The 134,942-nt window shown below is 49.0% G+C and overlaps 2 protein-coding genes across 7 annotated transcripts; both read right to left on the bottom strand.

The window, feature by feature from the left end:
* Window positions 1-37,421: 37,421 nt before the first annotated feature.
* On the bottom strand, window positions 37,422-57,432 carry LOC142888909 (zinc finger protein aebp2-like). Of its 2 annotated transcripts, XM_076027405.1 has the most exons (9): window positions 56,786-57,431; window positions 55,850-56,060; window positions 54,129-54,236; window positions 53,643-53,829; window positions 52,687-52,811; window positions 49,027-49,094; window positions 41,163-41,276; window positions 39,845-39,874; window positions 37,422-37,890 (listed from the first exon to the last, which is right to left on the bottom strand). In XM_076027405.1, the coding sequence occupies exons 1-9, from the start codon at window positions 57,334-57,336 to the stop codon at window positions 37,884-37,886; spliced, it is 1,401 nt and encodes a 466-aa protein (XP_075883520.1). In that variant the 5' UTR covers window positions 57,337-57,431; the 3' UTR covers window positions 37,422-37,883. The 2 variants fall into 2 exon arrangements, with proteins under 2 accessions (XP_075883520.1, XP_075883521.1); XM_076027406.1 differs by lacking the exons at window positions 37,422-37,890; window positions 39,845-39,874 and having other exon boundaries at window positions 53,654-53,829; window positions 56,786-57,432.
* Window positions 57,433-58,193: 761 nt separating this feature from the next.
* Window positions 58,194-128,365, bottom strand: plekha5 (pleckstrin homology domain containing, family A member 5). 5 transcript variants are annotated; one of them, XM_076027409.1, is made up of 30 exons: window positions 128,341-128,365; window positions 127,114-127,288; window positions 126,882-126,958; window positions 125,766-125,823; window positions 92,125-92,208; window positions 85,113-85,227; window positions 84,849-84,953; window positions 81,963-82,035; window positions 79,824-79,924; window positions 78,740-78,855; window positions 76,819-77,349; window positions 74,113-74,599; window positions 73,930-74,013; window positions 72,735-72,854; window positions 71,672-71,725; window positions 70,870-70,950; window positions 68,168-68,230; window positions 67,969-68,049; window positions 67,118-67,267; window positions 66,905-67,006; window positions 65,508-65,666; window positions 64,284-64,439; window positions 63,604-63,721; window positions 62,947-63,062; window positions 61,446-61,664; window positions 61,181-61,336; window positions 60,381-60,514; window positions 59,644-59,786; window positions 59,324-59,405; window positions 58,194-59,088 (listed from the first exon to the last, which is right to left on the bottom strand). In XM_076027409.1, the coding sequence occupies exons 1-30, from the start codon at window positions 128,348-128,350 to the stop codon at window positions 58,917-58,919; spliced, it is 4,122 nt and encodes a 1,373-aa protein (XP_075883524.1). In that variant the 5' UTR covers window positions 128,351-128,365; the 3' UTR covers window positions 58,194-58,916. The 5 variants fall into 5 exon arrangements, with proteins under 5 accessions (XP_075883524.1, XP_075883525.1, XP_075883527.1 ...); XM_076027410.1 differs by lacking the exons at window positions 70,870-70,950; window positions 71,672-71,725; window positions 72,735-72,854; XM_076027412.1 differs by lacking the exons at window positions 125,766-125,823; window positions 126,882-126,958; window positions 127,114-127,288; window positions 128,341-128,365 and adding an exon at window positions 100,214-100,581.
* Window positions 128,366-134,942: the final 6,577 nt, after the last annotated feature.

Below are 134,942 nucleotides of genomic sequence, written 5' to 3'. Positions count from 1 at the left end.
TTTTCTTCAAACGGGAAAATAACAACCAAGGTGTTCTAACAGACACAGGTTTGAACATTCCGCACTGAGACCATTCCCAGATTTTATCCGATGGCTCAATTGGGCGGTACAACAGGATTTCTCGGCCCCCCCCAAAAAAACACCTTAAATCTCAGGCAAACAACCTGCTGTTTACAGCCTCCTGCTAAAAAGCAGTCCGAGTTAGCATCTTAAAACAAACTGGCCGTTGAAGTTAAACCTGAAACCTCTTGGACACGGCCCTGCGATCACCTGCTGACTTGTCCAGGGTGTCACCCAGCAGACGCCCGTGACCCCGAGCTCAGGAAGACGCGGGTATTGAAAATGGATTGTTAGAAGAAGCTCTTGGACAGAAATAAGGACGTTTCAGAAGGCTGGAGCTGTTGTCTGTAAGCCAGGAGGCCGCAGGGTTCTTTGGGACGTCGAGACAAATGGGTGTTTTATTTTGCAGCAACACCGAGTTCGAGCCTCCTGCCAACAACAACTATGTGTTGGATCATCTTCAATATCGGCTTAGTTTGCAGAGCCATTTCCAGGCTGGAGGTACTGCATCTATAGTTTGGAACTGAAAGGGAGGGAAGGGGAGGGGGAGGGGGGGGGGGGTCTATTCTGGACCCAAATGCACCACACAGACAAGGTTTGAAGGCGAGAAAACTGCTCCAAACAGGGCAAAAAGGGGCCAAAGGCAACAAAAAAAAAAAAAAGGATCCTCTTCTTGGGAAAAACGGGTCAAAACACACAAAACTCACTCAAACGTCCAAGTCCAGGGGAACGGCTGGAGGCCGGAACCAGAACAGGCGAGGTCAGCAGCAGGGGAGTCAGTCCGGGCTTACGTGCTGCAGCGTCGTGCATGGCAGAGGAACGATCTGGCAGGGAGGAGAGGGAGCAGGGCGGCTAAATAGTCTGGCAAGGAGAGCAGGTGAGGAGAGTTGGTGCTGATTGGCCTGGGTGGAGAGAAGTGGCGATGCCTTCAGGGAAGAAAACGAAAATTAAGCATGAACGTGACGGCGAGCCGTGACAGGAGCAGGTATGAGTGACTTTTTGTGACATCACAAAGTCCCGATTTTCCGGACTGGACTCGCGCACTCTTTCTGAAAAGTGGAATGAGAGAGAGAAAAAAAAAAGCAAAGGATGGGCGTCAACCTCACAGAACACTGCTAGAAGACCTTTTAAAATCAAGTTTTACAACACAGTGTGTTTTTTTTTATTGGGGTGTAATTTCAAAAACACTCAGCGTGACGTAAAACAGATGCTGGTGGATAAAAATGGAGGCTCCTGATTGGAGCGTGAGGTGTTACAGTAAGAAAAAAAAAAAAAAAAAAAAAAAGCTGCCAGGTGCCTCCAGCCGACGTCCCCACTTCACCGCTCAACCATTGTCGGCGCTCTGCGTGTCCCCAATGACGTTGCCGCCGCCTCGCCGTTTTCCCCATCAATGTTTCAGCACGCCGCTCTCCCCGGGCGCCAGGGCGCTGGCGTTCACAGTTCACGAGGCGCATGTGTGCTTCCTCATGTGTGTTCCGATGCGATGCTCTCGTGGGGTCTGAGCCCCGGGCGCACCGAGACATTTATAGCCAAGCGAGCGCACGTAATCTCTCCATCCTGTTTTTTTTTTTTTTGCCAATGCGCACGGCTGACGTGTGCAGTGCGCTCACGCCGCCGCCACTCGCCAACTCTCTCATTCACACACACTGTACTATACTCCCCCCCCCCCCCCCCCCCCCCTCCTCTCCCCCTACAGAGCTGCTGAACAGCTGCGCTCCGCGCGCAGCCCGTTAGCACGTGAAGGCAGGGTGTCGCTACGGACCGCGTCCTGTCATGTCGGTTTCTCGTTTGATGTAAACTCGGGCCGACCTTCGCTTGGCAGCTGGAGTCGCTGAGATGCCAGGTAGGACGTCGGACTGATGCGGCTTCGATAGCTTGGATTCCGTCAACACTTTCGCTTGCTTTCTGTCAAAAAAAACAGGGCAGGAATCATAAAAGGCCCACGCGAAGATGACGCTGATAAACAGGAAGTGACTGTACACCTTGCTAGCAAAGCTGCTGCAGTAGCAGCAGTTTTATTTTGAAAAGTAGGGGCGAAAGGAGGTAAAAAAAAAAAAAAAAAAACAGAAACAAAACCAAACTGAAGGCTTTTTCTTGTTGTGAAAGAGGTTTTGACTTTACGTCCAACTGGCGTCAGCAAGAGTTTGGCTTGGCAGGGCATCGTGAAACACTCACTACGTTTACATGCAGGGCTGAATCAGACTAAGCTCATAATTCAGTTTTCTTGTCTGTGGGACTTCTCTCCTCGTCCCAGTTTACATGCAGATGAGAAAATCGAATTATTGACGGGAATGCGTCCACCTCCCCCACACTAGGGGGCGCTATGAGTCTTTTCAGCGTGTTAACCTCTGGTTAACCTCTTTCATTGCACAATAACAGAAGAACTGGAGCGCGACACAACACCGGCGTACTGTCCTACTGTTCTTCAATTTAACGATTTTGCTCACCGAACAGCTGCAGATGTGCTCCGCCACCGTCAGCGGATTGGACAGAAATTTACAAACGTACACAACATTAAAAAAAAAAAGAGGAAATATCATTTACGCAAATTTGCGACTTCATTTCACTCGAATAAAAAAAAAAAAAAAATCAAATATCGATCAGTTGTCTCCCTCTGCGAGCTACCGAGACTCACAGCTAGCACGGCTTTCTTCGGGTATTAGTAAATGAAGTCAGCACCCAGGTGACATTGTGATTTGTGTGTGTTTGATTGTGTATCTACCGACTCATTTTACTGCGTTGATCAATAGAAGTAGAAAACACAACGGTAATGAATGAGTCCTGAGCACATATCCGAGTAACACTCAGATCATTTGAGAAACTTTGTGGACTTGTGAAGCTGTTACGAGCCTTCAGGAAGTAACTACGAGTGCAAATTCCACTGCAGGTGAGAAGCGCCATTGTTGTGTGTGAACTGGCGAGTTGTACAGAGCACCGTGTTGTTGAGCGTTTTGAGAGAACATTTATTTATTTATTAATTTTAAAAAAAAAGTTCTCGGTTGTGTCCTCAGTTATACGCAAACTCGTAACAGGGCCACACGTGGTAGGAAGTTGTGTCTTGAATGTTTTTGTTCTGGCGGCACATGATCGCACGGGGGTTCGGCTCATGCGCACACGCATTGTCCAGTTGAACTCCGACTGAGGCGTAGACACGATGGAGAAATTCCAATTCCAATCGCAACATCTTGGTGTCTACGGTCGCCGTTCTCCGATTCCAATTGGAGTTCTCAAACCCAGATCGGACTAACGAGTTTACACGCACTTCAGTTGTCCGATCGTAATCGGACTAAGGCAGTAATTCAGTTTTCTCGAGTGTCGTGTTAGCTCGACCCCAGCCAGCCTGTTCTTAGCCAGCTAGCAACGGCCCCAACGCTTCCCTTTTCTGCCCTGCTGTCTGTCTCACTGGAAGGCTGCAACCTTTAGGCAGCATTTCCACCAGACTGCTGCTGCAACCTGAAGCCTTATTCCCCCTTCAATCCTCACCTCACCTGCTCCCCCCACCCCGCATCCCCCCTCCCCCTCCCCCCACCGAGACGGGTTGACACGACTCTTTCCATTGGTGCAGACAGAGTCCTGTTTGTCCCCTGTCAGTTGTGATTAGTGGGGAGCACAGGAGAGGGAGGAGGGGGGTGAGCAGGAGGAGGAGAGGCGCTAACAGGGAGCGATAGGAGCAGGAGGAGGCCAGGACCTGCCAATCACACCTCAGCACATGCACACGGAGCTCCGGGCAACCGTGTAACACGGGACAGCTGCCGGCGCCGAGTGTGTCCGAGTTCCAGTGACAACAAAGTTTTCAGTTTTTTTGTTTTTTTTTCATGGTTTCATCAGCCGGGGGGCAACTTTCCTCCTGTGACTGCTTCATTCTCCCTCCCTCCCTCCCTTCAGGAGACAGAAACAGAAACATTCCTTCACTTTACGAACAGCAGATAACGGGCAGACAAAAGGGAGAGAGGAGGCTTTTAAAAGCTTCAGGCATTTTTGTTTGGTTTTTTTTCACTCACGACGGGAACTCGTTTTAGAGCCAATCCAATAAAAAAAAAAAAAAAGGAACAGACGAGCTTCTCTCCTCTGATAGCGGCCGTTTTTAATATCGCACGATCAAGGCGAAAGCCAAAGAACTCTCTTCGTTTGCAGGATAAAAGCCCAGCGTAACCTCGGCATCACCCCCAATAAAACGCTCCACTTCCTGGTTGGGATGTGCAGAGACGAACCTACGCAGGTCGGGGGAAAAAGAATCAAAAAAAAAAAAAACGTGGATTTGAAATGTTCCCTCTGTACTTTCCACAAACACTCGTGGAGCCGATCGTAGCCAATCGGCCGAGCATGCACGCAACCACCTTACCCTATTTGGCAATGTCACGCTCCATTGTAAAAGAAGAATCCTTTTATGAGGAGCGATCCGTCAGACATCTGTTTCTGATGCTGCGCCGCGGCCGGCCCGCCGCGACCTGCCGCGACCTCGCAGAGACCCTGGCTCGGCCTCCGCTGCCGCCGTCACCGCCTGACGGCTCTGATGTCGGCAGCCAGGAAGTGCGAACGTCAAAGGCCGCCTCCCCGGCTGAACTCTTTACCACCGAACCTCCTCTTGTAGGACGTGCATGAGCCCAGCTATGAGAACCACAAACCAACTGCTTTCCCTGGTTGCACGTGCACACCTTCAGGTCAAACTGGTGGGAAAACACCTTCAAATACTCTGAAATATCGTTTCAGTGCGCGTTCAGACGGCCGAGGCTTTAGCTGCAGAGCACCTCTGCAGGTATTATTCTGCAGCTGAAGAGGGAGAAACAGTACGTCGGGCTCCTGGAGACGAGGCAGCAGGAAGCGGGGGGGGGGGGGGGGGAGCACGAGGGTGAATGGAGTGATGGAAACAAGTTTACATTGTGTTTGGCACTTGTGTGCAGAGTGAGATCCATCACACCGTGTTTACCAGCCCTCATGGGCAGCGCTCGGCTCGCGGCCAAGTTTCCACTGAGGTGCTGCGGACACCTATCACCACTCTCACTGACACACACACACACGCGCGCGCGCACAAACGTGCACGCACACAGACACACACTCAGTCAAATGCCACCACCTTCATGTACACAGCACGAGCACACACTCCCCTAGTCTGGAATTCACCTGTGTGTGTGCGTGTGTGCGCGCGCGCGCGTGTGTGTGCGTGTGTGCGTGCGTGTGTGTGTGTGTGTGTGTGTACACACCACACAGAGGAGCAGATGAACTGGAGCTCGCAGCACAAGGTCCTTCTACGGCAGAAGACAGCAGGCGGATCAACAAAGGAACTCGACCGCTGAGCATTGAAACAAGAGCAATTAGTGAGTAGCAGTGATGCACTCTTTATGGACTGAGTGCTGATGACTGATTGTGCAGCTGAGAAACTGAATTTCCTTTGGGATAAATAAAGTACTTCTCCATCCATCCATCCATCCATCTATCTATCTAGCTATCTGTCTATCTGTCTATCTGTCTATCTATCTGTCTATCTATCTATCTATCTATCCATCATAGCTCCACATAGCAGTTAGCCAATCGTCACTTCCTGGTCTTGCCAGAATTAAAACGCAGGTCGAATGGCGACCAGATCCCCTCGAAGACCAACAGACCAACAACAACAAAGAAAAAATGTATCCGACAGGGCATGACAGGATGGATGGATGGAACTCACAAAAGAGGGACTTGTGTGACTTTGTGTGAGTTTGGCTGCAGACCAAATTTGCATGTGCAGCAAAGTAAATGCAGCATTTCATGTTATTCTATTTTGCTGAGGCCACTTGGCCCTAAAGCGAAGTCAGCCAGCCACGTGACCCCCTCAGCGCTGCTACAATCGTACAATCAGCTGAATCATATATTGATGCAAGTCGATGTAATGACTCATATTCATTCATAATATAAATATTATTAACTGATTGACTGTTATTTTGCATATTTTGATAAAACAAATTATTGAATGACAATCTGTTTCTCATGTAGTCTATATCTTGACCGTAACTGCACACTTTGGGGGTTTGACACATGAAACTTGGGGGGTTTGCAACTCTAGCTGCCGCCAACTGACCTGAGATCAGCTCGAGCTCTTCCTGGTGGAGTCGTCACCCTGCAGCTACTGGAAACCTGCTTCTCCTGACACTTGGACACCCACACGAGCCCAGCAAACTACCTGCATTACGAAGCAGGCTGGGTCAGTGATGAAGCTAACGGCGCTCACGCTACATATGCTACATGTTCAACGCCGTTTCCCAGCAGAACGTTCTGTCGAACCTGTCGGATGTTTTGACATGCCGTCCCTCTTTCTTCCTCAGTCACAGTGAGACACTGTGATCAGGTGAGGGAGGTTTAACAGGCGCAGCAGCAGCAGCAGCAGCAGCAGCAGCAGCTGGGCCCAGCCGGGTTTGAAGCGGAGGAAGACGTTGAGTGAATCGCAGGACGGCGGTAGTTTAAAAAGGCGGCGTGGGTGGGAGCAGAGAAAGGGAGGAAGTTGAAACGATGCCTCAGATGAATAATGCAACCCCGGGGTTTCGAGTGGGGAAGGAGCGGGCGCATTCTGCCGCTGCATGTGTGTTCAGGGGGAGTTGCGCTCTGAATATTTCAAGCGCTAAGTTTTCGAAGCCGGCTGGCTCAGGACCAGGCTGGCCCGGTAGCCGCCTGAGCCTCGGACTTACGGCTAAACCCCCGGCAAACGCTGGGCGTCTCCGCCCTCTCTTGTCCCGCAAAAGTGCAGATTTGCTTCGCTGAGCCTTCGCAAATAATGCCACATAACACCTGCAGCTCCAGCCTCCACACTGGGGGGCGGGGCCCCCCACCGGCCCCTCCCTCGGCGTAATTTGGCCGCGTGTTTGCTCAAGACGAGCCAGGAGTAACAGCGGCCATCCGCCTCAAAACGCACAAACGTCACCTTTCACGAGGCCACGCAGGGGCCAAGCGGCCAACAGGGGAGGCCCCGCCCCCAACGGCCCCCAACAACACCCCCTCCACGGTCTGCCTGCTGTACGTCTCAGGGAAACTGAGGGTCACAGCTAAAGAGCTGCACGTCCACTTTCCAGTCAGAGGGAGACGAGTGTAATGGGTGAGCTTTTCCAGTGGGCCTAATCACACACACACACACACACACACACACACACACAACGATCAAACTGATGTTTGTACCAACCACAGCAGGCCGTCAATCTTTTTCAACTCTAACAGTTTGACTTACTCAAAAAGACCTCGAACGGAACTTGGAGAGGAACTCCGTCGTCACGCCAGAGAAAGTGGGCGTGACGGAATCCCGACGACGATCCCGCTGACGAAAAAGTTTCCGAGCCGACCGAGTGCAAAAACAAACATTCCTTCACGGAGTTTTTTTTTTTTTTTTTTTTTTCATTTCTCAGACTGACATTTCCAACGGCCGCCTTTCACTGTCTTACAACTGAACGTGCGGTTAACAAGATTAACGAGACAGTTTTTCCCCCCGCACATTTTACACAGCAAATTTAATGTTTAATGAGCCCTCTTGAGTTGCAGGATATATTGCGGGGCCGAAGGAGACGGACAGGTGGTAAGAGGAGGAGGGCGAGAGCTGGCAGTTGCTGGATGGCCACTTTCTCTTCTCCACTTCTGGCAAAATGAAGTTGTTTTTTTTGTACACGTTTGGAATTCTGGAATAATAACTCACAGGAGCGGAACGTGGGATGAACACGACAGGCGTGTAGAGGTGTTGTATGTCACGTCATGTATATCATATCGCTGAGCGAAGCTGAGGGCAACATATTGACTTGATTGAGTCAAGTTCAAGCAAGAACAAAGCAAAACGTTTCCACGCTCTCCTATTTTGGACAATCTGGAAGAGAGAAACACCCGGAGAAATGACTGAGTAACGTTGGCCCACTGACGGCTCTATTTACTTTTCAAAAGGTTAAAATCCTGCATCCAGTTTTCTATCAGCGTTGCCATGTTAGCATCTCTTTCCAGACGGGGAGGTTTCCACGTCTCAAAGGTCAGCGGGCGGCCTGCTAGAGTTAGAGCTTTGTCTTGGCCCCCGAGGCGTCACATGACCAGGGCGAGCGGCGGCGAGATTCCCAGATTTAGGATTCTGCGCTGATTTGCGGGTAATTTAGTGAACCCCGGCAGACTGGCAGACCACTCTATTCCCCCCGCCGCGTAAATATGCTATCGGAGAACGCGGCGGCGCTGCCGAGGGGGGAGGAGTGCGAGGTAAACTCGGCCGCTCTGTCAGATGCCAGACACACAAACAATCATCAGGGATGAAAAAGCTACGGAACAATTTTCGGGGAGCAGGGTTTAAGCTCCGTGTGCCGCCGTGGCCGCTGCTGCGGGCTCTTGGTGGAACGTGCCAATCCACTTTCCTCTCCGCCGGCCAGGTCCTGCAAGCTTTCTTTTCTCTTTTTTTTTTGCAGACTTTTGCCGAGGTCAGTTTTTTTTTCAGAATCATTCGTCAGGTGATTTACTGTAAAACACAGCAGAGTTGCTCAAGGCAAAGGGAAGGCAAGGGAAGGGAAGGCTGGGATTCGAGTAGGAGGAACAGGAAGTTGGACTGGGATTCAAGTCAGAGGAACAGGAAGTTCGACTGGTATTCGAGTCGGAGGAACAGGAAGTTGGGCTGGGATTCAAGACAGAGGAACAGGAAGTTGGACTGGGATTCGAGGCGGAGGAACAGGAAGTTGGACTGGGATTCGAGTCGGAGGAACAGGAAGTTGGACTGGGATTCGAGTCGGAGGAACAGGAAGTTGGGCTGGGATTCGAGGCGCAGGAACAGGAAGTTGGGCTGGGATTTAAGTCAGAGGAACAGGAAGTTGGACTGGGATTCGAGGCGGAGGAACAGGAAGTTGGACTGGGATTCGAGGCGGAGGGACAGGAAGTTGGACTGGGATTCGAGGCGGAGGAACAGGAAGTTGGACTGGGATTCGAGTCGGAGGAACAGGAAGTTGGACTGGGAGCAGCAGCGCGGCAGCAGACGACAGGTCTCCTGTCCTGCTGAGGTTCTTGGAGCCGGGAAAAAGCAGGAAGGAAGGAAGTCATCCATAAAGAGTCGAGGTCCCGCAAGAGGAAACAGGCCGAGCGAGGCCTCTGCTCACCCCCGACTCACCCACTCTCACCCTCCACTCTCAATTAGGTTTTATGGGAAACACCTAAACGCTCGATGCCTCCAAACAACGACTTTTAAGGCAACGTCTTTGGCTCTCCAACGGAAAAGTATAAAACATCTCGGCGCCTTCACTTTTCCACCCCGAGAAGGAGGGACTTGAGCTCGGCCATAAGGAAACGGCACAGCAGGGGGGGGGGGTGTGGGCGAGGGGGCCAGTTGCGTGGACGGTGGCGGAAAAAAAAAAAAAAAAGACAAGAAGAGGAAGAAAAAAAAAAAAGCCCTATTTAGCCTTCCAGTGGCCGTTTGACGTCATTTAATGGAGGAAAGATTGTCTTAAGTAAACTGAGAAAAATGAGAAAGCTCTCCAACAGCTTACACTTGTCATCGGGGTAAGCCCGAGCTCTGTAAACATCAGGGGAATAAATAGAGCGCCATCCTCTGCCTCTCACGAGCCTCTGGCAAAGTGCACGTATGTTCACTTTTGTTTGTTTTTTTTTTTTATTGCTTTTACACAGAGGAATTCCCGAGGCCGTTAATTATGGGGGTGACGTGCTCGTCGCTCTTTTCAGTCCCTCCGAAGTTAGTGTCAGCGTCAGCAGATGTTTTCATCATGTCGCTGCCACCGAGTGAAAGTCAACAAGTGAGATGGAGGCTCGAGGGCTCCGACTGCAGGTTCTCGAACCTCTCGGTGGCTGCCAAGCCGTGTTGTTTGTCTTTTTGCCTGTGACTGGATGATAAGCCCCGCCCCCCCCCCTGCCCCTCTCCGCTGGCCCTCCACCCCCACCCTAACCGTTTGTTTACAGCGAGAGAGATGGACTGTAATTTACGGCGTGCCCTGGGATACGCTGAGCATCACCAGCGTGTCAGCAGTGTTTACAGCAGCAGCTGCACGCTGGGCCCTTCGTACCTACACATCACGTCGCCTCCTCGTCATGGCCTTTAAAGGCAAGAGCCGCGGTGACGCGTCGGTGTGTCTTGTTTGAAATAACCACCGAGAGACGAGGGTCGCACACGTTCTGCTGCACCCCCCCCCCCCCTCCAGCTTTGTGTCGTCACTCTGGTTTCTCAACTCTGATCCTGCTTGTCGCGGGCTTTTTTTTTTTTTCCAACTTTTTAATTCATTCCTGTTCTTTTTTATTCAGGCATTTTAAGAGCTCGAACCCCTGACAAACGCTTGCGTGACAGTGACAACCTTGTCACTATGAGTTGCCACATTCCAATATCTGTCTGGATGTTTTAAAGGAAAGTCTTTATGTGTGTATATATACATATATACATATATATAACATCACTTTTATCTTTTTTTTTTATCCTTGCTAAAATCCATACTGAACATCTGACACTAGTTAGCTGTTAGCTGTGTTTCAGTCCCACCTGTGAGGAGCCTGTATGTCGTGCTGGGTTGTTATCTTTGTCGTTGTTGTCCTAGTAGGCGTGGCCACAAGATTGGTGTTCTCACGGCTGCCTTTTCCAGCCCTTCACGTCGGCTCATGAGAGAGTCAGAGCTTGGAAACGTATAGCCAAAAAACCTAATGTCGACCCGCGACGGCAGTGGGAAAGGCTCAACGGGCCGTGCCGAAACGCGTCAAACAACCCGGCAAGCGACCCGGGTTGAATCCGATCGGCTCCGGTCGGCTCGGCTCCGATCGGCTTGCGGTGGGACAGGGAGACCCGCGTCGACATCACATCTTTTACCTGCCGCACGGGATGACTTTGAGCGTTACGTGCACTACATCACGTACCGCAGCAAAGCTGTTGGATTACGTTCAATCAGCGCGTGAAGATTGTTCATTGTCCTCTGGCTTTTTGCACTCGCGGCTTGTGTGTCTCCTATCTCTGGTTTGGTTTGCCCAACTGGCCTTTTCAGAATCAGAATCAGAAATACTTTATTTATCCCGAGGGAAATTCTTTTCGTAACAGGGTTCCAGTCAACTTGAGAAATATACATAAAATGTGGACGCGTGCAATAACTGAGTAAAAATAACAAAAACAATAGAAAATTAAATAACCGGCTATTGTACTTAGTGCAAAGGTGACAGAAAAAATTGGGTACATGACCCGCAGCTTTCTACAGAACACTCTGACTTCACTGATTCACTGATTTGCACACCTCACCTTTCACAATTTAGTTTAACTAGCTACAAGAAAACAAAAACTTTTGATGAGCTGCACTGACTGATTTCTTGTGCCGTTGAGCAAGCAGTGACGTCCCGACTCCCACCCATCCCCCGGAAAGAAAAAAAAAAAATCTGTTTACGTGTTTTGCGCATGAAGTTGAGCAAATTGCCACTTTTCACCAGCAAACGCAGCCCCTGTGGGCAATAATCGGGGGATTAAGTTTCTGGGACGGAATAAGCAAAACTTTATTAGCTTCTAATGGGCACCAGACTCTTGGCTTGTGGAATCTGTAATTTAAAAATAAATAAATAAAACAAAGCGTATCCCTGCCCGTCCCCCACTTAAACTTCTCTGATTCTGTTCAAATTCAGGGTCGTTTTCTCAAGAAGCCTGTTACATAACCCCCCCCGAAGCCCCACCCCCTGCATCCCTGAATCTTTGTGTCGCAAGTAAGCTAAAGGGAAGGAGGAGTGGCCTCCTGGAGTTCCCCCTCGGCCAGCGCAGCCTCGTGTGATCTCCGCTGGCACGCTATTGTATCAGCCGCCATGCATTCACAATGCTGTTCATTCAGCTACGGGAGGCCTGATGAATAAACCAGCGACTTGTAATTCCAGGTCACCGTCGTCGTCGTCACTATAGATTCTATTTCGCGCTGACTGTGCCGATGTCTCTTGCTCTCGCTACAATTTCCAAACCAGTCTGGTTTAATATGTTTTCCCCTCGTGCTCTTTTACACGAGTGCGACGCCGAGTACAGGCGCGAGGGCCCCAAACTTTTTTTTTGTTGTTTCGCAGACTGTATGGTGCTGCAACATTTCTCCGGGTCTGCATAATGCACAAGTTATTCTCGCCTCACTGGGAGCATTCAATAATTAAAGCGCTAAAATGGCATATGTTAAAAAATTTACACACACCCTCTTTGGCCAGGCGTGCGCACTGCACTGTTGCTCTTTGCTGTCCCACCAGTTCCGATGCGGGCGGTGGATGTGTTTTTATACGCAAAGACACGTCAAGGAACACAAACAAATTCAACAAATTCATTCATACGACTCGCTACAATTTGGAGAGTCGTGAATAATTTCCCATGATTGTTTTTTTTTTTTTTTTTTAATGTTTTTTTTTTTTGCAATAATTCACTGTGAAGATGTGTTAGGGTAGTGGAGGAGGGGAGTGGCCAAGGCACTGAGAGGCACCGACCACCAAAGTGAGTGAGTCCGTCCGTCCGTCCGCCTGTCTGTCTGTCTGTCTGTCTGTCTGTCTGTCTGTCTGGTATCAGGTCAGGGCTCTAATGACTTCCAAAGGGCCAGGTCATTTCCTGCCTCTGCTTCCTGGTGCTGTGCGCTGGACTTTCCCTGCAGCACTCTCTCCACTCCACTCAGCGCGGCTGCTGAACCGCTCTGCTCCCCGGGGGACAAGACCTCCAGATGGACCGAGTAGTAAAAGCTAAAGACTCTGAGCTCTCAGGAAGGCTAAACCATTGGGCCATGGCTCTGATTTAATCTGCGCTGGGCAAGGGGAGAAGAAGAGAATGAAAGAAAGAAAAAGAAAAAAAAAACCTTGCCCAGTTTATTATTCTGGAGCGGAGGGGGAAGGAAAGCCTGATGCCTCCTCTGCACTTGAACTCAAGACACTGGCATCTCGCGGACAGATAAGCCTGCAGACCACGGACCGCTCAGGAGAGCAAAGATTAAGTTGGTCAGGGGGGCGTGAGCTAAGCGAGTGTATGGGCACACGTCCATGCCATTCTGGACCTACACATTCATTTGCAATAGCACCAGGCCATTTTAAGTTTAAGCGAAGAAAATGAAAGATTTTATTGTTATTTAAATATATATATATGTATATATATATATACATATATATATATATATATATATATATATATATATATATATATACATATATATACATATATATATATATACATATATATATATATGTATATATATATGTATATATATATATATATATATATATGTATATATATATATATATATATATATATATATATATATATATATATATATATATATATATATATATATACATATATATATATACATAAAGGATAAGTTTTACTCATTTTCTCCATCCAAAAATGTTCATTTCTTCCAGGGAGGGGGTGGACAGGCAGCAGCTGATGTTTGAAGCTAACTGGGAGATTTGGTTTGGCTGGGAAAGCTGGAATTCCGTCCGATTACTCGTCTCAATTGCACATCATAGCTCAATTTTGGCGCAGCAGTCCATACACACACAAAAAAAACAAAACCCTCTAATGAATGGTTTATGTTCATAACAAACTACAGCTTTTTTTAGCGGTCACTGATCTAAAATGAAAACAAATAGGAGACTTCTCTGTAAATAAATGACATCACGGTGCAGGAATTGGCCAATAGCTGCTGCAGGAAACACTGCGAACCCCGGGCATCGTCTCAGCCGGTGTCCGTTATGTTGACCTGAATTTGTCGATCACCAGGCTTTCGCTTCCGTAAAATGCACTGTCAGCAAAGCAGGCCCGCAATATTATGGTGTAAATAACCATCCTTGCAAGGAACGGCAAACTCTGTGTAGCTGCACAACACAAGATTCCTCGTGTTATTTTTTGAGCATGCATCACCAACAATGGCTGCACCAGCCCTATAATGTGAACTACTGGTAAAGTGACGTGTGAAAAAGTGTGGTAAAGCGCATGTCACGGTGTGTACATCCATGTGTAAATGTGTTTGTGTGAGACGGTCAGAGAGAGCTGGAAGGAGGAGGAGCTGAGGAGGCGATGAGGACGTTTTCTAATAACCAATCAAGCAGGTAAAACGGAAGAAGACGTCCTGTTTGTCGCTGCACGTCAGTCTTTCAGCGCCGTCAAGGTCATTAATTCAGTGCCACATTAATGCGGAAGCAGCCGAAGCATCCGGCAGTGATATTATGCGCACTGAGTGACCTACATGCAACGTGCCTGACATGATTAGGATCCTGAGGTGCTCGCTGGCGCACGGAGGCTCGCTTGAAACAAAAGTCCGGGTGAAACGCAATGAAAATCAAACACATTCACCTTTGGCCGTCAGTGTTTAGCTGCGAAAGTCAAGCAAATGTTGAATCATTGCGGATGAGCCGCTCTCTCGCTGATTGCACCGACAAGCGATGACGAGCAGCGTGTTCGTTTTCAGAGTTTCAGAGTCAAAGTAGAAACAACAACTGGTAAACTGGCGAAGGGCGGCGCCAATGCATTCTGATTGGCTCGTCCGGGCTTCAGAAGGAGGGGAAGGTGTTCACAAGATTTCCCCACGCCTGACTGGAATTTTGCCCGTTGGGTTAGTCACGTACAGGCAAACCAAAAAAAAACAACTTCAGTGCTAATTAACTGAGTGGAATTCAGTTTGATTACCTTACACACTGGTACACTGTAATTCGAGTGCGTTCCGCCAAGTCATGCTTGCTAAGATTCTACAAAGCAAAAAGGGAGATGGACACAACACGGGGCTACAAGTCAGGCTTTCCATCATGTGCAGGCAAACGCACCCATTTGAACAATCACAGAGTGATAAGTTTCACAATCGCAATTTGAAAAAAAGGGAGAGAATAAAGAGCCTGGAATCTGAACGGCGGACGCCCTTCCTGTTACATTGACCCGGTCGACAGAGGTCACAGCTCTGTCGGGCTTGCCGAGGCTTAATCAAGATTAATTGTAGCGTTTATTCCTCTCCGCTCGCTGCGTAAATCAAGTGTGACAGCGCAGTATTGCGTCTGGCTGCGGGGCCGCCGGGCCGCTGCTGCAGATCGGCTCTGCAGGTGGCTGTAGGCGACCCGGTCTTTTGACAGAGTCCATTAACCGACACTTGACTCTGATACTGAAGAGGGAGAGCAGTGTGGGGGTCCCGGACCCTCTGGGTCCTGTTTACCTTTCAGCCCCCGCTGGATGATAGTCAATCTGACAAGGAGGAGGAGAGCTGCAAGACACTCACACTGTGAGACACACAAGAAGACCCCCCCAGAGGCGCAGGAGCTTGCTGTTTTTTCTTATATATTCTAACGCACAGCTGTGGGTGATCCTGCATTTGTTGGACTCCTTAAAGTCCTTGACGCTCCAGTTGGGGGGAGGCTCCGACCAGGTGGTCCTACCACTCCGCAAATGTTTCTTCCGTCCTCTGGCCCAAATGCTGAGAGGAAACGTTCCAGCTGGCCTGCGCCGCCACGCTAATCAGGGCAGGAATCTTTTTGATTAGTGATGCATGATCGGACCGTTTGGAACCTTTAAACGGACTTCCTTCTGTGAGTAAATTGTAATGCAAGAAGGGCTGGTCAGTTCAAGAGCCTGTCACCGTCGATCCTTGATGACTATTAAATTGATGCAGTGAAAGCAGCTGGAGCTACGTTAACGTTTCAAGATGACGCGAGTGCATGCTCTTATTTTGGCGGGTCAAGCATTTCCAGGTAAATCTGACAAGCTTTTTTTTCTTTTTTTATCTGACAAATCAAAACTCAACCAAAGAGCCGCAAGTAAAACCAGAGGAGAAAAAATAGGTAGAAAAAAAGAATCTGTCAGGAATGAAAGGCTCTTATTCACCAGACAGAAAAAATGTTTCAACTGAGTGCCAACTGGGCATGAGAATCTCTCCAGAGAATGTATAATGTAAAATGCAACCCTTTTATTTTTTAATTCAAAGTCCATTCTTTTCCAAACTTCTGCCACCTGAACAAAAGCGGCAACCCCTCACGATGATGTTCATGCAGCAGAGCCAACTGCCTCGTTATCTTTGTCTCTCGGCACTGCTTGATGCACACAAGACGCACATTTTTAAAATGACAGCCTGGATCATAAACCATTGTCCATCTGTCCATCGACATGCAGAGGTTCGGCTCCCCCCCCCCCCCCAACCAGTTTGCAAAGACGGTTGGGGATTTAATGGCATAGTTTAAAACGGCTGTGCTTTGGACTCACGCAGGCCTGCATAACAAGGCTGCAAACAGGAGCATCGGCCGCTGCGCACTGCCACCCCAGACTTTTCATCAAGACGGAACAGCAGCGGAGCCAAGACTTCTGCTCAACAGGCTGCATATAAAAAAAAAACCCTGACGTAAACAACCTGTGGCGGTCCTGCCAACCTTGACCGACCTTAAATCTCAGATCAGCAACCCACCACCACCAGCACCACCAGCACCACCAACACGTTCTCAAGGCTCTCCGCCATCCGAAGCCTCAGTCGTAAATCCAAGCTGGAGAGGCTGGAGGTGGTCGTGACCCAGTCTAAACACCCAGCAGTTGTTTTACAGCCTCTGCCTGCACGGTTGGTGCCACTTGGCAAGACGTTGCGTCAGAGGAGCCCTCAAAGAGGCGTCGTCTCCACCGCCTAATCAGGCGCCCAGGCAGCTTCTGCCAGTGCCACCGTCAGGGGAGGGGGGCCGGGAAGGGGGGGGTTCAAAGCAGGAGCCAGAGCTTGCGATATGAAATAATATTTCCCACACTGGAACTTGTGTGGTGCGAGGGGGGGGGGGTGCCAGAGAGCGTAAAGGTCGGCGGGGGAAAGAGTGGCTGGTGAGACTCGGTAGAAATGAGCTCAGGCCGCGTGTTTTGAGGCAGTTGTTGTACGCAGACGTTGATGAATCAAACTTCACCTGATCCTGATCTGCCCTCGCTTTCACGACCGTATCGAGCGCCGCTGCGCTTGAAAAGTCACAAAGCCGCAAGGTCGACTACTAATCATTCTGCTGCTCTCAAACTAACTGTCAACAAACTGACGGAGGCTCTCCTTCAAAGGATTCGGGGCGCTGCGATTGCAACTTCGATGCAACATCAAAGGCAAAGTATGTAAGATTGTGGGGAGCGCCGAGCGGTGCGAGCGCCCACCGCAAACTTGGCAGCTGTTGGAGTGAGACCACGCTGCCCAGATTGAGGTCAACACAAGTGTCAAGTCTTCAAAACACGGGGAAGTCAGCGCAACGTGGCGGAGGGACATTCTGAGAGAATCCTATATTTTTTTCACACACTACACATCAAAACACTGGAGGACTCTCTCGCATCGTTCAACGCCGTTCACGGTCCGCACGTGACGAACAAGCCTCCGCTGCAGCCGGGTCGGGACGGGACGGGTCGGGTCGGGTCGGGTTGGGTCGGGGGGCAGGAGACACGGCTGAGGCTGAGAGCTCACAACACAGTCTCGGGTCGCCGACGGCGTCGCGATCGGCCTGCCGAGCCTCCGAGCGTGCGTCCGCAGGCCGACTGAAAGCGGCCTGCAGGCACGCCCGCGGTTGACTTGAAGTGAGGGAGCGGAGGGAGGGAAAGCTGACGTCGGTGGAGCGGTTGCGTAATGCAATATTTGGAGGCTCATCCATTTCTCAAAAGGAGTGATGGCGGCTGCGTAGCGGCTTTGCATCGTCGACCGCGGCGGGAAGCATGCGGCCTTGAATGTTCTATGAGAAGAGAAGAGAAGAGAAGAGAAGAGAAGAGAAGAGAAGAGAAGAGAAGAGAAGAGAAGAGAAGAGAAACGGAGGGAGGCGGGCCTTCCTCCGTGATGCACAAACTGCAGCAGCAGCAGCGGCAGCAGCAGCAGCAGCAGCTCCTTTGTTTACTCCTCTTCATGATCTCATGAGGAGATGAAAGAGGACAATATGAGGCGCTGCAACCGCACCAGTGGCAGCGGCGGATCTCCCGGGACCGCAAGCGTGCAGCACATGCATGCATAAACAAGTCATCCGTGTGTAGCGCGGCAAGGAAAAACGGCAAATGTGCGGCACGGCGACGGCCTCGGACAGCTGCCTAAACTCTCTAAAGCGTGCGGCCCCGTTGGACTTACTGTCCAGTGGTAGTGAGACATTTTCACAACGCAGAAGGGCCCAGGTTCAGAAGAAGACCTTTACTGATCCCACAGTGGGGAAATTAGCAACACATGAGACACCTTTTCAGATATTTATCTTTGCATTGCAGACCCCAGTGGAGCCGGATCACATGATGAAAATAAACAGGATTCATTTCTTAAAAAGTGAATATTTAACACGGGGGCTAAAGGTGACTTTCAGCTCCCTGCTAAACCTGGTGCTGTCTGACACGTTTGTCAAGCTGCATTATTGTCAGAAAGAAAGCCTTTAATCTTTGTTTTTTTTTTTGTTTCAAACAAAACAACTCCCTATGTGCACACACCATAACTGATCCCTTTGTTAAACTAAGACCGGCCGTTAAAAATACAGCCCAGAACAAGAGGTTTCAGATAAGAGATCAATAACCAATTTTGTTTAAACACTGGAATGTGTGTGTGTGTGTGTGTGTGTGTATGTGTGTGTGTGTGAGAGAGAGAGAGAGAGAGAGTGACTGGGCACCACAGTCAGACAAGACAAACCAGAGAGGACGGAGACGTCTCAGTAAGAGGCACGAGGCAGAAACTGGGTCACCGCAGTTGACTTTGGGGGCCATAAAACTGCGTGCGCTTCCCCCGACTTCTTCTCAAACTGTCACTGGGAACAAATATCTGGCAGCTCTCTTCTTCTTGTTCGAAATTTCTGTGGAAATGTAAAAAAAAACAAAAAAAAAAAAAACGTTTTATTCAATCTGAGACAATGGAGCAAACTTCAACACATGCTACTGGTCTAAATGTATGTTACAGCATATAGTCTGTGAATTATAAAATGTAAATAATCTGTGCCGGTAAATAATAATGATAATATCAGCATAAAAAGATATATAGGCTTTTCCTGGCGGTTTAGTTCAAGAGGCAATGGCTCTTCCAAGAGCAGCAACACGGATGCGCAGAGCTGCAGCCCCTGCAGCACAGCCTTCATCATGGGGGTGTGACACCGAGGGTGGAACTGAGATGAGCAAGAGCTGCTGTCACTGTAATCAGCCTCCGTCAGAGACGCAGGCGTGCGTCACGGGAGGACGATGTAAGGTTATCGCACTCCTCCGTCGCTCCTTCTCCCTCGTTCCTATGGAAGCAAATAGTTGGCAGAATCCAGATGAAAAAGCAATAGCACAAGGCTTTTTCAATTGAAGAACGTGGCTGCATTTTGGACTCATTAACAAAAATATTTATTATTCATGTTGCACCTTCTATGACACAATCTAAAAGAAAACCGAGGGCATTGCTTTTTCATTTTCGTGGCCCTGCCCTGCACGAGAGTTGCCACAACTCGGAGACAGAATCGCAATCGCAAAGTAAGCGGCGCGGGCGCAGGAAAGTGACGTCAGCAGCTCTCCACCTCCGCTGTGGGTATGGCAGTACGGCTCCACTTCGCCATCGTCACTTTTCACGTCATCGAAGTTGCCGGTAAACGAGATTTAAATCGTCGAAAAACGTGGACCGCTGACGGATCTCGTCGGTCGGACAGATTTGAGCGTCTGATACCCAGCCTGCTGGATGTCAAGCGTTTCCTCCTGCCTTCTCAGGAATCCTTTGTTCGCAAAATGCCACAAGAAAAGCGGGAAACAGAGTCATCACGGAGCTGCCGGTAGCTTTCAGCACGACCCTGAGACCACGCTGAGGGGAAGTCGCTGCGCCGCGGCCCTGAGAACCACAGATCCTCGTCGGAGGACAAGCCAATAAATCAGCCGAGTGGCTGCTTTTATATCGGCTCTTTACTATGCGCCTTTTATCTACAGTACAGTTAACCACGGTGAGCCTGATGGATGCAGGCAGTAAAAAAGAAAGAGGTGAGATAAACAGTGCAGAGGGCACTGCAGTAATCTGCCAGCGCCATCGCTGGAGTTTGGCCTTCCGCCGTTGGCCTGTCAGCATCAGGAGATTATCTCAGCTTGCTGAGCGCGGCGGCCCATAAAGTGTTGAGTTTCAAAAGAGCCATCGGCAGAGCAAACAGCAGCGTAGCGGAGGGCGAGTCGTGGAGCGCTGCAGAAGGTATCCAACTTTGTCCAGCCACCCTCAGCGCTGTCACCCAGCAGGGTGACAACAGAGTGTCTCTGAATGTCTCGAGAAATTTCAAACCTCATCTTTGCGAAGTGTGTGAACTGTCATCAGGCAGGAATGATCCATGAAAGTCTCTCCCTGACTCCCCCTACCATCAAATTATCAGCAGGAATCCTCTTCAGGAATAATGGAAAAGGAACACTGGTCACACTGGTCACACTGACATATCATGTGGAAGTGACCTGGGCAAAGACTTTTCCTGGTTGGATTTACTGCAGTCGTCAGGTACGAGTGTGTTTGGAACTGTGCACATCCACACCACACTCAACGCCCCAAACCAGTAAGGAGACTCGGTATCCGTGAAGCTCAGGGGCACCTTGCCAAAAAGCAAAGCAAGAACACGATTATCTGTCTCCAGTTTGAGGCTGGCGCTAATCTCCTCCTGGTACTTTTCAGTTGGTACTCTTCCTTTGATGTGGGGATGGGGATATGATGTGAGTTTGTGTCTCTTGCGACGCCTCTGATCACTGTGAGGGAGTTTTGTTCGGGTATTCCTTTGGTTAACGTCGGCGCTCTCTCGAGGCCGGCTGCTCATCACTCATTCCTAAAAACGAGGGAAGCTGGAGGTTCTCTGGCATGTCTGAGGAGATGCCGGTTCACAGTCCGACGATCTCTGCTGAGTCTGCGATCAGGCCTGCAGGCATCAGCAGGATCACCAGAAGAGAAGAAAAAGAAACAGGCCACCGGCATCACGGCGCAGACGCTCGCCGCAAGCAGAATCTCACTGCAGGCAGCAAATTATTCTTGGGCATCACGACCCCCTTTGTGTAAATCCAGCCTCTGATTCTCTAGAGCCTCAGAATATAGACGGCGGCCACATCATGCGTGGATGCATTATAATGTGATTTCAGAGGCGGCGTCACTGTGCTCTGTGCTTTATGGGATGTGACAGGACAATTAGATGATATAAATTAATAGAATTACACTCTCACTCCCGATGGTGAGCCACGGCGCACTACAGCCGACGGCTCGGGCCTCAGGTTTTTTTGATTTGGAGTGGCATCCTAGTCTGCTCGATCCCATCACGACGTTACGCTTTGAATCTCGAGGTGAGGCATTAAAATTGTTGCGCTCTCTTCATCCATTCTCCAAGCCCCACCCACGTAAACCCTCGAGATGGTGAATTGTCGTCGTTAGCGAGCGCTGTAACCGAATCAAAAGTGAACGTCAGCAATCTCAGGTGATTTTCAGCCCCATCCGTCCGCCCGTCAGCCGCTGGTTAACTTTAGTCGTCGCACTCATGCATTCTTCATGGAGACCTGTTTATGCTTCTGAATTACTCTGCGGTTGAACCGAATCTAGGCTGGCGTCTCGATGTGGACTAATGCTCCACCGGGAGGGACGCCTCTGCGTTTCGTGGTGAAAATCAGAGGAACCGCACGTGCGACATGTGACGAGAGCAACATGAATGTTATACGGCGGCCATGCAGAGCTCAGAGACAACCGAGGAAGAAAAGCGAGCATTAACGGGATTGAAACGCAAACAAAGTTGAAAAGTCGGACCTCTTTGGATTGACTGAATGGGTCGCCGAGGCAGATCAGAGAATCTGACGGAAGTCATGTGACCTACGAGTAGTCTGGCTTGTAAACAACTAAAGGTTCCCCGCTTGCTGCACTTCCATGTGCTCCTCGTGACAGGTCCCACGAACCAACCTCAGAGGTCTGCAGCACCGTTGAGAAACAGCAGCGTATCAAACGTCTCGCCGAACTCAACCCTGTAACCAGCCGCACACATTTAGTGACTTATCTGTTTTCATTGGCCTATTGCGCCCAGACAATATTTAATGGCTGCCAACTATGCCGAAACGACAGAAGATCGGCCTTATTAATCAGAAGGCTCCGTCTGGGTTTACATGCGTCACAGGCACAGAGCCGATTCACCTTCTGTGTCTTCGCTAGCGCACCACTAAGACCTCATTCCAAAGTGCAACTTCATCTCTTGTATGCGCCACACACACACACACACACACACACATTTAAGCAAAGTGGGAAAATGGGGCGCGTGTGATCAAATGGCCAGAGTTCAAACGCTCTATTTATCCGAGTCTGTTTTTCCACCCACCAAATCTGATGCGAGCTCGGCTGTCACTCGGCGGCTCGCGCGCACAAAGTTTGACTTCAAAGCGACGTGCTCTTGCATCACCCCTGGCTGATGCAAGCTGGTGAACACAAAAGGGGGGGAGCGCGGCGGCGCTGGCGCTCGCCACCACTTCAGGGAAGCCTCTCCTGCTGTTTCCTCTTAGTGCCGACAGGAGTCCCTGGTCACATCCGCACGCAAGACAAGACAAGACGCACACCAAATGACTGGCTGGCCCAATTCTGGGGGGAAGAAAAAAGAAAAGTGGCTCCATGACAATGACGACGACGATGACGTGTCCCGGTAACAACTGCAAGCGGTGTGAGAACAAGAGCTTGAAATCTGCCTCATTTCAAATAAATCTGCTCAGACAATGCGTCCACGGAAAGAAAAGGAACCGCAAATGAGCAAAAAAAAAAAAAAAAAAATGGGGAGGCGGGGGGGGGGGCGGCATGGAAAGACAGGAACATCGAGTGTGAAAGCATTTTGGGAGCTGGAATGGAAGTCGGGGCTGTCGGATACAGATGTCTCCGCCATCAGTGGACGTGCCAAAACTCTGCGACACATCTAAGAGTTGGCCTCGCATCCTGATACCAATTCAATGAAATGGAAAGAAGTGGGCCATCCAATTTTATTCATGTGAATCTCACCCAAACCCAGTGAACTTCATCACTCGGCTGATTTTTCCACTTCAAAGGAATATTGAGTGAGGAGCCCTTTCATTATTTTGCCGCTTTTGTGAGCGAAGCCTCCAATCAATTGGAGACTCGGTCTTGTGGAGGTTTACTGTAGGCTCTGGGTGTTTTATCAAGGGGAGCAAAAAAAAATAAAATTAAAGAAAAATGTCTGCACCTACAGAGCTTTCTGCAAACCTGGCACACATTTGACAGCAACTTGGGGATAAATGCTGTCACGTCACCAAAGAATGAGAACAAAGTCTACCTTTGTACTGGCTCCAAGTGAGTACAGGCACAGCTTTGGGCAGGCGGGACATACGGGACCGAAGTGGAAGAGGAAAAGACGTTGGAGAGGTGAACAAGAGTTCCACACTCCTCACTCACTCAATTCTATAAGGTGCTTTGATTCCTTTGGCTTTGGTTTGATGAAAGAGGCGGTAAACAGGAAGTAAGTGATGGGGGCCAGGGACAGGATAACTAATCAACGTATCATTAATATTCAGCGCGCAAGGGAACAATTATGAGTCTTAATTAAAACAGCTGTACAGCCGCTGGTGCCATCAATCCATCGCAGCTATTGAGGCTTCGCTGGCCACCTGCGAAAACACGAGTCAACAAAACCCTGTTCTCACATGGTGCAACCTTCAGGATGACTGGTTTCACATTAACCCCGATGATAGCCAGACGGCTGGATTAGTTTCTTTAATTGTCTGTCTGAAGAGGCTGAATGTGTGTGTGTGTGTGTGTGTGTGTGTGTGTGTGTGTTCAAGTATGCCCGTCGCATGCGTCAACCTCAGAAGTCAGCTGTGAAATCCCACACATGGAACAAGGAGACCAACAGATCGTGTTTGTTTGTCTCACTCTGTTCATTGGCTGATAAGGTTGACACTTAAACTGAAAGGCAGCAGTCCGGAGTCGTCCAACGGGCGGATTGTCAACAGGAACAGGGCAGGGCAACACTGTGGACACACAAACAGTCTTTTGATTAGGTTACATTGACGCAGCGCTGGCTGGATTTAGCCTCTGTGGAGGTATTTTTCTGCTTTATGTTGCGCTTTATGTACCAACCGCTGGCTGCAGCGAGGACTAACGTGCCTAAACGAATAAAGAATTGTATGTCTCTCTAAAATCAAATCCTATTTTAAGATCATTTCAGTCATCATCTTTGCAGGAAGACGCCGCAGCGGAATAAACGTGAAGGAGGCTTCTGGACTGTCGCCATCTCATCTACTCGCCTATCTGAAGAAGTCAGATGAAAGTGTGTGTTCGCCCGAGGGGGAAGTCTGGCACGTCGTGCAGAAGGACAGGGCTCGGCGACGTCACGGGCAGAGCTGCGCGGCTCCGCTATCTCCCGCCGACAGCACCGCCGTGCGTCACTCCTCGCATCCCGAACAGAGAGCCAGAGAGCCGAGAGGACGGAGGGAGGACGGCGAGAGGAGTTAAGAAGGTGAGACACTCCAGAAGCGGCTGGAAGACGGCTCCCGTCAGCGAGGGGACCGGCAAGAGGGATCCGAGCCAGGCGGCCAGTTTTTAATCAGAGCCGTAGAGGGAGTGGAAGGAGCGGAGGAGGGCGGGGAGCGATAATCAGCAGGAGAGGGCAGGGAGAGGACGGCGGGGAGCGGCAAGGTAACAGGGAAACGCGCTTAATAGGGGAAAAACAATGAGGAAGGATGAGCGAGCGAGCAGGAGCAGGAGGGGGTGGTGGTGGAGGAGGAGGAGCAGGAGCAGGAGGAGGTGGAGGAGGAGGAGGAGGAGGAGGCCGTTGATTCTGCGATAACAAACACTTTCACAGGAAAGAAAGAGAAACGCGAGCCAGATAATCTGGAGCGAAGTTCATCATTGTGCCAACATGATGCGGAAGCAGCTTCCACTCCGCTCGGGCTAATTATAATCATTGTTGTTGTGATAATTACCTTCACGGCAAGAGGAGCGTTCCTCCCCGCGGACGTCTTTCATCGCACCGCTCCAAGTATGACCGCAAACATGTGTTTTTCACCTCTGATTGCCCAGGATTTATTTATTTCAAACGCCTCCAGGAAATTGTTTAAAAGGAAGAATCACAAACAGGACAACACGACGACTGCCTGGGGGCAAAGACTTGGACCCCAAACATGGACCTATAGCAACCATTAGCAAGCATGCTAATGTTTCCTTTTAAGATGTGTGTCCACCACAGGGTCTGACCTATGTACCTGGCTAAAGCGAATATGCAATCAAAAAAATAAAAAAATAATAATAACTATATTACTTCCCATTTTAACACTTCATACCATCATCATCATAAATCAGCAATTTTAAACATTTCAACTACATAAGTGGAGAATTTGACCTCTTTGACTGAAATAAACCAACAAAAAAGAGAGGAAACAACAATTTTGATGAGATGTCTTATGATTTCGTGAGTGTTTTGTAGTATATACTCCAAGTGCATGGAACACTTAGCCGTGCATCTTGTCTGAAAGGTTGTGTTAATGCAAGGTACGCTGCGACACCTGTGAGAGTTCAGGTGATTGCGGCTCTGGTCCAGTAGGACAATGTGGCTGCAAACACGCCATCTAAAGATGAATGGGACTGACCTGTTCCGGAGACCTGGAAAACAAAACAGCGGCAGTACGGCCACCACATGCTTCCACCGTCTCAGCATCGACTGGAATTCTCGTCCTCTGTGGAACTCCGGGGTGGTTACGTGCATTGGGGAAGACCTTCCACTGACGTCGTTCAACGGTGGGTTGCGTGTGTTGTTTTACACCTTGTTTATATGTCATGCCTGAACTCAGCAAAAGCATTTTAAAGAGCCGTGAAGATGTTAGCGTGGCGTAGCACACGCCGAGGCAACACGGTAGGGAGATGAGCGCCGTCTATTTATGTTATTGTCTGACTCTGAACAGGAAACAGAGCAGCTCCATCCGCCCGAGCTCGGGTGGCGCGCGTCGCAGTTCGGCCTGTCGACATCACAGGAATGTGTTTGCTGATGAGAGAGCTGCAAGCCCTCAGTTACCTCTCCGTATCAATTAGGCTGCACAGGGCCGTGCGTCATCAAAACAGATCGCAGTGTTTACAGTCAACTCCTCTGTCTGTCTGAAACCTGAACCTGGGGGGGAGGGAATCCGCTCGACTGTCGCAGACAGAGAGTGTGTTTGCGGCCGTCAGGAAAAGACACACCGGCGATGGCGAAGAGAACTCTGTCCCCGGTGGGCTTGATGGCTGAGAGCCGGAGGACGGTGCTGTCCCGCCCTCCTGTGCTGGCGGGGACTCTAAAGTGTAGGACGCATCATTAACTTCATTGCCCGCGCCACCGCGACGCAGGTTTAAAGAATTATTCACCTCAATTAAGGCTCCGCCTTGCAAAGACACGCTGGAGGAACACTGGGCTTAAATTTTTACAGGGAGGCAATTTGAATGCAAGGGCATGCAGAGCATTAATATCAAACAAAAAGGAATCCTGCCAAGGTTTATGATGCACAGATATCCAAAGAACATAACATTAAAATAACCAAAATCAAAATATAAAGCATTGAATAAAAAAAAAACTACAACATCAAGATGTTGGTGGTTTAAGGCTGTGCGAACCAGCTCAAGGTGAGTGAGTGAGTGAGTGAGTGAGTGAGGGTCACCCAGCAGTCTCTAACACAGAGTCGCTTGGTTGTTTTTGTTTTTTTAATGCATCTGAGTTCCTGTGTTCTCAGGAGAGCTGGGGTGGAGGGGAAGACTTATTGCTTCCCCACTTTCCTCTCTTTCTTTCTCTATCTTGGTCTCTCAATTTTCTCACACACACACACACACACACACACACACACACACACACACACACACACACACACACACACACCGATTCCTGCACAAGGAAACAGGCTTTTAGAATCCCATGAATTTTGCATGCAGCATTTGATGGTAATTGTTGCACGCTGCAAAAACAACACGGGATCTGGTGTATTATAGAGAAACAGAAGGTCTCACCTACATCACACCAGTGACGGATGAGAAGGGGAGGGAGGCAGGGAGGAGAAGGCGGCGGGAGGGAAAGGGGGACAAAGAGAACAAGTGTTGAGAATGGCTGTTTATTTGTGGAGCAGTGATTAGGATCGGATGAGGTGAAGGGCCTGATCCCAGCAGACAAGTGGAAACCAGAGGGAATATGTGGGATTGTCTATAAAAAAATAAAATGGAAAGAGGAGCAGAGAGAACGAGAGAGAGAGAGAGAGAGAGAGAGAGGGAGAGAGAGAGGGAGAGAGGGAGAGAGGGAGAGAGGAGGACAGACAGCGGGAGAGCAGTGCAGAGAGAGCCGCCACTGCCGCTCTCAACAACATCTGGGAGCCATCAGGGAGCCGGGAGGAAAAAAAACGCTGGGCTCAGCTGAAACGCTTGGCTCCCCCTCGCAGCGGCGCTTGCGTCCTCGCCTGCTTCACGTCCAACTCACACCTTCCCCCAACAGACAGACGGCGAGCTGAGGAGGGAGATTGCAGTCCATGAGAAACTCCGCCGGTTCCTTCGCGCCCTCGCCGGGTCTGAACGGCCGGCCGCTGTCAGAGCGAAGCGCGCTTCCTTGGAGGATTCCAGAGGGACGGACTCCCTGCAAAGCCACGCACGCCACTGTCCGGAGGGCATTGTGGCAATGCACGCGCACTCCTCGCCTCCCCATCCCTCTCGCCCTCCTCCTGCACGCCATCACCTTGCGGCACCCAAACTACAGCGACACTTTTCAGAGAGACGTTGGGTTTCCTGCGAGGCTGTGATGTCTCCAGCACTGGCTGGCGTCTGTCCATGTCTCTGTTTAAATGGCATTAGCAGAGATGTCGCCTTGCCAGCCCCAGCGGTTGTGTTAAAGGCCAGGCGTCCTCTGCGAAGGCGCTATAGCAGCCACGATGGACTAAAGCAGGTTCACATCCATCTCGACGGAGAGCAGCAGATGGCTTACCGACCGAGGGGCTGATGTAGGATCTCTCTCTCTCTCTCTCTGCTGTCCGTAACATCACCAAGAAAAGTATCAATTTAACACAACGCCGAGCTCCATGCATGGGAGACGTGGCGCCATCAATTGTCTAACTCCGCTTATCCTCAACTGAGGTCTGCAAGGGTTTCTTGGAGCCTGTCAAGAGTCTTCCAGATGGGGTATATCCTGGACAAGTCATTAACACACGCCCACAGTCTGAACCATTCAGTTGACCAACTGATCCAACGGTCAGTCCAAAGTGGGAGGAAGCTGCAAGTCCGGCAACTCAATCCATCCAACATCTTCGTGCTGCAACGCGACATCGTGAATGACTGTTCCGTTTTGTGTGTGGGCCACTGTTTCTTAATGTTGGTGACGCTTTTAGTAAGGGCCGAACATATCATACTTCCCCTTTAAGAGGACGACAGAGACCCCGGAGAGGTGTGTGTACAGTGCACAGGGCTGTGGGGATGTTTGCAGAGATGTGTGCAACTGTCCCTTTCTTGGCGTGACTTCTGGAGAAAGCCAACGTGCATGTTTTCAGCTTCTGGTGATTGGGTTTGCTCCGACGATGTAATATTTGACGATCCGTCGTGCATATTGCGGTCAGGTTACTCGAGTGGAATGTGCACTTGGCTGCATATCGTTCTGATATGAAAACCTCGTGAAAACCTTTGTGGATACAAAGCAAAGGTGGCGGAGATTATGACTGCAAAGTGCTACAATTTACTGCTGCGCTCCATTCTTTGTGGATCTGGTCCCAATACTTCGAAAAGGGTGCCACCTTAACCGAAGGACAACCTGGTCGAACCTACAATTGGCCTGTGCTGAGCAGCTTAAACTTCCTTGCAACGATGACATGGCGCCAGGCACAGAGGAGACACCTCCGTCCTCCGTGTCGTCCCATGAATCACGTTATGGGCCCAGCGTGGGCCTGCTAATCCTTCCACAAGGGAAGGCAACGCCACGCAAATGCACTGCAAAGCAGTTATTGAGAAGAGGGGTTGTGGTGGTGATTTGTGGATTTGTGAGCTTTCTCCAGTCTGATTCATGCCGTCTGAAACAACCTCCGACACCTTCTCAGAAACCCCGGCCAGGAGGATCAGTGTCGAAACACGAGAGGATATCATATTTTCTCTTTTCTCTGAAGTAATAACAATAACTCTCAGCTGTTAAAATTCATATTTTTAGACTCTCTGATTCTCATGGCTTGTTTTCCTGGAGCCGTTTTAAGCGTTCTGTGGTCGACGGGCTCCTCCCCTCCCCTCCCCCACGCCATCCTCTGCCCTCCTTTTCCTCCAACTTCCTGTCTTGTTCGGGCTCTTTGCAGGCGCACATCAGACCCCCTGCCTCCCTCTGCCGACTCCTTCCTGCCACATCTCTCCATCTCCGCGTTGCCATCCAGAGGAGGTAGCGGTGAGGAAGCTGGCGCTGCGCCTTGCATCATCTTCGTCGTCGTCTTCGTCGTCGTCACCATCACCATTATTGTCATCATCAGCCAGATGAGAGGAGCCAAACTTGAGCTCTGTCCATCCCCATCAAGCTGGCTGACAGTCACAAACTCATCTTTTATTCACTCCGCTCATCACTTATCCACAGGCCAAAGGAGGCAGGAGCCTGCAGAGTCTCCGCCCCCTAACCGTGGCCTAGAAGGCACTGCGCTCTGTAACGGGGTGTCGTCGATGTCCCCCTTCCGTCACTCCGTGAGAGCAGAGAGGAAGCAGCTTGTCAGCCATGCCTGGATGTCAAGCAGCTCATCGACAGTCGAAGGTGGGACTGTGCTGCCAACATGAGAGGACAAACTGGACACGCTTTGTCATATTTGGGGGAAATGGGGGAAATGCGACACATATTCATCTCCTGGTTTGAAAATGGTTGCATCTTCATTGGTTTAGGCGACAGCAACGCTTATTATTCTAACGTCACGAGCCGCTGAAATTTTTACCAAGGTAAACTGAGCCACTTGATGTACCACAGGCTGATTAAATGCTGATGCACATGGCAGATGTGGCTCGTTCACGTCATCTGGAGCTACAATAGATCCCAGCAATGTTCCTATCTGTCATTTGTGTCAGGCTGTCATGTAACAGGAACACTGTGGTTCGAAAATGTGCAGCTCTGATGTGCGGGACAGGGTCACCATGGCTATAGTTGTGTGTATATACGGTGATAATTCTGACACGCTACAGTCCAACGGCTTGTTTGTTTTGCGTCCGGCTGCGCAGGTGGAAGCCCTGGTTCAGGGTGCAGGCGTGCTCATGCGACAATATTCTGTTTTCTAACCAAGTTCTGCACATAGTAACGCAAAATGTCTCGAAACAGGGGTAAGAGCATACGCTGGTCAACGGCATTAGGGGACGATGTTTATATGCACCAACAAAAAACAAACCAAACCAAAAAAGTAGAGATCATTTCAAAGAGAAAAAACACCTTGATGATGATAATAATAATAATAATAATGATAGACATGCTTTGGTCTACGCCGATGCTGCAACCTGGAAAGTCGTAACCTTTGGATGCAAACGCAGCGGGCCAAACAGAGTGACGTATGGGCAACATTAATCCCGGAAAGGCATTTACACAAGTCTATCCCGGCCTCCTCGGCCCTTTCTTGTTTCGCAGGCGCTGATTTACCACGCAAGCGGGAGCAATAACAACTGACAGACGTGACGGCGGGTCCTGGGAAACCGATTTAGACGTGAAAAAAAGCAAGGTTTCACCAGTCGGCCTATCGCTCTATTTAAAGGCCCCGTGTTGGGCGCCACACCAGCGGCGGCGCGTCAGGTGTGAAATAGTCGCCGGCCTTCTCGCCTTTGTTAGCGCAAAGTGGACCGTTTCAGAACGTTGCTGTGGAGGACAGAAGGGAAAAAATAGAAAAAAGAAATAAGACAAGTCCCGGTAGCATCTCTATGGGAAGATGATTGTATAGATCAGATTTTTAATGCTGATAAAAGGGCAAAACCCTCGGTCTTTTTTTTTTTTTTTTTTTTTTTTGGTATGGAAGGTACAGAGGACTCGACAGCACACAAGCTATGTCTCCTCTGGTTTCTTTATACTACCTCTAAAAGTACTCTTTGTGTGTGTGTGTGTGTGTGTGTGTGTGTGTGTGTGTGTGTGTGCGGGCGCATGTTTTTTTTGGCACAGAGCTAGATTGATTGTTTGAAAAGACACTCTTCTCACGCACGCCGACCGTTTTACAGTCACAAGTTACTTCCATATCAGGCAATGTAGCAGCAGACACAGGGGGGGGTGGGGGGGGGAGACCACTCAAAGAGGTGGGCCGGCTCTCGCATTGAAAGAGCCAGCACCAGTGCCAGAGTTGGCGTGACATGCCCCATCCGTGCGTGTGTGTGTGTGTGCGTGCGTGTGTGTGTGTGTATGTGAAAGCAAGGCGGCTCAAGCTGCTGCCGCTCCTACTAGTGAAGGGTTCAAAGAAAGGAGATTACTTACGATGAGATATGAACCTCAAATAATAATATAAAAATAATAATAAAAACACCCCAATAAAACATGGGGGAAGAAGAGAAGACTTGTCCTCAATTCAATTGGAAGTCCCCGAGAATCCCAGATTGTGATCGCGCGAATCGGTGCGCCGCCATCGACTGCGCAGGTGCTGCAGACACACACTGCTGTTCTGTTCCTATAAGTGGCCCGGTCCTGTGAGTCCAGCGATATCGCTCGCTGCTTGTCTGCATCCTGTTGTGTCAAGTCGCACTGATGAGCTTTCATCCGCAGAGAAATTCCCAGCGCTGGTGGGGGCGATCAGGAGAAACAGAGATAGAGCCTTCATAGTGCTCGTGCTCAGAGGAAGGAGCGGATGATGATGATGATGATGATGATGGTGATGATGATGATGGTGATGATGATGATAAGTGGGGCAGTGAATAGCAGGTGGACGATGAGGAAGACCAGACTCGGCGAACGTTGCCGTACCACACAGCCGCTCACGACCTTCTTCCTCTAGAGGACAAACACACAGGACGCAGCGGCGAGAAGACGATGGCGGAGTTTCTCTCACTCGCACACACACACACACACACACACACACACACACACACTAGGCGGCTGACGCCGAGCTAATGGCTAATGTGCCTTCACTAATTGCTTTCACCCGCTGGGAAGGCTGCTCAGAGTTCTGAACGCAGCAAACCGCTAACAACGCTCGCCATCGTGACGACCGTCTGTCCGCCAGCAAGGACCGACACCCAAGTCGACCTGCCGCCACCGAGGAAACCTGAGAGGCAGCACTGGATTAGGAGCAGTGTTGTGGGGATTACTCCATCCAACTACTGATTACTCCTGGGGGAAAGTAATCTAATCACTTCTTTAACCACTTTGTTTCATTAGTAATCAATTACTTATTACTTTAGTTCAAAAAAAAAAAAAAAGAGAAAGCAACAGTTGAGAACGTCTTGTGTCCTGCACAACGAACCACAATATTCTTTGATTCAGACGAGATGAACTCAAAATAATGTTTGCACTTCCAGCTACAAACACAATGGCTGTTTGTTTGTTTGTTTGTTTGTTTGTTTGTGCCGCCGCCACGCTTGTTTTGGTGCGCTGTCGCATATCAATGACGTCGCATGCACGGCTGCGTCATCAATCTGCAACATCACTGTTTTCGGTTGTTTTTCTAAATTTCAGACATTTTGTGGATAATAAGACAGCTCGCAAAATATTTCAGGAAAGTAATGGAATCGTTACTTGATAAAGTAGTTATGATATAATTACCAGTTTTGCCACAGTAATCCCGTTACATTACTATGTTACTAAAAAAAAAAAGTAGCTTAATTACAGTAGTGGATTACTTCAGTAATATTACTTAGTAATATTACTTAATTACACTGACTACGAGTGATGCTGGACGGGAATGCCTCGCGCTAAACAATATGTCCTGTTTGTATGCGGGAAAAATAAAACCCTCAGAAAATCAATTCTCTTTTTTTTTTTTTTTTTTTCATGCGACGCAAAAACAGAGCAAAAAAAAAAACAACTTGATTCACAGAAAAGCAAACATTAATAAATATCGGGAAAAATCAGCAGTTTTAAGGTCATCGGCATAAATCAGCGCTAGTCTGAGAGCAGGGAGATTTGTTTTTTTTCATGTTTATACTGCTGATTATTTGTCAAATGACGACGGCCAGCTGGAGGTCGCAGAGTTTTATCTAATCCCATCAGACCCTCTTCCCTTATTCCCACCAGGAGCACAAGGCAAACACCGCCCGATAAACCAACAACAAATCAAGAGTCGCAACGCCAACACTCGCCAACACTCCGCCCTCGTGTATTTTGTCTTGTCCTACTTTTCACTCCCGTGCAGATGACACACTGCGAAAGTAATCAAAGACTTCCATCTAAAAATAAAAGCGGGGACTGCTGCCGCTGCTGCTGCCGCTGCTGCTGCTGCTGCCGCCGCACGGCCTGATGGGAGAGCGTGATGCAGGACGGATGGCCGCAGGGCCTCCGACACTCTGGCAGAGCCGGGTTCTAGAGAACAGCGGTGAGGGAGTGTTGGCCGAGCACAAAGAGTGAGCGGGGACATTAACTCGTTAGCGGAGGCCGTCCCATTACGTGCAGGTCAACTGTAATGATGACTTACGTAAGCCGTTCAACGCTGACTTTACCGCCCCCGCCTCCCCCCCCACCCCCCCACCCCATCCCCACTCCCCCGCAGAGGTCCGGGTGACATGTGCACGCCGTCAGCCGAGCAACTGGATTGTGGACGACACGGCGGTGAAAATGAGTTTTTGAGGAAAGATGCAGGAGAATGGTTGCTTAGCGGCTGGTTTAACATGCAGCTTTGCCACCACGAGGCCGCTGCTCTGATCCTGGATGGTGCAGACCAGGAAGGGGTGTTGGGGAGGGGGGGGGGGGTTTGCAGGGCGAGGGTCCGGTGCCCTTCTTCACTTCCCTTTCAAGCAGAGAAATGTGGTCCAGCTGTGGTGAAACTTCCTCTCATGCTCCTTAAAACGTGCCTGATCGATCCCCCCCCCCGAACTCTCCTGAAAACCAGAACAAGGACTTGGAATCCTGTGCAATCCAACTGCTTGTCCTCGGCGGTGTGCTCTCCCTCTCTCGGTTCCCGGCGAGTACCGGACGTTTTTAGCTCTCTAATGAACCCACCCGGTCTGCTCGGTCTGCTCAATGTATAAAAACATCAGACAAAGTGGCTTTAATTAGATCGATGCGCCGAGGCCATTTCACAACACTTGATCGGTGCATAGACTTCTACCGTGACGAAACATCAGCCTCACCGCCCGCCCGCCAAGAAATATTTGCAGCGTGCGACTCCTCCTAGCTGTTGTCCTGACATTTCTGTTTGTTGTACGGAGATGCAATGTGGCCCCAGAGGTGCAGCTCTGGAGGGGGATTTTTCAGATTTTGAGAGCGAGTAAGAGAGCTGGCCCAGCTGTTTCCCCGTGATTCACGTCTCCGAAGCTAAGCTAGGATAATTGCCTTCTCCTGTTAGGGATTTAACAGACAGACACGAGAGCGGGTTTGATGTTTCCTGCGCCGAGAGGAGTGAGCGCACAGTGTTTGAGGACGGAGGGTGTTGCGTGCTCGCCACGGGAGCTTTTGTTGCAGAGTATGAAGTGTTTGTCATGTAAATCCAGTGTTTTTCTTTTCTTTTTTTTTTTTTTGCTGTTAATCCCTCGTCTTCTGCTGGGAGCAGCAGGAGGAGGAGGTCGGATCATAGACAAAGCCTCCTGAGATGAACGTGCATGCTTAGAAGGTTTAGTGTGTGCGACGTCAAGCCTTTAAAAAAAAAGACTAACTTTTGCACCAAAACAAACCCGGCGCTCTGAACTTATTTATTTTATTTCTTGTCAAACCTCTGTGGATCAAAACTTATTCTGAATCTCATTCAAACCTTGCAAATGTTCTTCTGTAAACCAAGAAGAAGAAAGAAGAATCAGTCAGAAATCAACTCTGGGCTAAAAGCAAGCACGATGTTAGAAGCTTTTTGTTTTGTTTTGTAGAAACAAGGAGAAAGTATTTGCAAATTTCTGAACACCATGGAGACAAACGATGGATCTACAGAGCGCCGAGGTGTTTATTTTTAGAACAGACATGTGGACATTACCTTGATGCCAGAGAATCGTGAAGACTACAGACAAGGCAGCAGCAGCGGCGGCGGCGGCGGCAGCAGCAGCAGCAGCGGCGGCGGCAGCAGCAGCAACGGCAGCGGCAGCAGCAGCAGCAGCAGCGGCAGCGGCAGCAGCAACGGCGGCAGCAGCAGCAGCAGCAGCAGCAGCAGCAGCAGCAGCAGCGGCAGCGGCAGCAGCAACGGTGGCAGCAGCAGCAGCAGCAGCAGCAGCAGCAGCAGCAGCAGCAGCAGCAGCAGCGGCAGCGGCAGCAGCAACGGTGGCAGCAGCAGCAGCAGCAGCAGCTCGTCATGTCAGGCTTCTTATATCACTTTTCTGTTTCTTTTCCTCCTTTCCTCCCTGAAATACCACGGCACCGCCCGCTTTTTCTGTTGACCCAGCTGTGATATCGCTCTCTGCTTTCAGCTGTTCAATATTAATACGTGCGTGCATGTAAGCTGATGCCCGCCGATGAAAGAAACGCAGGGTTGTTGTTTTTTCTTCTCGCTCAGACGGCGCACGGCACGCCACCGTCACATGCGTTCAAGAAGGCGGGAGGGGGGGTGGGGGGGGGGGGGGGTGGGTTGAGCGTCACAGCTCCCCTTGCTTTGAGCCGGGCCCAGCGCCGAGCTTCCCCAGCTGGAAGATGTCGGGACGGGAGTCGGCTGCTTGTGTTGACAGTAGGGGGTCGACGGTCAGGGCCACTTAGGGACAGATGATTGAGCGCTCCTCCACTTTAAGTTGTCCAAGTACGTTCTTCGCGCCATGCCCAAGCAAATCAATTAAGGCGTCAGGGTGGACGACGGAGGTGGGAGGCGGCGCCGACGGACGGCCGGGTTCAGGCAGCGTCAGAGGACAAACTCATTAAAATCAGGGATGAAGACCGGTAGACAGTCTCTTCCCATTCTCGCTAGGTGCACAAAGTTTTACTTTGACTTCCTGATACCTGCATCCGCTCACTGGCTAGACAACTTTAACTTTCCTGATTGAAAAGTTCAATGTTTTTTTCCATCCATTCTTAAATGGTCATGAAATAAAAGCCCATCACGTTCAGTGCAGCGGCTCAATTCAGAACCGAGTGGTGGATTAAAGCGGGATGGCAGCGCCGATCGACTTTTCAGACCTTCTTTTGAGACGTCGGCTTCACAGAGTGTTTGATCAAAAGAAAGTCGGAAGCAAACAGATGCTCCGTCTCCTCTGCACTTCCTGTCAGCGAAGGGCAATGCCAGGATGTTGCCTTGATGCCATGCCAGTTTCACTCCAGTCTCACCAGTTCACTTCAGAGCCGCTTTGTGGCCCAAGAACACCTGAGGTGCAGTGGCCAGTGCGAAACAATTAAAATCACTATTAAATAAAAAGAAAAGAGATAAGATAAAAAATATAAAAAAAAGTGTTCTGAAGTCAACGTTTGACTTGACTCACTTTGGATTGAGTCGCTTGTTCACAAGAAGAATTTTGCTCATTACCGCTGTGGATGGTGTGCGTAAACAAAAGAAAGCAGACGACTTTGTTGCGCTTCTTTGTGCAGAAAGGAGACAAAATTCCTCCAAAACGGATCCAAAGCCAGTCGAGGTTTGCTTTTGCAGCGCTGAGACCAAAGACTTCTTCCATCTGACGGCCGCGCACGAGTTTTCTGTTGCTTTCCTTCAAAAAAACATCATTATTCTCACTGCACGTTTCCATCGTGCGCTGCCCACATTATCCCCAACTTGTTTCTGGAAAATGTGCAGACCTCCCCGTGAACCCGCGGGTTAGCAGCACCGAGCCTGCCTGCTAACCCGGTCATTAGCTTCTCGGCGGCGGCGGCGTGCCCGGGGGGCTTCCGCTGACGGACGCCAAACATGCCCGACAAGCCTTCACACACACACAAACACACAAACACACACAATCAGGAAGTCGTATACAAACCGCAGCGTCGCTTCCTGCCATCACTCGCATCTCCATCGGAACAAACAAGTCAGATTGGGCAAACATCTGCGGTTTCATCCCCCTCCCTTTTATTAGGAACGGTGTTCATTTCCAACATCATACAGTAGAAACACACACACACACACACACACACACACACACACACACAGACAGTTTAAAAAAAAAAAGAAAAAAAAAGGGGGGGGTACATATTTTTGTCATAAGACGCATGATAAACAGCTGCTGTCCCTTGGAAGAGATGGAGTGGGATTCAAAGTTCAGGTTGTTTCTGACAGCAGGAGCTACAGGAGGGCGTCGCCACCACCGCCACCCAGTTATTGCTGCTGGAAGTTTTCAGGGCACATGACAAAAGTCTGACGCAGTGGGCAGCCGAGCTTCACTGGCGCACACACGCGCACACGCACACTCACGCACACGCACACACACACACACACACACACGATAAAGTTACTGCATTTGATAAGTATAAATATGTTTTTCTGCCGCCTACTTTGAGATTACAAAAAAAGGTCCCCCCGCCCGCTAAATGTCCCCACAAGTCCACACCAAACACCCCCGTAAGGTACACTTCTTTTCAAAAGTCCAAAAACTGTCACAAAAATCCACGTTACACATATCAGAGTATAAAAATAAGTTAAAAATCTGCATAAATTACACAAAACATACAAAATGATGCTGCATTTTCAGACAATATTACACAAAACATTTTTGTCTTTTTACATTGGGGGTTGTTTTTTTTTCCCCCACGTACTCCCGGTTGAGTTTACACTTAAGAAGCAAAGAAAAATAAGAAACATCATTCATTCCCCTTTGAAGAAAACAGACATGTTGAAAAGTGTTGGTAGAGTTTTGCACCACGCTCGGCTACAAGAGTCCTTATTTCAGATGAACGAGAGGGAAGAAGTGCAGCCCCCGTTTGAAGCGACTCCTCCCACCACCTCCCTCCAAGCCAGCAGAGGCGCAGCGTCCCATCCCAAAGAGACAACCTTCCAAAGAGCCTCCGGTCGACAAACTTCACCTTCACAGGCTGAGCACAGACACAGAGAGAGAGAGAGAGAGAGAGAGAGAGAGAGAGGGAGACACACACACACACACACACACACACACACACACACACACACACACACACACACACACACACACACACACACACACACACACACACACACACACAGGGAGGTGAGTTCCCGCACTGCTGCACTACTAATAGCAAACCCCTGGTCAATTCCAGACCTGCCCTGACAGAGTTAAAGACTCTGATTTTTTTTTTTCTTTCTGTTCTTTCTGTTGTTTTTGATTTTGTCCGAAAACACTTAATGGGAACAACATGTGATAGTTTGGAGGATTTTCTATCTGGCAGACCGCGCAATTGTGTAATCGGGAGATACTAAGTGTCTAACAACAAATAAAACATTTTGCAAATCAGCAATAAATGAAAAAGACAAACAAACAATGAGAGAGGGGATTGTTGAGAGAGAAAAAAATAGTGTGTTTCTAACACGCAGTTCTGCAAATCAGCTCTTTGTGATGCCATATATGATTTGTCCCCTCAGGTTAGTGACGACAACATCAGCCGGAATTTGGCTCCCCCCCCCCCACCCACCCAAAAACCCTTTCATGTGGGATGTCCTACAAAGTCATCAGTTTTGGCAGGAAGTGAAAACAGAGGGCTAAATATGTTATTTTTGCAGTGATCCATAGAGGGATTATTATTATTATTTTTTGGTTTATTGGTTTGTCGTGTTTCTTAGTAGGAAGATCAAAGGTGTGCGGCTAAAGACAAATATTTCTCTGGGTGGAATAAATGGGATCTTAAAGGAAAAATCCCATGGAAATAAATCCAGCCAAGAGAAATATGACACCACCAGTTCAGCGAGTGTCAAAGATATTAAATGATGGCAAAGAGGCTCCACTCAGAACATTCAGACACTGAGCTGACTCCCACCAGAGATCAATTAGTGGAGAAATGTCAGACCTGTGACCCCGTTTTTTTTTCTCTCTCTCTCTTTTCTGAGCCAGACCCCAGAGAGACACACTCACAATGGCATTTTTTTTTTTTTTTTTTACCAATTTACTGTCTGCAGAGTGCAGAGGAGCTGTGGAACTGTGGGCGCTAACGAAGCCTGTGTGATGATGCCCCACCACAGGAGTCGGCGTCACCATTAACACTGCAGATGCTGCATGATGCATGACTCCCATCATGAAGGCTGATGCATCGTTTCATCTCTATTATGGCAGAGAGGGAAACAAAAGAATTCTGAAAGCGAACGGTGCACAAGCTGAGAGGCGTGAGGAGGAAGCTGCACGCTGCTCTTTAATGAATATCTCCATGCACTTGCTTGTCATTGTGCTTTTTAAGTTGCATTTTGTGTTGTGCCTTTTATCGTCGCTGCTTTTCTTTTCTTTTCTTTTCTTTTCTTTTCATCATATCGACGCAGCCAACTTCCCGTCCAACTAAATTATGCATGTTTAGATTTAGGACAACGTGAGAGAGGGAGTTGGCACCCTCTCTGGCAATGGTGTGGAACTGCACAAAGAGCGTAACAAGAAAAAAAACACGACGAAGGTGAGTGGAGGACGTCGTCGGAGCTTTTACAAGACGGGACGATCATCCTTAGGTGGACAGTGACAAGTTATGAAGTAGGTTCATAACACTGCCTCTGTTCTGCCTTTTGGTTTTCAGGTAAATTGTGAGAGAGGCTGCTTTTAGCTGGTAGGCTATTGTTAGCATCCTTGAGTACACAGCGTGAATCCTTCTTCCTGAAGTATAATTAGTGAATTATTCCCTGGTTGCCAGTTCTTCAAAATGTCTTTTTTGCTGTGATTTACCGACACATATTTCAGAACTGCAAGGAGCGCAGGACATGATGTGGATTGTTGTCACCTCACGATCAAACGTTTGAAAGTCTTCATTTCTAAGTGTTTTTTGCCATGATACCTGAACTACAGTATCGACGCGCAGTGACTGGTTTTTAACTCACCTCTGCTTCAGTCGCTTCTGAGGAAGTGCTCTGGCAAGAGAGAAAAAAAAAAAAAAGAAAAAAAAAAAGTTAACATCAGTATTTGCTTATTTCAGTGTGAACCCGAGCATGAACACTTTCTGGGAAACGTTCTGACCCGTGCACGTCAAGCCTTCCCACCCCATTCCACGTTTAGCAAGTCCAGACGAGCTCTCCCTCACCGGCCCGCTCAGAGGGATTTTAGCGCATTAGAGCGGGCTGAGTGCTGACGGCTACACTCCACCATGAAACCAGAGTCCGGCGGCAGCCCCTGCAGTCAGCCAGCTTTCACATGTCATTAAAATCAGGCCGCTGTGTGCTGATCAACACACTCGTCAGCCATATATCTCTGCCGAGATGAGCGCCTCTTGTTATTTTAGGAGCAGTGTTCCTCTTTCAGGATGCATTTTCAGCCTTTTATGGCGGACCATAAATTCATACGCGGTGCCGCGGAGATACCCAGCAGAATTCCGGCACGATGGCACAAACGGCTCTGTTGGAATGTGAACTTTGGGAGAGCGGCAGAGTCGTTGCTGCAGGAAACTTTTCTTTTTTTTTTTTCGCCCTATAAATACAGAAATGTACACTTTGCGCCGTGGCCGCCCGCACATGACGTCAAGCCTACTTCCACACATTAATCAGGGCGAACTTCCACGGTGGAAACGTTTATCTCAACTCAGCTAAAAGACATAATACAGGAATAACTACGTAAGAATAACAATTACAGTCACTGAGTGAAATGAGCTCGGCCGACGATAAGAAAACCACTTGGTTTAGACTTTTCGGGGCAGACTGTGCCGACGCGAACAAAACATACACCAAAATGTACATTCACAAAACAGAAAGGCAAAAAAAAAAAAAAAAAAAAAAAAAAATCATCTATGCGTTCATTTCATTCAGAGGCAGGATTTGGTGCCACCTGGTGGCTTAAAGTTTAAGTGGTTGCAGCGAATTAAAACAGAAGCCCGACTGCAACTTTTACACACACACACACACACACACACACACACACACACACACACACACACACACACACACACAGTTGAAAATACATTCAGAACCTAAATCCAACAGCACTCCCAGTGTCAGAGTCCCCCAGTGGATCCGACCAGGTTCACTCATGAGCTGCAATGTTTCTGGCCAAAACAAATCAGGTCTGCACGAGCTCCTGCTGGTTTGTGTGTGTGTGTGTGTGTGTGTGTGTGTGTGTGTGTAAGTGTCACTGTTGTGCATGTACACAAAGAGACTCCTGGCACTATTTTGTGTGCATGCACGCATGTGCACACGCACAGATACACACCTGTAGATGTTGGGGTCTAGAAGCATCGCGGTGTCCTGCGGCAGCTGAGACAAATGCACCACTTTGGTCTTGAGCTGCGAGTGCTCCGTCTCGTTCACCCACACGTCGGGTAATCTGGAGGACAACGCACACAAAACACACACAGACACGCAAACACTGAAGATTAGCAGCGTTTAAAGCAACACAGCGTCATAGTTGTGCTGATGCTGCTTGCTCTGGGGCTCCCCCTACAGTTGAAGAGGGGTTTGGCACAGTTGAAAAATTTTATCCGATTCATGAACTCCTGAACAGCGGTGAAATTATTTCTCTTTTCAAACATTGCTCACCGTTTTTGAAAAAAAAAAAAAAAAAAAAAATCCAACTGATGGCAGAAAGCTATACTTCAACACTCGTGTTGAACAGCTAGTGTCAGGAAATTGTTGCCATAAATCCAGGTGTGTTAGCACGAGAAGGCGATGGCCAGACCATCAGATGGCGCTGTTTCAATAGCTGCCGTGCTCATTCACCCAACTCACGAGGGGTTGGAACGGGAAAATCCGAAGAGTACGCGACTGCTATTCAGCTGCTTTTGCTATTTAGATAGTTGATGAGTCGTTCAATTAATTAGACTCATTATCAGGATGAATAATCGACTCGTGAAATTATGAATTGCACCATTAGCCGTGTGGCAATCAGCTCTTGAACGTTGCTTGAAAATGTTCCAAGACGATAAACACGAGCAATTCGCTCATTATAACTGCGTCTTTGAACAAATGCTGCTGCCGCGGCTTCGTCCAAAGACAACGTTTGTCCTTGTGAGGGGGGGACGGAGCGGCGAGGTAACAAAGTCAAGACGACTGCAGAGGGTCGAAACACGAGCGGCCACCTCTGCTCGGGCAGTCCCCGCCCCGACGCTTCTCATCCGAGGCTCCTCCTTCCTTCGGACCTTGCGGTACCTGACGGGGGGTCTGCAGCTTCCGCCGCCGTCAGGCCGCCGTCACGCCGCCTCGCGTTTACAGCCGCGTCCTGATGACTAACGCTCGGCCGTCAGAGATACGAAGGAGGACAGACGTCCGGCGTCAGCTCTGGAGGGTCGCTTGACAGTCCGTTCACTTCCACAGAAAGATGAACATGTGCAGTGACGCAACTGGCCACCGTAATGATGGACAATTACATTAACCGGCAGCTATTTCTGCCCTTGAATTAATTTGCTTGTTTATTTACCTTTTAACTAATGAGTTACCGCAAAATTACTGTGAATTTCCCCGGAGATAAATCTATCAATCCATCTATTTATCTCTCTATCGCCCGTATTTCATAACAATGCACACACACACATGCAGGGAACATGTGGTCAGCAGAGTTTGAACCCCGACAGAAAGTAACGAGGAGCAGGAGGAAGGTCAAACTGAACGGTGGCTGGCGACGGACAAAGAGACTCATTGACTGGAACCCGCGTACAGATTTTCTTACGGATGCGTGTGCTTCTACTCCGGTGCACGTGCACGTGCACACACACAACTGTATTTCGTCGTGTATGTCCTTCCTGTGTGGAGGTATACGCACACGCACAGACACACTGCGTCCTGTTCTGCTCAGTTGCACCTTACTGTACCCCGCAGCAGTGTGCGAGAGGTTAGCGAGCAGCCAGAGGAGGTGCAGTGGAAACAAAGAGCTTAGCGAGTCCACTCCCTCCTCCTCCTCCTCCTCCTCCTCCTCCTCCTCCTGCTCCTCCCCCCTCCAGTCGCCCCGTCTCCTCCCCCAGCATTCCCCAACGTCACAATGTGCGTCATCAACGGAGCCCCCAGAGATGAAGGCGCACACACACACACACACACACACACACACACACACTGCAGGCAGGCAGGCAGGCAGGCAGGCAGGCAGGCAGGCAGCCAGCCGGCTAAATCGCTCGTGCACATGCCTCGTCAGCCCGTTCGGAGAGGCCGTGCTGCATATGGGATGGCGTGCAGGTAGTGCTTTGTATGCAGCGCGTTGAGCGTGAGCGGCTGCAGAGTCAGAGCCAAAGAAGCGGCGGAAAAACCAGCAAAGAATTAGGATGGGGAGAAGGTGGAGGAGGAGGAGAAGTGGATGGATGAGCAGAATAGAAAAAAGGTTAAGTGGTGGCTGCGCTGGAAATCCTTTCATGGAATGTTGAAGAAGCAGACGGAGGGTTAAAGTCCGTCTCAGGAGAGTTTAAAAGATTAAAAAAAAATAAAGCCACAGTGTAATGTCATCAGACATCAGCTGATGACCGTCAGGTGTCTAACGATCAATATCATTTCCTCACATTCATCCAAGCCGGACTGTTTACAAGTCAAGTCTGACCAGATGTCCACCAGATGATGGGCAGAGCTTCTATTTTTGACTTGATCAGAATCACAACACATTATTTTTAGCTTGAGGTGTTTTGTATTAAAAAACAAATACATAAAAAACAACTATAATTAAATTAAATAGAAGCGTTGGTGTGGACACAGAATCAATTCTTCAGAGGGCTAAAGTTCATTGGTGGCAGTTCTCTGTATTTCTGATGCTCTTTTTTTCTTCTTCTTTTTTTTTAAAAAAAGCGAAACAAAAAGTTACGGTTCTCTCTCTCTCTGTTCTGTGCTGTATGGAAAAGTCGTTCCATCCCCTTAAAGGGGTGGCAGAGGCAGAGAGAAGCGGCAGACGAGCAGACAGGAACCAGACGCTGTCCAGGCAGCTTCGGAGTTTGGTTCCGGCCCCGAGTTATTGTCCTGACGCAGAGCCGCCTTTAAATGTCAGTGGGGACCTGCTGAGCACCGAATATGCACCGGGCCACCATGTGTGTGTTTGTATGTTTGCTGGCGTTCCGCTCAGGAGGCGCTATAAACAGGTCGGAAGGCTGTTGAGGGTTCCACCTATCACAGCCACCCTGAGCATCCTGGGCTCCCTCCAGCCAAACCAAGTGAAATAAAGACCGTTGCTTTTTAAGCAAAAGGCCTTATTTGGCTTCCAGCTCTATCTGGAAGGGGCTGCTATCAGTGGCTTCTGCTCCTGGCTGGGAGAGGGTGAGCCGAACCACTACAGATGGAAGCAATGAGTTCATCTCAAAGTGAGCAAAGCCCTGCACACATATTACATCACTGGCACAATAAAGGACTTTATATGGGACTGAGCGGGAAGGGCTGCGGGAGTTCAACGTCCTTATAAATGCCGTCGTCCCAAGCGGAAGAGCAGAGCGGGACGGACAGAGGGAGGAGGGACAGGGCAGCGTCAGATCAAACTGAGGAGGACGGTGTCAGAACAATCATCATGTCACTATGTCACTATATCAATACACATCTTAAGTAACAACAGCATCCTAATGCAACGGTACGAGGACAAGCAAGACAATGTTTCCTCTATCAGCGTTTTTGGGGGTGGAGCAAAGGGACGGGAGTGACCTGTCCTGAAAAGAATGATAGTAAAAGAAAGAGAGAAAGAGAGAGAGAGAGAGAGAGAGAGATAAGGAGAGAGAGAGAGAGACAGAGAGAGAGAGACGGAGAGAGTTTTTCCTATTTTAAATTAGTTTTTACTATTAGTGCGTGCGTGCATGCAGTGTCTCTTTGACACAACCTTTAGACCACAGATGGTCTTAGTGCACGGCTGTGCATTTTCCCTCCCATTTGCAATATAGCGTTATTGTTGCACCGACATAATGGCAGATTAAAAGAAGACAAGGCAAAAACACTTTACTGATACACTTTGGTTTGTTTAGCTAGAAGAAAAGAACACAAAGACGGCGTAAGATGCTGAGAGAAGCAATGATCCGTTTGTTCAGCTCTCTTACGCCCCCTACTGATCGGGAACGTGGATTTCACACTGACGGAATTGAAGCAGGTCCGAGGTTATGCTGCCGTCCTTCAGCTCCTCCCTCGTCTGTGTGGCTCTGCTAAACTACTGTATGTCCTGGTGTGCCACTTCACGCCGACGCCCGCTGTGTTTTTAAACCCCAGGTACATTCAGGCCTGTTGTGTGACAAGCGGTCGCTAAACGTTTACCTTTACCGACAAACAGTGGCGCGAAAATGAAAGCTGGCATTGCAATCAGACGTGGGAACGAATGAGAAGGACACAAGAGGAAATAACAAGCTAACACAAAGAAAAGGTTTGAAGGCATCAGAGACGATCAAACGAGAGCAAGCAGAAGATTATTAATCTTTTCAATCACCCAACATACAAACTGCAGTCATCGCCGGCTCCCCTTTCATCCCTGGCTGCCCTGCGGAACGGATTAATGTAGCGTTAATGGTGCAGAGTAAAGAAAAACGCCGCCTCTGTTTTCACACTGTCGCAGCGGGGGAGGCAAATTACAACGCGCACAAACTAACTGACCGTATTGACGCCCACGACTGAGCGCTTCATATCCGCTCGGCGCTTTCAAAGTGAGGACGGCGTGATCGGACGGCCGCGTGGAACGTACGCCACCCACGGACCATTAGTTTAAAATAAAACTATAAATTGGTTCAAACTTCCCAGTCGATCCCCACACATCCGAGTTACAGATTCTACCACAACTAGTCAGTCAACTTCATCAGATTCTACCAGCCCTCCTCCTCCTCCTCCTCCTCCCCCTCCTCCTCCTCCTCCTACTACTACGACTACTACTACTACTTCTACTAGCTTCGTTACCATCTCCCTACGTTTCTGGTCCATTTTCGTTTTTTCAGACACAGAAAAGCAGCAAAGAGTTGCGAAATCCTGCGCTGCACTTTGCCCACAACCGTTTGCCAGGACGCTGGAGGCCCTCGCCGCTGCCGTCGACTGTAAATAATATGATTTGTAATTCTAAAGCATTCGACGGCGCGCAGGGGGAAGCCATTCAACCATCCATCACACATCAGACAGCAATTACGGTTTATCCGCGACTCCCACACCGAGCCCTCCCTTCCCGCTCGCCCTCCTTGGCAGGCGCTCGGTGGCTCGTGTTCGGGAAACGGCTCATGTTAATCTGTTACTCATTAATCCGAGCCGAGTAAATGAGTGCCAGTTGGGGACGTAAACGCATTGCTGGAATATTAATCAACATGATATTTCCAACATTTGCGTGGCTAATCATTGACTCTGTGGCTTAGAGAGAAGCACACACACACACACACACACACACACACACACACACACACACACACACACACACACACACACACACACACACACAGCAGGGGGTGTTTGCCAGGGTCAGGACACTACTGGAGGTCTAAACGGCTGCAGAATTGCTTGTCAGGTACGCAGATGACTTCATGCTAACCAGGGGTGAAGTTGAGCAAAGCCAAAGAGCTCATTAATTAGTTACCCCGGTGCGCCTGACAGGGTATGACAGCGACAACAACCAGTCACGGGCCGAGGAGACACATCCTCGGTGGAACGACGCTCATCTCAACTGGGCAGCGATGAACTTAATCCAAGTCGCCCTTGGAAGGTTTGCCAAATTCCCCTTAGAGGCATTAAAAAAGAAGTATTGAGATTGTAATTCAGGGCTAAGCGACGACAACGAGGCAAAGTCTATACATACATACACTGCAATGCAGCGGGAATCCATTGCGATGTACAGAGAGGCTCAAAGGTCGATCTGATCAAAAACTAGCCATTGTGAGGTTAAATGAATTTCTGACGTCACGTCAACGTTGGTTGGTTGACTCGTGGCTGACTCACAAACTGGTTATCCAACGTCAACAACAGCGACATCTCCCCTTCTAACATGGCAGGAGTGCCAGAGTCTGTCCCGGCTGGGTGAAGGCAGGGCGGCTCCTGGACGAGTCTCCAGTTCATCCCTGGGCCACAGAAAGCCCAACAACAAACATCTGTACCAGCAGAACGTCGACGCAGGAGACACTGAGGTCTGTTTGCTCCTGCTGGATTTTGTTTTTTTGCTTTCAAACATTTCTTTTGTTATTGACGGCTCGGCAAGACAGCAGACAGAATTTTCACACCTGATGGGTGAGCATGAAGATTGTGGTTCTACCATCGGATTGTCCAATGAGTCGTGGGTCGCCTGACCATAATTTGACCCAAAGCAAACAATCACAAGAGGAGGATAAAACTGCTGGGATCATCAGTAAGTGTGAATCCTCCGGCATAAAGACAAGAAACGGCTCTCATCTGTTTTTGGTTCTGTTTGTACATGTGCTCCCGTTTCAGACTGAAACTTGTTTGTTCCCTCCCCCGTCTCTCCCATCTCCACCATCCACTTTGTCTCCATCTGTCCTGGAGTCCCGGCATCAATCCCCATCTGCGCATCTCTCCCGTCGGAGTCGATCCGAGCGCCGTTCCCTCACCGCCAAACTACCCTTTTCGCTTCCCTCCCCGAGCTCATTTTTATCTCCAGCGCAAGATTAAAACTCCCACATGCGAAAGCAGCGACGAAGAGCGACGACGGGAAGGAGGAAGCTGCAGAGGGCGGAGAGAAAAAAGAAGAGGGATTTATCTCCGGTGTGAACGTCGGGAGCTGAGAAGCTGCAGCGCGGTGCATCATCTCGCTTCCTCTTGTTTTCCAACTTCCGTCTTGTCTCCTTTGACCTTAATCTCCATTTGTCTCTGCCGTCCTCCTACCTCTCCTCTTTATTCACCTCCCTCCACTCTGATCTCCCACTTTCACCCTCTTTATTTTCCTTTCTCTGGTTCTTTGACCATCTTCAGAAGCTCCTTTCACCCCCTTCAGCAAGTGCACGGCTCAATATCATATATATTTTCTAAATGAAAGTCTTTCGTCATCTCGTCAAAAGAGAGAATTTTTGTGAAAATGTGCAGAAAAACTTTGCATCCACGCTCCAGTCGCTTCACTAAACTTTGAGCTTCACGGCGCCAAGGAGATACCTTGAGGGGGCGGAGCCTGACGTGGCTAATGAGATGCAACGCATGCAGTCGGCGAGGGCTGGGTGGAGCAGACGGTCCTCCGGGGACGTGACCGTGATTTCTTTCATGCGAGTTCATTGAGAGTTTATATGAAAATACTGGGACGGAGCTGAAGTGGGAATTGGTGATTAAAGCGATCAATCGTGTCGGGAGGGGTGCAGAACTACTTTTTGAAATATGGTTTCTCTCTGACAAAGGCAGACTCTGAAGGAGGGGCGCTGCTCTGCTGCTTAGAGACTCAGCTCGGAGGGCCTCAAGCCGAGGGGCAGCTATGACGTCTTCAAGACTCGTCAAGCCGAGAGGTCGAGAAAACAAGTGTCGGCTCAGCCGAGTGAAGAATGTCTGGGAGACTTGTGGCGGTCATGCCGTGAAGGAATGCCACCATGTTGCATGCACGACTGTGTGAGCTGCACAAATCACAGAAACTATTTAAGAGAAACGCAATGGTCTTGTGCAGCTACCAACAGGGAACTGTTTATGCGACTGATTTTACAGGGTCTTTATAAGACGGAGATTAACTAATGGATCGTAATGGTGTGTATCATATCATTCACGATATGAGCTCATCACAAAGGAAACATACTCAGTAGTGCCATCAATATGGCCCTCTGGAGTCTGGTTCTGCCCTAGGTTTCTTCCCACAGGGGAGTTTTCCCCAGCCACTGTCGCATCTTGCTTGCTCCGGGGGCCCGCTTGCTTCTCTCTGATTGTATAAAGCGCTTTGAGGCGCCTTTGGTTGTGATTTATCGCTGTACAAATAAAGTTTTTATTTTTATTTTTTAACATGTATTATTTTTATGCTCAAATGTTACGGTCAAGATCTGTCAAAGTGAATTACTGCTGACACATTCTTTCCACCGGGGAGGATTCGAACATTGGCGCTAGCCAAAAATTTGTACATTGCCGCATCCTGGCCAGTTGTTTTTCTTTAAGTCGACACACCCATAAAACTTTATCGTCCAACAGAGACGTTTCACAGTCTGAGGTCTGGTTTCATATGAACTCGGCAGACGAGAAGACGTCTTACTCACATGTCCTCTGGCGTCCAGTGCAGGAGGACCTTAACTTTGCCCGAGCCTTCTTTCCTTTTGGCCAACACCTGCACACAGGCGAAAACACAAGGTCAGTTATCGCAAAATGTGACGTTAAAAACTTGAGGCGGCCACGCGTCTTCAGAAAACCCAGAGGCAGGTCAGGTCATCGGGGGTTTTCGCTTTTCGTGCTGCAGTCGTGGACCATTAACTAAGCTACAACAGTCATATGCAAGCTCGTCAACAGGGCATTAAGGGAAAAAAAAAAAGAGAGAGCTCCGCGTAACATGCAACAACACTCTGTCGCCAAGAAATCCAGACATGTCAGATACACTCTCCAGTTATCATCAAAAACAAAACATCAGCAACCAAATTCCTGCAATATCCGAGATGTGTTTGTGTATCTTGCTGGTGCTGCTGCCGCGATCCGAGCAGCAAAGACTTCAAACAAAAGTCCTGTTTTTTGTGTGAATCCACAGCTGCGAGGACACGAGATTCCCCTAATGGTCGGCCGTTTTTCCCCTCCTTCATCCCTCAAGCTGTGTTAGTTTATAGTAAAACTGTCTGGAATCACAAATATTGTCAGAGGGGAAAAGAAACGCAAGAAAAAATAACCAGGGCCGTTGAAAATAGCCGCCTCCTGCGTCAAACGTCTCTCTTGCGTATCTATTTTTAGGGCTGGGAAATGAGCTCACACGTGAAGAACCTTCTCCTGTGAGCAGGAATATCTGAAATAATTTGGGTGCCCCTGGAGAGTGGCGGCAGCGGCAGCAGTGGCACTGATGGAAACTGGTTTGAGGACAGGAGGAGGAGGAGCAGACCCAGAATTCATCTGCCTCTCATCTTCACGCTCTGCCTGACCGCCGACTCTGAAGCCAAAACATGGATGAATAATTTATCCAGACGATGCCAACAGTGTTCATATTCACAGCCTCAGATCTGTGTTGTTTTTTTGTCTACCCAACACAATAACAACAACAACAACAACGACGACGACGAGTGTCTTCTTTTCTTTTCCATGCAGGCCGACTTGTCTTTTTGTTGTTGTCGTGAAGTTTTGGGTGAATTGAAGAGAAAACAAGGAAAAGTGCACATCCATCACTCCAGCTTGATAGTATTCAGTTGCATGGAGGGTTAGCCGCAAATGAAGAAGCATCTGTTTGTTTACGCTGGGAGAACAGTTTCGCCACGACAACAGGCCGTCCTGCAAGTGAACATGAGGACGTAGAGTCAGGATGGGAGAGGATGCAGCGGATTAGAGGGTGAGATGGAGGCAGGCCATTGGCTGTGGCCACCACTGGAGCCGAAAGCTCAACGGAGAAGAAGACAAAAAGACGCGACTACAGTTAGGCTTTCGCACTCAGGTGAAGAACTTCTGGCTTTTAGAAGCAACGCAGAACGGAAGAAAAGAGAGACGAGGAACGAGGAAGACACAATAAATAGCACGCGACACTACTGCAGCATCTGAACACTGCTTCTTTCTCCATTTTTCTTTAACTTTAGACCAGCAGTCAACCACCAATCGCTGAACGCTGGCCAGGGATGATCGGCGGCAGCTCTTGCCGGGGTCGTGCGTGTCAAAAGTTGCGCTGCAGCTGTGACCTCCGGAGGGAGACAGAGCCTGCTGCGAGCGGACGCTGGATGCGAGTGTGGCTGCGGGACGGATCGCTGCAGCGAGGAGTGCGGGACCTCGGCCAATAGGACGGGGGCTGTGGGCGGTGAGGGGTGCGAGGGGGAGTGGGGCGGGACCTGTTCAAACAGGGTGCCTGTCTAGTGTCACGGGGGTCAAGCTGTGGATGACGCAGATTGCGGCAATAACAAAAATATCCCATCATAAACATGACTGAGTTTGTCTGGCATGTCAGCAGAGACCCGCTGGCCAAACTCCACACGGCCTCGGCCCTCCACCCCCGGGCCTGGGAGGGAGAGGGAGAGAGAGGGAGAGAGAGAGAGAGAGAGAGAGAGAGAGAGAGAGAGAGAGAGAGAGAGAGAGAGGGGGAGGGTCCGCAGGGGTCTGACGCAGCCGCGCCGCAGTCCATCTCCACCACAATCCTCCAGGGTGGCGAACGGAGGAGGAGGAGGAGGAAGATGAATGCCCAACCAGCCGGATCTCCATCCAACTCCCCGACCTTCACTTAACCCCGCCCCCCTCCCTCGGCCGACCGGCTGCCTCTCTCTCCTCTTCTCAGTCTGTGTCCAAATATGCGGTTACCTCTCTTAACCTCTTCCCAAGCTTTATCTTTAACTTGTCCTTTCTCCTCCTCCTGCCCCCCCGCACTCCCGCACTCCCGCTTCTCCTCCCTGAACTCCTCTTTTTTTTTTTTTTGAAATTCTTGGCTGCTGGCGAGCAGCTGAGGTCTGGAGGAACAAAAGCAAAAACAGGAAACGGTTGAAAGCGGCTGAGCCAAGAGCGGAGCGACGGCCCGGCGACACCGGTGTCCCTGCGCTAAGTGCTCCGTTAAAATGCAGCCTTGACTGGGAAGTCAAGCCACTTACTTTGCTCATTCTTCCCCCTGTGGACACGGACCTGGTTGGGACGACGTGGCCTGATGGTTCACTGCTCACAGGATGAGGAATGACGAAAACGGCCCGTGTTGGAAGGAACCTCAACATTCTGAAGGTCTATCACACAATTGCGTCATCTGTGACCCGCCGCAGAGCACGCACGCACGCACGCGGACGCACACGCACAGATTGGCTTCTTTGATCTGTGAGCAAAGATTAAAAACACTTAAAATAATGACTATAGCAACTGCAGTGAGTTTCATCCTGGCAGCGGTGCTCTGTTGGAAACACGTGCAGCGTCACAGAATAAAAACGCTTTAAAACACAACTAATGCAGATTGAGCCTCGGGAAAAGGAGAGACGATGCCCCCTAGTGGAACTCTGTGAGAAAGGTAGCCATTCACAGGAAATGGGAAAGAAGGGAGAAAAAAAAAACACACTTGCCATTCAACGCGCTTTCATTCAGGAAAGGCGCTTCAGTCAGAAGACCTTATAAGCTGAATTCCGTAAGCTTTTTATTCAGTTCAAAAAAGGTGAAACCTCTGAAGCGCACGTCAACAACCCGTCAGCAACACACGCGGCTCCGTCCACACAGAGTGGACGACGCAAGAATGAAATCTAATCGCCTCTTTCTGTGCGTCTCGATTCAGAGAAAAACAGCATCAGTCCCCCGAGGCCATTCACAAGGTTCATTCTGAGTGCAAGCAGACAGCGAGGGGGAGAGGAGTGGAGAGAGGAGAGGAGGAGAGGAGAGGAGAGGAGAGGAGAGGAGAGGCAGGGAGGGAGCTGGGTTTCAAACAGTGACTCTTTCATGCCCCCTTGTTGTCAGAGAGGGAAATAAAAAATAGATCACAGCCGTTCGCACATCACACAGATCATGATTTCACCGCGGTGCAAGACAGAGGGAGCCGCTAACAACCACGGCTTTTATGTATTTTTAGGACGACTTCCATCGGCGCCTCTAATGACAAACTCGCAGGCGGCGCGCGCTCCGATCAAAGGCAGTTTACGGCACAGCCAGTCTCAACGTCTCACGTCTCCGAGCGCTTGAAAAGCATCCTGACGAAGAACAGGAAACTCAAGGAACGTGTTTTGGTGAAGTGCGCAGCGTGGCAGCGTGTTTGTTGCGAGGCTGCGCACACAGATGCCACTCACCGTGCTCTGGAAGACCACGCTGTGGCCGTTGCCCACACTCTCGATGTGCGTGGCCAGGTTGAGGCAGATGGCCCGGTGACGGATGGCGTCCATGGTCTGGGCGTCGAAGAAGTCGTGATGCCTCGCTGGAGGGAGAGGAGGGGGGGAGATGACGCCGCGGTTTTCAGAAGGAAAGGATACAGACTATGGAACAAGGGTGACTTCTCTCAATTTAAATATATATATGTATATATATATATATATATACATATATATATATATATCTATATCGATATCTAGATATCTAGATAGATAGATAGATGGTACATCCCATATCTTGGCTTCCAAACTATCTGTAGGCAAATGCAGGTTGTTTTTTTTGTGTGACTGCAGACCAGTAGCAATTTGTGTGTTTCCAGCGATTCAGCACAAACACGGCCAAGTGTGTAGCCTGACGTCACAAAGCCACTTGTGTTATGTTTTGCAAGACTGCTGGATTTGGTTGCCACCACCGCGGTCCTGTGTGAATGAATCCACAACGTTGTGGCCACTCCAGGATTTCTTCCTTATGTGTGTTGGACGGCTGCTGCCTCAATGGACTGGGAGGTAGCGCTGCAGCTTGGCAAGCTGAGCCAATCGAGCGACTCGGCAATCTGGCGTGAAGGCAACATGCTGCTGCATCGCTGCTGGCTTTAGGTTAGTCACTTGTTTTTTTCTTGTGTGTCCACTTGTGCATGGCTAATGCCTCTGACACACAACGTCAGCATGGAATGGAACATCTGTCCGTCTGTCGGTCAGGCAGGCGGTCACGAGAAAGTCTCTCTATGTGTGTGTGGTCCAGCCTTTAGCTTCTCCGCAAACAACAGATGTTAAAATAAATAAATCAGTCTATACAACCAATACGCTCGGCGGTGATGAAAACATGCTGGTGCAGTAGGGAGAGCAGGGTCTGCTCAGAGAGTCTGCAGGGTACGTACGTAGGGAGCACCTGCGTTTGTTCTTGAGCTTCTTCCTCTTGTTGAGTCCGGCCTTGGAGGGCGACTCCTCCTTCAGCTTGGCCTGGCTGGACAGCTTGGAGGAGCTCTGCTGGCTGAAGTGGCTGGGAACGTGGCGCGCCAGCCCCCCCTGGGAGGCAAAGCTGGCGTTGCAGCCGCCCACCACGCACTGCAAGGCAACGGCACAGCCGCACGTCGGACAACGTGGCACAACATTGACTGCCGCAGCTGTGTGGACAACAGCTTGATTCCTCAAAAAAGCATGCAAAATAATGCGTCATTTAAAGAATGTGATGCTTTTTTTTTTTTCTATTTAGCTGCACAGGTCACACTCGAGTTAATGACTCTTGCACTTTGATCCTGATAAGATTGCAACTATTGCTATTCAACGATGGTATTTTGATGAACTCAGCCGCAGTAAACCTGTGTGTCACACAGCAACGCTCACTGTCACAGTTTGTTTCTTACCTTGAAGGGTTTATCTCCGCTGTGGGTCAGCATGTGTCTTTGCAGCCAGCTCTGACTGGTGGACGGTGTGTTGTACACTTTGCAACCCTTCCACAGACACACAAACACCTGGCAGACACACAAACGGGCTTGGTGATCAGAGACCAGGGAGAGCGGACAAAGAACTTTATCAAAAATGTAATTCTAGACATGCAGCCAGTCTGGATGTTAACAATAAATAGATTATTGATTAATTGTCAATAAAGAATTTAATTGATTAAATTGACTTAGTCGCTGAAGATCTTTTACACGGGTAGTTAATATCATTATGACAGTGTAGTGGCAGGAAGGAGCAATTCACCTGTGTTGCAAGTTACTTTTAAACAATGTAAAAAAAAAAACAAAATTAAAATATGACCCATTAGTCAGCTTAAAGTCAGAGGATAAATGTTTAGGGTGTTTTTACTGTATTCTAATGTAAAAATGGCTCACATTAGACCCTCAACAATATTTAAGCGTTGAATAATGTGTTCCTTAAACATGTGAAATATAGGTTCTGAGGGGAAAAAAAAGGCCGCTTATCAATGAATCGTTAATCGATCGATAAGGTCAATCAACTAACGATTAATGAATGAATCGATAATTTGCATCCCTAGCATCCATTATGAAAGGTCTTAGGACTCAACTTTTTTGTTCTGAAGGTAGGATTTCCAAACTCTCTCGATGTCCTGGAAAACAGCATGTTTAGCCCTCTGTTTACAGACCCATGCCAAAAAAAAAAACTGGGTTTGAGCTTCCTGCTAAAACTGATGGACATTCCATGTGTTTTGAAAGAGAAAAAAAGAAGACGGTCCCAGAAGGTGGAGCCAAAACCTGGTTTGGAAGCGTTACCACAAACCTGAGTGAGGCATTCTGGCCCTTTATGACATCACACAAAGCTGCTTACCTGATTTGTTTGTGTGTTTTTTGTTGTTGCACAAATTGAGCATCGCGTTAGTTCGGGCAGGTCACGTCGTCAAGCCCTAGTTAGGTCACACCGCTAAGCAGCTGCTCCAATCCACTGAAGGCCACCTGACTTCCTCACTGCTTCTCATTGGACAACTTCTTTCAGAGGCCCTTTTTAAAGCCGCCCGAACTCAGCCTCTTCCTCTGCCCCCCCCCTCGCCAGGTAAAATGCAACCCACCTCCTCCCCAGAACCTCCATTATCCTGCGTTTATCCCGTCCCATGTTATTCTTAGGTTGTTCTGGTTCTGCAGGGATGGTTTGATGTTGCTGCTGCTGGGCGTCGCCTTTCACGATGGCAAGTCGTTTAGGGAGTCCCTAAATCGAACCTGAGCTGCCTTCCCTGCCTTAAACCTTTCATGATGGCTTCCCACGCAAGCGTGTGGAAGAGCAGGGGGACCCCAAGCAGAACCATACTGCCAAGTGTAACTTGTGCCAACTGTGCAAATAAAATGTGAGTTTTGACAAAAGTGGTCCTGAATGATGTGGATTATCCTTCACTGCAACAATGTTCAAGGGGAGGTTTCCTTTAATGGTTTCTGCTCTCAAAATTCCGCAAAACGCTACAGAAATACAATTTGCAAAAAAAAAGAAGAAAAGAAAAGAAAGAAAGAAGTGAGTCTGCACTCCGTTAACTTTCCCAAGAATTGTTTTTTGACCACTTTTCTGCTTGCTCAATAAAAACCTGCCCTCGCACACACGCCGAGTCAATACAGTTTGACCTTTCCCGACTACTCACCCCTCCCCTCTGCCCGTCCACGTGAATGCCCCTGATGTGCTCGGCCAGGTCGGGGCTGCAGCTGAAGCACTGTGGGCAGAGGTCCCAGCAGCACGCGTACGCCACCGTCTTGGCCGCCGACGAGCCGGCACTGCTGTGTCCGTTCATCATGGCAGGGGTGGAGCGTCCGCTGGAGACGGTGCTCTCCATCTCCATCAGGGTGCTGCTGATGCTGGGAGTGAGAGAGTGGGGAGCACACAAGGCGGGCTTAGATGTGGGCTTGGCACAGGGCTGAGGAACAGGTGCAGATTTTTTTCACTGGCTGCATTAGTGTGTGTGCGTGAGAGGGAGAGAGAGAGAGAGAGAGAGAGAGAGAGAGAGAGAGAGAGAGAGAGAGAGGCTTCAGGCTACAAGGTACATACCACTCTAATGACTCGTGCCAAATCCATGATAAAAATCACAGCAATGCGACATGAGCAATATGCATCAGATTAATCAACACACAAATGCAACGTGAAACACAAGTTCACCCCCTTCTTTCCTGCCCTGCGTGTTAGGCCCCAGGAGGTGTATTCAGGATTTCTGCAGCAGGATTCCTGCAGACATATGTGACGGAGGAAAGCTGGCAGCGCCCCTACGTTACCAACGTTTCAACAGCACCAACCTGATGGAGACATCTGCTGCAAATCTGACCTGTGGCGGAAAAAAAATGAAGGCACCTCGCAACAAGTAGATGCGGAGGAAATGTATTGTGTATTATGGGCTAATCAACAGAAGTCGCAGCAGGTACCACAACACATGTGTGTTTATTTTATTATTATTTTTTTAAAAAAAAATCTTCAGCTGGTTGTAGCAAGCCGCACTACATCTCTGGCTTGTACCGGAATACTACATACAAGTACTGGAGCCTGGAAGCAAGGCACAGCCCCGCCATCAGCAGCCACTCCCCGCACCCACCTGTCCTCTGAATCCATACGGCTCAGCGGTTCGCCATCCGAGGACGAGATCTCCAAGCTCGGCCGCCTCTTGTTGTCCAGCTCCGCTCCAGCGCCGCCGCTACCGCCGGGCTTGTCACCGTCTTCGCACGCCGCTTTGCTCTTCTCGCACTCCATCCCCGAGCAGCGGATGTCCTCCCCCGGTTCTTCCTTCGCTTCTTTCGGCCGGCTGTCGTCGGCCGGCTCGCTGCCGCCGAGCTCGGCGCTCCGCAGGCAGGGTTGGCGTTCCTCAGCAGCGGCCGTCGTCTCGTAGCGGCTCTCGCCTATCGTCGCCGCCGCCGCCTCCTCCTCCTCTTCGCTCTTGGCCCGCCTGTCCGTCGACGCGGCGGGCTTCTCCTCCTCGCCGGCCTCCGCCGCTTCCATTTTCGTTTCTACGCCACCGCTCCGCTCCTCCGTTTCCGGTTCAGCCGAACCAGCCTCGTCTTTCTCGACGCGGCCGCCCTCGCTCGTCTCCGCGTTCGGTGCGTCAACGGCGACCGCAGGGGGAGTCTCGTCCGCAACCGCATCGGCCATTTCGGCTCCGGAACGGGACGGAGGGCCACTGGACGGCGGCACAAATTCACCGAGGCGACTCCGAGAGACGGCTCCCCGCAGAAGGGCGGGGTCAATCACAAGTTCTGCTCCCTGATTGGTTGGAGGTGACAGGCGGTGACACGCCGACGTTTACGTTTTCGAACTTGTTTTTCTAAAATAAATGGGGGGGAAATATTCCGGTATCGTGATAAGGCAATCATCCAAATTTAGTGTTCGCCAAACTGCTGCTAAGTGGTAAGCATTTAGCTAGCCTGTCAACTGTATCGTAAATAAAATTAAAAAAAAAAAAAAAGACATGCGCAACAAAAACATGTGAATTGCCAAGTTCAGAAGCAAAACAAACAAACAAACAAACAAACAAAAAACCTTTAACTCACACCGCTGAGTCTGGATGTAAAATCATCGCGACTTGTGCATTAAACGCCTGAAACCTCTCTTTATCAAATTATTTCATTCAAATTCAAAACAGGACGGCACTGTAAGGCGCTATAGCTAAATATAATAACCATATATAATAATTACCATTTATTAGAGAATGGTAAAAATTTAACTTGAAAGTTATTATTGCAAAAAAGGTGATGACTTAAAATGAACAATGCGAATTGACGTGGAGAAAGGACCAATACGTTGGAGAGCTATACGGCCACAAGAGGGAGCCAGAGGATACATTTTAGAAAGGCTCCGATTCCACCTCGCGCCGGAAAAAACAGAACAGGCGATTAACTGTTTTTTATTTGATCGTTTTCTTGTTGCTTCAGGAAAAAAAAAAAAAACTTTATTTATTTCGACACAGTTTTGCATACCGCAACTTAGCCACAAAAGACAGGCAGCGGGTGAATTCTTTAAGAACAGCAACATTTATTTCACGTTATAAAACAGATGGAATATGAATAGTTGCAAATTAAAATCTAGTATGTAACCATATGTTGGATACACCATTCCATCCTGCATTACCATGTACATTATATACACAGTAAACCTCTGATAATTACACTTTATACACACAAAAATAATAATCCTGGATCCATACTGTGTTTTCTTCTTATTGCTTTTTACATGTGCTAATCCTGTTATTTTATTTCAGTTCCAAGATGTCAAACCAACATGTCATAAAATAGAACCAAACTATAATCTTATATCCTGCTCTCCATTTAAATATATCTCTTAGCAGTTAAAAAAAAAAGAAAGAAAAAAAAAGTATAGAGCGACTATAGCCAGAACATTCACATAAGTGTCGGCAACGATGCGACAGGGATTATAGAAGACCCCATTCTTAAATAATTACAACCCAGAAAGAGGGGAAAAGACAATTCATCTGCGGCAATAGAGTGGCCACTCAGTCTAATATAATATAGGGAACTAATGCTCCAATACAGCAATGAGTCGCTTCTTCCGATTAATAAAAACAATACTGCTTGTGACCGGTCAGTGTTGGAAAAAAACAAAACAAAAAAACAAAAAAAAGCAAATTAACTTAAAGAATATGCTTTTAAAGAAGACTGAACTGAAATTAAAACCATGTGAAGCCTTTGAAAAAAAAAAACTGGCGGAGAAGGAGTTTAGGACATCACAGTGAGCGTGGAGAAGGCGGGGCCTCGGCTTTCTCTCCCCGCGGGCCGTGTTTCTGTGCCTATGCCCTCGTCAAAGTCCTCTGAGGCTTTCTCTGTTTTTCGGAAAACCTTCACTGCTGTTTCCTTCATGTGTAGCTCTTGACTGCAGCCAGGGCCTGTGCTGCAAAGCCAAACACAGAGACTCAGTCAGGAGGAGGTTAGGTCACACTCCAAGATACAAAGAAAAAGACAGCTTAAGATTTCCCAGGTTTCATTATTCAATTATTGCCCCATTCCCATAATTCACCCTCAACCAAAGGGGAGAAAATAATAATAAAAAAAAACAACCGTGAAAACATGAGTGAGTAAGGACAAAACAGGTGGATGAAGGCCCTTACTGGTGCTACTACACACACATGAAGTGAGGCCCGTCAGTGAGTTGAGGGGCCGTGTTAGGAGACTGTGGAAGGGGTGGGGGAGAGTGCGACAGGCTTTTCACTGCAGGGAAACAAGAGCGACATGTTGAGCGGCACTCACTAGGCACACACGCAGACCAAAACCAAAAGGAAATCAAACAAATTAAAATGAAACTAGCGGCTAGTGATTAAACTGCAACATAATCGCAAAAAATTATGGATGAAATCAGTGGAATTAACCGAGAATCAACGTGAGTGGTATCAGTACAGCGGCATGCGTCATCACCACCACCTGCGGCCTGGTCTCCTCGCACATGTACCTGCCACCACCTTGCTCCGCTTGGAGGCCTCTGCCGCCAGCTCGTAGGAGATGTTTATCATCTTCTCCTTCTCCTGTATGGTAACCTCCTCTTCGTTCTCGTCGTCTGGGCTCAGAGCCAAGCTAGGCAGCACGTTCTGCATGCTGCAGGGCACAGAGGGGCGGGCGTGCAGAGCAGGAGACAGAATGTTGAATTGTGTAACAAGAGATGTTTCTTTTTGTGTTGTTTTTCTGTACACTGGAAGTTGGAATTCAGAGCCAAGTTCCTATCTGGCGGACAACATTCCGATCGGAAGCCAGGGAGGTCTCGTTAGCACCGTTAGCCGTGTTTAGCAACATGCTTCAGGATCATGTGAGGACACAAAAACGTCACGTCTTCTCATCCAATTTCTGAGTGGCACAAAGACGCGAGGGAGAGTTTTAAAGTTCGGATTGTTGAGGTCCCTTTAACTTTCCAACTCTACAACTCGTAGAAACGAAAATGGAATTAATCCAATAACTGACATGTTTTCCAGAAAAGAGCGGGAGACAATAGTGAGGCCGCTTCAGAGCCACATTTCAGTTTACATGGATGAATCACATGACATCCGCCAAGGAAGTGAGCACTGAGATAGTTGTTCCAGCTCACGATGCAGCTGCTGCAAAGAAGAAATGCTTCCATGGCAAAAGAAAATCTAGCCAGTGGTGACTGTTTGTGCGTGTGTGTTTGTGTAAGTGCGTGCGTGTGTGTGCGTTTACCTGTTTTTGACGATGAGGGCTTTGATGCGATCGACTTTTCGTTGCTTGTCAGCCTCCTGCTCGGGACTCAGAACCTCCTCGGGGTCTGACTCCACGTACCGCTCAGGGATCAGCACTTTGTCAGGCACAGAAAGCTGCAGAGGAGAGAAAACAAGGCAGGCACGTCACGGAGAGAGAACAATTTGCACTGTTTGCTGGGGCGTTCGACAAAGAGAACGGCAGAGGTCTGCGGGAAAAGAAAATAAATCAGGGAACATTCAGACGTCAATCAGAAAATCCTCTGAATTGAACCAGACGCAAAGTAGCAGAATTAAATTGGGCCATTGGGAGATGTTAAGCGCCACAGTGTTGCGCGTTTATTTTTAGGCCATATGCGGCAAAACAAAGATCAGTTGGAAGACTGAAGGTAAACAGTTCACTGATGCAATGCGGCGAAAGGCTGTGAACTCTCTAAGCTTTCAAACCAAGTTTTCAGATGGCAAATTTAAAAGTGTTTTCTGTCCTTGATGAAGGAGGATCTGATTTTTCCACAACTGGCAGCCAAAAACCAAACCAAAAATATTTAAGTGCAATGCCAGGGACTTCTAAACCGTGTTGTTAAAAACCTATTTTAGAGGAGCGGGCCAAAGCAAAATCTTTTTAAAATTTCATTTAAAAATAAATGTTCCAACCTTCCAATTGCAGCACAAAAAATGTTGCTTTAATTCAAAACAATCTGCCAGTTTTGTTTAGGATTAGGAAGGCAAAAACACTTCCTGGTGCCAGCAGAACCCTGAGGAGCAGCTGCAGCTGCATCTCACCTCTCGATCCATGTCCAGGTGGTCTGCCAGCGAGGCCTCCTTGAGTCGGGCGATCTCCTCGGCGGGGGTCTCCTGCTCCCTCACCACCTCCTGCTGCCTCAGCGACGCCTCCAGCTCCTGGATGTCGCAGCTCATCACCTCGTCCCGCCGCCTCATCTGCGACCGCCACAAAACGAAGGCGACGTTCGTTACACAGTTTTAGAGAGGTTTTTTTTTTTTTTTTTTTCAGCCTTCAGCCAGCGACTCTCCGGCCGGGCAGCTGTACCTGCAGGCTGCGAACGTGGTTCTCTTTGGTGAAGGAGTGGCTGCGGGACGGCGTGTTCTCCTGGCTGCCGCCCCCACGGATGCTCAGGCCTTTCTTCTTCTCCCTGAGGGCCCCCTGCTGGTGGCGGCGGATCCTCTCCAGCTGCTCCTCCACGCTCATCCTGGGTCGGCCGCTCTCGGCCGAGCACAGCTGCTGCTCCACCGCGCTGCGAGGACGCTCCTGCTCGGCCCGAGGGGATGGGAGGGGGCGGCAGGGTACCAACGCCCGGTAGGGGGGGAGGGGAGGGGAGGGGCGGCGGTGGGGGAGGGAAGGGTAGAAAAAAACACCCTGGAGTTATCAGAAGCCGTCGGTGTATTTTTGAAGCGAATGGACCACAGGCAGGGTGTGCTGCAGCAGGGCTGCGTCACCCGGCGGTTGACTCGGGTTTTCGGCGTGACGCTGCAGCGGGCTTCAAATTATAACATCGGCCCCGGTGGCGACACAGTCGAAAACATTTCCCTGCGGCCGAGGGTCCGTGGGTGGGTTTTGTTCCGTTCGGTGGAGGAAGCAGGGGAGTATCTGATTCATCCGGTGCAGCGTCGACACATTAGAGGGGCGGAGTCACAGCAGGCGAGGACGGAAACATCCGTCACTATCCTTGCTTTCTTTGGCTTCACAGTCTATTTATTATTCACCAACCTTCACCCTCACTGGGCTGAACGCACTTCATCCTCATCTTATCACGTCGCGCTTGTTTTACTGTGACATCACATAAAAAAAAAAAAAAAAAAAAAAAGGGCAGCCACGATTGCGCAATAGCCCCTTTAAAGTTTACTCTCTTGTGAAATCCGCGGTCAGAGTTGACGGTGCGACGGTTCACAACGGCTGCGCTCGGGGAGGCTGCGGGCCAGTTCGTGTCCCATCCGCTCAGGCTGACGATGCGACCGCGCACGAGGAGTTTGTGCTGCGAGCCTGCCACAGCTGCTCCACCGCCGGCAGATGTGACGGAGACGATGGTGCAGGGCAGCGGCGCCGCCGGAGTCCAGGTTGGTCCACTGGAGGCGGAGCCACACAGCGAGGCAGGACGAGGAGAGAGAGAGAGAGGGGGGGGGGGGGGGGGGGGCGCTGCTTGCATGTGAAGTTTTAAAGCACGGCGAGGAGCTGCCGGGCGACACGCCCGGCAGTGTGGTGAGCTAATGACATGTTTGGTGTATTTAAATGGATGGAGCCTGGAAACTGTGTAAACCAAAGTTGGCATGGATTTTGAGGCTGCATGTTTGGTGTGTGCGTGTGCGCATGTGTGTGTGTGTGTGTGTATGTGTGTTTTCCCGAGGCGGCCACGTGAGCAGTTGGCAACCAAAACACAGTTTAATAAAGAAAACAAACAATCAGAAGACAAACAGTGGCATTAGAAGTCAGCTTGCGTCCCTCAGGGAGCTCTTCAACCAACCAGCATCAACACTGTGTTTCTAAAAGCCGGCGTCCAAACACACTAATGAAAGACTGAACTCTGCCGACTCACCGTTCGGAGGTCGGGCTTCTTGCTTTTCCTCATGGTGACGTAGGAGGCGATGGACAATGACTCGGGGATGGGGGATTTGGTCCTGGGGGGAACGATGCCCACCGGGTAGGACGTCCCTGGCGGGTGAGGAGAGGAAGAGGACGCAGCACCGTCAGTCGCCGCGTTTCCATGACAGTTTGTTTTTTTTTGGCAAGATAAAAGCGATATTTCTAAAATTTCGACAAAGCACAGTTGGAATTTGCAGATGTTTCCACTGAATGGTGCGAAGCGCATAAGCAGCAATTCTCGTAAAATCTCGACCCGCGAGCTTTACGAGAATTATGCTTTTGTTTGTTTTCTGTCAAGAATTGTTTTTGTATTTTTGTTATATTTTTTCTCTTTGGTGACATGTAAAAAAATATTCAGTTTGCTCCTCCGTCTAAACAACTCGCCATTTTCACTTGAAATGAACTGATTTTTCCATGACACTCCTGCGATATACCTGTCAATATCAATACGTCTGAAAAACCACCTCATTAGAGACCTATTAACGAGATCTGAGAGGTTTTTCGAAATTGTGGTTTCCGTTACCAGTTTTTTATTGCGATATTTCGGTTTTGCGCAACTCTAGGACAGTGCCACACGGGGGGGTGGGGGGGGAGGTGAGTCTGCCGCTACCTTTGTTTCCAGCGTGTTCAGACGGGTGCTCGGCTCGCTCCTCCCCGTTGTTCTCGTCCACCTCCGTCACGGTGGTGAGTTCAGGTTCGCTCTTGTACAGCCGGTAGTCCGGGCCCTGCTGAGGAGGCACGACGGACAAGGTGAGTGTGACGAGCGACGTGAAGAGGGTGACGGCGCCGGGGGTTGACGTACAGGAATGCTTTTGTCAACATGGAATGACGGGATGGTGCAGTTTGAAAAAATAAAAAAAGAAATGAAAAGGAAAACACATCGACAGAAACACTTTCCACACAATTTCACCACAGTAAATGACAAAAAAATAAATAAAAGTTGAGGGCAGGGAAATGCATTTAGTTTGCAACCAAGATCACAACACAACAAAACAGAGCAATTTTCAACACAAAGGAAACAAGGCAACAACAAAAAAAAAAAGAAAACACAAAGAAACTTTGATATTTTGCGGATGAAGTTTTATCCTGCTGATAAAAAACAAAAAACAACTGATGATGGAAAAAATGACTTGGGGCAAACCAGAAAGTGATCCAAAGGAGAACCTCCCAACTGAACATGAGACTTTGATGAAAATTAAAAGTGAAAAGCGACACAGCAAGCAGCGACGTGTGATGACACAGCGGAGGTCGGGTGGGGTCGGCCGTGAGGTCGGAGGTCAGGGAGCTTACGCTGCTTGAGCCGTTCCTATGATTGGTCTTCCTGTCCTCGGGCCTGTGGAGAGACGAGGGGCGCAGGCCGGCACGAGAGGAGGGCAGGGGGGGGATGGCGGGCGGGTCGGGCTCGTAGGACTCGGGCAGCGGCGGCCGGGGGGGCGCACAGTCCTCCTGCGGATTAGACAGCGCACGACAGCACAGGACAGCGTGACACATGGTGCCACCACGCTCGCTCTGGGCCGCCGCCATCTGCTGCCGAGTTCGCCCAGAGCCGCAGGAGTCAGAGAGGAAGGGAGGGTGTGGGGGGGCGCGAGGAGGGGGCGGGGGGCTCGCAGGGTGAGTGACACAAGCAGCCACCAGCAGGGCTGCCAGTCTGGGAGTTTCCGCTCAGCCTCATCTGAGAGCCGCCAGGCCGCACAGATCGAAGGGATTATCTTCTTACTTTTTTTTTTTTTGTAAAATTTTGTTAAAACAAGCAAAAAAAAAGGAAAAAGAAAAAAAGAAATCCCTCAAGGCAGCATCCTCAACTTTCCTCCTAAGTCTGCCAGTACAAACTTCATGTTACACAACAAACTTCAAGTTTGCAAAGCTCACACAAGCCAAGATCCGGAAGACCCGGAGTCAAAAAAAATCTAAAAATGTAATGTTGCGTTTTAAATGTTGATGTTAATCCCTGTTTCCTGATGTCCTACTTAATGCACTTGCCAGCTGTGATGTCTCGTTAAAATCACCAAACCTTGAACAGGCCCATGTTCCTGGCTACTGTAACAGTGATCTCATTACATAACAATAATCAGTGAATTAAAAACAACATGTTAATAACTATGTTATTTATTTTCAGCAACTTTGTCTCACTAAACTAAGGTTTTTTTTAAATCCATTTTATGCAAAAACATCCCTTTAAAGACATGAGCTATTCTTGTAAACCAGCTTCCATCGCAGATACGAAGACCAAAATAAAATGCAAATACAATGATCCGTCGTGGTTGAAACAGTTCAACTACAGTAGTTTAGTTGAGAGATGGCAGTAAAGTCAACATCCCACAACACAGCTGTAAATACATACAAAAAAAACAACAAGCAGAAGAAGAGGTTACAAAACAGACAGTGAAGCAGTCGTTTCCTTGGCGATGCACATCTTGGTTTCACCCCAGCTGGTCAGCTTTGGAATTACACCGTCCTCCTCCTCCCTGCTGTGTGTGTGCGTGTGTGTGTGCGTGTGTGCGAGCGGAGCCTCACCTCGTTCCGATGCTTGCCGAAGCTGCTGTTGGGTCCGAAGGGGTTCATCCCGTTGATGGCGTGCCGCTCGGCCTTGTGTTTGTCCAGGGCCTCCAGCACGTCCTGAATCCTCCAGAGCTCCCGCTGGATGTGGACGTGCTGCTGGCTGGGAGGCTCCGTCTAGTTGGAGGGGGACAGACAGCGGTAAAGGGCAGGCTCAGCGCACCACCTGAATCTAACACACTCGGGGAGGGCGGGGGGCGGGGGGGGGACGAGTGGATCAAATGTCCATCTACGCCAGGGGTGTCAACCTCAAATACACAGTGGGGCCAAAATTCAAAACTTGGACAAAGTTGCTTCAAAACTGAATATGGAACAAGCAAAGCTTAATACTATACAATTGATAACTTCATATTGCACACATGCAAAATCAAATTGCATGTAAATTAAAAAAAAAAAAAAAAAAAACTCATCAAAATAAATAAAATCTAAGGTAATTGTGTGTCTCTTTTTTATTTGCAGCCTTCTGCAGCCTTTTTCCATGAGCTAATAACAAATGTAAAAAATAAAGTAACAACAAAAAACCAACGAAGCAATAATGATGTCATTTTGCTGACTGAGCAGATTATTCTGGGATTTGTAGTATGACTGGTTACATGTACTGTACAATATCAGCAGGCCAGCTCTCGTCATGATTTTGCATTGGCCTTGAGGGCTAAATTTAATCACACCTGTGATCTGCACCATGAGGATAAAAATCACCCCGGACTTGACAAAAGGTGTCCTTTTGGAAGCATGATGCAAAAACATGGAATGCTGTGAGTTCTCTGTCTGTCTGAGGTGAGGGCCCAGCGTCGCGCTGACAACTACATCGCTGTCCTGCTGCAGTTCTCCGAGGCCGACTCGCTACCCAAACGTCGGAAGGTTGTCAGCGGCCGTGGCTTTACTCGCCTCACGGTGCGTTTCAGATTTCTTTAGCGTGCTGCTGCTTCGCTATGCTCGACCTGCGCTCCGGCCGCGACCTCTCATCTTCTCCAGGCGAGCGTGTGGGTGACGGACGGCCGTCTCTCAGACGCTGTCTGTGCCGAGAGCCGCTGCAGCTGCGGCTGCGGCTGTGGCTGCGGCTGCGGCTGCGGCTGCGGCTGTCTTATCCATCCCCGCAGCGCTCTCGCAGCCAAGGTCGAGATAAAAGGCCGACTTTATTAAGAGCTGTTCAGTCGCCGCCGCCGCCGCCGCCGCCGCCGCCGCCGCTCATCCATCACACGCTATCTCTCTATCTTGCTTTAAACTCTGGCGGTGTAGTCGGAGGCGCCCTGCGGTGCGAACACGGTTTATTTCCTTGGACAAGTGGAAGAGAAAGCGGCTGATCTATCTTTGTTTTCCAGCTACGACGTCAAATGGGTTTGTGTTGGTTCTACCTGAGGACTTCCGAGCGCTTCCAGCTGCTCCAGCAGGATGTTCTTGGTGGCCGTCACTTCTCCCTCCAGCCTGTCGTAGTCCCTCCAGGACCGCTCCAGCTCCTGGGGTTGGGACAAGGGCATGGTTCATAACCTCATCCCTTAAAGAGAGGCAGCAAGAGTCCAGTCTAGTGTGTGTGTGTGTGTGTGTGTGTGTGTGTGTGTGTGACTGACGGCTGTGATCCTGGAGAGCTCCCTGCAGGTGCTGAGCAGGCCGCTCTGCAGCAGGTCCCTCTGCTGGATGACGCCCTGCACGGCGGCCGGGTTCTCGGAGCCCATCTCGATCTCCTGGCTGGCCGACAGCAGCGCCGTCTCCAGGGTGTGCTGGCAGAGACGCACAACGCCATCAGACGCACGCACAAAAAAAAACACACACAAAAAAAATGAAAACAGAACGAAACAGAACAAAACAAAACGCCCACTCGGGGAGCTGGCGGACAAGCAGGACGTCTCAGGCTGCCGCACCTCCAGCAGGGGTGAGAAATTCAGTAAATAAATGAATAGGGAACAGCCTTAAGAAAAAATCCTGAAATTATTATTAAGGCAAGTTTTTTGTTTATTTTCTGTAACAAATTCAAAATCGAGACAGCTGAAAAGCTGTTTTTCGGTTTGTTTGCTTTTTTTTAAGAGCCAAGACTCAAGACTTAAAATATCCAACAAGCATTAACGTCAAACAATCAAAAAAGAAGAAACTGCCACCGGAATTACTGCTTCATTACTCAGACCTCTGCAACAGTCTGTTGTTAAAGACAATGGCAGCATTTTCCTTTGAGTGTACGTGTGTGCAAGCGTCAGCACTACTGTCGGCAGGTCTGTGCACAGTGTGCAGCATCACAGCCTTCCGACAGTCATAATAAATGTAGTGTGACAACAGTTATGCAAGCAGCAGCAGCAGCAGCAGCAGCAGTAGCAGCCGTGAGGGCTGCACTTCGGCAACGATAAACAAGACTTTGTGTGTTTTTCTTGCAGTTGACTTTAATTTCCCTCCGCACACACAGGCCTAAACCCGAGGACGGCGGTTCTACCTTTTCACGGTACATCTGCTGGAGTTTCTCCTCTTGCGTCCGCAGCATTTTGTCCTGCTCACACAGTCGGCTGAGCTTGCTCTGATAGAGAGAGGGAGGAGGGGAGGAGGAGGAGGAGGAGAGGAGGGGGCAGTGAGAGAGAGAAAGACAAAAAAAAAAAACCCACACGAACGAACGAGACACCAGAGGCCGGACTTACATCAATGTCCACCTTGTCCGGCACGCACGAGTAGGCGTGTTTCCTGTAGTCTTCTGGAGCCATCTGTCAGGACGAGAGCAGAGCGCTCAGACGCAGAGCCGTGACACACGCACGCACGCACATCACATCACAGGGTGGAGATCTAATGCAGCGTCATGGCGAGGGAGCGTCCACATGAAACTATCTCGCCCCCTCACCCTCGCCCTCGCCCCCTTTCCCTTATCAGTGCAGCGGTTCGATTGGAAATGCAAGAGGGAGGAAATGCTAACTAATCATGCAGACAGAGAGCGTGAGCTGCGTCCGCAAGCTGTTTGCTTTTCCAAGCCTGCGTCAAATCTGCGGTTGCGTTTCTCCTGCGAGCAGACCGACAGCAAGACGGACCTCCGGAGAGCCGAGAATCACTAAATAACCGACTTAACGCAAAAGCAGAGCTGCTGAAAGGGTAAAAGTACACAAGAAGTCCTTCGGTGTTCGACCATTAAAGCAGCAGCGCTGCAAACCAAAAGGAGCCGTCATATTTTTCTGAACTGCATTGGATCCCAGTGTGAATGTATTCATCGCATATCGCGTCAGCATTTACAAAGGCATTGATGGAAAGGTCTGTAAGTAAAAGGACAGTGTTATTTTTGTGCTGTTACTCGTATGCATTATACTGCAAACACCCAAATGCCTCTGAAATAACGTATTAGAATAGAAACTGGAATTTAACAGCGAGCATAAACCAAAATGGGGCAACCCTGCAGTAAAAGACTGGCCAGTCTACAACCTGCAGGCATCAGCAGGTTTCCTGCCCGGGCCTGAACCGCAGCCATTTTTTTTTTCTGGTCCACAAAACTTTATTTGCTTTGGCAAACGGTGCGCTAAGGTTAACTTCCTCTCTAAGAAGCTCTTTCACTTCAAAACTGGCTGGCCAGCTATTAGAATTCAAGCCCCGGATCAGTGAAGCGTCAGGCAGCTTCTCGCGGGCAATAAATGGCAACAAACTAGCAAGTGCATGTTAGTCTGATTCACAGAGCCCAACTGAAATGCATCTTATTGATCCGGCTCAGCTCGCCTGAATTTCACTGAGGTTTCATGGAAACGTTTGAGCAAACAGATCATATTTATGTAAATGAATTCAGCACAGCTGAAAGTCAAAGAACCCCCCTGTGCCCTGGTCAGGCTGCCTGACCACATGGCAGTCTGATTATCATGGTCATCGTTTGGACTAATGAAAGGACTCATTTCATATTGGACGTCCCTCCATATCAAGCCACCGTCCACAACATTCTGCAGGAAAGCCTTCACACAGAGACCTCCAACACTTCCATCAGGACCAAGAGCCAAGAACTTTTCACTTCTTTTTTTTTCTCTCTATGTTTGTGGCATATTTTCTTTTGTGCTGCCTGCTCGGTTTCGGTGGCAACACTTCCAGATCACTACGAGCAGTTTTGGAGAATGAGGTCATGGCTTAGAGGGTAGGCTTAGAAAAAGACAAAGGAGTCACTGCCCAGATACTTTCAGACCTCCGCACTTTTCTTCCTAGGTGGAACCACACGTACGAACAGTCAAAAGCAGGTGGATGCTAAGGTACCAACGCAGCATTCCACACTGAGACATGCAGGTCGTCCCGCCGCTCGGACAGCGGAGGCGCCGTGCGGTGCAGACATCAGCTGGCGGCCGAACAGGTGGGGGAAATGCAGACCGTTTGCCAGCCAGGTAGCAACGCTGATGAATGACACAGTGAGGGTCACGGGTGGTTGGGGGGGCAGTGGGGTGAGGGAGCAGGGGGGCGGGGGGGGGCTGGGCGACCTTCTGCAGCACTTTTACACCTCCAGAGGTGGTCACAAAAGTGGCAAAGTGGCAAAGTGGTGGTCATTCATCATCGACACACAAGCGGTGGACCTTCCCATCCTTCCAACAATGACGGGTGGCGGGGAGAGGAGAGATGCAAGGGAGAGGGGGCTGAATCTGGTTTCACTCCCTGACTCACTTCCTCACTCACTTCACCTTTTCTGTGATTGACGTTAATAATAATGAAAACTCAGGTTTAATACCGGTGCTCTCTGCTGGGTCTGGGTTAAAAATAAACCCAAAAAAATATCTTAACATCCTGATAGAAAAATATTGACCTACAGGTCTGGCACTTGGTTATATAATGGACTTAAATGTGAGCCGTGAATCACTCATTAGTGTCCCCCCCTGCCAGGTTCAGCTGGCTCTGCGAATCAAAACAGCTACATTCTGTGATAAAGGGTCTGAGAAATTGCACGCTAACCTTGACCGCCCTCGGCGCTGGGAAGTTAAAAAGAAAATGGAAAACCCCCGGCGGCGGTCAAGACGAGACACTCTGCTACATGTATAATGAGGCGCAACCACAGTTACAGCCACAGAGAGAGAGGGAGCTACGACAAACACAGTTTCTATACAGTCAACTACATCCAGCCTGGAGACGAGGCTGAGACTGGAGGACGGGGGGAGGGGGGACACACACAAGATAACACAGCCGCTGCTTCACAAGTCATCCCCATATTGGAATGACTAGTTGAGGGAGGAGCATGGCAGTCAGAAAGCGATGGATGAGGAGGCGCCGGCAGTACAAAACAATACAGGGAGACCAGTTCTGAGATGCCATGAGGACTGGGACACCGGGGCGGGGAGCATTTGCACGACAGCGACCAGTGAGGAGGATGAGGTGACACAGAGCCTTCGGCCGGCCTTACTTGCTGGTAAAGTTGAGGCCTCGGGGCAGAGTTCTCAATCAAAGTGTGAGTCATGGCGATTAAAGGGTCATTTTCCTTCATCTAGTCCAGTGTGGAGAGGAGCGACATGGCGTCAGTGTCATTTTGAATGGAAAAAGACTTTTCTTTTCTTTTGTTTTTTTGTTTTTTTAGTTCAGAGACAACAGCGTCAGAGCCTCAGGGTTGGATGCAGCAGCAGCAGCAATGGCGGCGGGAAAACAATAACTTCTTGTCAAAGAGAAGGGCGGTGACAGTGGCGCGAGGCCAATAATACTCCAGTGTAAAACACACCTGCGCCATTGGTTAATTGTTTAAAGGCAGCGGCGCTGGACGGTTGGGCCGTGGAGTCAAGACTCTAACTCAGGGCTTATATTATTTGTCTTAGCTGAGGAGAGATTCTCTGCAGCTTCAATTTCAGGTAGAACACAATATTCACTTCAGCTTCAGTTCAGAACACCAATAAATAAAGTACATAAAGGTTGAGATGCACACCATCTTGTTGTATGTATTAAAGACATATACTGCATTCAGCCTCTGAGTGATTTTCAGTGACTTCAGATTATGTATTCACAAACTGAGCCAACCAGCTAAGGACATAAATAATAAGTGGCGTGACTCTGGGTCGGCGCTTTGAAGATGTGAGGGTAAACTTTGCTAACATGAAATAAATACACAAACAAGTTTGGTAACAACAGAGGTTCTGATCTATTAAAAAACAACAACTTGGCACTTGATGAGAGGACAGCACGATCACAGAGGGCCATGCGGTCATGCACCACCCCACCTGATTGTCCAAATACATGAGGTTCCTTTGCAGGTGATGGGAGAGAATGTCGCCCTGAGGTCAGCAGCACAAAGAAGAGGATAGAGAGAGAGCAGCGTTAAGAGTGAGACAGGACAAACCGGGACGTCGTCATTCTCCTCCAGTCTCTGGCTAGACACCGAGGCATGCACTGCACTGCACTGCACTGCACTGCACTGCACGGCACACGACACCCAAAGAAAAGTGGAGCAGGCCGGACAAGTAAAGGTGATGAAAAACACTGCAGGATGAATGGCGGTGAAAAGAATGACGGTGCTCAAGAAAAAGAAAAAAAGGAAAAAGAAAAACCTTCAGTTTGCTGGAATGTCAATATGCCCTGAGAGCATCCTGCATGCTTGACAACAGTAATATCGCGATGAGAAAAGTGGAAAAACCAGTCGCCGTTGACTGTGATGGCACCAGGACTCTTTGTTTTTGCTCGCGCCAGCTAAAACTTTGGCTAAGAACCAATCAAGGTGATTATGAATCTAAATCCTTCCGGGCCGAACATCCTCCACCTCGGCCCCCGCTGACCCACATCGTTCCGCCATCAAATCAGCGGTTTGAGGTCTCGGAAGAGCCTTAAAAACACTGAAATCCTGATTTAACGTTTTTCCCAGTGCCAGCGGCCTTGACCTCCTGAGCCGTTCCCTCTTTAAGCTCGACGAAGGGCTTTAAAATTTCACTTCTAGCTAACATCTGTCTGGGGCGTCTTCACCAGAGAGACAAAGTGACTCTATTAGGGCTCGCTGGACTGAGGCGAGCGCAAAATGGAAAAACAACTGGATTAACGGCGACAAACATGTTAGATAATGGTTCCAGAATGAGATCACTTCCCTGCTGGGCGGATTCTTGCTGCTGAGGCTACCTCACCTAAAGTTGCTGTGTGTGTGCAGACCAAACTAAACAAAGAAAATAAAAATAAAAACACAGCAAAATAAAACAAACAAAAAAAAACCCACTGGACGCTGATGAAAAATGCAGATGGGCAAACACAGCACGAGCCGGCACGCAGTGCGGCCGCGGGCGTCTCCGGAGGCCTGACCTGTGAGTTGTCTCCGTCCACGTTAAGTTGCATAAGCTGTGCTACCGTGTGATCCCGGATACTGTTTAGCTCGGCCTGCTGCCGCCGCAGCTTTATCAGCAGCAGAGTTAGTTCCTCGGGCTGCAAGGGCCGGAGGGAAGCATGAAGGAGGGGCGGGGGGGGAGGGGGAGTGGGCGCACACGGAGGAGAGAAGGGGGGAGGGAGGCGCGATGGAAGCGGGAGGGAGAAAGGAGAAGAGAGCACAGCGGGAGAGGAGGTTTAGTAGCGGCGGACGTTAGGCGCTGAGGTGAGCAGAGGCCTCGTCAAGGTAGCGGCTCTTCATGCAGCTCAGGACAAAGAGATTAGCCGAGGCGTTAGCATGGACACCACGGCATGCAGTCGGAGCGGTCCGGGGGACGGACGGGGGGGGGGGGGGACCATTTACGTGAAAATCCAGTTCACACTTTAGAGGCAGCATGAGGACACCGTGTTGTGGATTTGACATAAATTCCTGATCTGGCTTAGAGAGCCGCGAGTGACGGGGTGGGGGGGCTTTGCGAGTGGAAGAAGGTGGACATACTTCCAAATCCCCCCCGCTCCAAACATACAGTGTGTCTGAGCTGAAACCTAAAGCTGCCCAGGAAAACTTTCCTGTCCTTCCAAAAAAGGAGGTGAAGGGCATGAAGGAGGGAGATGGGAGGCGCTGGTGGGAGGAGCCTCACTGCAGGAAGAAGAAGCTGATTAACTGGTCCTGAGACGACCTCATGCTGCACACTGAGACTGTGGTCCGTCCAAGGAAACTCTCCAGAAATAATAATTAAAAAAAACAAAGATGACCCTTGACTTCATTTGTGTGCTTCTCTTTTAGAAATTAAGCACATAATTGCCCCTGGGTGATGTCACAAAGGGGCATCGGTACCTGAGGCAGGTGAGTAACCCTTACAAACTTTCAGGCACAACAGCAGAGAATCAGTTTCAGCGTCAAACTGAGGGCTAAATTAGCTGTCTAGCTAATTGACTGTGAATCTGCCTGAGATTCAGAGGAGATGTGGGACCTTAAATCCAAGCAGCTAAGTATTCCACACTGGCGCGTGCCCGACGGATGTTAAGTCACACTGTCGAGCTGCCTTGGGGACGAGGTGGGTGGAGGTGTGTGTATGTGTGTGTGTGTGTGTGTGTGTGTGTGTGTGTGTGTGGGGGGGGGGGGGGCTCTTACTGTCTTGCCGTGAAGCGACTGGGCTGTGATGGTCTGAATGGGAATCCCCGCAGGCATCGACCTCCGATCCGGCTGGTAACCGTACTGCGGGATTAGAGGGAGGGAGCGGAATTAAACACACACACACACACAAGACAGGCAGGTTGGGCCATGTGACGCCGGCCCGGCCGCACCCACACTCACTCTGCTGTGCTGCGGCCGGTGTCGGCGCTCCAGGCTCAGGTCCCGGCGGTAGACGGGCGACGAGACCTCGGAGCGGGCGCTGAGCATGTTGTAGGAGTGGACGGGCGAGTAGCCGCGGTACATGGAGAGCGAGCCGTGGGAGGGCGAGGGCGGGATGGAGTGGCTGGGCGGCGCGGCGTGCTCCGACAGGTTGATCATGGTCTTGGGGCTCGCCATGTTGCTGTAGAGGCCGCTGGAGTGGCGGGCGTACGACTGGCGCTGCTGCCACTCGAACAGCTGCCACATGGTGTCGTCGCGCATGGAGCGCCGCTTGTCGGCCGTCGACGGGCCCAGCGCCTGCTCGTACAGCGACGGCGACAGGCTGCAGATGCTGTCGCGCTGCGCCAGGCTGTTGCGCGGGATGCTGCAGTAGCCGTCGCCGTAGTGGGGCATGTAGGGCACCCGGTGGCTCGGCAGGTTCCTGGGCAGCGTCTGGTAGGAGGAGACACTGAGGAGGCCAAGAGAGAGAGAGAGAGAGGGAGAGAGAGAGAGAGAGAGAGAGAGGGAGAGGGAGAGAGAATTTGATATGAGTGTGTTCATGAATTATTAGTTACATTATTATTATTATTAGTAGTAGTAGTAGTAGTAGTAGTAGCAGTAATGGTGGTATTGCTGTTGTATCGTGAATCAAGTAATAACATAGTAATAATGATTTTATTCTTCTGATAATAATATTGGCATATTAGCTGTGCATGCTGAGCATTTTTTGTATACTTTTCACTGATAAAGCATCATTAATACATACAATTTATAATTATTGGTTTTTATTATTTATTTCTTAAAATTATTATAATTTATTACATCAGGATTGTCATTGCTGGCAAAATAAAGGCTTCCATTGTTGCAATAAGTGTTCATAATGAGTGTTACACCGGTACAATGTTATTAAAAGGGAGTTTTCGCGAACACTGTGTGGGTGGGATGGTGGTCGAAGGCCTTCTGCATGCTGTAGGTGACTGTGTCTGGGGCTCTGTGTGAATCAATTGGTTCTAATTTGTTACATCCTCTGCTTTGCTGTGATCAAAGTGGGAACGAGACTCTGGATTTCAGAGATGGTTTTGGGTTTTGGACCTCTCTGTTTCAAAAGATCCGCACGGGACAATTTAGACGGTTCCAAGGGACAACAAAGCTATGAAAGTCTCACCGCCCTCCCATCCCCAGTGAAAAGTTCAAAGTCAGTTCAGCTGGCACCGAGAGAGCTTCCCACTGACACCGGCTGACAGATTGTGACTAAAAAGCTCATAGGCCTGTAAAACCCAGAAGCATTAATAAAATAAAAATGGGAGTAAATGGCAAGAGAGTGGACGCAAAAGCAAACATCATCCTGGGGGGCACGGGCGTATTAAAAACAGTGTCTTTCAGGGAGATGAATGGAGACAGTGGTCAGCTATCACCGGGAAGGCAGAGGCCTTTTAATCCACCATCATCTTCTGTGCTGAGGACATGCTAAAAACAAATCTGTCCCCTCAGAAAAAAAGAAAAAGAAAGAAAAAAAAAAAAAACACAAAGATGAAAGTGCAGGCAAGGAGAGGAGGTTGTGTCAAGCACGAGCTCGAGCCAGCTGGTTATAAAAAAGACAGACATATGGCGGGACAGACACGCCCACAGACAGCGTGGGCAGACAGACAGACAGACAGACAGACAGACAGACAGACAGGTTGCAGGGGTGACTTTAATCCCACTATAAACTGCAACTCTCCCAACAGGGTTCGGAGACAGGAGCCGCGGCTAAAAGCTCCAAAAGCTATTCTCCTTAATCCCCCGGTTCTGGCATTTATTAGCGCCCGCAGTGCAACCAAGATGCATTCATTTCATTTTTGACTGAGACAAAGAAATGAGACGACAAACAAACAGGACTGCAGTTGCCTCCCCAACTTTCTCTGTTGACTCCCTCCGAGGCAGAACGCCGCAGAGCTTCTGCCGACTGTGACGGTAACGCAGCGGCGGAGCAGGAGCAGGAGGAGGATGTGAACCATGTGACACAAATGTGACAAGTACAAACATTGATACCAAAAGATGTTCGTGAACAACAACGAGACGCCTCGGCCAGCACTTGTCCTGCGGAACACTGAGCAGCCACACCCACATTTTGTCATGTCGCTTAGAGGTCAGATTTAAAATGATTTCAAAGTGCGGCTGTGGCGATTAATTAACTGGCGTTCATAGCGACGGCGCTTTTTGATCCTTCGATGTCGGCTCTTCCTATCATTGTGAAGCAAACCAAGCGTTGGATTGTTCACCCACTAATCGGGAACGTGAGCTGGGTTTAGACCGCCGTGAGACAGGTTAGTCTTACCCTACTGACGATGTGTTGGGGCAATAGAAAGCCTGCTAGTAACCCTGTGAAAGATGGCACAAAACTGTATTGACGGTGCCACACATGAAGAATTTACTAACGATTCTTGTTTTTCTTTACAACGTGCCGCCAGCCTGTTGCTGAGTACCACAGAGGAAGGAAGTCCACACAAGTTGCTGGAGGCTGTAAACAGAGGGCTAATGGTTCCGCTTCATGGAACTTTTGGGCAATTAATGAGCACGAGAGGCCACTTTCCTGGAGTGCGCTGGGATGAAAAGTAGTTCTGATATTGGAACTTTAAATCGCTTAAGAGGTGGGTGAATATTTATGATGTACAGCATTCATTGAAGCATTTCTAAACTCTGACTGACCTCCTGGCGTCGTCGTCCTGGCCGCGTCCCCTCTGCGTGCGGACCCACTGCTCCAGCTGCTGCATGGAGCTGGTCCTGCTGAGCGAGCGGTCCGGCTCCAGGGGGGCGGGGCTTCTGTGCGGAGGGACCCCGGTGCCGTTGGCCGGACACGGCTCCTCCGACCCGTTGACCTGAGGGCTGCGGTGCGGCCCGTCCGTCTCGGCCGCCCCAGTCTGTGGGGGCGGGGCGTTGGCGGCTGCGGCCTTGACGGCGGCCGCCTGCGCCGGCTGCAGCTTGATGCTGTTGATCTTGGTGAGCGGCCGCTCGCGCTCCGCCCCCTCCTTGTGGAAGCCGTAGCGCTCGGCGTCCCACTGCTTCCTGTCCTCCTCGGCGGCGGCGGCGGCAGCGGCGGCGGCGGCGTGCTCGCGGTCAGCCTCTCGGTTGCGCTCGTTGTTGTGGATTTCGGGCTGAGTGAGCGGAGCCTTGTTGTTGTTGGCCACGTGGTTGGTCTCCTGGGGGCCGCACTGCGCCACGTTATTGACGTTGCCCGACCTAGTCAGGAAGACACGGGGGAGACTTTTTGGAAAACAGTAAACGTTTCAGGGGAAAAAAAAAAAAAAAAAACTAATTTGAAGTTCGGTATTTAAGGTATCCCGCTGCTTCCATAAATATTGGACTTCCTGGAAAAGTGGCGGTGCAAAACAGCAGCTAATTAGGAGCAAGACCCTTGCTGCTCTGTGTATATTCTTATATATATGAGAACCGTTCCAAGCGGAGGAAAACCAAATTACTTTTATTGTACCGCAAGTATAGACTTTTATCAGTGTATTTATGGGAAGTACGTTAAGCTTCACTGATTTAAATGCAACCTGGGCCTTTAAAGCAGCACCAAAGGAAACTCTGCCGTGGCAGTCGAACCAAAGCGAAGCTGCGGGAAACCAAACCAGATATGTCCAATAAAACGTCCCAGGGCTGCTGCTCCCTCCCTGCTAATCTGGTCTGAGGGTGTTTTCTAGAGCGACTCTCTGCAGCCCAGCGCTCCTCTGGGAGGTCTCCTGGGGTAACAGACACCGCTGCTCGTCACCCTGGGACCGGCTCAAGGTCACAGCCTCGTCTTCGCACCGTGCGGCTCGCCGGCTTCCAGACAGGAGGGAGATAAGCAGAGGAACTTCCTCAGAGTTTCCACTTGTTTCCTTCTTTTTTTTTTAAAGAGCCTCGCTCGTCACGTAATGTCTCCTCCAGCTGCGTGTGGACCCACACCTGGGCCTGCGAGGGGCCCCGCGAGCACCGATTTTTAGTGGCCAACGAGTGCTGACTCTTTTTAACAGCTGTGACAAAGCCCATTAATGCGGACAGAATAAAAATGCTCCAACTACTTGAATGCGTTGGCAACATTCCGGCCTGGAACCGCCTGATTTGGCAGAACGGTTGCTGCTGCTGCTGCTGCTGCTGCTGCTGCTGCTGCCGTGTAATTACAAAGCACTTTGCCATTACGCCTCTGCCTGGCCATGTAAAAGCAGGGCATTAGACAGGCAGGCTCCAAATGACTGACACTTAACATAGTTTAGAATAAAAAAAAATAAAGAAAAAATGTGGGGAAACAGCATCAAGATGAGAGAGCGACTGATCGGTCACTCATCCCATACGAAACATCTCTGCATTGTGTAACGTTGTGCGCACATTTTGCCAATGGTGAGCACATCACTCCATTGAACCTGACAGTAAAGTAAATAAATAGATAAACAACAGTGGAGGCTAAGCCGCTGCGTCAGCGCGTGCAGGATCTCGGTAAATATAGAAAATGAAAGGCGACGCTAATCCTGCGTGTTTGAGGCGCTGCTACACAACCTGCTTTAGCTAAATGCCCCCCCCCCTCCCACCCACACTCCCCCCATTCATAATTTTAGATGAGCGGCTAGCGAAGTCCAACCCTCTCACACACCTCTTGACCGGCTCGGCTTGCAACAGCGCCGCGTCCGTCATGACTCTCATCCACGACTCCATCTCTTTGTCCGTGTCGGTGCAGAAATAGTACGTCCGCATGTTGGGATGTGCGGCCTGGACGTGGGCGGGAGGGGGGTGGGGACACGGACAGAGGTTAACCTGGAAGAGAGGGAGGAGGCGGGGGAGGAGAGGGAGGAGGAGGGACGGTTAGAACGTTATCAGCCGCGGCCACATCAGTGGAAACGGCGTGTTTGAGACGCGGCTCTGAAACGAGGGCGGTAAATGTGTCGAGGAGGACTTACTGCGCTCGCTGCTGGGTGACAGGCACATTGTTGCTCCGTTTGCGTGCAGGGAACACACCAGGGCATTGTTACAGCCAGACAGCAAGAAGAGAAAAGCGGCTTGTTAGAGACCAACGTCACAATCTGACCAAAAAACATTTCATTAGTTCACTTTATTTAAAAAAAAAAAAAAAAAGTTCCCGCTGACGGAGATTCAAAGAAGAAAACACCAAAGCCCCCCGAGTGGATCGCTGCCACGTTTCGTGCCCCGCTCTCGTCTTTTCTCACTTCCACTGAATCCCCTTGCAAGCCATCAGAGTGGGAGCTGCAGTAGCAGCAGGGGGAGGGGGAGGGGAAGGAGGAGGAGGTGGGAGGGGGGAGGAGGAAGGAGGGAGGCGGGAGGAGGGAGGAGGCCGTGTGGTCGGGGAGACCTTGAGCAGACTCCAAGGCGTCTGAGTTTGGCTGCGCTTGGCAGGTCAACGTTGTTGTCTCTCAGGGCTTTTATACGAAGGAAGTTGTCGTCCAACACTGTACACACCAGCCGGGGCCCATAAAATACGCCTGCCGCACTAAAACTTGGGGTTTCTGAGGCTGCAAAGACTGCAAAGTGAGGTCCGCAGCACCGGCCTGTTGAGCAGAAGCCGTGTGCAGGCGCTGAAAGCTCGCCCTATTTTTTATTTTTATTTTTGAATTTATCAGAACATGGAAATCAGACTTTTATCTCTGTGTGGTCCAAAAGCACTCGCCGCTAGAACGTGCCGTACAACAACGTTTCCCCTGACGATGGAAACACACACTGACCTTAAAGGCATATTTCCTGTTGATGTGGTCGTCCACAGACAGCATGGAGACGTGGAAGCTGGGCAGCAGAATGCTGCCGAGTATCCCCTCCTCTTTCTCATCTGCACGGACAGAAAACAAACAAGTCAACCTGCTGCAACTCTGCCGGTCAACCTCATGCTCTGCTTATAAAAAACGCATCATGGATTACAATAAACAGTGGCACAAATGCTAAAAGGGAAATTGTGTGAGTTGCAAGGTATATATATAAAAAAAAAAAAAAAAGTGATGCGTTGGTCAGATGAGCAGAGTCCAATCAGCAGAAAAGAAGAGCATTGATTTAATGTCCGATGCGGCTCCGCCTGCGCTAATCCTCATTAAGTTAGCAGACTGGGCTTCACATTGAAAATGGAACACTCTCCACAGGGGGGATTAGAGCGAGTCCCAAGTTTTAAGCAGAAAATTGCTCAGCCTCCTAATTTGTCACGACTAATCTGCTCTGCTTACCTAAAACAGTGCACGAAAACAGAGCGCGTCCAGCAACAGGCCCTACAGAGGCAGGGCGAGCCTCAATTTGCAGGGAAATTAATGTTGTTTTTTGTTTTTGCTTTGTTTTATTTTTTTTTTGGTCGATCCACAGATTAAATGTGAAGGTCTTCAGCTGACAACAAAGAACTCGATCTTCCTTTCAGCAGAAGTGGCTTTGGATAATTCCGAGTTTTAGTGGATAAGCAAACGGAATGAACTTCACAAAACAGCGAACGACTTCCACTCGGCTTTTCAAAAGGGGAATAAACGCCGGGGTGACGTGAGGATGTTTGACGGCCCGAATCCTGAGTGCTGAACTCTGGACAATTGACGCATTGATCATTAACGCCGGCATCAGCTGAACCTGCGGCCCACCGCATTTATTTATTTAATCACTGAGTCATTCGCCTGGCTGCCGGAGCGCCACCGGTGAGGACTTAGCGGCGCAGCCTCCGGACGTTGGCTAATGCTGCGGCCGGGATTGCAGCCGCACAATAATAGCCTGATAGCGCTGACAGATAGCAGTTGGATCGTCTGTGTGAGGGGGCAGCGAGGGGTCGCGACCCCCCCGCTCTGCTGATGGACGGATTTCTGGACGTGGATGGAGCCTTTTGGGATTGCTGCTACTGTCATACTGTTGTTTGCTTTGACAGCCAGTCGGTGGGGGCGGAAACGGGGAGACGGAAGCAGCAGACAACAGTAATAACACAGACCGGGCGTCGTTGCGGTCAGCAGCAGCCACTCGACTCCATCTGCATGAAGCGAGCGCCGGGCCAATTTGAAAGTGGGTATTTGCGCCTACGGGACATTTCTGCGGCCGCAGCCCATCAGCGGACCTGCTCTTTATTTACCTGACAGCCTCAGTGATCCACAGTAACCATCTCGCTAGCCTTTTTTTTTTGTTTTGTTTTTTATTGGGTTTTTTTATAAATAGGAAAAGCTTTCAAAGTTCTCTCGGAACAGCTGTGTCAATATTTGACATGGACATGAGTGCTGGCTCAGGGAGGGTTAGACCATCGCAAGTCAATAGCAACACAGCAAATAGCCTGTCAGAAAAAAAAACAACACTGCATCTGTCTCCCTACATCAGGAACAGGATGGCCTGCAGAGAAGGACAGATTTTATCTTTCATTTTTAAAATCATCAAACACACACACACACACACACACACACACACACACACACACAAACGAGGACGCACTCGTGTGTTAGCCGGTCAGAGCAACACAGCCATTCCTCTTTAATTTCCATGGCAACAGCCAAGGCCTTAACAAATCTCAGTGTCAAGAGACGTATCTCAAGCCGCGACGTGCCGGGATATTATTTCACACCGCTCGCATTTCAAGTCGGAGACTCTGATGGCAAAAACATCACTGCGGACCGATAATTCACCAGCCGTCTCTGGTGAAACTGGAGCTGAGCTGAGTGAGAGAGACAGAGAGACAGAGAGAGAGAGAGAGAGAGAGGGAGAGGGAGAGAGAGAGACAGAGAGAGACAGAGACAGAGAGAGACAGAGAGAGAGAGAGAGAGAGAGAGAGAGAGAGAGAGAGGGAGAGAGAGACAGAGAGAGAGAGGGAGAGAGAGACAGAGAGAGAGACAGAGAGGGAGAGAGAGAGGGAGAGCAGGACCCACCTCGGTAGTAGAAGAGACACAGGTCGGACAGCACGAACCACCTCTTCTTCCACAGCTTCATTCCTGTGCTGTCCTGAGAAACAAATGGACGGAGTTAGAACAAGAACTGACTGAAATAACCACAATTGCAAATTTCAACAATGCGATTTTCTGTTTGCTGTGTGGCTCATTTGCGAGCAACAACAACCTGGAACAGAACTTTGCTCCACAACAGCAGCGAGCATCCATGTAAAAAGTGTTTAACACCAGTGTACCTAAAAAACCCTTGACCCGGCAAACTGACTCTGACACACTGTCAGAAGGATCCGGCTCAGCTCAATCTCCGCTAAGTCAGAGGGGCAAACTGTTCAGCCAGAGGAGGAGGAGGAGGAGGTGGAGGAGGAGGAGGTGGAGGAGGAGAAAAGGAGAAGAAGAAGAAGAAGAAGAAGAAGAAGAAGAAGAAGATTTTTTTTTTTTTTTTTTTTTTACAACCACACTACAAAAACAAAAAACAAAAATGAGGCACCTTTTTACAGACATCAAATTTATGAAAAAATAGATAAATAAATATGACCATCTAATCTTTCAGTGCATCAGAAAAAAAGAGAATTCATCATTTAAAATAGCACACTAAATGTTTTTATGGCACCAGATTGTTGATGTTGAAGCCCTCGAGGTCGTTCATCATTTTAAAAAAACAAAGTTCCAGGTGGATTCTGCTATGAAGGTTGTGGCACCAAAAAAAAGAAGAAGAACAACAAGTAGGAGAAGGCAGAAGGAGACAGAGAAGAAGACCGAGAAGGAGACAGAGGAGATAGAGAAGGAGAAGGAGAAGGAGACAGAGGAGATAGAGAAGGAGAAGGAGAAGGAGACAGAGGAGACAGAGAAGGAGAAGGAGAAGAAGGAGAAGGAGAAGGAGCTGATTATTTCCTGAACCTGGTTCTGACCCTCACCCCACTTTAGGGAGTCTGCTGGACGGTGAGTGAAACAACATGAATGGTTGAAATGAGGGTTGATGATCCAGAGAATTCCTGGGCATCACCTTCATGGTTGTGGAAGGGGGGGGGGGGGGGGGTGTCACATCCAGAGGGAGTCTGGAGCGGAGACGCTGCTCTTAAGTGAGGCGTTTTCAGCATCTGCTCAGGGAGCCTCAGGGGCAACGGCCACATCGTTCTGGGCAAAAGGCTCTCCAGCGGACCCCCGGAGAACGCCTTGGGGTTCTCCAAGAGGAGCAGGAACATCCTGCAGGCCCGGATGCCACCACAACCCCATGTCGATGAAGTGGTAGAAAACAGGTGGATGGTTGGATGAAGGGAGGCAGGGAAGGATAAAACCAAAACCATAACTCATAAGCTAACACACGTATGGTCTGTATTAAAACATGGGGGGGGGGGTATAAAGAATTCAAGATTCCTTTATTGTCATTCAGACTAAAATACCAGACAGGTACACAGCAGAAGGAAGTCTCGCTGTGATTGGCTCAGGACGGTACAAAACAACAGCGGTTTTCCGTTCTTCTGTTATTTCAGTCCTTTTAAGGACGCGTTCCTCAAGAGACGACTATGAAGCATTTCCTCTTCAGTAGGTCTTTTGTATCGACACTCTGAGATCTAAGGGGAGGGGGCGGGGTTTCAGGCTGCTGACTGGAGAGAAAGAGAAGGAAGGGTGAGGAAAAGGGTATTAAGAGCCCCCCCTCCTCCCCCGCCGGACTCCCACCCATTTATTGGAGTCCTCAACAGCGGATTCCACCCGGGGGAGGAGAGCGAGCAGGAGGAAGGGACCTCAACCAGTCTGTCATTATGGTCAAACAGCATGCGGGCTGCAGTTTGCTCGGGATGGAAACTCACTTCCACCAAGCGGTGGATGTTAAACTCATTAGTGCCGAGCCGGCGGAACCAGATGCTGCTCCGTGCGCGTCTGAACGGAGGGACAAAACATATCGAATTGATTCAAACTACCTGAAGAAATATGGAGCTCCTGGTATTAAAGTGTCCTAGCCGTGTATAAAGCCTTTTATCGGACCATCTGTCAGATCTCACTTTGCTTTTTTTGAAGAAGAAAAAATAAAGTTCCACCATAATATCAATCATTTTGTCATTTTACTCCCAGCGGGTCAACAGCAGCGGGGCTGCAGCTTTTCCACGGCTGTTCCAACCACCTCAATGGCTCCCAGCTTTCAATGAGTCTCAGAAGTAAAAGTGCAAATCCAGCCATTATTTCCATGTAGCAGATTTGCGAGTCTTTTTTTTTAATTTTGTTTTTGATGTGCGTCACCCCAACCGAGGCTTCCAAAGGAAAAGCGGCAGGCAGCTGCGCCGTAGGAAGCCGTCATGTGCTGCTTCATGGAGCTGCACCGGGAGGCCGCAATCAAAGCTAAATGAGTCTCCCACTTGAGAATCATGAGAGGGGTCCGAGTCTGGCCCAGAGCGGCCCGAAGACCCCCCCGTTGAAACCCTTGGGTGAGTAACCAAGGAGCCGTGATGAGGGATCGGCATTTAAACGGTGGACGACTGGCCGAGCAGAGGCAGCGGACAAAGAGAGGCTTTAGGTCCTGCGAGACATCAAAAAAGCCTCTTTTGTGGCTGCGGCTGAGTCGGAGTCTTCCGGGAGAGATTTTGTGTCTTTTGTGTCGCTCTACCAATGAAAGTTTAAGAAAATAATGTAAAAAAGAAATATATATATATATATATATATAAAAATAGATAAAAGAGTTTGTAAGATAAAAAAGTCTGAAAAAAAGACTATCATTGTAAAGTTGCTAAACAGAAACCTGAGAATGAACTAGTTTCTCTTGGCAGCGGTGCACTCATTAGTGACAAAAGGCTGCTGGGCCACTGAGGCATCAACCGGTTACTTTCTCAGATGCAGCTGCTCAAAGTGCTGCGGATTCATCTCCTGGCTGCTCACCTGTTTGTAAAGCCAGTTCCTCTTGATGACCGGGGCACTCGGGTTCCGTCTGATGGAGTTGGACCTCTTCCCAAAGTTGTGGATTTTTTTGGAGGGCCTCGAGGGCTGCAGACACAGTAGAGAAGCATCATGGGATCAATCCATTAAAAACATCTTTCTCAGACCTTTCTGCAGAGCGCGTCTGATCCCATTAGCTCTCCACTGTTCTCTCCCCCAGGTCAACGGTCACGCCCGGCAAATCCCGTCTCCATGCGTGTCACTCACTCTTCCTGCCGGGCTGCTGGAGTTGGCGGCGCAGTCCGAGCCGCCCGTCGGGTTGGAGGCCTCGCTCATGGTGCTCAGCTCCTTCTTCTCATTCGCCGGCGCTTTGGAGACGGATCTGAGTGAAAGGCGAGACACGACAGGCATATCAGGGAACCGTCGCAGTCAAGAGATTTGCATGCAATGACCCAAGTTTAAAAATAAAAAATAAAAAAAGAGGACGATGAGAGGAAGCCCACTCGACAGTGTTTCCCAAACACTGCTGTGGTGCTCAAACTCTCAATAATGAGATCTCAACATGGGCCAAGGAATCAAGCCAATTATTCCCAGCGTGTCACTGCCAATACGTTCCCACAGCCTCCGACGGCCTTAAACGATCTGCGATCGCCGCCTGACAAGCTGAAACTGCGGCAGTGGACGTAGCCTGGAAAAGACATTTTACAGGGGAAAAAAAAAAAAAGCTGCGGCCCGTACTGTTCCAACGAGCGGGCAGCGGGACACCTTGTGAAACCGGCCGCCTCCGGCCCGCTGGGATGTCCTACATTCTTCAGCGTTGTGGTCTGGGAGGAACGGGACGGGAAAAACCAAAGTAGAGCAGGAAGACTGTAGCAGCAGCAGCAGCAGCAGCAGCAGCAGCAGCAGCAGCAGCAGCAGCCTCAGCGCGGGGACGTGGATTCTGTTGGCCTGATTTCAGGTCACTGAGTAAAGAGGAGAAAGTGCCACGGCTGCAGCCTGCAGCCTGATTGCCAGCAGGTCAGTGAGATTCACTTTGAGCTGCTTTGTGGTGTCCAGACACAAGCTGGAAAACAATAAGTCTGTAAAATGCTACAAAAACCACTCCTTCCATAATTAGGTTTTGCCTCGTAATGCACAACATGCAGTGGATTCATTGCCTTGCAGCAAAGTCGACACGTCACACAACCTGCCAGACGCAAAGGTTTGAATTAGGAATGCAGGAGGCAACAAAGTGAATAACTACAAACTTGAGATCTTGGAGCCACTGAGGAGAAGGTCACAGCACCCCCACCCCTAATGATTAGAGCTGAAGAAGGGGAGGAAACATTCCTGCAGACACAATCAACGGCGTTGTTGACTGGACGAGTGGCTGACGGAGGATCTCTGGGGTCGGACGTCGTTTCCAAAGTAGCTGCTTGTGCAGTTTGATAACCAGCTGCTGAAGAAGAGTCTCCGTCCGTGAGTCACTGCCAGCGAGCGCTCTTCACAGACTTTCAGCAGGCAGGATCCTGAGTGAACCATAATCTATGGTGTGTGCGTGTGTGTGTGTGTGTGTGTGTGTGTGTGTGTGTGTGTGTGTGTGTGTGTGTGTGTGCGTGTGTTCATTCGCATAAACTGCAGCGTTATGGATTTGCTGTTCATCGATGCAGACATCCAGAGCTTGACTGGATTGGTTGTTTGCACTGCACTGCTGATAAATACTGAAGAAAACATTTCATATGAAAGCTCTCTCTGGATTGTCTATGGGAAACCTCCCTCTTTGTCTTCCTCTCCCTCCCAACTGGTTGTGTCACTTGTCCATCCCCACAACAACGCGTGCTGCCTTCAAATGACTATTTTCTGATGTCGGGATGGCGTGTGAGTCCCGGCCGCACGGACGGTGCGACCGGGGAGTCCAATCATGGTAATACCGGCAGTAAAACACCGTGGTTATGGAAGCCGTGGTCGCCATAGTAATGACAGGAGCTCTGAGGAAACTCGCAAAGGCTTTTTATGAAACCGCAACCGAAAAAAAAGGAAAAAAATGAAGGCAACAGAAGAGAAGAAACGTGGTCACGGAGAAGTCACGGAAGGTGCGAGCACTGTCGCACTTCATTACACTGTACGTCTTTGCTTTCGTTGTGTTCCTCAGTCCATCTCAGCACAACTCCAACCAGACACCCTGCTCTGGTCTTTCCCTGACAGTTTCATCCTGCCCAATTGTATATTCATTAACTGCACCCTAAATAATGGTTTATGTCAGGTATTACTGTCTTCCTGTTGTATTTGTTTCAGTAGCACTGTATTGACTCCTATTGTCTCCTATTTAGTGTCATTGTCTGCCGGTTTACTCTGCCCCTGTTTTTACATACTATAACCCTTGTGTCCTTTTTGTGTGTTTTTTATTCTGGTTCTTAGCATCAGGCCAGAGAACTGCGGTTGGAAATTAGCCTCTGGCCTCAGGCACATTGACAGGAACGGAAATGAATGTGCATTTTCCTCTTCAAATAAAACAAAATAAAATAAAAAAATAACAAAGAGCAGCAAAGCCCTCAAAGAAATACCAAGTGCTCGTGCATCGGAATTTAATTGAAGCTATAAATTTAGTACTTTGCGCTTCTCACCCTCTGCTGTTTTCTGGACGTCCCACCAGTAAATCAGCAGCGTGTGCAGGATGCAGGAGCCTGACGCGGCCAACAGGCACCAGGCAATCGAGGACAATCTGACACTGGGAGTTAAGACTGTGTGTTCAGTGGAAACAAGGTAGGTCGGCAAAGACAGTACACGTCAAGTGCACTTCAAACACACACACACACACACACAGAAAGAGAACATACCAACTCCACACAGGAAGCCCTGCAGACCCAGAACAGCGTAATCAAGTGTGCAACAGAGAGTTTGAGTGTGTTTGTGTGTGTTTGTGTTTGTTTTTGTTCATTTGTTCACTAATTTAGCTCCAGTTTTGACCTCCTGCTGTTTTCAACAACTAAACTGTGAGTGCGGTGGAGGGCGCCGCACCAGTGGCTCAGCCTGACGGGGCTCCTGGTTGGACTGTGCGGGCAGAGAGGGTGAGGAGGGATTACGCTGCCGCTACGAGCCCACTGAACTGAGTGGCTGAGGGTGCGCTTTTCTTTTTCTTTTTTCTTTTTTTTTTTTGATTGGCCACACAGCGTTTCTAAAGGGATGTGGGCGCTTTTTTTGAGCACTTTTTTTGTTCAGCGCTGGACCTGACCTTTATCTCCCGAAACAAAGACGAGAACGCAGAGCAGAGCACGCAAAAGATTGAGATAACGGTGGCGGCAACAGGAACAAGTTCAGGGATTTAGCACAATGAGAGCGGGAGGGAGGGAGGGAGAGAGAGAAAGAGGGAGAGGGAGACAGAGTGAGGGAGGGAGAGGGAGGGAGAGAGAGAGAGAAAGAGAGAGAGAGAGTGAGACAGAGAGAGAGAGAGTTGAGGGCCATTAACCAAAAAAAACTGCAGTTGTGTCAAAGTTTGGCAAATGTCTTCTCTGACTCAAAACATGGTGCTCTAAAATAACGATTCATGGAGGGATTCGAGAGAGAGAATCGATTTTGATGAACAAATAAAACGTCTTCAGTTTTCTGTCGTTCCCCTGCCAACTCCTGGATCCGCTCCCGCCTTGAGAGTTTGTCTACGTGGGAGTCTGGCCGGGGCGTGGCTTCCTGCCTCCAGCCGCACCTGGGCGCCGGCCGCTCACGTCTGCAGTCGTCTTATCTCGAGCCGGACGACGGCGGCGGCCTGCCGCTGCTCAGTCAGGCACCGCCGGCCGCTCCTGTCCCCAGCCTTGTCTGCGTCACAGACTTGATGCATTTTCCCCCCCCAAAAAAACTGTCATCAGCATCGGTCACCACAGCTGCCACTGTGTGCTAAACATAATCCAGCCAAGGTGAGAAAGATATTCCTAAGAATGGCCCTGCAGACATGTGCTGTTGCATTTAAGAGTTAAATAAAGTGGCGAGAGTTTGTCTAGAAAAAGTGAACAGAAACAGAGATGTGGGACGAGACTGAAAGCTTCACACGGGTGACAGCGACGGAACTTTGGAACGCAAATACGCAGCAGAGCGGCAGGCAACGTGCTCCACGCGTTTCTGGGCTTCAATGGAAACCTTGTGACAGTTTTTACAGTATGCTCACATATATATATATACATATATATTGCTCATATATATACTGTATATACATATAATATATATATATTGCTTCAGGGGCAACATTTGCTTGCCGATTTTAATTCCTCATGTGGTGCTTTAGCATATGAAGTTACCGCTAACAGCTAACAGCTCTGCTGGCCCTAAAGCCCAGGAGGGACTTAAACTGGTCAAACTGGATGGGCACATGTATCAGTGACATTTGTCCAGTATCCAGTGAGTCACTTACATCTCGGCTGCTACTTGATATGGACATTTGATGAGACATGTTCCATTTCCAGCGGGGGTTAAAAGCGAGTTGTTAGTGCCGGTGGCGCCACAGCGCCGAAAACCAGGACAGCTTTCAAAACAGGTGTATTTGGTAACACAAAGGACTGTAAAAATAAGTCTATCACCATTTAATTAAAAAAAAAAAAAAAAAAAAAAGTGCACTTCTGTGTGCTGTTAATAAAAACAGCATTTGGCTTGAATTGAATTAGAGACAGCTGCAGGTAATTCAAATTGTCAACAGGGCTTTTTTGTTTTCCTTAAAATGCAATATTTCTTTAGGAGAAAGACTTTCTATCCATCCATCCATTTTCAATACCCGCTTAATCCTCAGGGTCAGGGGGTCTGCTGGAGCCTCTCCCAGCTGTCACAGGGCGAAAGCAGGGTGACACCCTGGACAAATCGCCAGTTCATCGCACGGCCACATGGAGACAAACAACCATTCGCGCACACACACACACACATACGGACAATTTGGAGCTCCCGATGGGCCTCACATGCATGTTTTTGGAGTGTGGGAGGAAGAACCGGGAGAACCCGGAGAACCCAGAGAGCACCCACGCAGACACACAGGGAGAACGCGCAAACTCAACACAGAAAGGCCCCAGGCCCGGAATCGAACCCACAACCCTCTTGACACATATCTGTTTGTTGATTCTTCACTTGCTTTTTAATGGTAACATCACCTCATCTAAAAAGAAATGAGAGAAATCTTAGCAGCAGATAGTTGTTTAAACCAGACAGGGTTGGACGGACACAGGCAACCATAGCTCAGTAAACATGTTTACATGTGAGTTACACACATCCCTGCTATCAGCTTGCACATGATCAGGAGCGCGGCTGGAAATAGGCACGCACCAGTTCCAGTCATGACCCTGGAATGTCGAGAGCGGCATGCGCGGGTAGGCGTGACGGGGGGGGGGGCGGGGCTAAGACGGCAGTTATCGCTCGGACCAACATAGCAGGCAGAGACGTTTCAATTAGTGTTCGTACTTTGAGTTTACGCACGCACTGTTACCGCACTGGTAACAGTGCGTGCCGCCGTCAAACGGCTGCTAGCGGGGGACCGCAGTGTCCCAGCGCTGGCCTGTTTACCAGCCCTGCTATCGCAAAAAGCAGACAGACAGACAGACAGACAGACAGACAGACAGACAGAACTTTGGAACGGCGGCACAGAGGGAGACAGTCTGTGTCTGGAACACTGCAGAGCCCAGCGACAGCATGTGTAGCCCCCTGTTATCCAGTCCCAAGTCTTCGCCTCACTGCAGTCGGCCTCACAATGATGCGATTCACCACGAAGGACGAGAAAATAAATTTCACATTGGAGAGACGGCTCTTCTGCAGGAGGACGTGTGACGATTTTCTCATCTCTTCAGCCTTCAAGTGAAATGGCTTTGAGCTCGTGGGTTTTATTAGTATGTAATATGTCTGAAAGTTTTTAAAGATATGGCTCTCCAAATTACAATACCAACGTGATAACTGAGCGTGTTCTAGATGTGCTTAAAGTGCAGAGCAGATTAAGCAGTGATTTTCAGCCTGGCCTCTATTCCTGAGACAGCTTAAATCCGTCTTTGCCTTTTATTGCTCATCCACGGCAAAAGATTTTCTCCTTTATCACTGGAACTAAAGCAGAGCCAGCTGGTGGTGGTGGTGGTGGTGGTGGTGGTGGGGACCATAGTGTCATAGATTTCATAATTACAACAAATCAAGTCGCTTGCCTTGATGTTGCTTGTTGGGCGGACATCTCAACAAGGATTGGTTCGCAGGATTATCTTGAAAAGATAAATAATCACTTGTGAATGAAATCTTCAGATAAGGATGAAGAGGGGGTGGAGAGCCGCCCCCCCCCCCCCTCGACGTGGAAGCCAGCAGACATGTGAGAGGAGCGCAGGGAGGGGAGGAATGTGTCGGGAGAGTGCGGCATGACAGCTCTGCAAGAACCCAGCTCACAATATCTCTGTTCTGGAAGGTAAGGCTCCCTGATGCAAAGCTGCAAATGGGACAAATGGGGAAAGTTTGGTACGCCACGGAACACCTATTGAACTTTAGGTCGTCTATTCAGTAAATGACTGAATAGACGAATAAATCTGCAATACCGCCCGCAGCAAGAGGCAACAAAACAACGACAAAGCACGCAGAACTGCGACGCCTCTGCCGTGCCAGAGGCCCTTCAAGTCAAAGATGACATTAAGAAGAAAAAACAGGCTCATTTTACAGAAATCCACCAAGACACTTGTCCTCGACCTTCAGTGAGTGAGCGGCCCGGGGGTGGAGCGGCCCAGGGGCGGAGCATCCCGGCGAAAGGTGAGCGACGGCAAAGCAGTCGAACAAAGCAGTGACGCTTCCTGAGAGGTCGCCAAACCCACCGAAGTCCCATCACATCGCATAGTGGTTTTTCAATCTTTGAAGTGAAAGGTCAAGAACACTGGCCTATCATGTGGTCGGTCACATGACCCGTGCAGAGCTGCTGGTGCTGCTGCTGCTGCTGCTGGTGCTGCTGCTGCATGTTTCTATGGTCGGGGGACGTTTTCCTTCTCCTTCACTCATGGCAACCGAATAAAAAGTCCAGGAGTGATTCAGAGCGACTCCCCCGCAGGTTGATGTGCAGGAAGTAAAACTATTTTCTTTCGTTTTTTTTCTCATTGTCAGACAGAGAGTCGGCCCCGGTGCGCGGCAAGTGTTTGTCGCTGACGTCAGTCGCTAAAAGGCAATAAGTAAAGATGTGAGGTCGGCGCTGCACGCAGAGAAAGGCACGGGGGGTGGGGGGGGACTTGTTCTTTTTCAACGTCAGGGGCGTTCTGCAGGGCTGGAAAACACAAGCCGGTCTTAATGCGGAGGCAAAAAGAAAAAACAAGAGACTCACTGTTCGTTGACGACAAAGATGCAGTTGTCTTGCGAGGGTGAGCCCGAGACAGGATGCTTGCAGGTTACCTTCCGCTCATTGTGACTGGAGAGAGACAGAGAGGGAGAGACAAGCTGTCATTCAATCACTCAACACTGGTATTGTGTGTGTGTGTGTGTGTGTGTGTGTGTGTGTGTGTGTGTGTGTGTGTGTGTGTGTGTGTGTGTGCGTGTCTTCACACATACTAGCGGTAAATCTTTCAATTATTTTTGCTAAACAAACTTGTGCACTCGTGTGTTTAAACACTGCAGCCGCTGCGGCAGAAACATGCAAATGCAGACGATGCAGATGACTTGAAAAGCTGCGTTTCAGGATCCTTGACACCAAATCTGGAACTCATCACGCCCCACAAAAATTTAGAGAAAAAAACAAAACACAATTTGGAAAAAAAAAACAAAAAACGACCAGCTTCAGCGCAACAAGGCCGAGGACCGCAACTATAAAAGCGCTATATCGGGGATGGCGGGAAGTACGGCGCTGTGAAAAACAGCATTTAAAAAAAAAAAAAAATCCAGTTCAGCCGTACGTGACAGAGCGTCGACGGACAGAACTCAGGAAAAAAAAACGCCTGGGCAGCTGCATCTGTACACTCGCTGAGAGTATGATGACCCGAGCGGCTCCGCCCACACAGTCACTTCAACGCTAACGCGATCAGAAACCCTGGACACAGACCACACGGTCCCTGTGGGGGCGGAGCCAACTGGGGCCTCTTTCTGGGAAACGTCAGTGTGGTCAGAGTCAGGTGTTTCGACCTGAGCTGCAAGTCACATATTACTGCCACACACACACACACACACACACACACACACACACACACACACACACACACACACACACACATACACACACAGAAACTAGGTTTTTCCTCCTGTAGCATCAATACAAGTGGAGCCGCTGTGATTAATTCTTCATTTAAAAAACATATCCCAGTTCCAGCAGCTCGGGTGGCGATAAACTGATATTTTCTCTTGGTTTCGCCGCAGGCGCAGGCACAACAGTGGGAGTAACTCCAGCCAGCGTCAAATATATGGACGAGGGCAGAAATCAAACACCGCTTTCAAAAAGCTGCTACTTCCTCCCAGCAGCTCGGCTGCTTTTCCACATTTTTTGGGGAGAAACTACATCTGCTGCTCTACAAACAGAAGGGAGCCGGGACCGAGTCTCCGAGCCCCCAAAAATAACAATTTTTTAAACACGGGGTACTCTCTCGCTGGAGCGAGCGAACACAGAGCCCGAGCCCGGGTGTTTAGTTTCAGTCCCGTCTCCGGCGCGCTGCTCTGTAATTACTGGAGGCACTGTTGGCAGCGCAGCCGTCCGTGCGGTCGGAGGGGGCAGACCGACGGCACCGTTTTTCCTTGGTATCCCTTCACACATGGCCGTGCTGCTCCACACGCTGACCGGCGGGCTGGCTGGCGAAGGACTCCTCGGGAGGGAGGCGTTTGGAAGATGTTTATGCACAGAAAGCGAGATGGCAGAATGTTATAGGACGTAAGGATGGGCCAGCCACATCTGACGCTAAATATATCTCCGCTTGACACCCTTTCAAATACCAAACCCCATGGGGAGCATCTGGGACGGGGAAAAAAAAGGTGACTTTATATAAAACTGAGCCGTTTCGTTGACTTTAGTGGGTTTTTGATAGTGTTTATTTAAGTGCCTTCATGATGAAATGTCTATTTATAGTCGCTGGGTAACTACTTTGAACTGAAGAAGCCGGCGTTGGACAGTTTGTCAATGGGACAAACAAACAAAAAAAGCCTTGCTGCACAAGATGTGGAGACGATTTGAAGTGCGGCGCTTCAACTTTGAAGGAAGGAAACTGAGAGAACGCAACACGTTCCCAGCGAGCGGGTCTGCGCTGCTGCAGCAAAACGATCCTCGTGGTTACGTTCGCTATAAATTATGCACAGAAACAATGTCCTCAAGCGCTGGAGACGGCAGAATTTCAGTGTGTAATGCTCTCTCAATGAAAAACAATTAGAGCCCAGCACCGCCTGCCAAGAGCTGCAGTTCACCGTCCGGCCACTCGTCTGGTCTGGAGCCGCTTTCCCTCCTGTTAGTTTATCTGGGAGCAGATCAATTCAGCCTCCCGAATCAGCCTGCGAGACGCAAGTCCAAGCTTCTCCTTCCAAACAGCACTGAACGGGGGTTCTTTTTTAGAAGGGCCTCAAAGTTTTCACATGTGCAGACCCACACGTGTGCAAGGTCAGTCTTTTTATGAGTTGGGTGGGTGTGTGCGTGTGTGTGTGTGCGTGTGTGTGTGTGTTAGTGACATCTAAGACTTTGTGCACCTCTGTGGACGGGAAGCTATTTGAGCAGGTCTTAAACATTCCAAACAGGACCCGCTAAAGTATGAGACGATGGTGAACACTTAAAATTCAGTGGAAGCCACAGAAGCTGGCAGTCGTATGCAAAACTGTACAGCAAAAAGTTTTTAGGATCTCAGTTATACAAAGAAGTCCTTTGTACAACCAACAAAAAAGCCACAAGACAATCGATGTCTGTGTCAACTATGATATATAAAATATAGAGCAGAGCAAAAGTGAGTGAAAAGCCAACATGGCACCTTTTTCAGTTTGTTGCCATCAAACACTAATGGCAAAACAGGACACAATAACAGTGGGCGAACGCCTTGGATTTTTCAAGTTGTTGTTCAATCAGGACCAAGCGAAGCCGCGCCGCCCTTCCCCCCCCCCCGCGTCAAACTGTTTTAAATACACCACCGCCTGCTAATCTTAGCTTACACACCACTTAGAAATGGTCACACATGCTGCGGAGGATGTGGTTTGTGGTCACCACAATCAAGACTCAGTGAACATGAAATCACTGGGGGTCGGCCGCACAGCAAGTCTGAGGGAACAGCGACTTTTTCACTTCAGCCGGCACCAAAACTTTGTTTGCTTTCGTTTTGGGCTCAGGACTTCTCGTTTTTCGGGAGACGCTTCTGGCCCGGCGGTGGTGTTGCTTTATCGGGCGGGGATGGGCGAAGGGCACGGGGAGGTCCCTCGCCTCTTGACCTCAGATGTGCAAAAGTAAGCGACTGGGAGCGGCTCTGGGGGCCGACCACCCTGTAGCGGGGAGGGCCGGCCAGCCTTCCGGATTCTGGACCGTCCTGTCCACTGCAATTACCAGTGAGCCGCCGTAATGAAGCGCTTAAGGGGCTGAGGAGGGTCAACACTCCGCAGGCTTAGCTTTTATTGTTCTGGGGGGTGGTGGTGGGGGGGTCTTTGATCCTTTCCTTCCATTCTGCCCGGGCTTGACCACAAACAGGCTCCGGGACGCGGCGATGTTTACGTTCAACAGAAGTTGGAAAAGGTTGCCACGTGTTTCGACAACATCTCGTTGGCGCTGGACGCCAGAATGTGGGGTCCGTCCACTGGAAGCTGAAACTACAGACCAGGCTTGAACCCCGTTTTTACCTGGCAAAAAAAAAGGCTCATTTACTGGCTTTAAAAAATATCCCACTCCTGTGGAAACAGTCACAGATGCAAAGGGGAAAACTTTTGGTACCTAGACCTGAATTCCCAGTCCTTTTGCTGAGCAGTATTTTTTTTTGACCCCACACGAAACCAAGGAGGATTGGCCAGCTAGCTGGATGATGTGCAGGCTGCGTACACACAATACGTAGCTAGCAGCAGGAAGTGACCCCATCAATTCCGCGCCGGCATGCATTCCAAATGTTTTTTGTCACATGACTTACATTACATTGATAAATGTGTTTGTTTTCAGAAAAAAAAAACCACATTATCCGCAACAGACGAGCAGGTTCCATGGCGCTCAGGGAGCAAAACAATGTTGAAGGAAAACAACACACCACGCCTCGACTCGTCGGCCCGCTTTTTCCTCGACTCGTTGCGGTTACCGTTGCTTCTCGCGCGAGTTTCAAGCGCTGCCCCGCAAAAATAGACCAAAGTGAGTTCCAGGAAATTTGCCAGCTACGAGAGCATGTGGAAACGGCTGCCCCACTCAGAATTCCAGCAATTTTGCACATTTTTTTTAGGCGGCAAATCACAGGCATTGTAGTGAAAACTTCTCTCTTCTCGTCTTTGAAGTTAAAGTCTTCTCTCCGTGGAAGTCGTGGTTTTGTAGCTATATCACTTGTGGAAGCATCCACGCAGCGGGGACGAAACTTAGTTTGGACACTTTTAATTGATGTATGATGTCTAATTTAGTTATTTGACAATTTACTGAATCCACAGCGGATAAAAGAGAATTTAAACGAGGCACATGTACGGTCTGTTGCTGTATTGCAGCCTGTTTATGACTTCACAACATACCTCAGATTCTCACACTACGTCTATAAATACCCGGTGTCAGGTTGCACTTTTCATTATTTCTGAATGAGTGCCTCTCAGACACCTTCCTGGGCACAGTGCTGTAAATCAGCCAACGGTGTCCAGGTAAGCGCAGTAAAGCCTTGTAATCTCCTTTCCAGTGCATCTGATCTGAAGGTATTTAATCCACGCTTTTGCAGATTCTTAATTCGCCGTCTGTACAGTAGCTTAAAACCTTTTCAAGGGACAATGCCGAGCGTAAGCCCACACGAGACGCGGCAGTCTTGCGGTAGTGATAACATGCCATTCTATTGAAAGCAGACTGCAGGCTGCACGTCAGCTCAGGCCCCGTTGGACCGAGTCCATGTTGCGTATCTGAACAAGTCACATTTCATTCACCTGGCATTTAAAAACCAACTCTGCGTTCAGAGCATCACCGGGACGAGCAGCGTCCTCCCAGATCGCACGCCTTGTCCGGTTGGCAACGCTTCCGGGACTTTTTCAACAAATCCAACGGCAAATCACCTAATTCGGGCCTTTTAATGGTAATTAATCTCGTTAATGCTCATAAATCTAATCCTATTACACGGGAAAGGACTCAGATGTAACGTTGGATAGGGCGAGCGTGCACTGATTACTGCGTTCACATTGTCAGGCGACTACTTTTAACAGGCATTTAACAAGGTTTTGGCTCTCGTGGCAGAGCTCCCCAGTACCACATGGACATTGACTGGAGCCATGAATAGCCCTTCTCACAAAAGACTGCGCTGAATAAGCAGAATAGTTACTCTGTGATTGGACATGCAGAGGGCAGCAGTAGGAAAATACAAAAAAAACAAAAAAAAAAGAGGACAAAATAGGAGCTTTGCGGACTCCGAGAGGCCGCAGGAAAAGCCCCGCGGACCAATTGAGCCGTGTGCTATTGCAAATAGCAAAGTGTGGGCTGAGAAACGTCTGAAAATATATAAATACCTAATATGGGTAGAAAGTAGCGCAAACATGATCTCTGCAGAGAGGCAAGACGGATCGTCCACCCTGCAGAGGTTCAATTTCAAAAGCTTTGACTTTAACCTTCACCCTTTTTTATTTAACACACAGACAGCAGCTGCCCATTAGGGCAACAAATCAGATTTTTTTTTTTTACCCCCGCAAACAATTCAATTAGCAGCCCCCTCAATGCAGCTGCGGCTGTGTGCATAGTGCGTCAAGGTGACACAGATCATGGATCATCTCAGCAGCGCTCAGAGCCACGGAAACGAGTGGGCCGTTTGAAAGAAGTGAAATTTGGTATCTTACAGAGAGTTGAGGAAGTTGCTGGGGAGGGAACGCGGCAGCGAAGTGCAGTCATGGAAAAGCGGGCGACTCCGCTGCCCTCCTGACCGACGGCGGTCACACTGCAGCTGTTCCTCATCTGACAAAAGGCACCGCGGCTACCTCAAGAGTCTATTTGTGAAAGGCAAAGTAGAAACGCTGCATTAGCGAGTCACCCAGAGTTTCCAACTTCAGCCCTAATAACCATTGAGTGGTTAATTTCAGGCTTCGTTTGAGAAAACAGCAGGCCAGCCCTTGATGTGGCATTCACGCTAGATAAAATCCATGACAGGGACCCAGAGGCAGTCGTGTACTGTAAAGGGGGAGGATGTTTGTTTACCATTTCCTATAAGCGGGACAGAAACCACGTCCAGGCAAGCAGTAGACAGGCTGATCAACAGCGGGTCAAAGAGACGAAGTGTGGCAACCCCAACAGGACTGCAATCAAGGTCAACTCCTTAAAGGCAGAGACGGGCTGAGGAGAATATATAACCGGACTGTTGTTTGATATTTTTATTTATAGATGAGCTATAGACCAATAATGTTTTCTTTTTTTTTTTTTATTATACTGCACGAATACAAAAACTGAACCGAAGTGGGAAGTAAAACATGGTTTCGGGCTATCATTCCTCTTTTCATTACCCGGAGGCCTGGAGAGGCCAATAACCCTGGAAGCAGAGCGCAAAATTCAACATGTCTCCAAACAGAGCGCTGATTAGATATGACCAAGTGCGATGCCCTCTACCGAGCCAATCTTACATAACACGGATTCCTGCTGCCATCTCGCAACATAAACACTTGGCAATCTACCGATTTTGTGTGTAAAATGCATCAGAAATGGCTCCAACCTTCCTGACCATGTTTCGAGAAAAGCACAAGTGCTTAGAAGCGCAGGCTACATGTGACAAGCGCTGAATTTGCTTCATGTGAAACATGACACCGAGGGTCTTTTTTTTCCTTTTTTTTAAAAATGTGAAACAAATGCGGCTCCACCCTTCTCTTCCCTTGATGTCTTGTGCTCAGTGAGGTCTGGTGCTGGTCCAGCAGTCAATAACAGGGCATGCGTTTATATCCATTACTACGGACTTGCTCTTTAATCACAACACTGTATTTACAATATGCTTGGACCGCTTGCTAGCCTCGTTTCGCTTGAACTTAACAGCCTATGGCGACCGGACTGTCCCCGCGTTGTCTGGTCGCTGAGGTTGATAACACTGATTGGATCGTTAGATAGGCTGGTGGAATGGTTTCCCCTAACAGATATTAGTCTGTGAGTGTGACATCGGTTGGCAACGAACTGGAGTGCTTGCTGCGCTGCCAGCTGAGAGCACCACAAATAAAATGCTGGTGAAAAAAAAAAGAATTCTGCTGAAATATCATCAATACGCGAGCAACTCACTGGGTAATGAGGAACAGGCTAAACTGCTCTGCATGTCTGTGAATACAGACATAAACAAAAGATCATAACACAAACACGGGAAAAAAAAAATAAATGCTGGAGCTGGTGGTTTGGATTCAATGCACCGGTTATTACAGAGAGAACCGCGTACAGTGGGTCACTCCACATGAGAGGCAGTGAGGGATAATATAATGATGGTTTAACTGTCAGTGACTAACAAATTCAAGCTTTTAACACGTCATCCAATCTAATGTTACAGCAAAAAGTGAGGGGAGGGCTCTAGTTTCAGCTGATGACAATAACAACACTGGACTAATTCAGACGCAAATGCGTTTAACAGCGCGTTTGGATTGGTTCGAGTACAAACTGACAATCACTTTGAACCAATATTTGGACTCTTTAATTTAACAGACAGAAAGTAAACACTAAAGTCTGGGCGTTTTGGTTCTGTTTTCATACAGCAGAAAGTCTACTTGTGCATAAATAAGCCATAAGCTACTTCTCAAACTCAAAACTAGAAAAAAAAAATAATAATAATAATAATAATAATAATAAACACAGGTTTGCGCTGCAAATCCAATGTAAATGTGGCCACGAGGTGCTGGCACAACCTATACACATCAATTTATACTCAAACATTAAAAAAAAAAAAAAAAAACAATAATCACAGTAATATGATTATCGCGGAGAGCAATAAAACCGCAATATGCCATAATTTTGGACAAGTGGGCGCAGGAAAGGAGAGCAAATCTGAAAACCCCGAGCTAACCTCGCCACAACAAAGGTAGGGCGGCTTGACAAATGATGACACAGTCCAATGTGGATGACTGCGCTCGCAACGTATAGAGCCTATAGACCGGGAGGGAACAACGGGGCGAGCAGGCTGCATCTGCACCACGGCGGGCGACCAGGCGAGCCGCATTTAAATGGCCATTTCGATTGCATCAGCCCCGATTAAAGAAAATACACACACACACGCATGCACGCCAAATGCGTGCGCCACCAGCGTAATGACCGGATTCAACGTATGCGATACGCAACAATGGCCCCGCAGGTTGTTACTTACAATGAGAGGCTCCCGTAAATGTCCGGCCGCTGGAACAATCGCTCTGAGGGCAACACGGGCGAGGAGGCACGAGCGGGAGAAATAATAACAACACGCGCACGCGACGGGTGGGTTTATCCCGGATGCACGCCTCTGTTAATTTGTGTTTTCTTCTTTAAAAGAAAAAAGAAAAAAAGCTGTAGAATCTCTCCACTTTCGAGACGCGTGCGTTCTTGCTTAAATGCGCACGCTCCCTCTCTCTGTCTCTCTCCCCTTCTCTCTCTCTCTCTCTCTCTCTCTCTCTCTCCCTCTCTGCGGCGCTGCTGCTGCTGCTGCTGCTGCTACTGCTACTGCTGCTCACACGACCGAAGCCTCGCGCGGACTGCTGCCGCGCGGCGTGCCGCCCGCAGGAGAGGCGCTGAAACCCGAGAGGCGGTGACGTCACGGTTCCGGATGTAAAGAAAGGCAAGGTGGCCAGTGGCGCGCACCACTATCCCCTCCCAGCTCCGCGAGCATGAGGGCAGGCACGGCGAGGGGTGGAGGGGAGGGTGGGTGTGTGTGCGTGCGTGCGCGCGGTTGGGGGCTACAGGGGGCGGTCCCTGAACTGAGCAGAGCAGTGCGCAGCACGGGGAAGGCAGCGGTATCGCCAAGGTGTCATGACACGGAATTTAATCAGGGAAGTGACTAATAACCTCCCACGCACACCACCGGACTTGTGCAGTGTCGAGGCAGGGGGGGTATTGAAAGCCCCGTATGTCACATGGAACAGAGAACACACAGGTTTGTTTGACGTGCGTGAGGATGTGAAAAGTCACTCGACACTAAAGCCCGTTCATCCTCATTTCATATGAAATAATCATAAGGTCCACAAGAAAAGGGGGGCAGCCATATTGCGTTCCCGCCTTCCTACGGTGGCCCGGAGCGTGGACCAATCCCCCGGAGGCTCGGTGACATCACCGCGACATCAGAGCTGGAGCTGAGATCAGGTGGGACATCAGGAAGGAGGGATTATCGGGCAGAGTGGCCTTCCCCCCACGAGGAATACCTCGATGAGAGACAAGAGTGTTTGCTGAGTGACACCGAAGCCACTTCCTGTCTGCTGGGGGGGGTGAGGGGGGGTCACTCGGTCCCACTGATTTGAGTGTGAATTTGTTTGCGATGGCTGGAGTTCAAACAAAGGCGACTCCACAAGCGGCATAATGCTGTAATTACAAGGACATTTTTGGATTTGTTTTGAAATGTGCTTTCTTGCCACGAGCTGATACTGATTATAGCGCACCGGTGCTTTAAGATGCATCAGCACATGACAAAACACAGAGCGGCTAAATCGCACAGACCAGTGAGCCTCGTTCAACTGTTTGTATCCAATCAAAGCAGGCTTTAAAATACAGTATGTGAGTGACTGCAGATGCATTGAGCCTCATTTAAGTGGGTCTTTTTGTATGTTTACCTCACATGAATGTGGGCAGCTGCGCCTCCCTCATCCCACCCACCCTCGCTCTCTCCCTCCCTCCCTCCCTCATTCTTCAGCAAGTCCTGACAGAGTGGGTATGTTGAAAAAAAACCAAGGATAACTGCAGAGGGCGTCGAACGGCTCATGACCAAAGTATTCTTTGAATCATCCTCCCAGTGTGGTAAGACTGTTGCAAAACACCAGCCACGGTTCAAGGAAACTCACTGTATGTATAATCTAGCTTAGGCGTCTTACTTACTCTTCTTCTTCTTCTTCTTCTTCTTCTTCTTCTTCTTCCTTGGGGCGAAGTGAGAGACGGAGAAGTGAATATCAAGTGGGCGCAGCAGGGCAGCCTGCAGCCACGCACAACAACCTCGGCCTGGAGCGCCGCAGCCAAAACGTCTCGTCCACTCATCAAGCTGCGGAGTGCAGTCAACGGTGCAGGACGGTGCCCTGAGAGAGTCGATGTGGCCAGAGAGGCAGCTTTCCTTCACAGCACCACCTTCTCCGCCCTCGACAAAAAAGGCTGGGGTGCCTATGAGAGGCCCGCAGCCTCCAGAGTCAATTTTGTGATGCAAAAAAAACAAAACAAAAAAACGACACAACGCACTAATGCATTGTTTTTTGGGCTGAAATCCAAGCGAGGAGGCATTACAGATGTCCTGGCCATCAGTAATGTGTTAACTACCCTGACCGGCCATGCCGCATGAATTATGCATTTTGCTTCCATTTTCCAGTGAGGGAGGGCTGAGGGTGTGGGGGGGTGGAGGGGGTGGGGGGGGGGGGTTACAGTCCTTCAGCTCTCCTTGGTCCTCTGAAGAAGAGGCCCTCCCAGGCTGCAGCTCACAGCCAAGGGAAAAGACCACCACCTGGGGTACAGAATGGACACCATCAAGCCGGCAGCACAAAGAGAGGGTGGGTGGCAGCGGGGGAGGGGCCGGGCGGGGCGGGGCTATCTGGAGGAAATGTGATATGGGATTCATTAAAGATTAATCCTGAAGGAGCCAGCGCTCCAACGCCTGCTAAAAGGTGTGTGAGGGGAAAGTCAAAGCAAGCTGTTCAACCATCTGTGTGTGTGTGTGTGTGTGTGTGTGTGTGTGTGTGTGTGTGTGTGTGTGTTGTTTGCCATTTGTATGTATGTATGTGTGTCTTGCCAGAAAAGCGGTTTGGCTGTGTGTGGCTGGAGCATATAGAAAAAAAACAGTTTGACTGATTGATGTAGGGGGAAACTATTGTTCTGGGAATTAAAAGTCCCATGCGATGCCAATTTTCAGATCTTATTTTTCATGCCATACTCCAGAGAAGCCTCGCGTGGCTAATTATCCTAAATAAATAAAAAAAATATATTTTCAGAAAGCAGCATATTTACAAATGATAACAATAATAAAACCTTGGTCTTTGCTTCCCGCTAAAACTGACACTCCACATGATTGGAGGGTGGCAAAAACACTCGGCAGGGGGTGTGGTCAATAACCTTGGAGAGGTCTCCATGCCTTTTGTGACATCACAATGGGATGACTTCTAGAACTGTGCGCTTTAGTGTGCATTTTGTGGTGGAGCTCGCCAAGACGTACAGGATGAAAATACTCTACACTGTGAGCGAAACCACCGGAACAGTTTACCATGGCTTGTTGTTTGGATCTCTGAAAGACAATGAATTACAGTCACAGCATCGCTTCCTGAATGTGAGCGCCTTCCATCCATGAATGTGACCCACGACAATCCGACAATCTGTCCTAATCCTTTCAGTCCCTGTCCGTCACATGGAGGACAACTACCGAATGAAAACTCAATCGCAGCTGCAGAGCTTCCTGGAATCACCGCAGTCATCCTACACATCCTCTGCCGGGCTCACAGCCACACATGCTGCAACTTTAATTGCTCGACACGTTCTACATTTATATTGCTCCGTGGCTAAAAAGTAAGAAGAAAAAAGAAATCTCAAGCAACGAAAAAAAGGAGATTAGCATTTTTCTTTTTTTTTTTTTTGCCTTGAGTGAAACTCAAAGATCACGAACGTCACCTTTTTTTTTCCTTTGAGCTTGAAAAAAAGAAGACAGCCCTCCTCCACTCCTGCAGGCATGCGGTGGGAGTGGGGAGATCCAACTACTGGCCCAAGACGGGAGTACGAGGTACTGAGGTCACGCAAACTCTGTTTTATCTCAACCCAAAGTTTAACAGCCCTCCACTTTATGGACACACACACACAATTAGAGTTTTATAGCGGTGGGCGAGCTGGTTTCTGTAGCTGTTATCGTTGCGGTTTTGGCTCCACCTCAACCTTCAGGCCGTCAACCGCAGAGGCTCTCGTAAAGCACCGACGTGAGGTGGAGAAGACAAACCGCAAAAAAAAAAAAAAAAACGTCTGCGCTGCATCACGTCGGAGATAAACTCAAAGTATGACACAAACAGTTGTGATGCAGACGCAGACCTGCGCGGGGGCGGAGGGACTCATAACAGGAATTGCAATTTCTTCTCTGCTGTGTTTGCGTTGGGTTGTATTGTGAGAACGGCAAGGCCGACGGAGAGGGTGGGGGGAGGGGGGTGGAGGTGGTGGGGGGGAGGGGTCTGTGAATGAATCTGGGATAAGATAAGAAAAGAGGGTTGGTGGAGCGTCTCTGTTCAGCCGCGGCTTCGCTCCGGAGGATTCATCTGGCCCTCCGCTGACAGCTGTGCAGGAGAAGCTTTCAGACTCATTAGCTGCCCACACGCGGTTGGAGGGAGAGAGAGAGAGAGAGAGAGAGAGAGAGCGAGCGAGAGAGAGAGACGGGAAGAGGCGGAGGAGGGAGTCGCTAAGTGTTGGTCCTCTCCCTCCGAGGATCCTCTCCTCCCGCTTGCCCACTCGCTCTCGTCTCCGACTCGTCCCTCCTTCCGCCCACGCTTCTGCTCCCTCTCTCTCTCCCTCCCTCCCTCCCTCACTCTTGTCACTGATTCGCTGGTCCTGCCGCTGTTATCACCGGCTGCAGGTAGAGCGGCGGAAAGACACTGGAGCCGCCGCCCCCGACGGAGACTCGGCTGTAGCTGGTTCTGTTAGCAGCACGAGCTAGTGGGAAAATGGGCTCAATGGGGCCTGTTTCCGCAGTGTGTGCGTGTGTGTGTGTGTGTGTGAGGGTGTGTGCAAGGGGGAGGAGTTATAGCGCTTGACCGATTACGCGTGTGTGTGTGTGTCAAATGGATGTGAAATACAACAATGGGGCTCCCAGGTCGCACACAGAGACACAAAAACACAAAGCTGTTCTGGCACCGCTGGAGTGGGAATTACTCTGCAGAGGTCAAATACATACAATGAATATTAACTGATGGAGAGATGGTGTGCGTGCTGCAACCGTCCTGCTGATTTGCGATGACACACAGACTAAATCAATTAAAATGTACTGACTCGCAGATACTTTGGCTCCACGGCCAAAAAAGAAGGGAAAAAAACATGAAAACATGATTTCCAGAGAACAGAGCAGCGGAGAGGAACGTTTTGAAGCAATTCTTCATCTGTGGGAACGGGCTGTGGGGAATTTAGGAAAACTCAGAGGAAAGTTTTAATCATCTGCATAGCAACAGGGATGAAAGCATTTCTCTCACGCCACATAAATGAACTGCAATCTGTCCCATTACTGTTCTCAATGAAATGCTCCCCTTGTTTATCTGACTGTTCCATCAGAAAGTGCTAGCTAGCTAGCGCAGGCTGCAAACACAGGGCAAAAAATGCTGTTAATATGCGGTTAAGGTTTCTCTTCTCTTTCTTTGCTGTATATGCTAGTAATAGTTTTATTATACTATTTTAGAATTTGTCAAGTTGCTGAAATTATCTATCTCTCCATCTATCTATCTCTCCATCTATCTATCTACTTATCTATAAAAGAAATAGGAAAGATTCTAAAGTGAAAAGCACTTGGTCAGAACATTCAGGGATGTCAGAACAAATCCATCAATGACACAGACAATCTCATGGTGCTGCCAGGCGAGCAGAGAGGCCTCAGCCTAATAGTGCGTTACACCCGCCTGATCGAGCAGGTAAAGGCAAAGATCCACCGCATTGCAGCCACAGTGAACCGTTCAAATCAAAAGGCTGTTTCTAGGATGCGTCTGGTACAAGAGGAAACTTGCAGCCCTGGAAGAACATCAAGATGCAAGTCACAGCAGTTACTAAGCAAAAGACGCGCGAGGGGAACTCCATCTGCAGGTCAGCAGGCAAGAGTTTCGGTGGTGGAAAGGTCAGTGGAGAGGAGTGGGGTGAGGCTGTCTCCCCTCGGCGGCCGGGCTGCAGCTTTGTGCCGCCGACAGTCAACAAATTCCAAGGTTTACAAGTCAAAACTCCAACGGCAGTGCGCTCTAGCGTGAGCCCAACCCCCTCCCACACCGCTCTGCTCTGCTCTGCTCTGCTCTGCTGGCACATGGCTGACTGCTGCTGATCAGGCTCCACTTGGCTTTTTGCAGCATCAGCAGTGGGAAGAGAGGCTCAAACCTCCCGTAATCCCAGAAATATTTATAGGTCTGTCACATCCAGGTCTACACAAATGACGACATCACCCTGTCGACTTAGCGTTTACCAAGCCGGGGCAACCACAGGTTATTAATTTGGTCTGAATAATGCATGACTGAACCAAACACAGGGAGAAAAAAAAAACACTTTGTAAGCGCAGCATCAAACTGCCAGGGCTTCAGGTTTGCAAGCGCGATGAGCAACTTTGTTTTTGGCCCAGCATATAAATGAAGCCAAAGTCTTCTTGCGCATATATTAACGGTGAAGCAGCAACCGACCTCCTCCTCTCCTTCCGCTGGCACTGAACGGCTGCTTTTTCCTGAGGAAAACATTGAATGCAGCTTTTAAAACAGACTCAGCCGCGCAGATTAAATCAAAGCTAGCGATTAATGTGAATGAATTGACACGCACCAGGTGATTAGCACGGTGCAATTCTCAAATGAGCAGCGGCTCAAAGCCGAGACGTGAGACTGGCAATCGCGGCGACGGCACAAGTAGAGTGCGCCATGCAACCAGGTCAAACCCGTGTTAGCGCTATGCTAATGCAATGCAAGCCAAATTGTTCATGTTTGCCACAGTGAACTAAACCCCCCCCCCCAGAGTGCAAGATGGCGGCCCATTCATTTATATGGAGTTGCTCACCCAAGTTTTTGACTTCCACATTAATGGGCGCACAGAGCGCAGTAGTGTCACTTCCCATCATGCCTCTGTAACTCACCTGATGTATTTGGCCAATCAGAACGATCCTGGAGAACGTCACTTACAGACACGTCAGGGCGCAGCCAATCAGAACAAGCCGAGACAGCAGCTCGTACGACATTGTGACGTCATGCTGGAAGTCAACTCTATTCTGGTGATTTTCTGGCCCTTCTCATTTTTTTCAGACCATAACTGAAAAATCTACAATGGAAAGATTTGCTAAGAATCACATTTCAGGTCACAGTCGTCCTGTGAGCCGTTTTAAAGGCATTGTTGTATTGCAGGATTTTTTTTACTGCAGTACCTCGAGTGGCCACTGGGAAAAATCGCCAGTTCGGTAAGCAGTTCTTATGATAAATCCATGACTAAAAACCACAGATTAATAATGACAATAAAAAAAAATGGTATGGAAAGCTGCGCAAAAACTTTCTGCAACGTCTCGCCACAAATTAGCAGGTAACTGGTAACTGGCCGGGGTCAGAGGGTCGCACTGATGTTCAGCTCCCACATCAGGAAGAGGTCCAGCAGCCGCAGGCCTAATGAAACTACCAGGCTTCTGCACTTGGGTGTAATGAACCCTGGAAGAGGGGATTATCTAGGCCACCGTGTTTATGTTATAAGGTCAACAACCGGCATCTAATTAGCAAACAACGGAAGCTTGCGGAACATCTGTGAAAGTGAGGACGGTGATGCTGCACGAAAGAAGGACGTCTCCCACGATGTGGGCACGAAGCTCTGTTGAGACGTCGTCATCTGTTAACCTGCAGGTCATCTTTCCAACACTGGAACATTTCCATTCAGAAGAGTTCTGGCTCGGCAGGACTCTTACGCACGGCCCCGAACAATGACCTTCATCACCAAAGGGAGTCGGCGTAAACTGTCTACTCAACCTTCACTCATTCAAATTCGAATTTTATGGCACTTATTCGGGAGACAAGGCTTAGTGCTCACCACATGCATATGAATGGAGACAATAAAGTGGAAGGTCTGGAGAATCCTTTCAGTCTCAGACTCATTTCCGCCAAAGAAAAAAGTTGAACTTTTGGTAAAACTGCTTTAAAGTTTCAAACAGCGTCTGCTGCCTGCAGATTAAACTGAGCAAGTTAAGAGGGACATCCCCCGACTTCCTGCTGCCTCTGGAGTTTAGCCACGTCATGAATGCATCCAGCCGTCGCCATGAATGCATCCAAATTCCTAACTAGACATATTACAGAATAATCACTGATTAGTTTGTCGGATGAAAACGGTTCAACTTCAGTTCAGAGGGTCGAGGAAATGTTCTCAGACTTCAGGGTTCAGAATTAACTCCAAATACACAATCATAGTTCAAACTGACAACAAAAAAAACAAAACTCACTCTTGTGTGTGGTGCGAACGACGGCACTACACACAATGATTGTGCCCGCACTGTGACGGGCCTGGGGAGAAACTGATGGTAGTAGCAGGGCGGCCTTTTGATCCACTGGCTGGCCGTCAGCACTACTGAGCATGCTCATTAGGTCTGCCACGGGGACTGACTCCTGCTTTGGCCTACTTCTGATAAAACCAATAATGTCATGGAAAGTTTTGTTGCAGCGTGAGCGCGCCAGAGTGCGCCTGCGTGTGTGTGTGTGTGTGTGTGTGTGTGTGTGTGTGTGTGTGTGTGTGTGTGTGTGTGCGTGCGTGCGTGCCCTCCATGAAATCCAATATCGCCAACCACAGCCATGAGGAAATAATAATACCTCCCCCCCCCCTGCTGACGGCTCTTATCGATCCGTCCATCATCCGTGTGGACAATTACAGTGCAGGGATGTCGTGGCGCCGGGGACAAAACTGCAGCTAGAGGACGAGAAAGCCGGCAAGACTGATGAGGACAGCAGCCATTAGGAGTTGCTGTAATGAAACGCAATAAAGAATCTGTTCAGCTCCAGTTGCTTTGGATCTCCGGGCAAAGACCGCGGCGGCGGCAGCAGCAGCAGCAGCAGCAGCAGGGCGAGCAGGGAGACGGGGCAGCACCTCCTCACTCACACGTCACTTCAACTGATTACAGAGAAGTTGACCAACAAAAGTGGGTCAGCCACGAGAGTGAGAGCGCATGCACGGCTCACGTGCAACGCGGCTGCGGGATGACTTGAGGGATAATTTGCACCTGGAAATGAGGGACGGAGGGGGACAAGGAGACTGAACGCAGCGCTCGCAATTACGTCCGTTTGTTTACAGCCGCTCCTTTTCTCTGTTTTTTTGAGATCTTTTTCATCCAAAGGAGGCGTCTGGCAGCGAGCGCGCCTCGGCTCCCGTCCACTGTTAAATATTATCGTCTTCCGTCCACGGGCAAACAAACAGCGCAAGACTAAACAAACACTCCTCCGGCTCCTGATTACAGTTTCTGCCACGTCAAGTGTCATGTAGCACACTGGGGTTAGCCAATGGGCTGCGCGGCCCGCTTCTCCGTGGCACCGCCGGCTCCCGGCTTCACTGTGCAGGGCAGGAGCGCCAGCGTGACATCCTGACGATAGAAGATGAAATGTCGCAGTTTCAACGTAGGTAAAACTGAAACGTATGGAATTTTAAAGTGCGAGGGTAAAAACAAAGACGACTTGTTGTTGACGTGCTAGAAGAACCAAACTCAAAACGCTCTAATAACGGTAGAGTTGCGTTACGCTGCAGATGATCGGAGGAATTCCGGCTTATTCCTGGGGGCAGCTCGCACCACAGGAATGGCACCGCCGAAAATGTTCCTGGGTTTGAAAAGCTGTGACTTGTCAAATGGCAACATACCTTGAAAACAAGTCGCCGTTCCAGTTGCTGCGCTGCACTTCTGCTAGTGTGAAAGAGTTTGGAGAACTGATCAGACTTCAGAGAAGGACAATACTTTACGAGCACAAGTTCCCACGTCAGTAACATCTGAGCAGACACAAAAACAGCCCGAAAATAAACAACTTGTGTCACACTGAATACTGAGGAAGGTTTGATTGGTAACAGGCAGGGAAAAAAAACAACATGATCTCATCAGCGAAGCTAATACAGATCAACAGATGTGCGGAGAGACGCGTCGAACGGGGAAAAAATACACTCTGCACAGCAAATTCTCTCAGACAATGAAAGCAATCACGTCGAAAGCAATTTCTCCACCGAGCCCAACTCCTGCAACACATGAATGCGAAACTAAATGTGACAAAACTTCTATATTCGGAGACTCGGAGTGTTCCATGAAGCCGGGGGGGAAGTTTGAAAACAACGGTTAAGGCAATCCAGCAGATAAACACGAATGGCAAACCTTTAGCCGCAAAATAAAAAATAAGCAGCGAATAAAGCAGAGCGCAAGATCAGGGTCACAACACCACTCTGTTGTCTGTACATGCAGTACAGAGTATTTACAAAATACCGCATCAGTTGTTACTGTGCAGAACTTTTGAAGGCAAGTTTGCACTTTCTGGTTTAAAATGAGATGTTGCAGAAGTCTGACTTTTAAAGTCATCGTTGAGGTTCTTCCATATTTGGCTTTTAGTTGATCATGTTGCACACTCGCTCAATTTTAAAGGTCAACAGCCCATCAGTGAAGGCCCAGGAGTGTGAAATTCTCATTTGCCAGCTCTGCTTACAGAAAGTGAGCGTTAAGACACACAGTGGTGGAAATCTGCACTGCCACCTCCAGCCAGGTGGAGGCTCCACCCCTTTAAGAAGGCCTCATGGCCGTGTGGAAGGTTCGAAAACGTTTTAGTGTGTGTGTGTATGGGAGAGAGGGAGAGAGAGAGAGAGAGAGAGAGAGAGAGCGGAGCAAATTGTTGCAACTGGTCCGCTTTCTCTGTTTTGTTTGCTTATTTTTACTATTCCTATTTCAGAAAATGACCAATCATTACAGCCAGTTGTTGCAGGAAGCTGTAAACACGGGGCTAACTCACCAAAAGGAGCGAGTCAGGCATGAGAAGCGTGACTGCGAGTGGAGCCCTCAGATTAAACCGGAAGGCTCGTGTGCTTCAGTCCCCACTTGACTTTGCCGTATCCTAATTTGACATTCTATTATTACGCGCCACTAATCTATATTTGAAAAAGAGGGCAATCGATGCCACTGTGTGTGAAGGCACAGCTGACAAATTGAGGGCAGCTTTCAGAGTCGGCCAGCTGAGGCGGCAGAGTGACTCAGACCAGTGCCAGTCTGGCTCTGCACGCTGGCGTTCATCTCCTCTTGTCACGTTCGCTCACAATCCTTGTTGATGTCGGCAAATTTCTATGTGCCTTATTCTCATTGCCCGGGGGGGCTGGAGAGATTTTGGCCCTTGTCACGCTCCAAATTTGGAAACCTGACTCATGGGAGAGGACGAGGCCAAGTATTTAGCACTTTTTCAGGGAGTGTCCCATCTGTGGATCCGTTGGTGTTTTTGTAGGTGCAGCTGCATTACTTTAACCCTCCGAGAGAGAGAGAGAGAGAGAGAGAGAGAGAGAGAGAGAGAGAGAGAGAGAGAGAGAGAGAGAGAGAGAGAAGGAGAGACAGGGAGGGGGGAAAAAAACAACAACAAACCACTTCTGTCAGCGCTCGGGATCCGTTGCCTCCGTGAAAACGGCCGCGTCCAGGTTATTTATGATCGGTGTGGGATCGTTTGTCCAAATAATCCTGCTCTGTGAAAACTTTCAGCTGCAGCTACCTCCAGTTTCAGCAGCTGCACGTGTCAGGAGGTCTCGGCAGCAGAGATGATAAGAGTGAAAAACAAAGTGGGGTGAATTGTTTGACGACCCCTAACTGGGCACGAGCAAAAAATAAATAAATGCTTCTTACTTATTCCTTGAAGACAATCCAAACCAAACATTTAAAAAAATAATAATAATAAAAACGACTAAAGTGCTATCTGTGTTGGCCCATGTATGCAGGGCTTTTTGTTTCTCATTCTAACAACATTCAAAGTCTATAATTAAAAAACAGCAGTCATCCTGCTGCTGACCCAAGCGAGTCTCTCGTTTTCCAGGTAAAATATGCATTTATTATATTTTTTATATTTATAGCCTTTTAGCCGGTTTAATGATTCAACAAGCACAACAGAGGGACGAAGGAGAGAGAAAAACAGCAGGGAACAGAAAATATTTTAGTTTGAAAGGAAACACAGAACGATCTGGGAAGTGAAAACACCACACCACATGTCATTAGCACGTGTACTTTTACAGAGAAAGACATCTATCTATCTATATCTATCTATCTATCTATCTATCTATCTATCTATATATATATATATATATATATATATACACATATATATATATATATATATATATAAATATATAATATGTATATATATACATTCATTCATTCATCTTCTATACCCGCTTATTCCTATTCATATATGTATATTAAATCTGCAATTACACCGTCTATTAGATGCAGTAAAGACCTAAATCCAACACTGCCCTCTAATGGCAACAATGAGCAGTTACACTCTACGGTGCAGGGCGTAGGGAGCGTAAGTAACCTGGTTAAATCTTCCAACACACAGTTCAAATACACAGTGGCAGTTATAAACTATTTATTATCTGAATGATAATAATTTGACACAATTGAGCAACAACAGAAATGGATCAAGTTGATATGAGCTTCTAAGATTGGAGCAATATGAGCTGTAAACTATTAGTGTTTAGCTTTAAAAAGACCTGCAAGCAACATCATTTAATTTTATATTCTGGTTCATAAACGTTTATTTATTTCAGGCTGCGTCAATGTACTGCATTGACGCCATCTGCTGACAAATTTAGTCATTACCACTACTCTGCGCCACCAGTAATCACACACACACACACACACACACACACACACACACACACACACACACACACACACACACAGTCAGCTGGGATGCTGCTGCAAATAAACTATTTTGATTAAGGCGGGAAAACATGAGGCTGTGAATTGTTTATGTTGTGGTGACAAAATCAGACAAATATCCCAAAATTGAAAAGATTCAGTTTGCCCACTTCTGTCCTTTAGAGAATACATTTAGACATTAAATGTGGGAATAGTTTTTTTTTCTACACCAGAAACTCTCCCAAAAACAACGCTAAAAAGCTAACACCAGCCCTAAAACACTGTTTGGAGTGCAGCACACAAGTGCAAACTGAATCCTAAGAGACCACATAAAGATTCTCAGACGAACATCATCATTTATATTTTTTAAAGGATCTCGCTTTCAGGCTGTGTCACGCCCACAGTCTCACAAAATGATATGCATCAAGAAGCAGGGGGGAAATTTTGTTTTGTTTTTTTTTTCACTCAGACAATGACAAGCAACAAAACTTTGATCAAGGAATAGCCTACATTTGCAAAGAAGACCTTTAATCAAATGAGGAAATCTCAAAATAATCCAGATCAAAGCTGCTTTCATCTCCGCCGTCGGTGTGCAACCCGCTCGGCTGGCGGCGGCGCCAGAGGAGAAGTAAAACAGCAGCGTTTTGCGCGAGAGGCGATCCCACGCACGCGTGAGCGAACAGCCGCAGCTGTTTAACGAAGATGAGCCTTAATGAGGATCTCAACTCAGCGTCTGAGCGCTCGTTCAGCTCCTGTCTGCCTCGCGGGCCTGAGCAGGGGCTCACCGTGTCATCAGGACACGTCGTCGTCGTGTCAGTTCATCATCAGGGTACTTCTGCTGCATTCGGCCGTCCTCCGCTCCCGCTCCCGCTGGGACGGCTGCGGGAGCGCCACGTTGCCGCATTTACTTCAGAAAGGCTGGCAAACTATTGGCTGGAGGGCGATTCCGTTTGACCGAATCAGCAGCCACTGCTCATACACTCATTCTCTCATGCTGCCGATTAATGCAAATGACCGGGCTTAAAGATGATGCCTTTCACTTTAACTGCATCCAGTCAGTTGAAGAGCCAGATGAATTTCGTGACGGGTAGCCATCAAATGAGAGGGAAGGGGAAAATGAAGATAAGCCAGAGGGCACTCTTGCTCTTCAGGCTTCGGATATTCCTACCAGAGGACATGAAGCCAGACTAAAGACATAATGGACAGCAGGGGGGAGGGATGGCTGGCTGGCTGGCTGGCTGGCTGGATGATGGATGATGGATGGATGGACGGTCAATTGTCTCGGAGCTAGTTGGTGGCTGAACCAGATTGTAGTAAAGGTAAAAGGGATGTGAACACAAATTATCAACAAATTTGTGAATGAAGGAAAGAAAAAAGACGGCGCGCTGCTTGGGTCCTTCCAATAGAATGAGTCACCTGTCCCTCAATTGGTAAGGCACAGGTGTGTCCCATGATCTCTGATTGATTACCGATTGAAGTCACTGTGTGTGTATAAGACGTGTTCATGGCTGTATGGACCTTTACCGAGATGAAGGCAGAAAGCTGAAACGCATAGATCCAGTAATTATTAATCTGTGATGCTAAAATAAAAGCTTTTTAATTTTCTACATACAAACCAGAGTTGCCTTGGATTTTTCACTTCCTCATCCTGCACTTCACTCGTACGCTCCCCATGTTTTGTGCGAGGACTTAACCGAATGTGTCAGCTTCAACAAATTTGTGAGTCAGACACAGTAAAAATAGCAAATAATGCTGCCTCCCGCACGTCTACCAGTTTCGAAACCCCGGCGACTGAAGCTTGATGTGTGGCCAACTCCACCGGCTCAGCTTTAGTTCCTGGCAAACGTCGTGTTTGCACGTTTTTTCAGTGTCACGCTGAACGACTGACGACGACCCCTCCTCCCAGCGTAAACAGTGAAAGACAAACAAGTAGACGGAGCAAATCTCCCACTCACAGTGCCACGCTCTGGTGGTGGGCGTGTCAGCTTTGAGTCGCAGGGTTAATGGCAGGGTGAGAAAAACCTTACAAGGATCAGCTGTGTCGTAATAAAGGCCATTAGCGAGACGCCTCGTCGTTAGCTACTAACTAAGACTAAAACTAAGAGGATAAATTAACTTTTTTACATAGATTGTTCATGACAACACCACTGTGTTTGATGCTCTCTGTGTGACCTGGATGTTTTCAGCTTAGATGCATTCAGAGTTCACAGCCGGCGGCGGGAGAAGTTTCTGATTTGACACTGAGTCCTTGCCCTCGTCGACCTGGCAGGCCTCATTCGAGGGGCCCAAACGTGACGAACCCGCTCGTTTTTAATATCCCGGGATGAAAACACTGACAAAAAAAGCCCAGAGCCTCCTGCAGCACTGAGCAGCGTGAAGCCAGCGTTCCGCTGGCATTGTTGAATTCATATCATGTCTCGTCTCTCCACTAGGGTGACACTTACACCACTTTCTCTCCCCCGCCCATGCACACACACGTACACACTTGGACCACCCACACACTCAATAATCCCCATCATGTGCTGTGACAGGCAGTAATAAAACTGTCACACAGGAGGGCTGTCGCGCTCCCTCGGAAATTCCACCAGCGACTCCGGAGTGTCTGTGCCGATTCTGCACGAGTGGAAAGTGAAACATGCCGGAACCACCGGCAGAGGTCTGAGGTCCGTGCCAGAAACAGGCAGCCAACAAACAGTTTGGCTGAAGCTCAGTGTGTGTGTGTGTGTGTGTGTGTGTGTGTGTGTGTGTGGGGGGGGGGGGGGGGGGGTCCTGGCTGCTGCAAGAGGACTGACGGCCGATTAGCCTGATGAACGGCTGTGCAGGGCGGCGTTATTGCGTTAAGAAGCTGCTGTCACATTACGACAGCGTCTCAGGCTGCTCCCATCTCTCTCTCACACACACACACACACACACACAACGCCCCTCAACCGACACTGACAGCGGCCTGCACTGTGCCGATATGCAACTTTAATATCAAGAACTTATGTTGGCTGAATAGCTGTAATTAGAATATTGAAAGAGATTTTTAATTTTTTTTTTAATTTTTTTTTCTTGGTTTTTAGCCTGAAGAGGGAGGAGGACCCTTTCCCCTCTTCAAGTTGTTAGCAAAAGTCTCAAGACCGACGACTCCCACCAAGCACGTCAGTTCTGCACGGTGAATCAAAGCAGGAGAAAGAACACAGAGGCGTTTTTTGTTTGTTTGTGTGTTTGTTTGTTTGTTTGTTTTTCTCGCGACGCGGCGCCGTCCACATCAAGCTTCTTGCGTTTCTCCCGTCGGGGATTCGTGACTGGTGCTCTCTGCCGTGCTGCGCTCCGCTGGAGAGGCAGCATCTGTGCTGATGACAAAGAAATCAAATCAACAAGCTAATTAAAAAAGATGCCTCTATGCTGAGAATGACTCGGGGAGGGGGCGGAAGGAGGGCGTTCTTCAGAAGGACGATGAGGAAAGAGCAAAACGAAAACAGTTGCTCTCCTTGAAGGACATCCTGTGCACGCCGTCTTTAATAGCCCTAAAAGCTCTTTGGGTCGCAGCCTCAGTGTTCCGCTCAGCCTTTTAGGGGGTCGCTTTTTTTTCTTCTTTTTTTTTGAATTCCAGCAACGGTCAGATTTCTCTGCAAACTTTCAGCCGTCTGCTTGACTTGCACTGACTGGGTTATTCATTCCACACTTCTATAGTATGGCCTGCTGTGTTGCTGTGCAGCGATTGGGTTGTGTTTGTTTTAGCTATTTGGTGGCAAATGAGTTTGTCCTCCAGGGCCTACAGATCTAAAGAGATGTAATTACTGTGCAGTATACTGAGCGCTGGGGAGGCTGAGAATGAACCCAAGTGGTTCCAGCAAAGAGTGGAAGCCAGTCGCTGGCGGACTTTCATGGTGGCAGTTAGTTAGATTTGTTGGTCGGCAGGAGCGTGAGCGTGAATGCTTGTTTGTCTTTATGCATCATTATTTTTTGTTGAACCGGTGACCTGTCCGGGATGGAGCCTGCCTGCCTGCCCGGCGACAGCTGGCTAAGATCATCAGCACACACAACACTCGCATATGAAGTATTTAGAATGTGCCCAGGCATAAATAGAATTGTAGGGACTCAGAAGAAATGAGGGCCTGAGGAAAACAGACACGTGGCCGTGGAGGTGAATATTCAAAACAAGCACGTCTTCATGAAGACGCGCTGCTAAAGTCACTGAATGGTGTAGAGAGGTACAGTATGTTCTATTGTCCTAAAATGCACTGATCTTGTCATGGGGTTTGAACTAATTAATAATCTACGGTGGGGGAAACCACAAAAACGGTCATGAAAACTCTCTCAGATGTAGAGATGAAAAAGACTCAATACATACAAGCTGCAGTATTGCACTCCATTAGTTACCAATGTTAGGTTAGGGTTAAGTTTAGGGTAAACAGAATAAAAAAAAGATTACGATTAATTGAATAGGGCAACTGACAGCAAAACGTGTGTGGCGTCTCGGGGATCAGCAGCAGTGCAGTAGAGAGTACTCACACAAATACAAGATATGCCCAGTCAACAGGTGGGACACTGAACATGTCCAGGGTGTGAAGCATCAGTGCAGTCAGGTTCATCTGATCTGCCTCCCTGTGAATTCCGACTAAAGACAGTTGGAGAGAGAGTTTCTCACAGGGCTGCGGAGAGTCTGGGCAAAGGATGCACAGTCCCCAGCTGTGCTCTTCTCCTCAGCGGTCTGACTCCCACCTCGCCGCTGCCACATCGGCCTGGACGACGCTCTGAAGGCGGCGGGCATGCGAGCGCACTCTCTCAGGGTCTGCTGTTTGCCGGGCTAACGGCTCGCTGGCCTTTCTTGCGACGGGGGGTGGGGGGGGGGGGGGGGGGGGGGGGACAACAAATTTGTGCGTATTTTCTCGGACTCTTCACCGCACCGCCGAGCATTCCTCCTGCAGTTACTCCAGCGATGGCACTCGGCATCGTGAGAAGCGCCGCGATATCAATCACAGCAGGTGCGTATTATTCAATGAGAGGCTTGGCACTGACTTCAAATATTTGCTTAGGCCCGATCCCCGAGCGGAGCGTGGGAGAGCACTCAGCGGTTGAGCAATAAAGTGTATCACCCACTATCCTTCACCTCCCCCTCTTCCTCCTCCTCCTCCTCCTCCTCCTCCTCCTGCCCTGAAACCCCAGACAGACACCAAATCTCAGGAGGCGACGGGACGAGTCTGAACACGCCGACTTGACATCGAAATTCTTTGGAAGTGTGAAGCCTCGCTAATCTCTCTGATGCGATGCGTCTGATGCACAGACCCACCTCAGATAACCTGGTGCCATCTGAAGCGGGTCGCCACGAAGCGGCTGCTTGTTTGTATCGGTGAAGTCGTCCATCGCGCTGGAGGAACTGCACTCCGCTGCCGACGCGACCGGGTTAAAAAAGAAGGACGGACCTTCCAGTCGCCTCCTCCAGATGTACATCATCACGCTTGTATCTGGTTTTTAATACAAAACAGCAAAAACAAAGAAACAATTCTATTTTGAGTTCTTCTGCAAGGGCTCTGGCTTCCTCTCTGGACAGCAGTCTGACAGTTTGTCCGAGCTAACTGCCTGTTTGAAAGGACATTTTTAGTAACCATGAACATTCAGACTCGGTACTCTTGTAACACTTTAAGTTTCAGGAAACAGCTCAGTCCCCCAACAGGCCCTCCGTGGACGTTTTTATCATGGCCCTCCAAGAGCTCACAGCTGTGGAATATTTGAGTAGAGCGGCAGCTTCCCAAAGCTCTCAAATCATCGCCGACCATGTGGAAAACAATTTGTCCACGCACTGTCCACTGGACCGAGACTGAACGGCCAGAGAGGAAGGGAGGGAAAAAAACAGAGAGCGAAGGGGAGGGTTGGGGGGTGCACCAGGTTGTTGCTTTGCACTGACACCATGTGGGATGTTTCGTCTTCTAATATTCTCAACATGATGACAAGAACACATCCTGCTAACTTGATTTCACCGACCAAACAAAGCTGCAGCAGCGCCGATAAGCTCTTTTTGTTTCTCCAGCCTCTTACCACACACAAAATAAAAAAAAAACCTGCTTCCTGTTTGTCTCTGATTTCACCTTCTACCCGTCTGTTTTGTTTGGCTTCATTCTGGTTGTGTCCCTGGAGTGTTCCTGGCTCGCGGAATGTTGTTGTTTTCAGTTGTTGCCCTTTCTTATCTTGAATTTAAGAAACCTGAGTGGCGTATTAGCCACCCCAATATTGTTTACACTCACAAGAAATAAAAGCCTACCAACCGCACGGAGGCATCTGGCCCCACATTCAACCTGGCACTTCATCAGAGGACGGCTCGTTGCAGATTACCACAGGGATTATTTAAGTTCAACAGCTCCGTCAGCATTAAATCAAAGACAACGCACGACTAAGAAGCTTTGGGGCTGAAGAATCAGCGTAGGCCTCGCCGCTCATCCCGAGAGAGAGGCCTACATCTCATCATCTCATCATGAGCTTCCTGCAGGGCGGCGTGCACGCACGCGTTTGCTGAGCGACGGCTGTGACTGCAGGGTTGGAGGTTTTTAAAAATACAGGGATGGGGAAGCTGAATCCAGACAGCTGTCACCTTCCTGAGGAGTCTCTGAAAGTTCCTGGTTCAAGTATCTGGGCCATTCATATAAAATGCAGGGGGAGGAATCATTCAAGAGCCGCATAAAACAGCAACTGCAATAATTTTTCTTATGGGGCATAAATTTTTTTTTTACAAGAATCAGACATCACACATTTGGTGTTTTTACACGTACAGACAAAATGCCACTTCCCAAGATTCTCCCACCGTCGGGATCAGCCGCACCGCCCGACAGCGACGGCCTGCCAAACATCAAACAGGGCGTATTTGAACAAGGGATCACAACGCGTCAGGACTCGGCAAGGCGTCCAGAAATGCGGTAGCAGCAGAGGATGAAGTGGTCTGCTAGGGATTCTCACCCAGAAACTGGCTTAATCAGCACCTGGAGCCAAAAACACTTCAGAGGATCTCTGAGACATATGTTCACACGCACGCGCACGTTGGTAAGACTATCTCTCTGCGCACGTATGCTCATTCATTCTCTCCTTCCTTTCCCTTCCTAGTCAAACCCAAACCCTAGACAGAGTTCACACTTGACGTACCGAACCCTAACCTGCGTGGTTAGTGTTCTGTCACATCGCCCTCACAGCCAAAACACCTTCGTGCGAAAGATCGTCAAGGGGCGGGTCCAACAAGAATAGAAAGACAAGCCCACACACACACACACAGACACACACGCGTACGGCATCCAAACACCAAAGCACACACGCAGTTTCCCCTTGGCAGCAGCCAGATGGCTTCCTCCGACCTCGCAGAGGGAAGGTGGAAGTCATGAGATCGGCCCAAACTGCTCGACGTCTGGCCGCTGTGAGTTACGAGAGCGGCGAGGGCGGCGTGATGTACGGCAGATCCAGGTCCGCCCGTCCCCCCTCTTAAATCACATTACGCACATTAAGCCAAGTGCATGAGCGCGGCGCCCTGACAGAGTTCGTGAGTCAGCAGCCGCAGCCGTCAGAGCCTCATCCGGGGGGGTAGTGTGTGTGTGTGTGTGTGTGTGTGTGTGTGTGTGTGTGTGTGTGTGTTAGGGTGGGAGGGTGGAGAGGGGGGGAACACTCTCACAGCTTTACACTTTGAAGATGCCATTGTCCCCCCTGATGTGAGCCAGAGGGGGGATAATATCGCACTTCTTAACAAACATACTGTCAGACCTGGATAGTGTGCATTCAGAGCTGAAGTTGCCTCGCGGCGCTCTTACCCAGAAAAACCCCACAGACCAATTGCGTACGAGCCTTGAAAAGTCATTTTGTGAGAAAAAAAAAAAAAAAAAAAACATCCACGCAGCCAATCAAATGTATGTATTTTGAGACGCACCGGGGCTGCGGTTTTACAGACAGACAGACACACACACACACACACACACACACACACACACACACACACACACACACACACACACACACACACACACACACCTACACAGGCACACACACAAACACACACACGCCGTAGAGGAGAGAGAGAGAGAGACGAGAGTCCTGGGGACGCAGATGAAAACCAGGCTTTTCATCAAGCATTGAAAGCCTCTTACATGTTCATTCTTCCCACGGGCAGTTGGAAAACCTGCAGCTCATAAACAAGAGTGGGGATTAATGAAAGTGAGGCGAACTGCCACCGGCGGCAGGATCGCAGGGGGTCGTTTTCAACCAGACAAACGGCGACGCATGCGACTCATCTGCCGGTCGGCGGCGCATTCAGCAACTTGAATGGGACCTGATTAAGGTTTAATTAGCGTAAGTGCGGAGCAGGACGGGATCGCGGTCGCTAATTGTGGGATTTTTAACGCACAGGCCCCGACTTGCAAGCTCGTCTCACGCATTGTGATCATTGGCGGTGAGATAACGGACCTGATACGCGCCCCAGCGCTCGCGCCAGGCGTCTTACTCCCTGCAGAGAGGAGGATCTTCAGTCACAGTCCGTCGTGTGTGAAAACCCTGAAAGACGTCCACCTCAAAACCTTGAAATCTGACTGTGAAAAAAGGTCGAGCCGCACAAAAATGAGAACCTGCTCCAAAGTCATTTCTCAGACTGTCCCTGAGCGTCGGGGATTTTCGCTCACTTTAGCTGAATAAAAACAAATCCCCTTTGCTTCAAGTCTGTGACACTTTAATCCATTCCTCAGATCTCTGATAAGGTGCCGAAATATACTGATGCCCTTAAGTGTCGGCGCCTGAGGGCTGCGGCGCTGCAGAGATGAAACTTCATAGGGAGAAAAAAGGGATTATTGCAATTTCCCAACTGTACATGATTTTTTTTTTTATGATGCAACTTATTTTAATAGTAGATACAGTCATACATTATCATGAAAGTCAAACATAATGGTGTGACTGACCTATTTAATATATCTACTTAAACAGATTTCATCAAAGATAAAAGTGGCTGTATCAATATTTCTTAATGCACTGGACTAATGAATAATAAACTGGGTGAGGAGAGAGCGGTAGCTAGCTAGCAGAGCAAATCTCCAGGGTATTATCTAAGCTCTAATCAGCAGACTGGAGCAATTGAGTACCGCTAGGTCTGGCTATCAAGTACTCAAGAGCAATTTACAAGGTAGGAATGCAGGGGATTTTCTTTATTTACACGTTTGATAAAGACAAGTTGCCCATGACTTGCTATCTACCAAACTGTTCCCAGACACAGCTAGGTGAACCTACCTGGTGAAAAAGACATTTTCTTTCTATTATAAATACATTAAAAAAAAAAATCACCTTCAAGTCACATAACTAGAACTCAGTACCTCTTCATATAAACGAACGGTGGCCCAAGCGAACCAGCGTAACGTTTCTACTTTATGGTGCACATTTTGCCATTGACCTTCGAGGCCAATGACAAAATGCTACCCAATGAAACGTTTAACATCAGACCGGCCAGTCATCAGGCAGCACTCTGGCTCCACAACGCCGTCAGGGTCGGCTTTTTGAACCTCGCTCATTAGCTCAAAAACTAGACGGGGTGCAATTAGCCTTGGCCTGGGCACTCTCCTGCTCCAGACAGAACACATGAGTTCAGAATACCAAACACAAAGCTGGACGGACGGGGAGGAGAGTGCAAGTGCACCTGCGAGATCTTCACCGCCATTTCTATAAACCTGTCAGTCTAAGTAAGTCCGCAGTCAGACAACTTAGCATTAGAACTGTGAAGTTGAGCTTGCCAAAGACAGAGCAAACAACTGCGTTCACAACAAAACAAAGTTAGTAGACACACAAACAGCCGAGCTCTGCCGATGATTGGATGGACCAATGAGAAGGTTGCAACCCGTTGCTGCTGGGTAGAGCACAAAGTAATGGCGGCTTGGCATCGCAGATGTTTTGGTTTTATTTTGTTACGGTGAGAGAAAAGGGAAGTTGTCATGTCTGCTTTAATGATCCTGGCAGGATATTCTTAGAGGAGTCTTCAGACAGGCCGTGAGTTAGAATGGCAGATTTGTGTGCGAGAGTCGAACCGAAAGCACTAATATGCAAATTGCGTAGCTGCAGCAAAATAGTTTAGAGGTTACAAGGAACAAGCAGGCACCGCTATGTGGGTGGCAGAGTGTGCGTGGAGACCTGAAAAGGGATTTCAAGGAAAAGGAATTAAAATAAGACAACTGCATTCTGAAGTCAGAGTCCTTGCATCGTAACGTGTGTCTGCATGCGCAACATCTTCAGCATCAGAGAGCCCAGCTGTGCACCGCTGGAGAGCTGCAGCTCTGATCAGTGGATTATGATTCCAGCACCTGGAAAAGTACAGCAGACAGGTCCAATACTAAGGCTTGAAGCTACATGGCATTAGCTGAGTTTCTCTAAACCTGTCATCATCTATTTACCCCCAAAAGACAAAATGAAGTCAGACCTGCCACGTCTCTCCAAAAGGGGGCAAAGAAACTTGTCCGTGAGCTGTCTTCCTTCCTGAGCTGCCTTTGACTACACAGGCTGTGACTGATTGAATTGGCTTCTGCGGTGACTGTCCTCATTCAGTTATCAGAGTGCCATAAAAAAAATCACATCTTGGTTTAATGGGCCAGGCCTCTTGTCAGCGTCATCACGCCAAAAACCGTGCACCTTCCCAGGCATCAGAGAAGAGCCTACGTCAGGACAATCTGCTGCCTGACGCTCACACTGTGCAGCCAGATAATCACAGCCAAGCTGCAGAGCCAGCGTGTGAATGGGCCGAACCTTATTTCGCGCTCAAACAACAATCTTGTCAATGAAATTCACTGGTGGCCCCAGTCTAAAAACAACAGGTGTATCTCATCTCTTTTTTTCCCAAAACGTCTATCAAGTGAAAAATGTAGCCTAAAATCACAATACTGAAAACTGAAACTGATGGTAAATTAATAATAAAAACAGCAGAGCCAGCATATGTGTTTCAGTGTCTTTGTGCTAATAGCTTGGATACCTCCATGAGGGTTTCATTGGCAGGCTTACATAAAGCATCCAAATGACCAAATGTCCTTTCCAAGACTGTTTAGAAAAAAAAAAAAAAACTGTCAACAAGTGACGGTGAGTCACAGTTAAATGAGGAGAGATAGGTTTCAGCCAAACCACTTAAGTGTAAGTACATCTGAGATACATTTTAATAGTTTAAGGATGACGAATTGATTTTGTGCCGAAAATATTTGTTTATCTGTCCTCCCGGCCACACTTAATGACTCAGGCAGAGCTACGAGCTGAGTGAAACAACAAAGCACAACATTTTGGACCATTGCCAGCCAAACAATCTCAAACTATGGGCTTTCTGCGACAATCAAAACAAGTTTGGCCGCTTCTCTGCTGCATGCATGCTGATTGTCATTGCTCAAAACGATTCCGTTCAAGTCGAACTGCAGTCAAATATGGAGCTCACGTTTTGTATTTCAGACACCTCAATTTACAGAATACTCCACGAACATACAGATGCATTATGTGTGCGTGCGTGCATGGACGATGTAAGAGGGTTATTTTACCATTAAATTCATGACAGCAGAGGCTGGCCTGAAAAAAACGTATTCAAGCTTTTTCTTCAGTGCAAAAGCATTCAGACTTTTTACTTTACTACTGTGTGCTTCAGCGCGATGAATCAGTGATTGACCGGTTCAACGAAGAAGACTGACACAACACTGAAACAATGCCCCTGTCACAGTGATCGACTGCTGAATGTGGTACACAAGTCTGCTTTTGCACTGAGAGGCTGTGATGAAATACTGGAATTTAAAATGACTCCCTTTCAGTCAGACTCCCTGGCAACCTGCCACATGAAGCGCTTCAAATTCATGAGGAAGTCAAAGACGGGGAAGGGATTCAGAGGGGATAATAAGGCGTAATATCCTAAATTTATAGCCTCTGTATTGCAGTTGCTTTTACCATAGGAGGCATTCTTGTATTTCGGCAGAGAGATTAATCTGCAAAATAGCTGCACCCGCACCACGAGAGAAATCTTTTAACAGAACTTTCGCAACAACAAAATAATAACAATAATGGCCCAGATTTATAACTTGCTTTTCGAGGCACCCACTGCGCTCACATTGAAAACCACTCTTCATTCACACCACATTGGTGCTGCGGCCCTGGAGCAGACTGACAGAGGCACGGCTGGCAATCTGCGCCAATCACACCTCCCCAAACACCACCGGGCGTTCACTCACAGGCATAAAAGGCAACAGGGGTAAAGTGACTTGCCCAAGAACACAATGACAAGGATGCAGCGGGATTTGAACCGACAACCCCTCAGTTATTGGAGGACCAGCTCTACCGTAGCCGAGCTACGGTCGTCCCAACTCATGTCCTGAACTGCAACACAATGTCAGGACAGATGGTTTAGAGGTGACAGAGTGGCCGCAATTGTGATTGTGGTGAGTCTGGAGAGGAAGAACACAAGAAGTGCACTGGGATTAGCTGGCCCCCGAGAACTCTCTTCTTAAACAGAGTGGGGCCCAAACCAAATTGTGTCTACGGACATGGAGGATTTTCTCTGCCCACACGCCAAACATAAATGAGCAAACCGGGGGTATCACGCTCAAGCACATTCGATGACGGCTTAGAATAAGAAGCATTTAAAAGTGTAGGTCACCGTGTGCCTCCCAAATGGTTCCCAACTGCTACTTAAGATGTCATTTTTTATTTTTTTTTTTGGTAAGTGGCCCACATAACCCCACACTGTGAGGATAACAGGGTTTTCTTCAAAGTCTAATAACTGTCATGAAAAGGGAACACGTTATACTTTTTGGCTTAACACCCCAACCGGGCTGAGCTCGGAGGCACAGCGAGTCTGAACAAATAAAAGCAATCCTCAAGAAGAAGCGACCACACTTTGCCCATGTCTGCCTCGTATTTGCACAATTTCCCTGTGCAATCATTAACTTTTGTGGCCTGGCCTCTGCAATACGGAAATCAGGAGTAAAGGTGCCAAATGCATGACACGGCAACATGTCGCTCCAACATGTGGAGTGTTTTGAGGAATAAGGCAGCGGTCGAGGGAGGCTTTTGATACATCTGAGGCGAATGATCTTAACACACATGCATGCGATCTGCCACTTAAGCGATATCATGAAATGGTAAACTTACACTGGGGTGTTCTAGCTTTGTTGATGTTGTAATCACTCTTTATGGTGTGTGTGTTTCAGAGAAAGACAGTTATCACACTCACTTGATGTAGCAGCGTGCACCCTCAAAAGTATATCCTTCTTCCCATCCAGTCGGTAAGTCTGGAGGAGACAGACATCAACGTTAAGAACACAAACCAGAGTAAGGAAGACAACTGGAATAGCAGGGTGCTTTCGAGGCACCTGTTGTAAGCTATATGTTTATAATTACATGGTTACAACATGTGATTTAGGCTTGCCGGTGAATGACACGTTGTTGTTGTTGTTTTTTTTTTTCAGGGATTTAGGCACCAGCCAGACGCAAACAATGACACATAATGACACACGGCCACAGACGAGACTCGATGCAGCAATAACTCGCAGACATGTATCAGTGCTCTGCAGAGGCTCGCAGGTGTCTGACAGCTCAGCCTGCACCACTGTGCACCGGTGCCGTCGACAAGTAGTCATTCATGTAGTCATTTCTGAGGCGTACTTTTGTCCCAAGAGCCACATTCTGGATTGCGTTTCTGTCGGTAAAATGGCAGAACTTTGTCGAGTTACAGCTGCCCTCCATGAGCTTATCTGTTGGGTGGAAGGAACACGGTGCTCTGTCTCAATTAGCTAGCAGTCACTGCCGCTTTGTCTTTCCAAGCTAACAGATTGATCTAGTCGTCTTTAGTATGTATATGTATGTAGGCACTTTTCTTACGAGAGTGATTAGGTGCACATACGGAATGAATGTGAATCCTAAAATCGCTTAAAAATTTTTTTTTAAATGGCAGTTGGTCAACACCTTGTTAAAGGGTCAATAGGGGGGTGGAAAGTTGTAAAGTTAGCTGGAACCAGCGAATGAGGCTCGCGGGCGGTTACAGCGGGTGGCACGCGGACGGCACACTTTTTTTTTTCTTTTTTTTTTTTTTTTTTTTTCCCCCACACACAGCAGCGCGAGCGTCCAACACCTCCCGCTGGCTCGGAGGGACACACCACGCGGGTGTCACCGCCCGCCCGCCTTAACCTGCCCGCCTTCCCCGACCGCCTGCCCGCTCTCAGCGGGCAGCGTGTCGACACGTTCGGACGGCGGCAGGCGTCCCCACAAAAATGAACACACACGGCGCGGCGAAGACGTTAAACCGACTGAACCGTCAAACTTGTGAGGCGTCCGGTCGTGGACACCGTACCTGGAGTTTTCCTGTGGCCGGTGACCACCGCCTCGCCGCTCTCTGGGTGCAGCCAGGTTGTGCTCTTGGCTTCCTCGCTGTGGACAGACAGACACACAGACACAAGAAAAGGTGGGATAAACCGGTCATTAAAAAAAAAAAGAAAAAGAAAGAAAGAAAAAAAAGCCCGCGACGAATCGCAGCCAGGTGGGGGAGAAATAAGTCCGGCCGTCGCCTCTGTCGGGAGATTTACTTGATGAAGAAGACGCGTCCATCCCGAGTGAGTCCGTAACTCCAGGAAGGAGGGAGACAAGAAATCCAGTCGGGCTGTAGATCCGCCGCCATGACTGGCAATACTGGAGGACACCCGCGCGGCTCCGCTGGCGCAGGCAGGCAGGCAGGCAGGCAGGCAGCGCGTACACGGGAGCCTTGGTAACGGCAGAGGGTTGACAGGAGGGTGGGAGGTGGGAGGTGGGAGTTCCCCCCCGGGGGAGGGGGGGGCGGGGCGGGGCGGGCAGGTGCGGTCAGCGCGATAGTGAGTGAGAGAGAGAGATAACAGTCGTCAAGTCGTGGACTCTCATTGGTCTTTTCTCATGCCCTCTCGTGACGCGAACATTTCTCAACGCCGTTTTGATTTAAGCTCGCTTTGAACTCTCCCTCCCTCTCTCTCTCTCTCTCTCTCTCTCTCTCTCTCTCTCTCTCTCTCTCTCTCTCTCTACGCCATTGTTGTACGTTCACTTAGTTGAAGTCCGTGGCTACACAGTATTCTAAATACTGACGCTCCCCCCCCTCCATAGAGACAACCTGCACCCTGCAGCAGGGCAGGATTAACCCGCTAAAAGGCCCCCGGGGCAAAGATCGATCCTGCTGGACCCCATGTGTGATGTGTGTGTTTCTTCCGTTAATGATGGCCCCTGGTTTGAGGTGGTGCACGGGCTACAGGATACTTAAAGAACAAAGCTATGAAAAGAGAGACAGAGCTCTAAATTATTGAATTGTTTACAAGTATTGGGGCATGTTTCACAGTTGGAAGGTTGTGGATTTGATTCCATCTGCTTCCTGTGTGAGAGCTCTGCATGTTCTCCCTGTCCCTGCGTGATAAAAAACTTCAATAACACTGACAAATGGGAATTTCAATGTCCTTTTCAATCACATAGACAGGATGAGTCAGAAAGGCCAGAGGGAAAGCTATACCTTGATATGTCAAAAAAAAAAAAAAAAGAATATATAGATTCTGGCAATACCTGCCGACTAAACACTACTGTCACACAGTGTTTCTTTGAGCGTTTTATTTTTTTTTTTATTTCAGCAACACTCAGACCCTCCCCTACCAATGCTAATCATTTCACAGCACAACTTCACAGATATGACAAATCAAATTGTCAGTCTGCGGGTGAAAGCCCTGTGACGGTAGCCCTGCAATGCACTGGCGACTAAAAATACAGCCACTGTCGTGTTGAAAACACACACCGACGCTCACCTCTCGTCATTGTGCTGCAAAGTTGCAGCATCAGCCTTTCCACGGCGTACAAAGACAAGCCACCCAACACCGCCGCGCCTGCCTGGCCCACTTTGTTGGTGTTGTGTTGCATTGTCCTCTGGACACATGGTAAGCTGCCGCTGTCGAGGTGGCTGACCGCGATGATAGGAGAGCGAATGTATTTCCCAGCTGCCAGGGCATCCGCTGTGCAGAATGGCAGGCAGTTTGTGAACTGGACACTGGATTCTTTATGGTCAAATGGGGCATAAAAGAAGCCCTGTATCCCCAGGGAGACGAGACAATGAGCCATGGAAAAACAGGCATTATTTAACAGATGCTTTGGCTCCGCTGGCCATCGTGAAGCGACTTTGATATCATAACATAATGTGTACTTTTTTTTTTAAGAGGAGGAGGAGGAGGAGAGCCGAGTACCTTACGAAGCCAGGCTTGTCCATCACTGCTTAATCCCCTTTAGAATATCTCTGAATAAGAGCCATTAAGCGGAAATAATTGGATTAGAGCCTGATAGCTACACCAGAATGTGCGGCTATACCCGTGGGATCTGAGCGTGAGGTAGTACCTACTCACTCACATCATGTCTTTCAGTTTTATCTCTCAAGTGTTTATCTCACAATTTCTCAAGATTTTTTTTTTAATGTGTGTATGTAATGTATATCTCCTTTACCCAGCTCTTAAAATTTAATCAGACAAGCTACACCTTAGTTTCAAAAACACAACTTTACTCTCTGTTCTGAACTTTCTTTTTCGTTCCCAGGACTCATCGTTTCAAGGCCCCGCAGTGCAAAGTGCAGCACTATGGGGTCAAATCATCCTCCTCTGGCAGGAGGAGACATTACTCAGATGCAGCCCACGGTTGCCGGGGAGAACGTGCAACCGTGTATTTTCGTTTATCCCGAGCACTCAGGCAATTCAGTCACATTTCAGAGTGAGCGGGAACTCAAATGAGAGTGGCAGCGATTGTTTGTCTTTTGGCTGGGGGATGAGGCTGTGTCTTAACCTCCTGCAACAGCTGGATGACTAATAGGAAAAGGAAATTCACTGAGGACAGGACGAATAGATCAGATGCCACCGACTCGCTTGACCTCGGCAATTTGCCCACGCTTTTAGTCAGGTGCAGAATTCTCCTGTATCCCATAAATGTCACTCTTGTGCTTAACCAAGACTTGAGGTTGTGATGTGACGTAAGAGCAAAGTCGCCTCCTGAATGACGGTTAAGATTTCCCCCTTGTAAAAGAGACACTGTGCACCGCACAGTTTGAGACAAAGAGAGACCGCACCAACACAGTTCCTCCTGCAAAATGTCAAATGATGTCCTGGAGGAGATTCAGGGTCTGAATGCACAAGTGCAACGGATAATTACTGAGCAGCACATTGCTGTGTGTGTGTGTGTGTGGTGTTAGCGCGGCACAAACGCCTTCTTACATAATTCCCCCCTGCTCGGCGAGGCAAAGGTTCTCCCCCTCTCAGACACACGGGCCAGACTCGAGGCATCGGGGTGAAATTAATGGTTGCACATTATTGAGCAGCTGTTGCAGCGCTTTGTTCTGGTACCCGTCGGCCTCGTGCCTGTCCGTGCTAAGAGGGAGGACTCTCCCCTGCAGGCTGGAGACACTCGCCGTGCCATCACAAGGCTGCACACACACACACACACACACACACACAGGGCTATCGTTCATTCCGAACAGAGCACTCTGAAATGAGGAGATTGGCAGCGGGTTGGAGAAATTTATCATTGCAGCTCCTACGGAGATGAATCTCGTCGTTCTCTGTGGAGATAAAAATAGCCGTTCCAAATATAGCAACGGGGGGGGGGGTAAAATCCCCTTGCATGTAAGTCTAACATTAATTTACTAAGCACAAAAACTACTAACGACAAGTCTCTGCTCCTCCTCCTCCTGCTCATTATACATTGATTAATCGTGTGATGCCACATCTGCTTCTCAGACTGCAAAGCACCTCTGCTTCCTTTTGAAGGCAGGCAGGCGTGCGTGACCCACAAACTGCTGCAGCTACCTTAAGCAGGAACGGATAATACCGATTAATGGCAAAACGCTATATAAAAATGTCAGTTACAGCAAATACAGATGGTGGGAATGTGGGTCACTGGGCTTTAGAAGTGTGTGTGTGTGTGTGTGTGTGTGTGTGTGTAATAAGGAAAGGCCTTTCCCACCAGAATGCCGCCTGGTTGCGGCACCAGCACGAATCGTCGGCCGCTGGTCAGATCACGACCGGACCAATCAGTTTCCTTCAAGGGGAAGGAGGCGGAACCAAGGCCAAAGATTTTTTTTTCTGCTTTAGCCAGGCTGCTGCTAGCTTGTAAGCAAAGCAATGCATCTGTGGATCTATGAAGCAGCTGCAAGGTGTTGCTGTGCTGGTTCGTCAGCTTTACTTAGTTCAATCGCAAATTGGGTTTTAAAAATGAAAAAGTGGCTGTTTTTACCGAAAGGTAACTTTGGAAACGCCACACACACAATTTCTTGCAACAAGTTTCTGGTTCAGTATACGTTGTTCATCATTGCTGCCTGTGTAGGTTTGTGTGTGTGTGTGTGTGTGTGTAGGGACGGAGGGAGTGCGACTCTTTAAAACTCACCTCAGACTCTCTCGGCACTCTTCCCTCCGAATCACTTTTAGTCACAGTCTGACAAACCCAAAGCTGTCTCTGTGCTCAGCGCAGCCGTGACCTCAACGGACCCACGGCCTCTCCTGGACGCAGCCCAAGTGTTTTCCTCTTCAGGTTTAATGGGATTCCCACCGCTGATGTGTGTGATTATGACTGAACGAGTGATCTCTCCATCTTGTAATTGGATGGCGCTCTCAGCAGTTTTGACTGAAGAGACAGTGAAGAGGAGCTGCCTGCCGGCAAAAAGCAAACACGAGGTTGCGCCACATGATTGGTTGTTCATGCTGTGGTCTGTAAAAAGGCGAACTCTGTTTGCTTTCCTTTGGCACTGCGGACTGAGAATCAAGAAATTCTGCGAAAAAGAGTGAGTTTAAAAGTCGGAGCTTGCAGAAATGTCAAAAAGTCCTCAGCCCGGCTGTCCGTGATTAACTGGAGTCTGGCCAATCATAATTATCTTCATTGAAATTACTACCATCCTCTCAGCAATTTTTGCTTCACAATTTCTGTCCAACCATTGTATAAAAATGTCTCACCCTGTCGTAAGAACTGCAGGGTTGACGGTGTTGTTCATCCACCACTGTTATTTCAATTTTAATTCCCATTAATTTCTTTCTCATCCCAGTGTCGCTGAAAGCTCAAGAGACATTCCTGAATTCCATGAGGGTGAGGAAGGGAGTGGAGGTCCAGTGGAAGTCCATGCTGTATCAAACCAGGAACGTTGAGTAAAAGAAAAATGTCTACTAAGGACTCCAAGCTAGTCTGGTAGCATGTGAACTAGCTATACCTGTCCAGGAGTCTACAGGAAGATATTTTGGGTTAATGTTTCGAGACAAATTGGACCGCCCAGTCTTTCGAACTTTCTGGTGACACCACTTGGGCAGTGCAGGGAGCACTGCGTGCTTGGTAAGCACCATAGAAAGGCTCCACAAATGCACGAGTGGCATCCCTATCGATCAGCGAGCTAGCACGGACAGCCAAGACATCCTGCCATGTCATTTAGGTAATGGAGTGGTTTATTCATTAGGATGTGCTACTTAACATTGATCAGGATCCGGTCTGGTATTGGGCATCAATAAGCGGCCTGGTCAAAAGCGGCGCTGAATGAGCGGCGCTCGTGAAAGCCGAATCACGTGCGCTGAGAGCATGAAACTCTTGACACGTGGCTCCTGCGGGTTTCATCTTCAGGAGTGCACGACTGCAGCCTCATCCAGCGCTCTATTAGTGCTGGAGCAGCACATTATAGATCAGTTCTTGGAGGTCTACTAAAGGCCTGCTGCGCTGAGTGTAACATGAAAGCGGCGCTTCAGAAGCAGGATTATCCGAGGGGACAGGAGGGAGGCCACGTTCCACCGCAGTGCCGGGCTAAGCAAAGTGTCGGCACAAATTGAGAAATGTAACTTTTAACGAATAGGCAGCACAATGACAAAGCAATGCAAAAAAAACAAAACAAACAAAAAACATCTGTTGGGATCGACCATGTCCAGGACGGCTCTGCATGTATTCGCCCTCTTTTGACACACACATCCTGTGTCTGATGGGAAAGCAGAGCAGGTCACCAACGTCTTCTCAAGGGGAAGCAAAGGCCATGTGAGCCACAGTAAAAAAAAAATTTTAAAAAAAAAAGGGCTGTGGTCCAGAAATAATTACAGAAGAAATCCTTAAAGGAGAAGACTGATGTCTTTGAAAGGGATGACAAACACGTCGTGATTGTCTGTTTTAACCCCGTGACTAAACTGCACTCAAAGAAAAACATGCAGATGTCACAAAGACCGTTGATACGATAAAAACATTCCACATAAAACAGGAGAACAGAGAGCCGAAGAAACACTGCTTGGATGGAAGATCTTCAAGTCTTCAAAGGACCAAAAACCAAGTTTGACAACTGGACTCCCTACAACTCCTTGACAACTGAGGACTTTAATAGACACCAATTGGTCATCTTAATATAATCCTAATCTATCTCTGTCTGTGGTGGATGTGTGTGGCTCTCTCGATCGTTCTCAACAGACAGTCTTCCACAGTTAAAGTTGTGCAACCACTGTTGCAGCTGTTTGTTTTTGTTTTTCATTCTCTCCACCATACAGCACATCCACAATTGTCACATACGTAGCTAATGTGCCAATGTTGTATTGCTGCGCTAACTGCTGGCACTAGATACAAGTTGTTGCATGAAACAAAACAACCTTCAAAAAAAAAAATGCCGTGCAAGTTTTAAAAGTATGCTGTGTAAAGGGAGGGAAACACACGACCTGCTCCTTGCCATCACAGAACACATATTTATGTATGAACATCTGCTGTGCTCTGGGCTATTTTGAGCCAGGATTCTTTTTTTTTTTTTTTTTTTTTAATTCAAGGTCACACCAAAGCAGCAAAAGTGGACACACACACTGACAATGCTGTGCAAGATCAAAATGTGGTTTGTTTCACTCACATCCTGAACGTTTGGACACGAGGAGCCATTTAGTAGCGGCCCTCTTGGCCGAGGTCAAGTCAGGTTATTGTTGGCTTCCCGGGAATATTTTTCAACACTGTTGCAACTACTTTCTATCTTTAAAAACCTATGATCATTTTGTCATTCCCAGAGTCTGTTCGAGTGAAACGGAGCGGGTTACAATGATGGCAGTAAAAGAAAGTCTGTTTCTTCAAACATTTTTTGTTTTTCGCAAGTCGTCACACATCTGAGTGAGCAGACCGCTGGAAAAGGAAGAGGAAGAGGACGAGAAGGAGGAAGAGAAGGAGGCCGCAGCTGGTTGGAGAGACTCGATCGAATTTACTAAACGACGACGCTATGCAGTGGCAGCTTCTTGGAGGAGCCATCGTGAGTGAGTGACTCTCCGACTGATGGCGTGTGCTGCCGCCACCGCCAGAAATCACAGAGCTTCACACGCCATCGGGTTTAGGGTTGACGCGATGCAAAAAGCATTTAATGTTCTGCCACAAATGAGTCGGAGATCAATCAGACGGAGCGTTTTGCGGTGAGTTGATAAAACAACTGGAGCAGAACAGAGACTTTGACTTTCTGTCGATTTGCATCAGAAACAATGACGACGAGAAATAAAAAACACCACCAAACTGCCAGCCAGTTTGTTAACTCAGTTGGGAAAAATAAGTGTATTCTGTGATTACGGAAAAATGTACAAAGCCATATTCCTGCATTTTTAATGCAAAGGACTCAGGGGCAGATCCTCAAAGAAGGGCGCGCAGCGGTAAAATGCCACGTAATATTGCGGCGAGATTGCGGCTGCAATCTGCGCCACAGATGCGGGGATCCACAAAGGTTTTTGCGCTAATGACATGCTGGCGCAAACACGCTCCCAAATGCGGCACCTGAAACAGGTGCGAATGTTGCGGTCTGGCAACCTGAGAGCAGTTTGCCCCAAAGGTTGTTCGGGAGTGCATGTGTTTGGTTTGTGTTCATGGATGCACGGAAAAGAACACAAAACATGTTCAGATCGTGAGCCGGCTGCCCTCGCTGCTGAAGCAAGTGGACGATAAAGGCGCTCCTGTGCGCGCCTGGCATTACGATGCGCAATTTTTACAGTTAATTGGCAAGCTGAAACAAAGCAAAGCAAAAAGAAATTTGTTGAAAAAGTTTGATGATGACATCAGTGGTTGACTAAAGCATGTTACTTCCAGTGGTGCCGACTCATTCCCATGCAGTCCATATGACTGTACGTGTGTGTGTGTGTGTGTGTGAATCTGTCTTTTTTTCTTTAAAGTCCTTTTCGGTCTTTTGATTTAAGGAAAATGACTCATGTCAGAGACGTTTAAAGTGTCAGGTTGTGAATCGTCTGGGAATCGACGTGTGGCAACAAAGGATTGTGGGAAATCCGAGTTAATTTCCTCTCTGGTCAGGGTCCAGCGAGCACAGTGGTACTGTGCACTATATCAGCACTCTGGCACTGACAGGGGTATTGCACAGAAGTGGGAAGAATGGTCTACTATAAACTGTAATTCATTT

This window comes from Nelusetta ayraudi, unplaced genomic scaffold (genome assembly GCF_046127955.1).
Source record: "Nelusetta ayraudi isolate G7.1 ecotype Tasmania unplaced genomic scaffold, CSIRO-AGI_Nayr_v1 ptg000020l, whole genome shotgun sequence".
Taxonomy (NCBI): domain Eukaryota; kingdom Metazoa; phylum Chordata; class Actinopteri; order Tetraodontiformes; family Monacanthidae; genus Nelusetta; species Nelusetta ayraudi.
The sequence above is the reverse complement of the archived record's forward strand: the minus strand, read 5'-3'. Positions and strand labels throughout refer to the sequence as shown.

Coding starts and splice junctions, on each gene's coding strand:
- LOC142888909 (XM_076027405.1), bottom strand. CDS start 57,336: ATGGCCGATGCGGTTGCGGACGAGACTCCCCCTGCGGTCGCCGTTGAC. Junction 56,061..56,785: donor CGTATGGATTCAGAGGACAG/GTGGGTGCGGGG, acceptor TCTCACTCCCAG/CATCAGCAGCACCCTGATGG. Junction 54,237..55,849: donor TGGACGGGCAGAGGGGAGGG/GTGAGTAGTCGG, acceptor TGTGTCTGCCAG/GTGTTTGTGTGTCTGTGGAA.
- plekha5 (XM_076027409.1), bottom strand. Junction 92,209..125,765: donor GGTGCACGCTGCTACATCAA/GTGAGTGTGATA, acceptor GTCTCTCTCCAG/TCACAATGAGCGGAAGGTAA. Junction 63,063..63,603: donor TGAACACGCTGGAAACAAAG/GTAGCGGCAGAC, acceptor CTCACCCGCCAG/GGACGTCCTACCCGGTGGGC.